The sequence below is a fragment of the Protopterus annectens genome, chromosome 3.part0 (genome assembly GCF_019279795.1).
Source record: "Protopterus annectens isolate FY-2018-M chromosome 3.part0, PAN1.0, whole genome shotgun sequence".
Classification (NCBI taxonomy): Eukaryota; Metazoa; Chordata; order Ceratodontiformes; family Protopteridae; genus Protopterus; species Protopterus annectens.
In genome coordinates, this window is record NC_056731.1 from 1,483,580,502 (window position 1) to 1,483,724,680 (window position 144,179).

The following is a 144,179-nucleotide window of genomic DNA, read 5'->3' on the forward strand; positions in this document are numbered from 1 at the left end:
TCTGTTGTCTTTTCCTTCCCCACAAAAAAAAAAAAAACACACTACAGTAAACTCCCAGTTAACTGGCACCCATGGGAATTGGTAGATTCTGGATAATGGCAGTTTCTGGTTGCTTTGGTTGGACATGTTCTTAGGTTGGGGAGAGAGGGAGGGAATTTCTTCCTATCTCCTATCTTCCTTATTAAAACTCCAAACCTCTAAAAACATAAGGTATGTTTCTGTGGGGGGAAACAGAAAGTGCAACACATGAAAATTGCACTGCATTTCTTTGATTTTTTTCTGGCTGCTTGAGAGTTCTGGTTGCCTGAGTTCCGGTTAACTGAGAGAATACTGTATTTCAACTTGCTTTTTATATAACGTATTCCTGTTTACCGGTAACTTATTTATTAGCAGGTACCATAATAAATCATGAGACTCTATTATCTTGGTACACTACTTTTTCCTTACTTTAATGGTTTAATTTCTTCTTCTGGTAAATTTTCCCATAAATTTGCATAATAACATTGTTTCTTCACATTAGTATACCTCATCCTTCTATCTTTCTTTATATCATCAGTTTTATTTATTCATATTCTCTTTTTCATATTCTCAATATCTTCTGAATTTTTTGAACTTGCATAACACATTATCATTCTTTACTTTTACCCACTTTAATACTCTAAGTTTACAGAATGAGACTAAACCACTGCATTTAGTAACCCCAAACTCCTCTTCATCTTCACTCATATACAACACACCTGTTTTCACTGGCTTTAATTTTGAGTCTCATGTGAAAGAAAACACCAATAGCACAATTTCCTTTTCATATTTTACTGAGCTCATATAAATATTTGACATATATTATATTTTCCCATAAATACTCACTTCACCAGATAAACCTTTTTCCTGACTGCAACTCTGTATATCCTCCACAAAAGGCATATTTCCTTCATGTATTTTATGGAAACCTCCAACTATGTCATAACTGCATCATTTTCCCAAGTTTTGTTCATAGCAAACCCATGTTATTCTTTGAAAAAAAAAAACATCCCCAGTTTTCACATCACCCCAAACCGTCTTTATGCAAAGTCATTCCCATTTCCTTTAAATGCTTATTCAAACAAAACAAAACTTCCTTCATCCATGTTTTGTTCTTAGCAACTACAAATATACTGTCTGTGTATATCAAAACTACAAGTGTCACCACCTCCTTTTGCATCACATATCTAGCATCTTTCATTTTATAAGCTACTTCACTCACTATCACATTCATTACCAATGCAAGCAATATTGCACTCATGGGACATCTTTGTCTTACACCACACATCATGCATATTTCTTTATTCAGCCAGTGAGTCAATAACAATCTCACTCTATTATTCTGATATAATGACAATGACAAACACAGTCTCCTAATTCTATTGACTATTCCATACTTCACCATAACATCCCACAAAGTATCATGTCCCACTATATCAAATGTCTTGTTAATATCACCTACCATAAGTTTTACATCCCACCTTTTACTTATAACATCATCCACAATTTCTCTCACAACCAGTAACAGTTCCTGACACCCCTTCCCTTTTATACTAACTATACTTATTTCCATAATATCCCTCTCACTTGCTTCCACTGTTCTCTGCATTATTCCCATAAAAATTATAATATATAATATTTAGTGTGATGGGTCTCCAGTTTTTCTTTCATTCTACTCATTTTCTTCCACATGAATTTTAACTGAATAACTCTTCATAAACAAGCTCTTCCTTCAACCATTCATACAGTTCATTTACAAAATTCTTTCTTAGTTAATCCATTAATTTCTTTACATTGCATACCCTATACCATCTGGGACTGATACTGAATCAATATTTACTTTCCTAAGTCTTCTTCTTCTGGTTTCAGCTTTTCCCAGTTAGGGGTCGTCACAGTGGATCACCAGTCCACTCATGATTGGCAGTGGAGTTTTACGGTGTTGAGTTGCCAGCCCAGCACCCAACCTTTTACAGAAGGCACACAGACACACACCTAGGGCCAATTTACAGTGTCCAATCCACCTACAGCATGTCTTTGGGATGTGGGAGGAAACCCACATGACCACAGGGAGGACATGCAGACTCTGCACAGAAGGCACCCCAGCTGAGGATTGAACCAGAGAACCTCTTGCTGTGAGGTGGCAACACTAACCACTGCACCACCATGGCCACCCATTTACTTTCCTAAGTATTTCATCCAATTCACATTCATACATACATATTTATTCTCAGCTGTATTCATGTTCTTCAAGATTTTGGAAAAAAAACATCTAAGCCTTAAATTTACAGCAGATAATTTTGGTGGATGATTTCCATACTGATTTTTCTTAATGGAATTATAATTATAAAATAAAAATGTTCAATCCTTTTGCTAGAAGCTACATTATCTTTGATGTTTGGAAACATAAGTACTCTATCAAGAAAGGATATACTTATTTGCATGTTAGATTTTAATAGCTAACAACAATAGATGCCTTTTGGGTATTGACTAATCTTAAAAAGTTCTATTCATGACCTTAAGCTTTTATTTGTGTGTTATTGGATCATGCATCTTTATTAGTGAAATTATCGTCCCTGAAAATGTTTTTCATCTTTTGACATTAATAAAGTGGTATTTACCATTTATGAACAAGAAATTAAGGATGCCATGTTACTCTTTTGGGGAAAAATGATAAAGAACATTTAAAAGAACAACTTTTAAAGGCAAAACTTTGAAGGTTATATTGTGGGTATTCAGTTTCAGGTTTTCTAAAGGGAAACAGAATATTAAAAGAAGATTTATCAAAATATGTCTCACCAGTTAGAATTATTGGATGCATTATTTGATGTTAATTATTCAAAATATGCAGCTAAAGGAAATTAAGTTCATCTGCAATGGTTAATATTGTTGAAAGAGTTATGGAGAAGTGAAATGTCTAATTATCTTTAAATAAAATAGTATAATGCTGAGACACATTGTTTTCTATTTAGGGATATTTTAAAATGAATAAGAACTCTAATTGCATTTTAAATATTAAATCCACAGATGGAGAATTTAATCCAGCTGAAGACATTGTTCACCATTTTTTTCTGTTTATTATAAATAAATATGTTCTCCTTTTATGGTCCAGAAAGTAGAAATGTACAACTTCATAAAATATGCTGCTTTCATTGCAGAAGACTTTGTATTTTCAGTTTTGCTGGAGCAAATTAAACATACAATTATGTTTTTCCTGATAAAAAATCTACTGGACCTGACTTACTAACCATGGAATTTTACAAGCACTTTGCTGAAGATCATATTTATATAACTTAATACGTTATTCCTCTTCCCCCAAAAATTCACCAGATCAGTTTATTTCTACTTTTGCTAAGCTTATTGGTTTTAACTTAACTAACTATTGTCTCATAACCTTAATTCAGACTATGAAAATATTGTTATTTTGTGTAATAGAAATCTATTACCAAGCATCATACCTCGGTTGTATCTGAATCAATTTGGACTTATTCCGGAAAGGAAAATTACAATTCTCAAACTTTATAACCTATTAAATTGTTTTGCATAAATAAAATAAATAATTTTATTAGTGATGCTGAATTGTGTTCATTGGATGTGTTAAAAGCATTTGCTCTATATTAAGTCAGAATAAAACTAACATATAAAGTAAGTCAAAGTAAATTATACACCATGAAGAAGAAGCATATGTTTAATTCTTAAACAAACAAACAAACAAATAAAACATGCATTTTCTTTTGGAAAAATTAGAGTTCACTTTAATTTATAGAATTTATAAATGCTGCCATTGTTGTCTATCAAAAACCATCATAATTATTAAGATGAAAACAAACAAAATAACCACAGAATACAACTACTGGATAAAACTGAACCCAGTAGTAGAGAAATATTAATATAGCTTCCATGATCACTTTACACTGTTAAGCTGATTAATGCACGTTCATAATGTATATAGTAAGAATTTATGTAGACACTTGTGTAAATAGTTATTTGTTTTATTATGTTACTACATTTGCTCCTGTATATAAAATTTCAAAAATAAAAACTATTATAAAAAAGAAGAAGAAAAGAAGAATCCTGTATAAGTAAAAAAAAAATCCATTGATAAGAGAAACAGACCGCACCAATTCATTAACAAAAGTTCCCTTGCTCTCTGTTTTTTAATCTTGTCAATTCTCTTTTAAAATGTGTGAATTCCCAGTCATTTTTCTATGTTACAAATGTAACTATTGAAAAGACTTTCTCTTTTAAAATGTGGGAATTCCCAGTCATTTTTCTATGTTACAAATGCAACTATTGGAAAGACTTTTATCATGCTAGAATTCTGTCAGAAAGCAGTTGTAGTACACTGTAGGCTTTAAAACAGAAATTAGTTTCTCTACTGTTCTTTTGCTTTTGAAAATAGGCATCAACGTTGGTTGCAATTGTAAACAAATATAAAGAGTGTTGCTTAAAAAAAAGACTATGTTGTAATACTTTTTTACCAAATAGAATATATGGGGATGTGGGGTATAAAAATGAAATGATTTTTAGTACTCAGGGTTTGGGTAAAGACTTTCATCCCAGAATACTAGATATTCACATGTTACTGCCCGGATTCTATGTATTCAGTTTATGTTTCTTTCTATCTAATTACTCAGGTGCAATACTATTTTCCTTGTTTTCAATAGACTACAGAATGATATTGAAAACAGGAAGTTTAGTTAGGGAAGATAAGTGTTTGTTTTTTTTTAATTCTAATACTTAAAGTTTTAAAGATATTGAAAGGTTCAGCATTAGGGCAAGTGTGTGTGTGTGTGTGTGTGTGTGTGTGTGTGTGTGTGTGTGTGTGTGTGTGTGTGTGTGTGTGTGTGTGTGCGTGTGTGTGTGTGTGTGTGTGTGTGTGTGTGTGTGTGTGTGTGTGTGTGTGTGTTTGTGGGTTAGGGCATGGTCTACGGTGGGAATAGACTGAGTGTAGTGCATGTATGCTGTTACTTGTGATATGTGTTTTAGCTGAAGGTGTGTTTGTAAAGGCTGCAGGTGGGATATGGTAAGGGCTAGTTAAGGGGATAGATGGAGTGTTGTGATTGCTTTTGTATTTAGGATGTGTTTGAGTGTCCTGTGTACTGGCACTGTTATGCAAAGGGTTCTGCAAAGTAAAGTGAAAGGTTTGGTTAGGGATAGGGAAAGGGATATGGGTATTGCTCATTACTAAGGTAGGGTAGGGGACCTTGGATTTTAGTGCATACTGTGAGATGTTAACAAGAAAACAGGAAATCAGGGTAACCAACACAACAAACAGCAGACAACTGTTAAAACAAATAATTTAATATTATTAATATAATAGCCTTCCTTCCTGGAGGAAGGCTATATGCCGAAAGCGCTTATCGAACTGTTGTTTTGTTGTTTTTATTTAAGCACTCAAGGCTCTCGTTGATATTAAATTATTTGTTTTAACAGTTGCCTGCTGTTTGCTGTGTTGGTTACCCAGAATTCCTGTTTTCTTGTTGACTCTAGTTTTTGTTTCAGGACCTTAAGAAGTGTAGAAGGGCACTGTCCTTACTATACTCTGAGATGTTGCATTCTCATACTTACTGTGGTATTCCATGCAGTTGCTCAATACCTGATTCAAAAACATAAGATGTTAATTGGCATCAATCTGCAGAGGTTAATGAGGACCACTGAAACTATATACCACTTTATGCCACTGCACCTTGAAACTCTGACACTGAAAGCCAATGTAAAATACTTACCAGTAAGACATACCCTTGATGTCAGTGAGCTGTGGCAGCAACAACTCTACTTGAATTATGGAATTGGTAATGCAGGCAATACAGGATGGAAACCACACTGTCTGCAGTACCAGCTCCTACATAGAGAAGTGAATTTTATTGCAGGATAAAATAAAGCTTATGGAGGTCCTGAAAAATTTGCTTGTATGTGTGATAATGTGTTATGTGAGCTAATCCCATTTTATTCATTCATTTGATGTTTTTTTACTTAGTTAGTTATATTTGTTTTCCAAGATAGTACAGTGATAATAATGACCAATTTCAAACTCAGCCTGGGTTACAGCTGGATGATTCAAATCTTTTTATTATTTTAAACTCTCAACATGTGCTTTCTTAATACATACCAATAGCAAATCCTTCCTGGTGTTTGAATTTGGACAGTGCATGCATAACATGTGCATTACCTGTCAGGCATACATTTTCATGTCAGTCATACAGTGAAACATTGTTAACATCCAGCATGAGGTGGATTTGACTTTTATGTGGCTGGCTAGTCAGATATCAAATTATGAAAAAAATATTGATGGTCATTAAAATAGATTGTTAGTTATGTTTTGGGTCTATATTAAATCAACGAAAATCCATTACATCGAATACCAAAAGAGCGACAAGTATTACTCGAACCGTGAAAATAATGAACGCACTAAACCACAAAATTTAAAATATCGAATGTTCATAGTCGGCCAACCCCACCATCCACTACATACTACCTACCCAAACAAAATAAATAAACCATATACATACACTAACCAAACCCTACTCCTAACCCTAAAGTAAAGCACCAAAACTCAACTTCTAACCCTACACTAAACCCCACATACACAACTATCTATGCACTATCCTTAACCTCTCCCTAACCCTAAGATCCATAACTACCACACACTTCCCATATGGAGATATACCTAAACAAAATAAATAATACACATAAATACATTTAACAAAACCCTACTTCTAACACTAAACTAAATCTTGCACACATTACCTATCTATGCATTTACCTTAACCCGTACCCTAACCCTAAGGTCCGTAACTATCGCACACTTATCTTATGGAGCTATATCGCAGACGGGCCAACCAAAACACTTCGACATTTCAAATTTCATGGTTTTGCACGTTTGACGATTACATATTTTGCGCAATACGTGTCGATGATTTTGCATTTGCGTAAACGGAGTTTCAGCAATCTAATAGGAGCCCTATGTTTTTACTTGCTTTTTGTGTAGAGGGTGTAGTGTATTGCTGCACTTGTTCAGCACTGAAATAGTGCTGGATAGAGCTTGGCTTACTCTGCTCCAGAATGATGTCATACTGGGGGGGAGGGGGAATTAAAATTTAGAGTTGGGATAGCTTTGCTGGATGTTGGTTGTTATCTGCTATAATACCCCAATTTTTTTCAGAATCAGGTCTTTAAAATGCATTCCTGGCATTGCACTTTTGGTACTGGTATTTTGAGGATCATAAACATGCTTCGTGAAAAATCAACAGTAACCCTTCATTTTTTTTATTTTTTTTCCTGTATGCTTGTTTTCATCTTTCTGATTGTTGATATTTTATTAAGTATTTTGCTTTCTTCACTTCTTTGCAAGATTGCATAAATAAATGTTCTATTTTGCTTGTTAGTTCTTTCCTTCAATTTTTTTTTTTCATTTTGTTCTATTAAGTAATATGAAGGGATTTTAGCACATTTGTATATAGTGCTAATTAGTAGCCACATGTAAATGTTTTTGTACTGGGGTATTGTGTCTGATTGTTTACTTGAGTTGGTATGTTGCTATGTAGGTGTTGCTATTGGCTGCTTCTGTAATCTTGATTGTTATGCGTAGTTATCTGTGGAACATTTTATATTTTATTATTCTTTTAGATTTCTTAATGTTACAATGAGACATTTGAAGTCTGATTAGGTAGATTTGTTATTTGATGGCATTGTGCATTTTACGTTTTGTAGGTCACAGGATTATAATTGAAATGAAGGGGATGTGTTTATATTGTATAAATGGTATTAGTGTTTTGAACTTCTGTTTAGTCATTTGCCAGGTTGCATGTCTGCATTGTGCTATTTTTGAATGTATATATATATATATATATATATATATATATATATATATATATATATATATATATATATATATAGATATATATATATATATATATATGGATCACCTTCAGATGCCCGAAATCGCGTTTCGCCGACACACAAATCACCAACACCAAAAGACCGACAACAAAAAATACCGACAACGCAAAACACCGAAAACCATTACACCAACATACTACACGTAAACAACACAGTACACTACATAACATATCCACTATCCCTAACCCAAACCCTAACCCTAAGGTCCAACACTACCGCACACTTACCCTACCTGCACCCTAACCCTAACTCACTTACCCACCCCTAACACCAAGGTCCGACACTACCGCACACTCACCCTACCGGCACCCTAACCCTAACTCACTTACCCACCCCTAACCCCAAGGTCCGACACTACCGCACACTCACCCTACCTGCACCCTAACCCTAACTCACTTAACCCACCCCTAAACCCACAGTCCCTCACTATCGCACACACACCCTACCTGCACCCTAACCCTAACTCACTTAACCCACCCCTAAACCCACAGTCCCTCACTATCGCACACTTACCTGTCCGCTCCCTAACACTAAATCCCTCACTCTATCGCACACTTACCGAGTCCGTCGGGTTCTCACCTTGTCGGTCATCTGCGTTGTCGGTGTTTTCGTCCCGTCGGATTCCGTGTCGGCGAAACGCGTTGTCGGGCATCTGAAGGTGACCCATATATATATATATATATATATATATATATATATATATATATATATATATATATATATATACATGGATTCACTTTAGAAGATCGAAATACAGAAATATCGAAATTCAGTATTTTGAGCCCATAAAGTAGAATCCTGAAAACAATGAAACCTCAGAAGCATGAAATTCAAAATCTCGCACATCAGAGATTTTGAATTAGTGCTTCCGGTGTTTCGCTGTGGTTTTGGATTCAGGTAAGTGTTTATTTGTTAAGGGTTTTGGGTAGGGGCTGTGGTATGTGTTTTGTTGTTGTGATGTGTGTGTGTGTGTGTGTGAGGATGATGTAGCTTGTGTGGTGGTGCTTTGTGTGTGTTTGTATGTAGTGCGACCTCGGAGTTAGAATATTTAAATAGGGGGGGTATGGGAGGCACAGCCCCCCACATGGGGGGGTGCAGGGGGGTTTGCCCCACTGCTTTTATGTAGTAGAGAGCTTGTGTTTGTGTGTGGGGAGGAAGGTGTGTGTGTGTGTGTGTGTGTGTGTGTGTGTGTGTGTGTGTGTGTGTGTGTGTGTGTGTGTGTGTGTGTGTGTGGAGTAGAAGCACTAATTCGAAATCTCCGGTGTGTGAGATTTTGAATTTCGCACTTCTGAGTTTTCATTGTTTTCAGGTTTCAACTTTATAGCCTCGAAATACTGAATTTCGATATTTCAGTATTTCGAGGATATAAACTGAATCCATATATATATATATATATATATATATATATATATATATATATATATATATATATATTATTTTTTTTTAACTATGTATATTGTGTTTTGCCATTGTAGTGAATAAGGTTTATGGAAATAGCTCTCTCATTATAGACTAATGGAATGTGGGATGTAGAGCTACCTTAGTTTGCTTACATTTGTAAGGATGACAAATGTCAGTGGCTCAACAGGCAACACATTCACTTTTGATGGCTTTGATAACTGAAGACCAGAAAACTGTGAATACTGGTTTCAAGAATCAATAAAATAACTAGTGTGTCAGTAAGTCCAGCGACTTACAAAAATCACAAAACCAAGAATAAAGTCCATTTGAGCCACGGTTAAGCATAAACTGTCTTTAATACTTAAAATCAGCAGTAAAACAGCAAATAGACATGCAAGTATCCAACTTTCGCATATTACTTCATCAGGCATGTTTAAACCACAAACTCAGACAGCTGCATACATATATATTTGCATACATACAGATGCAAGATCACATAACCAAAAAAAAAAAAACAATTAGCAAACAATTAGTCTAATTAATACAACTGTTAATTAGTGATAAAATATCAGAACTTCACTAAAACTTCACTACAAATAGCAGTAGGCAAGCCTTTCAAACCTTATTTTGTAGTTTGCATAAAGACAATTTAATACTAGTGTTACCATTCAGTCCCGAGGGAAGATGTGCTTTACACAAAAATTCAACTTGTTCAGTTAAAGCAATAAGATCTCCCCATCTAGGACTGATTTTAATTACTTGCAAAATACAAAACAAAAACTGATGTTCAATGCCCTTAGCACTTATATGCCTGTATAATGCATTGGCAGAAACTTTCCTAGAAATCTTAGACATATGACTCCCAATTATTTCTTTAAACCTCCTGTTCATTTTATCTACTGGCAGGCTATACAAAATACACATTAAGTGAAACAAATCCCATTTCTAGTGTCACATGTACCAGTGTGTCTTAAAATAAAATCATTTTCAAAACTGGATGTGTGATTGTACTTCACACATAGATATATTTACAATACATACATCTCAAACATTTCCTCATATCAGGAAAACTTAATACAGCAACCAAAAACAACAAAAATAGTCTTCTCCACTAATGCTAGGAAAACACGGACACGACAACTAGCGCTTTCCTTCACTTTATTACTTGTGAACTTCCTCAGAAAACATTGAACTCCATCCTCTCATACAATTTATAATAAATAAACTTGTCACATGTCAAATGATGTCATTAAACCACATAACTCACATTCTAGTATAAAAGAATATACGTAAAAAGCCTATATGGGAGACTGTAAAACACTTTATGGCAACTTCATTTTGGGGCAGACAACAAGCCTGGTTTGAATGAAACTATTAATATAAAGTGTTTTCTGATGATGAAATAATAGTTATTCACATGTATATGCACATATGTACATGTACATGTGATTATATACATATAAACAAATATATATATATATATATATATATATATATATATATATATATAAATATTATGTAATATTTAATTCTTCAAATATTTTTATGCATATATATATATATATATATATATATATATATATATATATATATATATATATATATTGTTTTACATATATTCTTTTATACTAGAATGTGAGTTATGTGGCTTAATTATATCATTTGACATGTGACAAGTATATTTATTATAAATTGTATGAGAGGGTGGAGTTCAATGTTTTCTGAGGAAGTTCACTAGTAATAAAGTGAATGAAAGTGCTGGTTGTCGTGTCTGTGTTTTCCTAGCATTAGTGGAGAAGACTATTTCCTCATATCACTCTTATTAAGAGTAGAACCATTACATCTATTATGTACTTTGTAACCTAATTTTTCAAATTCTTATTTATTTTATATCCAAAAGGTAATGTATTATCTGAATCTATATACAGTTCAGAAACTCATTCTACCATTGCCCAGTACTTCTTAATTATATTCTCTATGTCTTTCACATTATAACCAAAAGTTAACATACATCTGTATTGATTTCTAGGTTTTATATTACTTTTATATTTCTTATTAATACTAGAAGTATCCTTAGTAAAGAAAATAGGTGTACAAATGTCAGAACATTCATGTAAAACATGGTTACGTATATTACGAACTCTAGATGCATTATAACCCCCGTGTATAAAATCCGTAGACATGTTTAAAATTTGTGTAGACATACTGTCATCCTTACTATTGTACCTTGCCACTCTAGTCATCTATCCTTTTATAATATTATCAAACATGAACAGAGGGTGGATTCTTGATCTCTGTAGATAATTATTATGTTTCACATGCTTCTTATATAAAGATGTGTCTAAAGTGCCATCTACATTCTTTATACATCTAAGAAATCAATCTGATCATATCCAATATTCTTCTTAAAACATAGGAAATTGGCGGTGTTAGAAATGCATGAAAAATCTTCTCAAAGGAAGACATATCTCCCTTCCATACAAGAAAAAAGATTGTCCACTAATCATTTATGAAAAGAAATGTCGGAAAAAATAGGGATTGGTAGATGCATTTAACACATGTCGCAGCTCCCAGTTCAATATCACTAAGTTAGCATAGGTATTTGCTGTTTGCCATGGGTGTTCCCATAGCTAACCCCTACACTGAACATATAAACTTTCTTGAAAAATGAACACATTGTTGGTTGACACAATTTCCAGCAATTTACAATCAGATCCATAAGTGCCAAATTGTACGATGGTAGAGACAGAAGATGTTCCCTAGTCATTTCATTATCTTCAGTATTTGGAATTGATGTGAATAATGAATCCACATTTAACATAATGAAAATAAGTTCATTTAAATCTCTACCAACAAAATATTCACATAACTGTTCAAGAAATTCAGGAGTATTCTTAACTATAAATTCTGTCCCAGTAATACTATCCTTTAATTTAACATCTACAAATTTTGAGAGCGGTTCGGTAATCCAACTACATGCTGAGACAATAGGTCTCAGCGGTGGGATTATGAGACACTTATAAATCTATGGTAGACCATAAAAAGTAGATATCTTAGGAGCTTTAACACTGAAATAATCATATGATTATTGCGTAATACTCCCCTGCAGTAACAAATCATATGCCATACTATTCACATGTTTTGTGATTCCAGAACATTGCAACCTGTTAATTTGTCTATAATCTGCAGTATTCAGCATCTTATTAACACTATTTATATAAAAATCACTATCAAGGATTACTAAGCCACCTCCTTTGTTAGCTCTTTTATAATGATGTCTTTGTTTGACGTTAATCAATGCAGTGCTTGAGACTGTTATGGAAATACATTATAAGAAGAACTTTTTTGTTTGTTGCTATACAAAGTATATATCTCCTGTTGTACAGCTTTTTCAAAAGCATAAATATACAGATTATTCAGGGGGATAAACATGCTTCTCTGTCTAAACCTGTCATTAGATAATTCACCATTTCCAAACATAGCTCTAAGATTCAGTGTTCTAACAAAATATTTAAATTCAATTAATGTTTGTGAAATTTCAGTAAACATAGCAAGAATAAACAAGAGGCCTGTATTCAGTATGCACAATTCTGTCTCAAGCAATGGGTATTTAGAACAATTAAATACCAGATTATGTCTTTCTAAGACATCGTTGTTTGGATCTGTGTGTGTGGTCCCTGGCCAGTTCTCCTGCTCCTGGTACTGTTCTTCTGAAACTTCACTCTGTGTGGTCCTGGCTTGTGAATTAGAAGTGGACCCTGTTGCATGGTTAAAAATCAACAGGATCCAAGGCAGAAACAGCACTAGGATCAGCAGTCAGATGTTGCTGTTCAAGAATGGAAGTAGTTACATCAGGCTGGTGTGAAACCACCATAGGTGGTCATTCAACAGCTGATGATTGCTCTCTCTTCCTATTGGACAATGTAAACACTCTACCTGTTTTGAAATCAGTAAGATCTCTCTGCAATTTCCTCTTCTTGGTCTCAATGAGACTTTTCTCATAGGAGGAAATATGATCCATAGTCTCATAAAAACAAATAGAATAAGCATTCTGTTCCATGTAAGCCAATATTTGAGCATGCATTTGTTCTGTTTCAACTTTCAAACTCAGTTCAATGGGCACAAACATTTTTTGCATCAGCCTCATATATTTGAGTGAACAGTTAATGTTACTTTATTGCCATTGTGTAAGTAGATCAGGTTATGTTGTACAATAGGAGGGTATTTTAAGGATGAATAAACCCCTGGGAACAATTCTAGATTGCAAATAGATATCAAAACTTAGCCTTTGCCACTGCATTCATAAAAAAAGCATACATTGTCTACTCAAATGTTTTCCTATTACCCTTAAAACTTTATTACAGAATAAGGTTAGAAAGGCTTAAATACTGATATTTTGTAGTCAATTTTTAGTGAAGTTCTGATATTTAACAGTTGCATTAATTAGACTGATTAATTGTTTGTTAATTGTTTTTTATTTACTTATGTGACCTTGCATCTGTATTTAAGCTGTGTGAGTTTGGGGCTTAAACATGCCTGATGAAGTGATATGCGAACGTTGGATACTTGCATGTTTATTTGCTGTTTTACTGCTGCATTTAAGTATTAAAGACACTTTACATTTACCTGGGGCTCAAGTGGACTTTATTCATGGTTTTGAATACTATTTTCACATGAGGTACAGGTATCACACTTTTAAGTATCGTGCCCTTTAGATGATACATTGTCGTGAAGCCTCATCTGTCTGAGTTGATGGCAGCTCAAATGCATGTAAAAGATCCTACAACACTTTTAAAAAAAGAGGGGTTGGATGTAATTTATTACATGAAAGGATTATAATGAAATATAATAAACTTCAAGACGATATAAAAATCAAAGAATCATGAAGTATGTTGTGCAAAACTGTCTAAATGCAAATATTGCATTTTCCAGTTCTTATTATATAATATAATATAAATTAGCTGTCTAAGTTATCCAGAAAACATACTTCAAGAACAATATTAGATCTTTTGACAGAAGAATATTATTAATAACCCCACAACAAATAAAATTCATATCAAAATTACAAACAGAAATACAACTAAATTTAGAACATTTCTGACAGATAACGTATTTCCAAAAATGTGTACTTTTTCACAGTCTTTGAAATCAGGTCCAACAGTTTCTTCACTTCCTCATGTAGAACTGGATTACTTAATACTCTTCTTTATGACTCTTTTAGCTGTCTTTGATGTCCCAGTCAGTAGATAAAATAATTTAAGAATGTATGCTTTTGTAGCAATTGCATCTATAAATGCATACCCCATGATTAATTTTACCTAACATCTTCCATCCTAGCGCAATGTGAAATTTAATCAGCCAATGGCTGTCTCTCTAACATTATCATATCTGATGTCATTTGAATAAGAATGTCTCTCAGTCTCTAATGGCTGTATTTTATAAGAGATTTCAGATTTCTTCTATCTTTCTAGTAATGCCTCATAAATCTCCAATAAACAGCCCACAAAGGCATCTTGTGCATAAGGAATCCACTATTGTAGAAAATAATGAAATAAAAAATACTGGGTGGACTATGCTAAGCCCACCATTTTAGGGATGCTGATATAAAACTCCTGTATTAATAAACTTTACACGACATCCCCAATAGAAAATCCTAGCCTAGAAATTAACAAAATCTAAAAGATTCTAATATAAAGAAAGTTTCCTATGTTACCATAACTGCATTCAACCATTCTCTTAACTGTGTATTCCTACTGTTTTTCTACTATCATGTTGTTTTGTTAAAAAAAAGAACTATTGAAACACATTATAATATACTAATATCATATAACAATATAATACTACCCTTCAAACATTTATAGATAACTATATGCATATTTAAATGTAACCAAGACATTATCAGTTTTGTTGAGATATATACTACTGTGAGGAAATACATGAATCAATATTACATTAGCACCTGTTATGATTTTTGGGACCTATTCACATTCCAGTAATAATCTGTGACTAAGACCCAGCTTCCAGTCTTCTTTTCCATATCATTTCCCCATCTGTACATACTGTGGAGTTTTGTATTCTCTCTCAATCATTATTTTAGACACATTGGGGATTATTAATGTAGTCAGATACTTCCTTCTTCAGCCAATATCTTTCTCCTTCTTCTTTAGTCCTAATGACTCCCAGGTACAGATAGATACTGTACTGAAATTTTTATCCCAACTCCTTCTAGCCTGTGTCCATCTATCCTGAGCTCTTTTGCTCTCCCAAAACATATGAATCATACACATCATGGCTTTTTGCTGATAATATAACAGATGCAGAGTCTTCATATGCTGATCCCAGATATATGGTAATTTCTTGATTCCATAAAACTATCCCAGAAACTCTGTCACTTGACTCCATGTATACCTGCTATAGACTCTCAAAGTGTCCCCAACTGTTTTTTATTCTTTTCTTTATTTCTTCAAAGCCTCAGATCCTTATATATCAACTGCCTTGACCCTTTTTAACACTACATCATTTGTTCCAAGGGGCCTCCCTATGTCTGTGCCTATTAATTTCTAGAATGCTGCTACTAATATATACATCTAAGAACAAATTAAAAGATATACCCCAGGATTTAATAAACTCTGTGTAGGCTTGGTGTACAGCCTACATGGAATGCACCCATGTACATGGCCACGGTTCCCCCTTGGCAGTGCACTATGCTTATTAATGATGGCACACTGCCAAGGGAGAGCATAGTAACAGGGATATTGAATCCATATAGGCAGAAGTGTAGAGGCTGGTCAGATATTATGTCCATGGTGAGGCTCCCTGTATTGCTCCATGCTACTGGTGAAATGTGCTGTGAGCATCAATGCCAAGCCATGCTTATACATAGACATCTGACACCTGCCAGACATCTAAAAATAAAAAAAACAGATGTAATTAATTATGATAACTGTTTTTTTAATGTCTGTTTGTGCAGCGTGGCATGAAGTGCATCAATGCCAAGCTGCACTTACACATACACAGCAGTCACCTGCCAGACATCAAAAAATAGAAACTGGATGTAATTAATTATTTATTTTTGCTTTTGTTTATGCCCATTTAAGCCAGTTTGCATGGTGCTTAATAATGTATGTGAAGGTATACTACTTTGTATACTATCCAAGTAGCTAAATGGGTAGAGTGATTGTTTAAAGTTTTGTAGGTCCTGGATTGGAGACCCTAGCACACATATCATTTGCTGAACGCAACATAAAATGTCTTTTAAATTAAAATCAATATTTTTATGTTTGGGAGAGCTGCACAATGCTAAGCACTGCTTAAACATTGTTAATAGCTAATATTGTTTGCGCATTGCTAAACTTCACTAAAACCATGGTTCTGCAAGTTTCACTCTGCTCAGCTTCACTTAGCTGGATTGCGCAATGCTAAGCACTGTGGTGCTTTTTTGAATGTTGCTAAATGATGTGTAAGGGCAGGAAAACAGCCTATATTAAGGTCAATGGGCAGGAATTCTGCATCATTTGTTGGAGTTTGCTTATCTGCTGATGTGCCAGGCAGTGTTGGAGAGGGTGAGGGCTTTCGGGTGCAGAGATAGGGTGTGCAGAAGTCCAGTGTTTGTGTTGAGGTCCTCATATGGAATTATGAACCTAGGCTGCTGCGAGACAGTTACCAGGGCCCAGAATCTAAGGCTGAGGCCTGGGATCAGTTGGCCCAGGATCTTACCAGTGTTACTGGTATCTCACTCAGTGGTGAGCAGTGTCATCACCATTATGATGACCGGAAGCAGAGAAAGAGGGGAACATTGGATGCCTGGGTCCAAGAGACAAGGGCTGGGCATGCCCCACAAATATGTAAGTATTTTTTCCACTGTTTTACCAAAATGCAAGCTGAATGCATGCAAAACTGATATGCATAATAGTGTGCTTCTCTCCCAACAGCTGCAGCTGAGAGGACTTGCAATATTCAGTCCCATGTCTGGCTCCTGGCCAGGTTGCACTGTGAGTGGTAAATACAGATATATTATGCTACCTGTAGTGCAATACGCAATAAAGAATAAAAAATGTACAAAACAATAAAAACTGCAGTGCAATAAATTGGCAATTAGAAATGTAGTGCAATAAATGGGCAATTATAACTGTAATGCAATAAATGAACAATAACTGTATTGCAATAAGCAAGAGAATTATCAGCAGTACCAATAAAGTGTTAAGATCTGCGGTGGTGGTGCTGCGGAAGCGTTGTCGCCTCACAGTAAGACGTTGTCCTGTTCAATTCTCAGCTAGAGCGTCTTCTGTGTGGAGACATGCGTGAATGGGCGTACCTTCTTTGAAGGTTGTGCGTCAGAGCCGGCAACTCGGTACATAAAAAATCTACTGCCAATCATTAGCGGACCAGAGTTCCGCTGTGGCGACCCCTAACCAGGAAAAGCCGAAAGACACAACAACAACAACCAATAAAGTGTTAAGCAGCATTGTGGTTTCCTAAATAAATCTGTCATAATATTTGCAGCATGGCTATATTCATTGCATGTGTGTTCTACTGTCACTACAATCAAGTGTAAAACTGTAATAGCTCTGCAATGCAAAAGGAATGTCCTGTAAAATGTTTTTCTCAAAAAAAGCATGGGTCAAGGTTGTCTCAAGGTCAATTTCAGTCACATAATGCTCACATTTTCTTCCACTCCAGGAAAAAAAGGTATATGGCTGTGGTAGCCAACTTTATGGGCAGATAGTATGTGGATTTCACAGAGAATTGTCAGCAATACCAATACAGTGTTAAGCAGCACTGTGGGTTCCTAAATAAATCTGTCTTAATATTTGCAATAGGGTTGTAGTCATTGCAAGTCTGTTATATATTGCTGCATTCAGTTGTTACATTATTTTCAGATGTCCCCTGCAGTCACAGCTATTGTGTTCTACTCCCATGCCTGCCAACTAAGGTATGACACCTGTCTAGTTTACTTAATGTACACAAACATGCCTCTCAACTGTCTGTCACGATTTTTGTAATGCAATTACAACTGCCTAATCTGTCTGTTCCATGATTACCACATAAATGATTACCTGGAATGCTGTATATTTTCAAATCAATTTACATAACACCTTGGTAGTTATATAAGTTCACATTATATGAAACTATTCTGTGCAGTTTTGTACCTGCATTTGTCACTGCTTGGACCATACTGTCCCATGCTAACAGCTTAAGAGATATGTATGTGCTACATCAGCTATGGAAAAATTGTAGTCACTGTACTCACAACTGACACTGCACACCTGTAGAAGTTTGTAGTTGTACTCTGTGTAGTAATATTACCTGTGAGGTAACTAATGGTATGTTTTTTTTCTCTCTCTCCCCACCTTATGTTCTTTAATTTATTATTGTTATTTTTTATTATCATGTAATATTAACACATTTTGTTATACTAACTGTTTTACTGGTCTTATGGTTTAATTCATACTGGTTTGCTGTTAACATACTTACTGTTATGTTAATTAATGTTGTGTTACACATAATATACCTTAATATGTATTTGGATTAATAAATATGTTCCAGTCTGTTAGTACTAACAGTGGTTTGGTTAATACTAATTTTAACTTATTGTTGTAACTACTTCACTACAGTGCATCAATGTCGGCTGGTTTCTTGTGATCTGCCTACCTTGTCTTTTCTGGCGGTGGCATCGGGTCCCACCACAGCTGGAACCCAGCCTGATGGTCCCCCTCTCTGCTGCCCTTGTACTACCTGCAGCATCGGGTAGTAGCACCCCACAGGACAGAGCTGGTCCCCCCTCTGCAAGCAGTGGTGGAGGGGGAGTTGTCTCCCATGATGCACTGCTGGGTTTGGTGTGCAGGATCATCTACAGTGGGCTTGGATGATGCCTGCACTGGATGGAGAGCATGCTGGCCATCCTGGTGGGGCAGGCTCACCCCAGATCCCAGCCTGAACCACTGCCACCCTCGGGCCAGTGTTGGAGCAGTGTCGAAAGCCCCATGGGTGGTGATGTGAGTCACACTGCTACCTTCTGGAGGCACATTGTACTGAAATTCCAAAACACCCTCCCCATCCAAGGTGTTTACCCCCCTCTTCTGTCACACACCACCCCTGTCTGCTGTCTTGTTTGTCTTGTCTATCTGTAAAAGCTTCCTCACCTACCCAACTTACCTCCTCCACACGTAACTATGCCCCTTCCCCAACATTCCACTCTCACCTTAAAAAAAAAAAAAGGGCACCTGTCCCAAAAAAAAAAAAATTGTCTCATACATAGCTCTACATTTCACATACGTGTCCACTGGACACACATAATTTGGTCTAATTGGCTTAACAATGCAATTATGTTGCCCTCACCCTTGCCTCTGTGGGGGTTAGAGTCCAAAGTCATCTACAAATTCTATCAAAGTGCACAGTTGTTGCTGTACAAGAAATGGATATATATGGTTCTTTCCTACACCCTTCCTGCACATACCTACCTGCCTTTCACTATGTTTTCCCCCTGCTTGGACCACATTTCACTGCTTTCCTTGCTTCTCATTTTTCTTTTCTTAATATATTTTTAGTGCAACTCTGTGTGATGCACCATGTTGTGTACCTTCGCTAAGTTCAGCTAAATGGAGATATAATGATAGATGTGTTTTAAATAATAAACATGCACAATATAAACACATGTCCCCTACTTTGAACCCAGGACCATCACACCTGTAGAGTGATACATTAGTCTGCCATTCCACACAGCTGATAATTAAAACAGGTGGTTTAAGCAAAACATACTAATTGCAGGTTACAGTCATTATGCATGTTTCTGTGGAGCTGAGCATCGTGCCACGTCACACAAACTTGCTTAAAGATAGATGGAAAAATTAGGATTGCACCTTGTAGTCTAGTGCAAGAGTACACTACTAGAAAGCCAAGCACACAATAATGGATGTAAGTGAGGTCTCTAATAGCAGGTAATTGTCAACTTTTCTTAGTGACATTTATAATGCAGCACTCTCATATTGTGTGACTTCAATTACCCCTCCATTAACTGGGAAAACTACTAATGTACCAATGCACTCACCCAGCATTTTCTGGAATTCATTAATTCCAATACCCTGGACTAGCTCATTCTTACCCCCACTAGAGGTAGCAACATCCTTGACCTGGTCATTACTAACATGGGTGACCATTGATCTACACCAATAGTCAACTCCTCCCTGGATAGATCTAACCACAAACTAATCACCTTGGAAATCCACATCCCTTCCAACCCCCACCCCCACCCCCGCGAAGGTAACCACCATGAAAAACTTCTCCAAAGCTAACTTTGGGCTCCTAAAAACAGAGGTGGCTAACTTCATGGCACCCATGCAAATGGAGATCAGTTGCTTGACCACAGAATCATACACCAATGTACTGTACGAACACGTACATAAACGCATGGATCTCATTATACCCAATAGAACCAAGACACTCTCCTCCAAAAAAAGGAAGCCAATCTGGTGGTCCCCTGCCATAAACAAAATCTACAACAGAAGGAGGAAACTGATGCAGAATAATGTGAAGTCCCAAGATTGGAAAAACTTCCTTATCAGCCTCAACAAAACATTGACATCTCTCATCAAATCCTCTAAAGCTAACTATGAAAACAGAATTGCAGCATATAGCGAAGACAACCACAAGGCATTCTATAGCTATGTAAAGAATCTCCATGGCAATACCCAGATTTGCTCTGAGCTACTGCACAATGGTACCTCCTATACCGAGCTAACAGATATTGCCAATATACTGGTTGTCAGATTCAATGCTGACTTTACCCCCCCCCAAGAGACCAGTCACAATACCAGTAGATTGCCAGGCACCCAGTATTACTGCTGCACAGATTAAAACAGCACTCTCCAAGACCAAGAATACAGCTTCTATGGGACCTGACAATATCCCTAGCTGTATTCTACATGAACTACAGAGTGATCTGGCACCTCACCAGTGTGCCCTGTTCAATCACAGTCTCACCTTTGTCCCTACTGAATTGCGCACTGCTATAGTCATCCCTCTCCACAAAGGAGGAGTGACAACAGACCCTGGGAACTATCGCCCCATTAGCCTGACAAGTCTGATATGCAAAGCTATGGAACGCATCATCATGGACCTAATAAACAAGGATATAGGGAATCTCTAAACTCTGAATCCCACACAACTTGGTTTTGTGAAGGGTAGATCATGCCTGCTCAACTTGGTCAACTTCTTTGAGTCAGTCACCAGAGCTGTGGATGAAGGCAAGGTGGTTCATACAGCGTACCTTGATCTAGACAAGGCCTTTGACACCATTCCCCACTGAGGAATCATAGAAAAACTCACTACGCTAGGCATCAACCCCTATATCACTAAGTGGGTTGCAAACTGGCTCACAGGTAGAACTCACAGTGTGAAAGTAGCTGACTCCAAGTCAGATGCTTGCAGGTTGGGAGCTATTATTAACTCCCCAAGTGATGTTGACATCCTAAAGAAAGGCCTCACTGAGATCAACAACTGGTGTCAAAACCATGGCCTTAAGCTCAATGCCAAAAAATGTGTCATCATTCCCTTTCGAAAAAACCTGGTTCCCATGAATTACCACATCAATGGTAGTCCACTGAACACAGAAGGCATTATAAGAGATCTGGAAACACAGGTTGACAGCAACCTCTCTTTGGATCACCACATTGCCACTGTGGTCAGAAAGTCCTTCTATGTGGCACATCTCATTACTAAGGGTTTTGCATCCAGGAAGAAAGAGGTCATTGTTTCTCTCTACTCTTCCCTCATTAGGCCAATCATTGAGTACAATTCCCCATTTGGCATGTACCTCACTAAACACCTGCAACAACTGGAGAGGCTACAAAAGTACCTCATAAAGAGGATCCTAGGCCTTAAACATTTGTCCTATATGGACAGACTAAACAAACTCCAACTATTCTCTGTCTCATATCGCCTACTTAGAGTTGATCTCTGCTTGACTTACAAAGCCATGTCTGTTAGAAATGCTACATCTAAAGAAATCCCAATCCCTCCGCACCACATGCTCCAGAGACTTCAACCTCATTACCACAATCAACAGAACATGCTGGAGTGACAGGTTCATAACCCAGAGACTGCCCCTGCTATGGAATAGACTTTCCATGCATGTCAAGCAGAGCACCTCACTGGCCCTCTTCAAGAGAAATGGGAAATAGAAAATTCACCCCAGGGATCACTCCAGTGGCTTTACTCAACAGAGACACTGGGAACTAAGGTCAGGTGGCATGTTGCCAGGGTAATCCTATGGACTAGGCTTGTAAAGGCTCCAGGGCCATTAGCCTAGTACACACCTATGAACCTATAAGTATATCTGCTAAGGCATTACTGGCAAAATACATGTATAACAGGGACCTTGGTGCAGAAATACATCCATGTAAAACCATGCACATAATGATGACTGTAAAAATAGTATGTCACGGCCTGTATGTGTGTACTTATATCTTGCAAATACACCTGCTGTAACAGTGATACAGTAACTCAGCCTGTTAAATTCCTTGCAAGCCGTACATTTTGCCACACACAGTTCTGGGTTCAAATCCAGTGGTGTGTAGCATTTAAATAACATTATTGTGAAGCCAGCAATTAATCATTGAGTCATGCACTCTTTATCCACACAATGCATTACAAATGAAATGCCTGCTTGCCACTGATGGAAGTCACAGGCCTGCAGATGGCAACACACTTCACATATCCCTATAGCAAAACTATAACATAAACTGCCACGTTATGCATTAAGATTAATTCACAGAGGATTTTAACTCAGGTAATGCAAATGAGGCCCACTACTATCAGAGTGCAGTACACAATCCTTTCAATCTCACAGTGTAGATTAGAACAGCTGCACAACTAACATACACATATGCACCTCTTGCTTGTAACAAGGACTGCCAGCATACACATTCCAAATGAGTAACAAACTGTAATACATGGCCTGACAGTTGCCCAAATGGTGGACATAATGTTATATTTATAGCCTATGTTGCTCAAGGACACAACACATATGTAGCCTAGTACTCTGTTAATGATACAGTTGCCTAACATAATTATCTTAAACATATGCCTTAATTGGAGTGGAATGGCTACCCTCACTGTGGCTCTACCTCTACTACAAGGTTTGCACAGCTGCCACAGTTACATCTAGAGCTTGTTGTCCTTCAAAATGTTAATACTCTCTGCCTAGGCCTATTACCTGCAGCAGCAGATGCAGCCTGTACTGCACACATCTCTATGTAACAGTAGCGTCTACAGACCTACCTTCTGTGATGACATAGTCTCCCCACCTCAGTAATGTCCAGCACAACATATCAGAAAGGATTTGTAACCTACATGGAGGCCTTATATCTTGTACTGTGGTTGCATGTCATTGTCTGATGATAGTGCAAATCAACTGTGTTGCCTGCAAATAGAATTTCAGAACCACATATTGGTTAAGAGGCAATCACCTGCTAATCAGAAGCATGTTAAAAGGCATACATTCTGGCTATGGGAAACCACTCTGTATGAGACTTTCTGCACACAGAACACACATTTGCAAAAACTTGAATATCACCATATGTCAACAGAGGAGTTTTGCACTTCAACAGGTATGTAACCTTTTTGTTTACAACAGGATACATATGTGTGAATATACTTACAGGGAATAGGGATTACAGCATTAAGCCTTTCTTAGAACTGTGATAATGACATGTCATTGATATCCAGATTTGTTACACCTACAAAGGATGTACAATATATCAAGGGTGGAATGCTTTTTGTCTGGCACACTGGTCTCTTGGGAATGTCCCATTCTAGTGGTTGTAATAGCACACTCCTTTTTTTTTGGCACTGTTGTTGTAACATATTATCAGGGGGATTGCCCCTAGGAAACACACAGCAATAGACTCCAGTGATGGATGTATGATCATACAGCATACGGGAATAGCTGACTATCACTAGTATCTTAGTTGTATCCACACACTTAGTATGTTTGCACACTGTGAAATATGACATGTGTTGGTTCTTTTTTGGGGATATACTCTTGGCTAGGCTTGCAAGGGCCCCAAGGCCATTAGCCTAGTAACCTCCTATGATCCTATGATCGTATGATACTACCAGCCATTCTGTTCTTGCTGTATCTCTACATAGTGTATTTCCACATATGTGATCCTGACATGTGTTCCCATTCTGTTGTCTTTCAGGACACATGTACCCAAGACACCATGCACCTTTCATGGATGTGGAGAATGAGATTATACTTGAAGGCCTTCGGCAATCACCATGAACTCCTACTGTCCAGGGGAAGGCAAAACAGGGAACAGCGGGCAGCATTGTGGGCTGACCTTGTTGGTGACATGAATGCTGCAGGTCATCAGAGCAGGGCATATGAGAAGGTTTGACACTGCACAACGGTCAGTGCTGCACACAGAAGAGCAGTAGATGTAGCCAGGGATTGTGGCATCACCAGTGGAGGGCATACAGCAGAACAACCACACTCAGCCATTGAGGAATTCCTGGCAAACCTAGGCACACACGACAGCTCCCAGGCATCCATCACATTGTACATCGTGGATGTGGGTGCCATAGTTTCCATGGCAGAGAAGCATGCAGGTAAGCTTAGTTTGATCACCTTTGCAATACTGTATCATTCAGTGTGTCAGGTTATACATACCCTTACATGGGTTTCAGGTCTGTGTTCTTTGTGGGGAGAAGGGTTTAACTGCAGTATGCCTGTCCTGCTCAGATGTTGACAGATACAGTAATTAGCATAACAGCTACTGTAAATGTGAGATATATGGATGTATTACCTTGTTGTGGTGCAACATACGTTGGGACTAACATTACCTCTAGCTCTACTTTTTACAGGTCCGTCAGGTATCGGACAAGGTCGGGGTCCTGCTTCTGTTTTGTTATAGATGCAGGTTTACAGCAATGCAATCCCTAAAGTGTCATCTCAGACCTGTTGCCTGGAGTGCTGTACTGTCTGCATGATTGCCAACTGCACAGATGTTTTATGACTGTACACGTTGCAGTCATACATATGCCTTGTAGGTGCCACCACCCTGATAGATGTAATAGTATTGTCAGGACATTGCAGATTGCAATATATGTCAACTGTGCAGAGTCTTCACAAATGTCAAAAGTATACCTCATTTTTGTGGATGAGATTGCTGTGTAAAGGGTATTTATTTTCAAATAACTACAGCTGTTAGTAGGAATAGTAATGTTCTCTTGTCCTACTATATGAGGTTGGGGTTTCAACAGGTCTGTAATAGTGCCAACAATGTATAGAGTTGTACATTTATTGCAACATAGTCCTGCAGAGCATAATAGTGTAGGTATTAATGTACTTCTTTTTCCTCTCTTATCACAGATGACCGGTGGGGTTGGTCTCTGTCCCCTACTCAACCTGATGTGAGTGTCTTTTCAGACTCTGATGATGATGGTGGCCACAGTGAGGCACAGGTGAGAGTTTCACAGGATGAATATGTCCCAGAGGTTGACTTCACTCTTCTGCCTTAATTGTTACCACACACAAACAGTATGCCTACACATACCCAGTCCCCAGAGGCCATAGATATTGGACAGTCATGGGGTGGAGACATCGAATAGGGAAGTGTGGCAACTGTGGCTCCAGTGAGTGTAGACACTGGCCATAACCAGAGAGCTGGTGAGGTTCCACACAGGTGGATTGATAGGGGTGCTCATAGGAGGCTTGCTGTCCTTCCACCACCTGTTGCAGGTGTCACATCACGGTTCACTCGGCATATGTTCTGGGCCATCATAGAGGCACAGTCATGTTCCGAAAGGAACTCCTGATGTATGCTCAGGGTTATGGATGCAGCACAGTATGACATCCATCACAGCCTCCACTGCATTGGTGACACCCTGGATCAGTTCACTGATGCAGTGGACAGAAGATAGGCCAATACAGTGTCTATCTTGGAACACACAATGTCTGTGCTGGAAAATGTGGTTGGAGTTGAGCATGTAGATATAGGTCAGCAACCCCATCTGCTGAGAGTCCACATGGCTGTGCACAATCACGCTCCCTAGTGGCAATACATGCAGCACTACAGAGGGGATTATGCTGTCCAAATCAAGACATGGTAGGCCATGGGCTCATGGTCCTGGGCATTTCCGTGGAGGACACAGTACCAGCAGACACCATTCACCATCAGGTACTAGCACCACTTCTGACCTTGGGCATGGAGGTGCCAGTGCAACTCCTGGCTGACTCAGTTCCCTTGTTCATGGCCAAAGATGGTGAACTGTCAGCTCTACTATGCATGGTTCAAAGCTGTCCAACATATACATATGAAGGTCTAGCCTGAGCTTGACTGTATACATGCACACTCTCACACACTACTGTCAAACGTAGGTCACCTACAGACACACATGGCACAAATCCATGGTCCAGCTTGCCTGCTTCCCTTCCTGACTCACACACATGCTGACAACCTTTTGGGTCAGCCTAAGCCTCCTGCACCTCCACACAACTCCCTGTGAAAGTGCTGATAACTGTGCCACATCCATGTCATTCTCATCATCAATGCAGTGAAATGAAGGCATGTGTCTGATGCACAGGTTGACTATATAAATTAACATGTACTTGTGTAATGCATTGTTCAGCCATGCCACATATAGTGGTTACTGACAGATACTGTATGCTGACATTTGTAATGAGTAAGCCACATAATTTCTTGTACCTTATGTTGTATGATGTTGCAATGGCTGTATACTTACACAATTAAACTTGTGTCATGGACCTGTTTCTGTTTCAGGATTCTTTTGTGGACAACAATGGACACGCAGCACCAAGACAGCCATAAATTTCACAGCACAGGATAGACTGTCAGCACAGAATAAATATATCCTCAGCAAGGTACAGCACTATAGGTGCATGGCTAAATAAGCCCAATTGTGTGTAACATGCTAACAAGGACAATGGCCTCATTCAGCTTACTCATGCATCCCTAATCTGTGAAAAGGTCTGACATCCTTGATAAGTGTCACCAGGGTGTTGGGAGCTAACACCTTTACAAGTTGTGGTGCTGGAGATGACCCATCTTCAGATTTCCTGTGTCAGGTACAGACATTTGTCCAACAACAGCTATGATTGTCATGATGTGCATCCCATGGTGTAACCTGCACATAATGTGTGTCACAGTAGATGTGTGCTTCACATGCATGGGTGGCCTTCTACATATAAAGTGTACAGTCTTTGTGACATACCTGTCTCTCCAACATGTACTATTTATACCACAATGACGCTGTAGGTGTGTAGGTCAGGTAAGATATGTGTTAGTCCTGTCATGGATGTGCTGGAGGTACACAGTGGGATCTGACACCTCCCTGTATGGTAGCAATACACATCCTCTGCAAAGCATTTATGAGACAGACTACACATGTACGGTCTTGACATGGACTCCATAGGACATGTTATCTGCAATGTGTATTGCAGTGCCATGGAACCTGTGTGGCTACTACAGTTGTAAGATATGCCTGTGTAGTGACAAAGCAAGGGTGCCATTGCACACAATGATAGGTATGATGAGTGCCAAATTCAGTATGGCAATGACTGTCTGGGAGGTACATCACAGATCTGTCTGTTTATGCATCCCCACATCTCACCAATCACTGAATGTCAAAGTTTTCATTTTTCCCTCTGTCCATACATTCATGAGTAATGGGTCAACTGTGTGTGGTGTGCAGACACTACTATATTTCCCAGGGGTAGATAAATTTCCTAATTTCCAAAGGATAGTATTATGCAGTTACTGACATTTAGTATTTTCAGTGGTTCAGCCCCGAACTGAATGTGTGTCACAGGCCATTCTGGTTAACTGCTGGTTCTGTGTGGGATTCAGTGAGAGCTCCTGATATGCAATCACCTGTTAATAAAGCCAGTCAGAGGCCAGTAACAGTGGCTGTGACTACAGAGAGGGAATGGCTAGAAGATGTATGCTATCAGTGATGTCTGGGGAAATCCACTGGTGACTTGCGTCATTGCAGCTTAGGTCTCCAAGTGCCATCTTCCCAGATTATGACTGTCAGACACTTGCCTACCCACCAGCTGTCATAATACTCGGTAAATAACCTACTCTGTTTCCAGCAAGGCCTGCTAGCTTAATATTGTCAAACACCTTGTCAGGCCATGGCAGGTAGAGTGAGTAATATTCCCATCATCCATTGCATAATGTAACACTCAATGGGGTCCAGCAGTTAGAGTCTGTAGGCATAATTTGGCCTTGAGCATAACAAACAGTGTGTAGTCCAGTGTCAATAGGTGTACGACAGTGTTACTACTCATATGCATGCTAACTCCTTTCATGTCATTTCATGTCATATGACTCAGAGATCTGGGGACACTGCTTGGCATTACATGCTAGTTGTCCTTTGTGCAACTAAGTATTGCAGTTACTTCCAGCATGTTCCACGAAGAGAATCATCCAAGCTGTGTGTACAGAGTACAGACAAGCAGTTTAGGGATGTGTAATATCTATACCCTTTAAAGGTAAGGTGGAAGCTTACACAGGTATTCTGCAGTTGGACACTACCCAAGCAGTGTGTACTGGAAGGACACAATTACCTTGTGAAGACTGTGGAAAGCAGAGGAGTCCACAGAACTACCGGTGCCTGGCAACTACTAATGCTGGTCTCCCTGACACCACTCTCACAAAGGATACCATGTTCCAATACGTTATCTGTCATCACACACAAAATAGTACTACGAAGCCCATGGTGACAAGCAGGATCCAGCCAGTTTGTTCATCCACATAGCTGTCCCACAGCATGAAAGCCTCTGTAGGCTTCATATACCCTTTTCCAAGTAGATGCCTTGATTAGCAAACTGGGCAATCAGTTGGCTTTTACATATGTTGTGTCATCTCTTCCAGGGTTGGCGGTATGTCATTAGGGAAGTGACAAGAGGATTATTAGCACTGCTGTAGTGCCACAACATAATATACAATGTCAACTTCAAAATGCAATGAAAACTCCAAAAACAAACATACTAGAGAGTTTGTTTACAGTTTGTTTTTATTTTTACTTCAATAAATTACCTGCTAAACCGGAGGCTACTGTGAGCCATATTTTTATAATATATAATGGCTATTGACAAGATGTCCAGCCTTGCTGTAACAATCAGCACACTACCAGTGAGCTATTGTAGGTGACATTTTCACAGCACTTCATGCATCCTGCTCTTCAACACATTACTGGTGCATATCTGCATGACATGGCTGTGAGGCCTACTGAAGCAGACTGGCCACCTTTGGCCAATGTGTGCCCACGTGCCACATGTCCTAGGCATTTCATACTGTACAGTTATATACCTGGTATACATGTCTTTGTTCCCACATCATATTACACAGCAATCAGTGTGCTGTTTAGTTGCTTGACAGGCATTGTATTCTTACAAGGCCAAAGTAATGTCAGCAAAGTTGAACAAGTCTCTCTGCATGCATGGGCATCCACATCTTCACTGGAAGGTGTGCCTACAAACACTGTATATGAGGCTGTCAACCCAAAGAGTGTGGCAGCATGACCCTACCTGCTGCTGAGGTGATGGGAGTGCCCCCACCCCTCTACTCCTATGACACACAAACACAACATGCGACGGATGGGACTGCATTTCGAACATTGCTGCCATGCTGTCTCCAACAGCAATTATTATATATGGCAATGAGCATTATGCCAACATGCACACCTCATATCCTGCACCACCTACCCCCACATCACACCAAATGCATATTTGCAGCTCATTACCAGACACATTACCAAAGAGACACCTCAGAAAATCCTGCCTCTGGAGTGCACAGTACACATAATACTGCATGCACCACCTTTCACTACTCAAACCCCTGAAGCAAAACACATAATCACACCTCTTAGTCAGAGGTGATTACATTGTGAAACACATTGATGTCTGTGTCAACTGTGTCTACATATGGGACAGGTGACAGATAGCTGTCTATAGGTTGAAACAGTAGGCCTTACTACACATTGCCGCAAATCAAGGGATATCAATTAACTTAAAGTTGACATCCTTGTTCCTGTAGGTGTGTACGACTAGGGACATACATCACCAGCCTGTATGCAGACACATAACTATGCTTAGCCTGTCTGTGTCTCTCGCAGGTATACACATACCTTGCGGCTCCAATTGAGACTCACTTGGGATGACTGCTCCATGCACACAGAAATTGATTGAAGTCAATAATTGCCTTAGCATGTGGTGTCATTGACAGCTGATCTACTACATGTCTGCCTGGGATGCCTTGCTCAACAGACATCAATGCTTTACCAGTAATGCTGTTCATCTCTCACTCCTAAGATTTGGAGTAATGGCCATAGCTACTGTCATCCCCACAATGCAACTTAGATACACTCTTCAGGGAAAGATTGGCAATGAGAACACCATCTTTAATCAACATCATGGTTATGCTGCTACACAGTGGGTATGGCAACACTGAACCCCACTCTGTGGAATGTGTCTTCACCCTGTATTAATCAGACATGTGTGCAGTCAAGGACATGTGATCCAAGGCTGTGGACAGCACCTCAGCCATACCAGACTACATGTTCATCCACATCTTCACAGCTCAAAATGACAGTGTTCAAGGTAATCCAGACAGTGTATACATACTCATTAAGGATAGATACATATACAGATTTTGTGAAACACTGTGATTTCTCAGAGACACTGCAGGTGCCTCTCAGTACTGAAAGGGCACATAATCAAGCAATAGCTGATTACAGGAGCAGCTCCATATATCCAGACACCCATTGTGTGTATTTCTATGTACATGTATCTACCATGATATATCGGTACACCATGTTGTGGAGTGGCATTAAGTGACAACCAGCTGTGTTGCTTAGTTGTACTGCAGCTCACTTGCCCAAAAGTTAGTCTATGTCCTTAACTAAAATGTCCTAGAGCAGTGTTGTGACATCTCGCCAAGGAGAACCAATGTATTGCAACATGTGTTTACCAATACGGGTAACCACTGCAGACCCTCAATATGAAGTCCTCCCTGGTGGGATCTGACCACAGATCAGTGCCATTAAAAGTACCAGCAGTAACCCCCACTTGCAAACAATACAGACATATATATAAACAAAGCCATTTACTACCTCCTGTGGGATGGCTTACTTAGCTTGATTGCACCTCCCCCTCTGATAGGATGGCATGTCTGCATAGCTGCACACCTATGCATTATGCCAGCACCATTACAAGTGCATGAACTCAGCTTTACCTGGCAGGAGGAACACAGACTCCTCATGGTACAGCTGACCTGCCTGGTGGACAACTGCCATTATCAGGCATACAATAGGTGGTGGATATTGCTGTGTGATAGTTGGGATGAGGGTGCTTCCCTAAATTGATGATACAACCTCCTCAACTACAACAACCACATACTGTTGTGATGTTGTGTAGACACAGTAAGTGACAAAATTAGCCACCCACACAAAGCAGAACCACAACACACAGTGTAGTTACATGTGCAACCTCAAAGCACAGGCCCAGATTTTCGGTGAACTCATCCTTAATGATGCCACATAGAATGGGTTTCTACCCATAGCAAACCTGTAGTCCCACATGTTCTGCATCAACTTTACTCCTCTGTCCCCACCACATGTGATGCATGACATTCCTACAACCTGTCCCATAGCTTCCATATCTACAGAGCAGGTCATAAATGGCCTCTCCATGGAGGATACACAGCATCTATTGGACATACTAACATCCCAGGATGCATCCTACATGGGATCTGTCATGGATTACTAACACCATTGGGAATACCTTACAATCATACTGAAACCACTGGCTGAATCCCAGCTGACTGGACAATGCCAACTATTATACCCTTGCACAGAGGTGGTGCATGCACTGGCCACCACAACTGTAGACCTCTTTGCCTAAGTATCCATATCTGTATGAATATAGGGGCAATCATCATGAAGCTGGTCAGCACACATATATGTGATCTACACACAGTTGACTGTACACAGTTTGGATATCTGACAGGGGAATCATGACTGTTAAATGTGGTGGACATGTCCGAGGCAGTCACCAAGGACTTGGGTGAGGGGAAATCAGGGAACTGAGCCAAGCCATCTGATATATCCTCCACTCAGGCATCATGTACAATGCACCCACATAGGCATTTACACTACTATCATTGTAGGGGTCACTTAGTGGCCTTTTAATGGCACACATACTCAGCATAACATCCAATAGCTGATCTGTAAGCAGCAGTGTTCAACAGGCTCAGTCCTTGGTCCTCTACTACTTGGAATCCATTTAATCATGATACAAGCAACTACTGACTGTCTGTGGCTAACAATGTTGGCTGATGCCTGCAAAATGTGGGCACTCATGGAGTCTGTGAGTTATGTCAAGAGGGTATTGATGAACAAATGCTGTTTGACATAATAATGGGCATAAACTCAATTCAAATATATATGTAGTATCATACCTCTCAACTGTACAAATTATCACAGAATGTCCAGACTTTTGCCTCATATTTTTGGTCCATTTTTCATAAATGTGTGGTTTTCTGGAAAACTAGCAGCAAATCATTAAAGACAAAAGTAGAAAATAACAACAGACATTTGAAGTTTCAGACTTCATACCCTTCAGAATATGTATGCTAATGCAAAACCTGTTATTCTATCAAAGTTTGTAAGAGCAGTATATTTAAACATTGTCCCTATTTTTGGGCCTTTGTCCCACTTTTCCTTATGTTTTTGTCCAGATTTCTTGCTCTGGAAGGTTGAGAGGTATGTGTAGTATCATTTTCATCACTAACACCTATGTACCTGGTAAGTAGGACATCAGTCACAACACGTGATGTGCATACTCAGGGGTGAAAGAAATGGGTACACATAGCTGGCCACACAGGTTTACACCTAATGTGCCTGAGATCACCATGTTTCCCCTGTGGTATGATGGTAATGATGTGTCATAGCTGAGAGCACAAGCACCTGTAATTGACATATTCATAACCTCCATGTACTCTTCCCTCAGCATGCCAATATCTGAGTGCAATGGCTATTTGGTAATGGAACGTTCCAAGCAGTACTTGCACTTGCACACAACAGTATGGTCCTTCACAAGGGAACTTCACGTCTTCAGTATGTGTTCAATGGGGATCATCTGAAATGAGTGTCATTGTAGCCTGTGGCATATAGACTACTCAGAGATGATCTCTGCCTTGCATATGGAGGCAATGTGTGACTGTGCTTGATTGTAAATGCTGCATATCTGTAGGTGGCATAGTACATGGATTAATCACTGTAAGGACATTCAACTAGTTTGTGACATTACTAATACATGCTGGTGAGAGAGATTTGTCTAGCAGACTTTAACCCACCTTTGCAACAGAGACCTGGCTAATGGCAAGCAGAGCACCTCAGTGCATCTCAGCACATGCTATTTGTATGATTGGCTGGGTGACTGTCATTTCAACACAGGTCTTCTGCCTGTGTCCATCTTGGATAAAGGCAATATGTGCTGATAATGTAAATAAGGGTATACAGTTGTCTACGATTGTGACAGATATATGGCCAGTATGCTAGTGAGGTTCAAATGTCCTATGGTACCATAAGCTGATATAAATTGTTCTAACAGCCACACAGACAAACATGGCTACATTGAGGATAGCACCACTTCCAATTACTGCCTACAGGACATGGCACAGCACACACATAGTATAAGTTGGCTGTATGTGGATTAAAACACTTGCCTATATAATGGTACACACTACAGATCACAGTACGTGATGCATGCAACACACCTTGTGTCTGATTGTACTGTCAGTTTAAGACATAATATGATTGATGACTTTAGCACGCCAAGTTGTGGTCAGGCATTTGGAAGGCCACATCACCTGCTACAACTAAACGTCTGCAAAACTCAACCTTTTTGTAAGATACTGCGGTGATCACCTTTATGCCATATGGGAATACACACATGTACCAAGTGGCATGCAGTGAGATTAGAACACATAGAACCCCTACCTGCCTAGTCTTACAGACTACAGATCACAATATTAATTGCACGCTCCATGGCTTACATCAGATGCTACAATGGCAGCTGGCAGCTGGTAGGAGAGGGCTGTTTGGAAGCCAACAGCAACTCACAGGGCCAAAAGTGCATAACCATTGCAGTTTGTTAGCCAATGAGAATTTCTCAGTTATTTGATAGGGGGATACACACACACACACACACACACACACACACACACACACACACACACACACACACACACACACACACACACACCAAGTGGCCTGCAGTAAGATTAGAACCCCCTACCTATCTAGTCTTACACACTATAGATCACAATACTTATCACACATGCCACAGCTGATGTCTGTTTTGTATGTGATTGCAGGCAAACTACTTGTGGATTACACAAACCAGGCTGGCATTGAACAGCATCTGTGGCCTGTCGAGTGATATTGCTTTGCAATTTTATCTGCATCTAGTATCCTAACAGTGTTATTATCCTAGCTATGTGTCTACAGTAACCAGTATGGCCATATGTGGCTGTTTTCACTTGGATGAGCAAACCTGTGAGCAGGAACAATGTGCCCTGTCCATGTATGCATAGACAACATTATAAATTACACCACTTGTTCACCTGTTGCTGTCTATGTGGTGACACCCAGCCAGCATAGGGGTCTGTAGGTAAGTGCATTATGTACTATTGTGCCCTTATTTTGGATCCTTTGAGCAACATTATAGATGTGTCATAGAGCAGCTTTACTCACCAGTATAAGGGTATATAGGACAATACAGACATCCACACACATATTTCTGTATATAATAGGCATGTATATATAAATGTAGCTGTGTGCACATGTATGATATGTGTATGTGTTATGTAGGTATATGGGGAGAGACCGAGATGTATGCTTTTACACACACACACACACACACACACACACACACACACACACACACACACACACACACACATATATATATATATATATATATATATATATATATATGTGTGTGTGTGTGTGTGTGTGTATATAAATATATATATACATATATATATATATATATATATATATATATATATATATATATATATATATATATATATATATATATATATATATATATATATATATATTTGAAACCAAATAGAGATATATACATTATACTATGTATATGAGAGAGTGAGAGAGAGTGACAATTGGATATGTATACACACATGTATGTATGTATAGACATATCTATACATAACAGGTCATTTTGATCAAAGGACAACAGGATTGCACTCAGTTTAACTAAGTGTATGGGCATGCTCAGTGGGACTGTCAGTCATACTTCTCAACCTGGAAACATCAAAGATCTGGACAAAGGCCTATGAAAAATAGGTACAAATCTGTACGCTGATTAATATAACATTTGTATACATAATTATGTAACCCCACCCACTCCAATGGAATTATGGAATACCAACTTTCAAATGCAAACTGAAGAACAGACAACCAAAATATGGCCTCAGACCCTGTGTAAATGGTAACCATTTTTTTAAATATGTCGCAATTATATTCAGTGTGATGGGAGAAGATGTTGATCCTTAGGATTTTGTTTTTGGTGTAGGTTTTCTACTAAATGTAGGGCATTTAATGGTAGGCAATATTCTAATCTTAGCAAAAGAATGTTACAGTTTGCTAGGACCTTCAAAGTAATTTCCCATGGTCTACTGATCAATGGCATAGCTAGAGTATGTGGGCCCAGGGCTGCCTTTGAGTTTGCTGCCCTTCCTCTTCACAAAATCATGGTCAAATGGGCCCCTGCCAGACACAGCTCCCCCCACTGCAGCCATTCCAATGTCCCATTACTTGGCTATTTTGCCCCATTTACTATAAACACTATAATCTGCATACTGCTTTACTTCTACAATAAAATAGCTAAATTTGCCACAAACCTCTCTTATAAATCCCATCACTGCCTTGCTCTTAAATCCTTGCAATGGCCTGAATTCCCAATACAATTTCTTCTCCCACAACTGCATATAACTCACTCAATTCTTTAAAACCCCACATCCTGCCCCTCAATCTCTAATATTGTATCACAGTATAACCCCAGCTGTCAACTCCATTCATCAGACAAACAGCTGCTGCAAACCATCAAAAAACATTGGCAAGTCATTATATAAATATTCAGTTGCTCACCCATGGAACCCCCTTCCTCATAATATTAGAAGTATCCCCCATAAGTCCCAATTTAAGCAAGCACTCAGGCACTACCTACAAAACACATGGTCCTATCCCTGTCTAGCTCCAACCTGATCCCACTTACCCTCTTTCCTAATTTCACTTCCCTATACTCACCATCTTTTCTCTTTCCTCTCTTATTGCTCCTCTTCTTAGCAAAATAAACCAACTCCCACTACAAATGAATAATCTTCTTCTCCCTTGTACCCCCACCGTAATGATGGTACTATACATATGTATAAACATCTATACATAAACTTGTACTAAAACCTAATTTGTGTTAACATCCATGCTGTATAAACACTCATGGTGATGTAATTTCAATTTTGAATGTTGTAATTACAAGGGGAGCAATCTGGTCTCCTCTTGTATAATTATTCTTATTGTGATGTAATTTCTTTTTTGAATATTTGTAATTTCAACTGGAGCTTTTCTCCTCGGGTCTCCACTGAAAACGGGCCATCTGGCTCAGCTGGACCAACCCAGTTAACAAATGACAATAAATAAATAATAAACATTATTTGGATTTCTTTTAAAACTTTTATTTTACATTTTATAAACACTAATATACATCTGCTAAACAAATCAATACAGTCTCACAATGAAAATAAACTTAGCATTAAAACTTCACTGCCCTTGAAAGTAAACTCACATTCACTGAAACAGCATTGGAACTCACATTCAAAGAAAATACATCTGGCCAATGGCAGAAAAAGATTACCTTTGTACTGTTTTCAAATCATAGGCCCCTTGTACATGAAACATACATGTTTTCTTTGATACACCGTCCTGATTGTATTAAATTATATTCCTTTTATAATACAGCACACTTGTTAGAGCACATTTTAAATTTATTATTTTGAACATTTTCCAGTAAACAATGAAACAAAATGCATGAACCAATAATGACAAAACTGCCCAGTTCGGAACATTTCCATCATAAAAGTCTACTCAAACTTCTACAGTCCACCAGTATCAATAAATATGTACAATCTCTGCAGAAGTAAAAGTCATCTAAATAATTCCTCATTAAAGAGATCGGTAACTAATAAAGTGGTTGCTGCTAGCAAACAACTTTATATTTCATTGTTTCATCTACAAATAAAGTGCCTGTTGCCCTTGAGGAATAAATTGCCTATGGAACATTAAAAAAATTATAAGTTACTAATACTGCAATAGAAAATGCATGGCAAACTGATAACAGGCTCATAGTTACTAGGTTTGTCCACCTAAGAGGACATTCTCAGGACTGCTGCATCCTCCTCCTTTAAAAGTACAACACAGTACGGTATCAGCAATCCATCTACATACTTTGGGAGTAGAACCCACAGCCTTCAGCATCAAAAGTAAGCATTTACTTGCTGTGCTACTAACACAAACAGCCTTGGTATAAGCAGCACTAAATGTATTTCCACCTGAAGAACTATGTAGTATAAGAAATCTGGAAAAGGCCAACATTTGCTGCTTTTCAGCTGTGAGAAACATTTCTGCTGTTTGTTTCTAAGTAGTGGGGATATTTGTAGCATTTCCATATTCAGGCTTGTATTTGGGCCTAGTGCTGTGGAGGCTGTGTGTCTGAGCACATATTTAGTCACATCTTGGTTTAGCCAAAGCCATCAGGCATTTCAGTGAGAGAGAATTGTTTGAGGTCATTGGCTGACTGAGGTCACCTGGACTACAGCTTAGACTAAGCACCTCATTGGTTCTTTTGAGATTTCTTTCTTAAAAGCTGTCTCAGGTTTCAACTTTCTGTTACCTAAGAAGCTCAGTTGTGAGTGTTCTGCCATTTTACACTGAGCTAATCGAAGGAAGGACACTCAGCAAACTCGAAGCTATAATATATAACATTAAGTATCCTGTTTTTTGTTTATTTTGTTATTTATTTCTTTGTTATTTATAGCACTTTGTGTACTGTGTGTTTTTCTAGCTAGTTTCTCTATGTGTGAGGTATTAACTGGAAATTGTCCACTTTTATTAAGCATCTGTTGGGTTGTTTGTTTCTGATAACTTGTTGCAGTTAAACTCTTTTTTCTAAAGGCTCCTTTAGCTGTTTAAAACTTTCATTTAAAGGCTCACTGCTGCTTTTCAGCTGTGAGAAACATTTCTGCAGTTTGTTTCCCACCCTCCCTCTCTGTTGGTATAGTGTTTTTATAGTTGGTGGCTTTGCAGTTGCCCGCCCCTAGTGTAAATTTGATCTGGGACCCTCCTCCCAGTCTAGTGTCATTACCTCATTCTACCCAGTACAGGGAAAACATTTGAGAAGGCCAGTCAGCTTAGTTTCTGGTACTACTTTCTCTCTTTCTACTAAAAAAAAAACTTTTCTAAGCTTGTTTCCTGCCTTTCCTGTGGGTAGTCTAGCATGGATATAGATTTGCTGTATCCAGGACTATTTCTAGGCTTCTAGGGCCCAAGCCTTTCTGTGTTGAAAGGAAGCCTTCTAGCTTAATTTTGTTTCTTAGAACTAGACAGTTTTTTGTTTCAGCACTTGTTCAGAACTTATTGTAAGCACTAAATAAGCTACAAATTACTACAGCACTCAACTTTCCTCATTGTCTAGAGGAAAACAGTTTCTAGTACTTAACAAATAAGCACCTATCCAGGCATGTCTAAGGGTCAGCCCCCGGTGTTTTCTCCTGTCTACCTGATGAATCTGGGCATCTTGGGGCAATGCAGTAATTGCCTCATGTACACAGACAACCCTCTCCTCCTACCACCCAACACTACAACCTGTGAAAGATGCACTTATATAGCCAAACTGGAAGCAAAGCTCTCTCCAAGACTGGACTAGACAGTCAAGAGGAGAAGGTAAACACTTGCACCACACCACACTCAGCACATAGTCCCTCAAAACCTACACCACCAAAACACACACATAGAAACACAAAACACACACCTACATTCACGGAGGCTCTCAGTAAAAACCTGCCCAAGCAACAGGGACCTCCAAAGCAGAAACACAAGTAACCTCCACCCCCCCAACACAACCCAAAGACACATAGTCTACAAACTCAGTGAGCCACTCAACCACAGCCCATAAGGCATAACAACGTACCCAACACTCTAGTCATAGGTGACTCTATAGTCAGGCACACTGATGTTCCACTCACCAGGCTAAACAAGGAGAAAGTTACTGTCAGCTGCCTGTTGGGTGCCAGGATCTGCCACATAACACATGCACTCAGATCACTCCACAACAAGTACAAATATGACTCTGTCATTGTCCATGTTGGTGTGAATGACCTGAGATGTACCTCCTTGGACTACATGAAAAGGGACATGGTGGAGCTGTCCAATCTTGTAGCCCAGGCACGTATGACCCTAGCCCTGAGTAGCATCCTGCCATCACCCAGAATGATACCACAGTACAAGGACAAAATGATTGACTTCAACAATTGGCTAAGCTTCTGGTGTCATTCTAAGGGGATCCAGTATCTGTCTGCCTGGGATGACATGATCGACAAGCCACGATGCTTTGCCAGAGATGGCCTGCACCTGTCACCCCTGGGATTCTGGATACTGGCTAAGGCTCTAGCCACCCCTATAGTGCCTTTTTTAGGCAAGGTTCAAATGACAAATTCACCACCCTAACAGGTAGAGGCAAGAAGAATCTGAGGGTATTACTACTCAATGCTAGAAGTCTAAACCTCAAAATACACTTTCTGGAGGCACTTCTTAAAATGGAGAACATTGACATCTGTGCAGTGACAGAGAACTGGTTCAAGGCTCCAGGAGTACCCCTGCATTACCAGGCTATAATTCATACCACACCTTTCGGCCACCTAACCTGGACCGAAACACTAAGGGCGGAGGCATGTCCATATTCATTAAGGATATCCACACCTCCAGGCTAGTTGCACAGCATAATGCATCCGAGATTATCCAAGTGCAACTAACTCTGGGCAAGACCGCAATCCAAATTGTAGCTTGCTACAGATCCCCCACCATGCCCCAGGATTCCCACTCCTCATTTCTTAGTACACTGGAAAATATTAAGGTACAACCTAACACCCTAATAATGGGCGATTTCAACTACCCTACCATTAACTGGGAAAATTACTCATGTACCAACTCTTGTGCTCAACGTTTACTAGAATTCATAAATTCCAATACCATGGATCAACTTATCCACACCCCCACCAGGGGCAGCAATATCCTAGACCTGGTTATTACCAACATGGGCAACCGGTGCTCCACACCAGAGGTCAGTTCCTCGTTGGTCAGATCCGACCATAAGCTAATCACCCTAGACATCCACATCCCTCCCCCACCCCCCATTAGGGAAACCACAGTAAAAAATTTCTCCAAAGCCAACTTCACTCTTCTTAAGACAGAAGTGGCAAACTTCACGACACCCATGCTGACGGACAATAGAGGTATGACTGCTGAATCCTACACAAATGCACTTTATAAGCACTTACATGAGTGCATGGATCGTGCAATCCCTAACAGAACCAAGATGCTATCCTCCAAAAAAAGGAAGCCAATCTGGTGGTCCCCTGCCATAAACAAACTCTACAACAGAAGAAAGAAACTGTTGCAAAAAAGAGGAAAATCCCATGATTGGAGAAACTCCCTGGTCAGCTTCAGTAAGAAGCTGAGTTCCCTCATAAAATCCTCCAAAGCTAGTTATGAAAACAAAATCGCACTGACTCTAAAGACAACCACAAAGCATTCTATAGCAATGTCAAGAATCTCAATGGCAACACTCAGATCTGCTCTGAGTTACAGCACAATGGCACTAAATATACAGAACCAACGGATATTGCCAACATCCTGGCAGATAGGTTCAGTGCTAACTTTACCCCTCTGTCATCCCCTAAAGGGCCCATCTCTATACCAGAAGAATGCAAGGTTCCTGTAATCATGGCTGCACAGGTAAAAAAACACACTATCCAAAGCCAAGAACACAGCATCCATGGGACCTGACGACATCCCAGGCTGTGTTCTACATGAACTACAGAACGAACTGGACCCCACCTAAGTACCATGTTCAATCATAGCCTCACCTCAGGCTATGTGCCCACTGAATGGCGCACAGTGACAGTTATCCCACTCCACAAAGGGGGAGCCACCACAGACCACGGAAACTACCACCCAATTAGCCTAACGAGCCTGGTCTGCAAGGCTATGGAGCGTATCATCATGGAACTTATAAACAATGGCATTGGTAATCTCCAAACTCAGGACCCCACCCAGTTCGGGTTTGTAAAAAGCAGATCATGTCTCCTAAACCTGATAGACTTTTTTGAAGCAGTCAGCAAAGCCGTAGATGAGGGTAAGGTGGTTCACACAGCCTATCTAGATCTCGCCAAGGCTTTTGACACCATCCCCCACTCTTGAATTATAGATAAACTCACTAAACTAGGTATAAATCCCTATGTCACAAGATGGGTTGCCAACTGGCTCACTGACAGAACCCACACTGTGAAAGTAGCAGACTCCAAATCCAGCTTCAGACTAGTGACAAGTGGAGTACCACAGGGTTCAGTCCTGGGTCCTCTCCTGTTTGGTATCTACTTCTCTGAAGTACAGGCCAACACAGAAGGTCTTTGGCTAATGAAGTTCGCAGATGACTGCAAACTAGGAGCCATAATCAAAACTCCAAAAGATCTGGACATCCTACAAAAGGGCCTTGCTGAGACAGATGCCTGGTGTCAAAGCCATGGCCTCAAGCTCAATGCCAAAAAGTGCATTGTCATTCCTTTTGATAAAAACTCAGTACCCATGAACTACCACACAGGTGGTAGTCTACTTAACACCGAAAGTGTGATAAGAGACCTTGGGACACAGGTGGACAGTAGTCTCTCCTTTGATAATCACATCGCCACAGTAGTCAGGAAATCCTTCTGTGTGGCACACCTCATCACAAAAGGTTTCTCATCTAGGAAAAAAGAGGTCATTGTTCCCCTCTACTTGTCACTCATTACACCCATTATAGAGTACAATGCCCCTTTTGGTATGTACTTCACAAGACATCTACAACAACTGGAATGGCCACAGAAATACCTCACAGAGAGGATTACCAGCCTCAAAGAGATGCCCTATGCAGACCGTCTCAAAAAACTGCAGCTTTACTCCGTTGCATATCGCCTACTCAGAGGCGATCTCTGCCTAACACACAAAGCTATGTCAAACCCAGAGCTTTTAGACATGCTCCACTTAAAGAAATCCCAATCCCTATGAGCTACACGCTCTAGGGACCTAAACCTCATCACCACAATAAACAGAACATGCTGGAGGGATAGATTCCTGTCCCAGAGACTTCCCATACTCTGGAACAAACTACCTATCTATATCAAACAAAGCTCCTCATTAGCACTGTTCAAGAAAAATCTTGATGATTGGATGGGAGATAGGAAATTCACCCTGGGGATCACTTCTGTGGCTCTGCTTGACAGTGGCACAGGAAGATAATTTTCTTTGGTGGCGAAAGCCAGGGTACCTTTGGCTAGGCTTATATAGGCCCTAGGCCAATAGCCTAGTACCTACCTATGAACCTATGAACCTATTTATTTGAGGTGGGACAAAGGCCCAAAACCAGGGACACATTTTAAACATTGCTTGTATAATCTTAGAAAAGAATAAAATGTTTTGTGTTACCATGTGTTTCCTGAAAGATAGGAAGACTGACACTTAAATGGCTATTATTATTTAGTGAAATAAGTCCTCACTAATTTGCTAGAAAACCACAACTTTTAAGAGGAACAGACTAAAGAGCCACACACTGAACACAAGTGGTGGTGTGGGTAGGGAATTCAGGTTCTTGTTCCTTGTACCTAAGTTACAGAGTTTGAGTCTGAGTAACACTAACCACCAGGTATACTTAACTGTGGCAGTTTACACACACATACATACACTCACACACACACACACGCACACACACACACACACACACACACACACACACACACACACACACACACCTTTGTTGAACAGGGACAGTTCTGTAAAGTATAGAGCACAGCTTACTAGCAAAATGACTTGCAGGTAGGACATTCCCTTTTGTTGAATGGACTTTGCAGCAGATAAAGTTTGAATGGACACACACACACACACACACACACACACACACACACACCTTTGCAGATAGAATACAGCACACAGAGTTAAACAGTAGTTGACTGGACTTCAGCAAAACAACTTGACAATGGACTTACTTACAGCAGATAACGCACCCTGGACATGCAGCACAGCAGATAAGATGCATGCAGATAGACTACAGCTTGCTGGAGGATAAGACCATTGTTGTTATATTCCCTCCAAATATTTTAAAATATATCTGACTGAGTCCAATGGGCAGTAGCTGATGTTATCACACATCCCTGTAGGCTGGTGATGCGTGATGACGTCAGCCATAAATGTAAATTGTCAATACAAAAATAAATAATTAAATAAATAAAATAGCCTAAAAAAATCTGGAATTAAAGGGGCCACTTGGGAATTCATGGCACCCCATTATTTTCCCTCAAAACTGGTAAATGCCAAGGAATTTGGTATGGTTGAGAGGTATGCTGTCAGTACTTATAAAGTGACTCCAGACCACAACTACCTCTACTCCACTCCAAGATTTTATGTGTTACAGACACAGACATCTGTCTGATGTAATTAATATGTGACAGAGGTTCGTAATGTTACACCACACACACACACTGACAGTCTGTGACAACACCAACATATTAATACCTCAAATGCAAAAGATGTGGATACCTCCAGATTTGGAACCGTCAATGGCATCACCCATGCTAACTTCTCTAATCCACTGAGTCATATAAGCTGCCAGCCAGAGAGTAGTCATTCATCACACAGTCAAAAGCACACATATTTTCGTTGTTATTCCTGTGTTAAGTGAGACATACAATGTATGCTCAATTTCTTTGTTAGTGCCCTGAGTTTGCCTGGGATGCTGATATACCATTGATGACCTACTGTTAAAGTGGTTATAGGGGGAAACTGCTGTGTTGGATTTGGGGGAACAACACCACATGTTCTGCGGAATACACAGTAGTCCAACTATTATGTGACCCTACTGTTTAACACCTCCCTTGACTGATGTAGTGCATATTCAAACCATGAGGCCTAGTGAATATTAAGGAACATATACTAGTGGACTGGGTAACTGTAGTCCAATGCAGATGTTACTTCTGTCCAAATAGCCCACTATTTCCTTGCATAAATGCAGCAAATCCATACATACAATAGCATATTATAATAATACTTATAAGTAGTGTGTAGATTGGGCACTTACTTTGCGAATGCAGTGGTTGACAGAACTGTAGTTCAGGGCTGACTCTGTTTGATGCAAGCAGTACACAGCCAATACATGTATAGGTACAGGTTATGTGAGTTACCTGGCATCAATTTTACCATATGTGTGGGAGAAGGAGTAAAGTGTCAGTCCCTAGGACCCTAGGTTGTCAGTGAATGTGTTGTGCACTGTCTCTTAGCCAAAGCCAGGGTGTACTGGGCAGCCTACATCTGCCTACAGGCACATCATCAGGGGGTTCCTCCTCCGAGTCCTCCTGTGAATGTCACTGTGATGACCTAGGCAGTGGTGGGGGACTGTATATCCCTTCCCTTTGCTGAGCCTGCTGCAGCTGTTTCTGCATGATCATATTGTGTAGCATAGCACATACTGTGAACATATGTGCACATGTGGCTGGCTGGAGAGTACTGCAGGGCTCCACCAGATATAGTGAGACACCAGAACTGTGACTTCAAAAGCCCAAACACATGCTCTAATGATGTTCCTAGTTTATGCATGTGCCTCATTATGGAGTTCTTTGGTGGGTGTGCATTTCTGATGGGTGTCATCATCCACGGTTCCAGCGCATAGCCAGCATCTTCCAGTAAATGGTTGTGTGGGACGCCCCCCTAGCAAACATCTGGTACAGCTGTGATGCATGCCAGATATGGGAGTCATGATAACTGGCAGGGCTGCCAGCACACACATCCATGATAATCCCCTGGGTATTGCACATGACCTGGCAGTTGATGGAGTGGTTCCCCTTGCGGTTGACATAGATTCTTCCTTCCTCACTAGGTGGTGACTTGATGTGCACATATGGCACCTCAGGGTAGTGTGCTGCACCATATAAGTGTTGCATATTGCTGGCCCTCACCTCAGCGGTGAAGGGAAAAGAAATGTACTCCCCGGCATGTGGTAGCATGGCATCCAGGAGCTGGTGGAATATCATGGATGCTGATTCCTCTAAGACCCCCCTCATGTCCCCAGTTGGTCTTTGGAAAGTACCTGTAGCTAGTATCCTAAAGCTACACATATCTTTGTTTCACTGGGATGGGTTCCCCTCTGTTGGCTCTGGGTCAGAGTTGAGGATGGCAGAGCTCAGTGAGTTCTTGCTGTATGTCACAGTCCACCTTGTAGTGCTCTACAATCTCCAGCTCATGTAGCTCCTGAAAGGTTACCCTTCTCCTTCTCTGTCTAGGCCTATTGTCAGCAGCATCAGCAGCAGCAGCAGCACTGACTTCAGCATCTAGCACATAGAGGTGCAGCAGACCTGCAGCAGCCCCTAGCATTCTCTCAGTTAAAATTCCCAAGTCTGTACTCCAATGGTGCAGAGCACTGGGAAAAATCAAAATGTAGGGTGTATGCATACTTCATTGAGATCTGCTGTAGGTGCAGAGTGTGTGATTGGGTAACTATGATGCATTGCACCTGCCTACAGTATAATTAACATAATTTCATGGCCCTATTTTAGGTTAAACAAGGGACAAAACCAATTAAATACATTTAATTTTTTTAAAACACGCTGAGCATGGTGGGGCGCCATGCAAACACATGCAGGGAAAATAAACAAAGCTTAGAAGTTACTGGACACACCCCCTGTAGGAGACACACTCAGCCAGACAGCCGCCCATGCAAACACACACACCTAAGCTGAAATGAGTTTAGAAGTCAGTAGACACCACCCCCTAGTGTTAGCTACCTTTTGTGTAAGCAGCAACATGGGTCTAAGCCTACACGAAGGGGATATGCGAATACAATTACTCCTTTCTACTATTCAGTACCTCCATCTCATTTTCATAGGTATCCATGCTCACAGCATGGAAGCTACACACTTCAGAGCCCAACCACATTAGCAACAGCACCAAAGCACCATTGCAGATACTCCATGTGCAGTCCGGTAATACATTTATGTCACATACTAATGAATTTCTTTTTTTTCAATTTTTTTTATTTTTCTATAAAGCATGTTTGCACATGAGGTGCACCACCCAAACATGCCCAGATTATTAAAAATATATATATTAATTTAAGTTATTTCCTTGAATTTTTCTGACATAGAGGATGATAGTTTTGGTCATATGTGTATGTGGTATGACATTTCTGTCCAGATATCTACATTTTTGCAACCACTTTTGTCTGTCTACTCTCCTGTACGTGGAATTTTTCAGTGTACATTACAGACACTTCCTATCTGCTTGCTGGATCACTCTACCTTCCTCATTTGCATGAGATTCACCTGCTTGTAAGGTGATTTGCATGCCATGGAAGTTTCCATGTTGGCTCATGCATGTGTGCCCCTCAGCACTGCTTACTGAATGTAAAAATGTTCTCGGCCAGGGAAGCAGCACGACACAATGCCTACATGGAAAAAAATGTGCAGGCCTTATTAAATTCCCCCCATACACTTTTGATCAGAGAGCTCATATTATCCTTGTACTTGATGAAATAGCATAATTCACCCTTCTATAGCAGATCTTATTCATATCTGTTGCTAACAGAAATCCCCTACTCCCATCCATTTTACCTGTTCATGATGAGATACTTTATCCTGTATATTTAGACAATCCCAAATACACTGATGTCTAGGAGCATCCCATGTAAAATACTCAAATTGTTTAATTCTTTCTTCCCCATGAGTCCTCAGCTCTGTCCAAAAATTCTCATAATGAAAGGTGACTTGCCCTTCCTCCCACCACTGAGACTCACCCTCCTCCTGCATTCTTATTCTTTGAGCAATATTGAAAGCAATAATCTGGGTTGACATATATATTAGGTCCATCTTCCTTGAGATGACAGCATCAGCATTCTCTTCTTAGGAATTCTGTATCTGGTCTTCTAATAAGACCTGTAATTTATCTGTTAAAGGATGTTCATATCTCATAGGTGTGTGCTGAAAAACATGCAAAATATGGCGAAGGAGCATCATTTTAATCACATTTATCTTGCCTGTAATTGTATAGTTTTCCATTCCTACCTGTAACAACTGTTCAATTTTCTTATTTGAATCATCTAGATTCTGCATAACTGTTTTTTCATAGGTTTTGTAGTTATATCCAACATGCAGACCTTTTTTTAGACAAACTTTATTAAACAGTAACAAATAACATTTGAAACTACTTTAAAATAAACTTGGCTATAACTATGTACAGAGAGGAGGAAAATGCAAAACTGGTATGAGATACATTTTGGAATAAACATGGAGTGTTGTGCCCATGAAAAAAACTTTAAAGGAAATTGGTTGCATGACAGTTAATCAGAATACTCATTAAATTACTGATACTAATTAGGTTGGAAATAAATGTTGTCCCATGGTATAGTAGCTTTGACATCAGGCAAATGGCTAGATGTCTTCTCCCTGCCTTAACTAGTCATTACAGACCTAAATAGATTGGGTATTGTACCTCTTGAATACTACTGATTACCCCTCTACTATTTCCTGTTCCAACCCTAAACATCACTGATTTACTTCTATTTAACAGTGAAGTTTGAAAACTACTCAAACCTCTGGGTCACTACTGTGACTGTTTTCAGCCATGAGTATACAGTCTTCTGCAGAGAATCATACCCTATCTCTTAAGTTCTAATAATGCTGCAAAGATCCATCAATCTGTAATGACAGTTCCTCAGAGACTAACAAAAAACTGGTGAAAGGAAACATTATTGTCTGGTAGCTTAATGAATTTTTCCCTACCTGATACACCTTCATACTAATATGTCAAAAAATGGGTTGACATATAACACTTAAATCTTGTGTAAAAATGTTGTACTGATTTCATGTCTCTGTAACATTTCAAATATGTGCTTCCAATCCACAATATCAAAAGCCTTCTTGATATCATACAACACTATACTCATATGTTTATACCCACTCTGGTACCTATGAAGAAAATACACAAATTCTAAACGATAATATATACTTTGCCTTCCATTAAGGAACCTGCTCTGTCTCATCACAATAATGTTAGGCAACATCTCATCAAATCTTCTAGTCAAAACATTTGCTAAAGTTTTTGTACCTAGATTTAGAAGAAAGATTGGCCTGTAGTCAGACAGCTTTATTTTATTCCCTTTTTGCTTAGGTATAAGCACAATATTGGCATTAATCCCTGCTCTGTGATTAATTGACAACTGATAATGTTCCATAGTATTTACAGTGTCTCCAGTTTACCAATTTGTAAAATTCAGCAGGGAGCCCGTGTGGACCTAAGGCTTTACCATTCTTTAAATTCTGAATATCTCTTTTAATTTCCTGAATTGTCATATGTGTATTCAGTTTATATCTATTTTTTTCAACTGTCAGTGGAACCACAGGTCCAGCTGCAGTTCTACCTTCAAATCTTGAAATACTGAAATACAGAATTTCAGTATCTTAAGACAAGAATAACAAAAATCCACTGCAATGAAAAATTAAAAAAACGAACGTTCTATACTGAAAGTTAATAATACCGAATTTTCAGTATGCGATGTTCTGTTTTTTAATGTATCCTCCACCACACAAATAAAAATACAAACACGACATTCCTCCCTACACCATCACAAACCAAAACAACACATGCACACCAACAAAACTCTAATCTACATTTAAGCAGGGGGACAACCCCCCCCCCCTGAACCCAGCCCCACACTCTCACTGCAACTCCAAGGTCGTACTACCAAGAAAAAAACAGCAAACTTAGTGTTACACACCTTACACTTCCACTGCACACTGTCAGAGCTATACCTGTGAGAATGACACACACTACACATACAAAAATCATCACTTTCAACACTTACACACACACACTCACACCTACCTACACCAACCTACTCCTAAAACTTCCCAAAAAATGAAAACATAACACATTTCTATCCAAAAGCCTTATACACTACAAACCTACCTGAATCTCCGCACATAACCACACATTGGCCGCCATGTCTACATCTTAGAAACCAGTACACCTTAAACAGACAGCATACTATACAGAACAGACCGCACCACAACTACATTGAATTTGGCAACCTCAGTTTTGTTATTATGCAGTTTCGAACAACTGCACTTTCGTTATTCTCGTGTTGAGATACTGAAATTCAGTGTATATTTCCTTTCTTAATAGCTCTTATTATTTTGGTACACTTCACTTATACCATGCCCATTTCCACATTCCCATTTTCATTTACCTGGTGATTTAATGACAGACGTAATCATTTGATCAGAAATATAATGTTCAAGAATCTTAAGCTTCACCACCCAATCTCAACTTTTTCTTTGCAGCAAAATTTAGATTAGCATATTCCCTTGATAGCCTTCTTCTCTGAAAATTTATGCTGAACTTGGACTCTTTGCCTGTCTCTCCATGTACTTCGAAGATCCCTGGATTCCATCTCAGATCTTAATTGGGCTTACACTTTTAAGGTGGAGTTCCCTTCTTCTAACAGTGTCCACATTAGATTGTATTGCTCCATTAAAATCTCCACTGTTACATGAATATCTGTGTCATCCATCACCTCTTCCCAATATTTAAAGAAATCAGTAGGAAAAACTCTGGATCATCAGTATTTTTCCTACAGTCATCTTTGTATCCATAACCGACCTTTTCCAAATTATCAATTTTTCAGTTGTACTTGTTAAACTTTTCTCCATACCTGTTCTCAACTTCTGGTGAAACGTAATTGCTACTCCTCTCCCTACCAACCTTATGACTGACAACTAGTCTGCAAAATCTTTACTTCATAGTTTGAGAGTCTTATATCATAAGTTTCATTTCTTGTAAGAAACAATATCAGCTTGAGGCCTTTTAACCTTTTGAAATATACATTTTCTCTTTACTGGATGGGAATAACCCCCTATATTCCAGAAAAGAAAAGTAACATATAGTCCTGATTCATTAGCTTCCTTTACTGCTGCCACTCCCGCTATCTTATAGTCCTGGTCACCCACCCAGCAAAAGAAACATTTATTAATTATCACTTAATTAATCATTAATTATCACTCCCAGGGCTGAGGTATCCCTTTTGGGCCATTGTATGCCTATACTCAGCAAGAGGCAATTAACTAACTTGTGTTTGTTAAAGGGAATTAAAAAGAGAAAACTGGAGCCCTCTTTCCCCACCCCCATACTGATGACTGTTAATTCAAAGATAGCTGGTCTTTCCCCCAATGTAGTAAGGTTCTTTTGCACAAATGTTTGAAAAATATATATTAGATTATTTTAACCCTCTATTACCTGTCTCTTAAATCTAATATGGACAGTTTTTAAATTCAACTTCCATTTTGGGTGCATGCACAATAATTCACAAATAGTACATTTAAATAATATAGGTGTTACACAGCTGAATAACTATAAGATTGTTCTTGCTCACTCTACAGAATAAACAATTGTACTTAATATTAATATTAGACTAGAGCACTATTTTCATACTTATCCTTTTGTAGGATGAAAACACTAACCGTTGTACAACAAAGAACATTTTATCTTCACGAAATGTGACTTTTTTTTTTCAAATAATTTTTTAATGAATATTTTCTCACATAAAATACAAGTAGAGAGATAAACAAGATGTAACTGTGGTACAGTTGAATGTTACAGAATGTTTAACATGAGGAAGTTATTCAATAGATAATACACACTTTACTAAATAACATTCGAAATAGCTAGGAATGCAGTATTGGATAAACACAAGGAAATTATTATGTTATGTATTAGTCATGGTAATATTTTAACATTTCACTTGTATATTATAGTGACAAATGAGAGCATATTTAGAAGTACAACACCAACCTGCACAAATAAATCAGTTTATTCTACTAAAATCTTATTATATACATATTTACAAAAACATGTTGCCTTAGTTAATGCTGTTACTACGCCCAGCTAAGAGATGTCTTTACTATTTTTGTTTTATTAACATTTGTCTTGAAATTTATGATAATATATCAATTAATGTTTTGTAGTAATTCTGATAATATGTTTGGTTCTTCTGACTTTTTGTATAACAATTGAATAAAAACACTGTTACCACTGCTGAAGCTGCCGAGGGAAATAAAGAAACTGTGAGCAAAACCTTCGATAGACCACCACGGCTTGGCTGCTTAAACCAGTAGCTTTAATTATGTATTAAAACACTGAGTGACAGAAATTATTAAAAACAAAGAAAGAGCAGGCGTAAACTCAATTCTAATAAGTGCTTTCAGCTGAAATAGCCTTCATCTGATAGTGATTCATTTCCTGCTGCAAAAACTATTTGAAAAACCAAGTAGTCAATCTTGGGTATAGGATAGGGCCACCTCCTCTTTCACAACCAATGGTGTGACCTCCAACCATATTAATCCTCAAAGGCAAGATAGCCAATCATGATCTTGGAGCAGGCTTATGTCCTCGTCATCAGCCAATAATGTAATCTCCACTCATGGCTGCCCTGTGAGTCAAGCCTCCTAGTATGAACCAATCATCAGGATGGATTTCAATGGAGTTATGTTGTTCTCATGATAGTGATCCTGTTTTCTTCTTTAAAGTCCATCCAGTTTCTTATATCCCCTTCTTTTGGTGTTATTTAGATGCACTCCAAAGCTTTAGAACTAAAACTATATATAAGGTTATGAACAATGTGCATAGCGAGTGCATTGTTAAGGTCGACATTCCTTATATCTCTCAAAGGACATAAATCCGATCTTTTAAGTACTAGTCAATTCTGCCTATATAAAAAACTCTGAGTAAATTGCAGGATGCCAGATAGACTCGAACTTGAATGTTACAGTTCACAGATGAGCTGGAAATATGAGTTCTAATAGAAATAGAATGGACTTAAATTCATTTCCTGCTTCAAAGAACCAAATAGCCAATCCCGAGTTTAGAAGAGGGACACATCCTCTTTGGCAACCATTTGTGTAACCTCCAACCATATGAGCAGAATAACCAATCATGAACTTAGGGTAGGGTCATCTCCTCTTCATCAACTAGTGGTGTAACCTCCAGTCATGACTGCCCTATGAGTCAAACCTCCTGGTATGAACCAATCATCAGCCTTCTCATTTTCAGAATGGGTTTTAACGGAATTACGTTGTTTAGGCCTGGAGGGCAGTGTGCTCTCATATTGACAATCCAGTCTAGTTCTCTGATTTCCGTCCAGTTTCTTATATCCCCTTCTCTTGGTGTTGGTTGAATACACTCCAAAGCTTTAAATTTAAAACTATGTGTTAGATTGTGGACAATGTGCATAGCGCATGCATTATTAGGGTCAGCATTCCTTATGTCTCTCAGGTGACATAGAATCTGATCTTTAAAGTGCTGGTCAGTTTTTCCTGTGTAGAAAGCTCTGCATAGGCAGCAGGATGCTAGGTAAACTAGATGTTGAGTGTTACAGTTCACAAATACATTGAAAGTGTAGGTTCTGTTGGAAATAGGATGGACAAATATGTTGCTACTGTCAATGGAGGTACACGCTTTGCATCAGTGATATCTAAAGATGCCTTTTCTATCCAGAGTGCCTGATGACCAAAACCATCCTTATTGCATAAAAGACTTTTGATGTTTCACTTGTTTTTGTATGAGAATCTAGGGTGGCCCCCTACAATGTTCTTAATCTTCTCATCAGCAGTTAGGTTCATAGGTTCATAGGTTCATAGGTTTATACTAGGCTATCTGCCCTAAGGCATTTATAAACCTAGCCCAAAGTTTTGTGGCTTACGCCACCCCTTATGTTAAAAAATACTGTGCCCATTAGTTTGTTGTGCCTCTGTACAGCAGTGACACAGATAGGCCAATATTTTCTGATAGTGTCACAGACTTCTTTGTTGTCAGTACTATATGCTAAAGAACACTTAAACTGCATATTGTTAGCTCTGTTCTTCTTGGGAGGTAAGGGGGTCACTTGCTCATTGTAATATGGATTCCCTTTATTACTTCTCATTGTGTTAAAATTAGTTTTCAGCCTGAGATCCGAATCTTTATAGCCTCTTTGCTGTAAATTGTGATACATGTTGTATTCTGTTTGGAAATCAGCATCATTAGTACAGAGTTGAGAGATCCTTAAAGTCTGATTTTCCAAAATATTGCTGAAGATATGACTAGGATGCATACTTTGGCGATGCAAGTAATGATTCCTCCAGGAGCTTTTCTTATGGAGGCAAGTCTGTAGACCAGTTTCAGGATGTAACATAATGTTCACATTAAGAAAATCAATTATTTCCTTAGAATGGCTAACTTTGAATAACAAAAAGTTGGTACTATTGTTCAGATATTCAATGAATGGAGCCAGTTGACTGGCATCCCCTTTCCACAAAGCAAAAATGTCATCAACAAAGCGTCCATAATAGAGAAGATGCTGATGTCAGGGGTTGAGGTCACATAATACATTTTCTTTCTCCCATTGGGCTAATACTAAGTTTGAATAGCTGTTGGCACAGGGGGTGCCCAAGACAATCCCTCAAATCTGCAGGTAAAAATCCTGTCCACAAATGAAAATGTTGTTTTCTAGCACCAACACCAATAGGAAGCAAAGGAGGTCTGTGGATGTGCCTACATGTTGTAAAAAGCAGCGAATAGCTTCAATGCCAAATTGATTCAGAATGACCATAAACAAACTGTTAATGTCCGTTGTAACCAAGAGTAAATCCTTCATGTCCTTCATATTCTTAGTTCTCTTCTTAAGATCAACTAGAAAGCTACCAGTATCCTTGAGCACCATATTAATTAGCTTGTGGTAGAACTTTTTTCAATTCATTCTCAATGTACATTGAGAGGGGTTCTGTTAACCACCCCTCCCTGCCACTATAGGAGCTAGAGGTGGATATACAGAGTCCTTGTGGATCTTAAGGAGTCCAATGATGGCTGGTATAGTGGGGTGGGGTACTGCAAAAAAGTCATATAAGTCCTTGTTCAAACATCTATCCATTAACAATTCATAGAGATCGCTATTAAGGTTATTAATCATCCTTTCAACATCTCTTCTATTCAGTTTCTTGTATATGCATTCATCACTACACATAAGTTGCATCTTACTTGTGTATCACTCAGAATCCATTACTACAATACCTTCTCCTTTGTCAGCCAGTTTTATAACCAGGTCTTCCCTTTCCTTAAGTACTCTGAGAGCATCCCGTTCTTTCTTTCCATGTCAAGTTATAAAAACCTCCTTTCTGATATCCATGCTCTCTTAACTTAGCCATCTCAGTTTCACATAGATGGACAAACAGCTCTACTGTAGGGTGATTCATATGTGTAAAATGACTTGGTTTCTTGTACCGTGAAGAACAATAATCAGTTTCTGGGCCAAAGATTGATTTAACGGTAACATTCCTTCTGTATGGCCTTAAGTCTGTTATAAATTCATTCAGGCCAGATGATAGTGCTGGCATAAAATTCAGTCCTTTTGTGAGTAAAGATAAGTGTTCAGGACATAGAGCTAGCTGGGAAAGTTTAAATACTATGTTTACATCAGTTTCTTCCATTTCCTTTCTTGGCTCTGCGCTCTTGGATTCCAGTGGAATTGTTGTTTGATAAAAACTGGTAGAGGCTAATTGAAGGATGCATGAGCTGCTTCTTCCTTTGGTTTAGTCCCTAACATGGAGAGAGTATTCATAGTGTGTTCCTGGTAAGTCAAAGTTTGAGAGACATGGCTGGAACTGGCTTCTTATAGGTCTATATCAGTTGCCTCAGTGACGGGGCTTTCTTTCCTCATCCCTGTGGTTTCAGAAGGTATAGTATTACCCAATACACCTACTGTGAAATCAGTGCTGTCTAATGCTGAGCTGGGTTTCCTTTTCATCAGGGGCTTAGCTTGCTCATTGGACCATGTGTCTTCTCTCAGCCATTCAAAAATATGGCCACTCTTGAAATCTTGGAAGTCACGGGTTAATTTTTTAGCTTTCTGTTCCTTAAGTTTGTTCTCATATACACTGAGATTGAATAATAAAGTCTCTAACTTCTGTAGACAAGAGTCTTCAAGATGCATGTTTTCCAACTCCGTCTGTTACTGCTTAATACTCGTAACTATTTTATCTTCTCCTGGTTTGAAAAATCTATCAATAAATTCATGTATCTATAACTGGTCTCCAGATTAATTGCTTGCCATTGGGCAAGTAATTCTGGATAGGTATTTCCATAGGAGGGTAAACATTTCACCCTCATTCCTCATGGTATCACTTTGTGATATATACAGGCCTTGAGGTGGAATCATTGCCACTGTAGCCTTTTTAAGCGATAGGCAGAATTTTCCACATCACGAAAGATAGCATAAAAGTCAGTTCCAATAGTGTTATTAGTTTGTACATCAGACTCAGCATTATTTAAATTCAGTTGCAAGAGAGGGTGAGAGAACTCACCTAGGAAGTCAGATAGGGTAGAGCCCTTCATTTTATCTTTCAAAAGCTGATTCTCAGCCATTATTTATTTATTTATTTATTTAACTTTGTTGACCGGGAGTGTCCGACTGGACGTAGGTCCATTTTAAGCGGAGGCCCGGGGAGAAAAGCTCCACAGTAAAATAAACAGACAGCAGCAATTACTTACAACATATTTACAGATGAAGAACAAAGTACATCAGTAGACAACTAGAATCTTTATCTGTGAAGTACATAACAGACATTAACAAATGTTACAATGAGAAGTTCCTGATGTATAATAAGTACTAGGCTTATGAGCATCTGAGCTTGCTATAATCAAGGTAGTTAGTGGAGTGGAAAGAAAGGTAGTGGTTGGATGGGGTGGATGATATTAGAGTGGGAGTTGCAAGGGCATAGCCAGCATGTTTTTAGGTGAGCTTTTAGTAAAGTTTTGAAGTGGGTGCATGATGGTACTGAGGTAATTGTGGGTGGGAGTGAGTTCCATAATTTGGCTATGGCACAAGAGAATAGCCATGTGCAGTGTAACAGAGAAAACAGCACAACAATTGAGTAAAAACACTGTTAAAACTGCTGAAGCTGCCAAGGAAAATAAAGAAACTGCGAACAAAATCTTCGACAGACCACCACGGCTCAGCTGCTAAAACCAATAGCTTTAATAATGTACTAAAACACTGAGTGACAGAAATGATTAAAAACAAAGAAAGAGCAGGAGTGAACTCAATTCTGATAAGCGCTTTTGGCTTAAATAGCCTTCATCAGATCCTGATTCATTTCCTGCTGCAAAAACTATTTGAAAAAAACAAGTAGCTAATCTCGGGTTTAGGATAGGGCCACATCCTCTTTAACTTTAACAACCAATGGTGTGACCTCCAACCATATTAATCCTCAAAGGCAAGATAGCCAATCACGATCTTGGGGCAGGCTTATGTCCTCATCATCAGCCAGTGATGTCACCTCCACTCATGGCTGCCTTGTGAGTCGAGCCTCCTTGTATAAACCAATCATCAGGATGGATTTCAATGGAGTTACATTGTTCTAAATAACACCAAAAGAAGGGGATATAAGACATCAGACTGACTTTAGAGAAGTTGACAGGATCGCTATCATGAGACAACATAACTCCATTGAAATACATCAAAAGTCTGGAGCTGCAGCACATACTCAGAAATAACATAATCCTTACCACTGTACACTTTATTGTTGTTGAATATTCCACTGGCTGATATAGCTGCTCAATTTTCATTTCTTTAAGTCCTTACCCCCTTTCTCTGATTTTTGTGTGTGCTACCATGATTAGAATTCAGTGATAAACCATCATGAATGAGTCTCTTACAGCATTGACAATATTCATCATGTGCCTCAGAATCATACGTCCTTTCCTCTTTCCACTGTGGTTTCAAAAATCTAATATTTGTCTGGTCATCTCCTGTGCTGGAATAGTACATAGTTGCTACAAATCTCTATCTACTCTACCTAATACATTTTTCTAGTTTCTGATATTAGCATGCGTTGAAGGAGTGCACATTATTTTCTGCATTAGATTCATTCTGCCTGCAAAAGAGACACCCTTTCACTGAGGTGATATTATCTGCTTCTTTCCCTTTTCTTATAGCTGCAGGTTTTCTAGCTGTTTCTGTGGGCTCTTGTCAGCTCTGTTGAGTTTTCTTGTCTTATCTTTTTTTTTTTCTGGCTGACTGAAAAGGGGCTGTTTCCTCAGCTCTTTGCACTTTGTTTCCCAGTCCATCTCTTTGTAAGAAATAATATAATCAAGTCCTTTCCAGAGTCTATTTTCCTTTTTCCATGTTTTCCTTGTAGAACTGCCATGCATCAGCAATATCAATGAACCAATTTTCTAACAAAAGTAAAATGGATCCTTGTTCTCAAAATTCCTTTAAAAGATTAATCCTGCAGATCCCACTTACTTAATCTTTAGGACTCAATTGGTTTCTTGTAAAACTGGGTATCAAAACCTGCCACTTGTCTGCCTTTGCTTTTCTTCATTTCTGAAAGGCTAGAAATAAAATTAATTATCTACCCAAAATAATACAAAAGTAGAATCCAGAGCCCTATCTTTATCTTCATATTTCATTAAGAAAGGTTTTGTAATAGGCATTTGTATTTAATAATCTTCATTTATTCCTTAACCCATAACCCATTGCCCCAATCCAAGAGGGACACAGGTGAAACCCCGGGGTGAGTGTACAGTTACCCATCCAATCCTCCAGATTGAGTTTGAAGAGGACCAATGAAGTTCTCTGTTTGACATGAAGTGGGGGTCTGTTCCAAAGGTGTTTTAACCTCTGGGAGACAAATCCATCCCTTCAGCAAGTTCTGTTAATGTCACATACCAGGTTAAGGTCTTTAGGGCAAGTAATACATGTACCATTTGACTTGCAGATATGCAGCATTTCCAATAAAGCAGGGTCAGAGGTTGTCTTATATGCAAGGCAGAGATCGCCTTTGAGTAGTCTGTATGAAACAGAATAAAATGAAAGTGATTTCAGACAATCCACATAGGACAGATCCTGGAGACCGTGAATTGTCCTTGTGAGGAACCTTTGTGGTCTTTCCAGTTGCTGAAGGTGCTTGGAAAGGTACATACCAAAATGGGTGTTGTACTCAGTTATTGGCCTGATGAAGGAAGAGTACAGGGAGGTTATAACTTCTTTTTTTTTGGAGGCAATGCCTTTACTTATGAGATGAGCAATACAGAATGTCCTTCTTACCACTGTGAAGACATTGTAATCAAAGATAAGGTTGGAGTCAACCTGTCTGCCCAGGTCACTCACCACTGAATGTGTACTTAGGGTGTTGCTACTGATGTGGTGGCTATTAGGAACATTGCTCTTACCAAAAGGGATGATAATAAATTTTTGCATTGAGTTTAAGGGCATGACTTTGGCAGCAATCATGTGTTTGTGTAAGACCCTCTTTTAGGAAGTTGACATCATTTGGAGATTCTACGACTGCTCTCAGTTTGCAGTCATTAGCAAATTTTGTCAGACACAGACCTTTAGTTTTTGCTTGTACTTCATAGAAATAGATTCCAAACAGTACAGGTCCCAGGACTGAGCCATGTGGAACACCACTGGCTACAAGTCTGTTGTTGGAGGTAGCTTCCCCTATTTTGACTATATGGGCTCTATCAGTGAGTCATTTAGTGACCCTTCTAACAATATAATGGTTGATACCTAGCTGGGTGAGTTTGTCAAAGATGTTTGAGTGGGGGGATATTGGCAATCGTCTTTGCAAGTCTAGGTAAGCTGTATGCACAGATTTCCCCTCATCCAGGGCCTTGGTGACTATCTCAAAGAAGTCCACCAGGTTTAACAGGCATGATCTCCCTTTGACAAATCCAAACTGAGTAGGGTCAAGTGTTTGGAAATTACCTATTTAAAGTTAGTCCCTAAGATTCATTATGGTACCACCACATACCATTTTAATATTTTCAGTGTGTTATATATAACAGCCATCATGGAACTTGTATCTTGGCTAATAGAATAGATACCACAGTGTCCTAAATATACATTTAGTCCATCTTGTTGTCATTCTAACATTTTTATCACATCCTGCAGTATGTAAATACCATAGTATTGCTTCTTTATCTACTTTGCTATAGTCCATCTATGAGAAGGGGACATCAGACTACTTACATTCAGTGTCAACAGCTTCATATTTTAAATTTTGATTCCACATTATTTCCTACTTTATTTTAGTTTAAATCACCTTTTGTACATTTTCTTCTACATTACATTCTTCCTACTGTCAGTTTCAGAAATAGATAAAATTATATTATAATATTATAAAATTATAAATATTTCTTCCATTCTAGTGCCATTTCAAAAATCTCCTCAACAACTCATTGAGAAGCAAGCCCCTGAAGAGGTTCCTCTGTCAGAAAACTAAGAAAGCACATTTTCATCAGCATGTTGTATTGCATTTTGATCAGCTTTGTTTTCTGTTGCTGAGTAATTGTTTCCTGGCCAAGCCAACAAGAAAATGTCCATGTTTCCATAATGAGTGCACTGTTTATTACAAATTTCACCATTAAGCCCTATCACTCCACATTTAGGGAACACATGTTACAGGCAGTCATGCTTGAAATGTCCAATGCCCTACAAAAAAACAAAATTATTTTAGGTTGCCTGCATACCTAACTACAAATTAGCCGTACCCAACAAAAATGTTATTATTCAAATGCATTATTTATTTATTTATTTATTTATTTATTTTATGTATTTATTGCATTTGTTTACTGGGATAAGTCCACTGGGCCTAAAAGAGCCCATTTTCAGTGGAGGCCCAGGGAGAAAAGCTCCAACGAGATACAGAAAAAATATAAACATTAATTAGTACAGAAGCAGAAACAGTGTTACAGATAGTAAATATAGTAACATATACAGAATATATACATAAAAGCAGGAATCTAGTTTGTTTGATTACAGTAATATATACCAAAAATATACATTAAAGCAGAATTCAATGAATTCAATCAGAGTGGTATAAACAGAGATCAGTATTATTGTACCAGTATCAACAAGTGAAGATAAAAATAAATATGGAGAAAATATCATCAGTCACTAGTAGCAAAAGACATAGGAGTTTAGAAATCATATAAGGAGAGCAAAGTGGTTAGGTTATAGAGCAGGAACATAGCCAAGAAGAGTTGAAATGATTTTTCAGTATTTGTTTGAAGGTGGTGGTGCTGCCTGTGTTTCTTATAGAAGGCGGAAGTGAGTTCCATAGTTTGGCGACGGTGAAGGCATAGAGGAGTTGACCAGCAAGTAAGGCGGGCTTATCTACTTTTAGAAGTAGATGATTTTCAGATCTTAGATGACTGCTGGAATGGTATTTGGCAAGTAGAGTTGAGAGAGCAGGACAGTCTGTGGGTCTGTAGATTATTTTGTGCACAGTAGTTAGTTGGGTGAATGAGAGATGGTGGGGGAGTTCCAGCCACCCTAATTGTTTCAGTGACTTACAGTGGTGGGATTAGAATTTGGCCTTGGTGGCAAATTTTGCTATTCTGTTGTAACACATAGCAAGTTTGGATTTTGTAGAATTTCAGATATTAGTGAGGAGAGGGGCACCATAAAGGAGAGAGGGTAATAAAAAGGTAGTTGCAAGGGTTTGTCTAGTAGAGAGGCTAAGAAAGTGTTGGTGCCTGTAGAGCATACCAAGCTTTTGGTGTGTTTTTTTGATGTTATTGTTTATGTGTAGGTCAAAGTTAAGGTTTTCATCTATAATAATGCCTAGTAATTTAATGTGTGGGACAACTTCTATAGTGGTATTGTCTTGGGGTTGTATATAGTGAAGCGTTTTTTATCAAATGGAGTGTTTTTCCTAGGAGTAAAAATTACTAGTTTAGTTTTGTTTGGATTTAGGGCAAGATGATTGTTAAGCATCCAAGATTCAGTAGATGAGGGCGCATTTTGGGTAATTTGCTGGAGTTCAGAGCTGGAATTTGCAGTGCATATTATTGTAGAGTCATCAGCATACTGGATTGCTGAGCATTGTGGGAGAGTGGTGTGAAAGTTGTTAATAAAGATGCTAAATAAGAGAGGACCAAGTATGGAGCCTTAGGGTACCCCTGTGGAAGTATTGAGGAAGGGAGAGTAAGACTGTTGCCATTTGGTGAATTGCTCCCTATTGGAGAGATAGCTGTTGAACCATTGTAGGGTAGGGGGAAAAATGTGGAGGGTGGATAGTTTAGAGAGTAGGATAGTGTGGGAAATGGTATCAAAAGCTTTGGAGAGGTCAAGGAAAAGTGAAGCAATTATTTTACCAAAATCCCGTGCCCAGTTAACTGTATCAAGGAAGGATAGGAGGGTGGTAGTGGTGCTGTGTCCTGGTCTGAAACCATGCTGAGTGGATGATAAAATTTGACTTTCATGCAGGTGATTGAGGAGTTGGGCATGGATGCATTTTTCCAGTATTTTAGTGAGGGGTGAGAGAATTGCTATGGGTCGAACATTTGTGGTGTCTGTGTTGGTGCCACCTTTGTGTAAGGGAAGAATTAATGCTTTTTTCCAGATGTCTGGGACAAGGGATTCTTTAATTGATCTGTTAATGAGTATGCTGATGGGATAAGCTATAGAGTTTGCTGCTAGCTGCAGGAAGTGTGGGGGTAGATTGTCAGGGGCCAGAGTACAGGGTTTTAGCTTAAGTAAAAGTTTTTTTATTGTGTTGGTGGGTATCGGGGAGAATTTTAGGTTAAGGTTAAGGATAGACTTGTTTTCTGGGATGATTTGGTCATCAGCTGTCTTGGTGGTGGTGCTGTTAACTGTAGGAAAGGTGGCGGTTAGGTTAGCTATGGTGTCAATGAAGTGGGAACTGAAGAGGGTAGCAAGTTCAGTGGGAGATTTTTGTGGGTCAGGGGATGAATTGCTTTGAGAGCCTGGGTGTAATAGTTAGCTGATGGAGGACCAGAATTTTTGGGGATTATTTTTATGTTGGCTTTTTAGGTGGAAGTAGTGGTCTTTTTTATCAGTGGTTATTAGACGTTTTGCCTGGTTACGGAGTTGCTTGTAATGTCGTAGAGTTGAGGGGTCTTTGTTTTTCTGCCATGATTTCCAGATTTTATCCCTTGTGGACATTATTTCTTTAGTGGATTTTGAGAGCCAGCATGCATGGTTATGTTTTATTTGTTTTTTGGCGGGTGGGTATTTGCCTATTTAGGATGTCTAGAAATGTTAAGTTAAAGAATTCAACAGCCTCATTAAGTGGTAGGGATTTGAGGGGTTTCCAGTTTACTTTAGCTAAGGTTTCATTAAATATGGATGATTGGAACTTAATAAAATTTCTGGTTGATTTGTATTGGTGTTGGGCTGTGGTTGGAGTAGTTTTGCGTATGATATATGGTGGGTGGTGGTCACTAATGGTATTAGGTAGTATGCCTGCACTGATGTCACTGAAAGGGTGGGACACTAATATCCAGTCTATTGTGGAGCCCCAGTTGTAATTTTTGTGAGGTATAGTGATGTCTTCAATTAGTTGGGAGAAGTTGTAAAGATTTATGTTTTTTGAGGGGTTGTTGTGGCCTATATGTAGCCAATCGATATTTACATCACCTAGAATGATGGTTTCATTATCTATATTTTGGGAAGTCCAGGCAAGTATGTTTTCTAATATTGGTATGTTGTTTCCTGGGGGAATATAAAGAGCAATTATACAAATATTTTTATGGTTGTTAAGTTTTAATATAGAGATTAGTACTTTGGCTGGGGAGAAGTTGGGTGCTGGTTTTGAGTAGGTGATTAATGTGTAATTGCTAGGGAAAAGTATTGCTACTCCTCCTCCTCTCTTATTGGGTCGATCGACTCTCAGGCATGAGTAGCTTGGGGAGAGAAATTCAGTGTCTTTTATATATGATTTCAACCAGGTTTCAGCAGCTACTATAATATCTGGGTTGTACTTAGAAATCCAGGCATGGAGTTCAGGTATCTTGTTCCTAAGGTTGAGATTTATGGTTGATAGCATAAGATATTTGCTAGGTTTGCTGCAGCTGAGGGGGGCTGGGCCTGGGTTGGGTTGTACATCACCACACTGGGAAGTAAGTGCCCATTATGCACATTCAGATGTGCCAAACCTTCCCATCCAATGGTCCATATCTCCAGTCTATCCAGAATCATGTTCACACACTTAGTACAGTGCATTTTTAGATGTAATTATTCTTGGAACACTCTCTTCAGGGAAAGTATATCTTGCCTGAACTTGAATTTCCTGTATTCATGTGGAAATTATGAGGCAAAATTTTTCCAAACCGACTTGTGTTTTTTGCTTTCAAAAATTTCCAAAACGATTGCAAAGCATCTTCTGAATCTACAATTACACCATAGACAACTTATGATCCAAGGTGAACTATGGTCTGAAGACTGCAGTCCAAGTGGTATGTGGTACAATCGGCTAAACACATATCTGTCCAGTGTGCTCCCACTTTTAACCAAAGAAACTGTAACAAAATGCACCTCTGGTGGGTTTACCTGATAACACCACACGCCAAAATACCGACAACAAAATAACCGACACGAAAACATTGAAAAAAAAAAAAGTTCAAAGACACGAAACTTCACATGCCCGACAAACCAAAATCCTGACAAACAACAAAACAAATACCTTTCCCAAAAAAACACACACAACACAAGCATACCAAAAACCTTACAAACCTACACTAAACCTTACATACACAACTATCTATGCACTAACCTTAACCCAAACCTTAACCCTAAGGTCCGTCACTGTCGCACACTTACCTTACCCGCACCCTAACCCTAACTCACTTAATCTGCCCCTAACCCTCAAGTCCATCACTATCGCACATTTACCTTACCCGCACCCTAACCCTAACTCACTTAACCCACCCCTAAACCTAAACTCCGTCACTATCGCACACTTGCCTCACCCACTCCCTGACTGTAACGTCCGTCCATATCTCACACTTACCTTAACATGTCGGTGTTCTCAGCATCGGGATTCTCAGCTGTCGGTCTTCTCCATTGTTGATCTTCTGGTGTCAGTGTTCTCATTGTCGGTGTTCTGCAATGTCGGCGTTTTCAGGTAGACCCCCTCTGGTATATTCAATATGCCCCTGATGTTATTCTGTTAAATGCTTTGCAAGCCTGTATTTCTTTAAATGCATCTAGAAAAGACACAAAGACCCTTTGGACATTCTTTTAGTTGTTCTGGCTTATGAGCAGCACCAGAAACAGCCAAACATTTCTTTGTGACTTGCATATGATCTACAAAACCTACAACCTGCAGCACAGTAAAGCGATTATATACTGCTGAAAGGTGCAAGCTAAAACCACATCTCTTGAGAATTCTGCAGCCTGTGCAGTATGATCATCTAGATGGATTTCTCTCTCTCTCTCTCTCTGCCATAGTGCTTCACAGATGCTCATTGTCATCAGTCACCAAAGGTGATGTTTTATATAAAATTAACAATTCCTGCACATTCAGTTTCTCATTTTGAATCAGTCACCAAGACCTGCTCTACCTCAGCATGTCCTGCATCCATCTCCTCTACACTGCCAAATGACATGAGTAACACTTCACGTCATCATCATCATCATCAACCCCTTTTTCACATTTTTCTGCATCAGTGCCACTCTTCTACTTTCTTCGATGGTCATGCCTGACTCTGAGTCTTCAATCAAATGATCCATCCCTCTCCTTGCCGGATGCCTTATTTCCTCTTGCCTTCTCCCTTTTTATCCCAAATCTTCTTCACCAAATTGTCTTTTGCTTTCCTGCAAAACCTGGAACCATAGTGATCTTTTCTCCTTTACCTTTTATGCAACTGGTGCTACTCAGGCTTCTGCTTTGATGTCCCCCATTTCTACATCTGTCCAACAGAATGCTCAGGCATTTCACCTCCTTCACTGCCCAGGTTTCCCTACTGTACAGTAGTACTGGTTGCAGCACTGTTTTGTATACCTTATGTTTCATCTTCTTTGGTGTTTTTCTGTTATGCACTATCCCTGACACCATTTGGCTGCAGCCTCTCTGATTCTAGCTTTAATTTCTACATTTACACTTTCATTCTCCTCAACCACACCTCATACATATTATTCCCCCATTCACTGTCATTGCAACTGTTGTATCTATACTCAGTTTCATCCCATGTGCCTCCAGTTTTGCATTCCATTCCCCTATCATTTGCTGAAGTTCTTGTTCAGAGTCTGCCTGTAATGCCATATCATCTGCATAGAGCAGCTTTGTTGATCTTTCCTCTCCAACATTTTTGTTGGCGTAGTCTATCACTAGTATGAATGACAGTGGCTTTAGAGATGAACCTCAATGTGCACCAACTCCCATGCCCACTATGAGTCTAAGCACTGTTTGTTCTTGTGTTATTGTGTCCTTGTACTTGGCCTGCATTAATTCTAACAATGTTTCAGAGACTTTGAACCATTGAAAGACTGCCCAAATTAGCTTTCTTGGGACCTTCACATATGCATTCTCCAAGTCTGGGAATGCACAGCTGGACTCTTTTCTCATCCCTAGATGCTTCTCAACCATCTGTCCCACAGCAAACATTGGATCAGTTGTATTGCATCCTGATCTGAATCTGAACTGCTCATCTCCCATCTTACTTTCTACTGTAATGAGTATTGTTTCTCAATCACCATCTCCAGAACATTCATCCAGTGTTACAGGAGTTTGATACCTCTGTACTGCCCACAGTTGTGAATGTCCCCTGTGCTCCTGTACACTGGTACTAGAGTGTTTATTCCATAGTCATCTGGAATACACTTCACTCTCCATGTTGCTATGAGTACCCTCTGGACCCATTTGACCTCTAACTCACCCAACATCTTGATTATATCTGTCATGACCTCATCTGAGTCTGCTGCTTTCCCTGACTTCACATTCATTAGTGCTGTTCTCAATTGTTCCAGGGTGCTTCATCTTCTTCTTTCATTGTAGGTTGTGCCTGTGGCAGTACAGCTTCAGAGGAGCCTTCTTCATTCAGAAGCTGCTGAAAGTGCTTCTTCCATCTGCCCTTGATGTCCTGTAGGGTAGTGAGAAGGTTGTTGCTGGCATCCCCTTTGAAGGGTGTCTGATGAATATCTTCTTTCTCTTTTTGTCTTTGCCTTGCAACCTGGTAGAGTTTTTTGTGTCAGCTGCTGGGTCACTTTCCAGAAGCTAGTAGAGTGGCTCTGATGTCATTATTTTGCTATGGCAACTCTCTCGCAGACTCTTTATTAATTAACCAGTATTCCTTCTTAGCCCGGTCTGTCTTTTCTCCAACTTTTTTCTGCATGTGTCCTTTTTTTTTTGATGACTTCCTTGACTTCTGCATTCCACCATCTTTCCTTATATATTGTATTTCCATACTCAGCTTGAGCATATATCTGTTCTACAGTCCTCACACATGCTGTTTTAAGGCACTGCCCTTCATCTTCTATTCCATCTTCTTCCTGAGGTACCTGAGCCCTGAGTATTTCCTTGAACTCTTGTGCTTTCTCTCCAGACAGCTTACAGGTCTTCAGCCTAATAGCTGTTGACCTTAGAGCCATTTCTGACCACTGCTTGTAACTAATTGTAGCAACCAATTGTTTATGATGTGGGCTGATTGTTTCACTGGGGATGACTTTTCAGTCACTGATTTTACTCTCATGCCCTTTCCATACTAGTGGGAAGTCTACCTGAGTTGCATGTTGGCCTCTCTTGAATTTGATCTTCTGACATTGTACCATCATGATAACCACCATTTCCTTGAGCCACCCTACACTTTTTGTCTACATGCTACTGCCAATAACTCTCCATTCCTTTAGGTTTAGCTATAAGGTAAGATGCCTGACCACTGAAGTTGATAACATTTATCTTAAGAGATAAATATATACAGGAGAATGATCTGATTTCCTTGATGAGCCAATATAAATATGTTTTTTTTGCACACAGAGTGACAGTGATCTAAAAAGAAATCTATTCCAGTTTATCATTATTAATACATATGAGGCTGTCTTTGTGAATCCACCAGTACATTTAATTTCCAGCAAAGCAAATCAGGCATTATTGTGAGGCTCTCAGTTCATTGTGCCTATCCAGCTAATGGTCCAATATAATAAAGTAATTCTCATTGTCAGCATATCATGTGATATTCTGGTACCATTACAACCTGCTTAATGCTATTACACCACAATGCTTTGCCAGAGATGGTCTGCACCTGTCACCCCTGGGATTCAGGTTACTGGCTAAAGCTCTTGCCACCCATATAGTGCCTTTTTTAGGCAAGGTTCAAAGGATAAAACCACCACCATAACAGATACAAGCATGCAAAATCTGAAGGTAAAGCTACTCAATGCTAGAAGTCTAAACCTCAAAATGCACACTCTCGAGGCACTCCTAAAAATGGAGAACATCAATATCTGTGCAGTGACTGAGACCTGGTTCAAGGCTCCAGAGAGCACCCCTGCAATACCAGGCTACAATTCATACCACAATTTTTGGCCACAAAACCAAGACCGATACACTAAAGGTGGAGGAGTGTCCATATTCACCAAGGATATTCACACCTCCAGGCTAGTTGCCCAACACAATGCATCTGAAATTCTCCAGGTGCAACTAACACTAGGTAAGACTGCTATCCAAATTGTAGCTTGCTACAGATCCCCCACCATACCCCAAGATTCTCAATACACCTTCCTAAACATACTGGAAAATATTAAGATACAACTAAACACCCTAATACTGGGTGATTTCAACTACCCTGCCATTAATTGGGAAAACTACTCAGGTACCAACTCCTTTTTCCAACGGTTCTTGGAATTTATAAATTCCAATGCCCTGGATCAACTAATCCATTGTCCAACCAGGGGCTCCAATATCCTAGACCTGGTCATTACCAACATGGGAGACAGATGCTCCACACCAGTGGTCACCCCGTCATTGGTCAGGTATGACCATAAGCAAATCACCCTTGACATCCACATACCATCCACACCCCCCAGTAAGGAAACCTCCTTAAAAAACTTCTCCAAGGCCAACTTCATGTTACTGAAGTCAGAAGTGACAAACTTCACAACACCCACGCAGACGGGATCTGGAAGTTCGACTGCAGAATCCTACACTAAGGCACTGTACGAGCACATCCACTTGTGCATGAATCGTGCCATCCCAAATAGAACCAAGATGGAAGCCAATCTGGTGGTCCCATGCTATAAACAAACTATACAACAGAAGGAAGAAACTGTTGCAGAAAAGAGGAAAATCCCAGGATGCAAAAAACTCCCTCACCAGCTTCAGTAAGAAACTGAGATCTCTCATAAAATCCTCAAAAGCTAGTTACGAAAATAAAATTGCCAAAGATTACAAAGACAACCACAAGGCATTCTATAGTTATGTCAAGAATCTAAATGGCAATGCTCAGATCTGCTCTGAGCTACAACAGAATGGCATTAAATATACTGATCCAAAGAATATTGCCAATATCCTGGCAGATCGATTTAGTGCCAACTTCACCCCCCTCTCACCCCCTAAAGGGCCCATCTCAATACCAAAAGATGACAAATTCCGATAATCACAGCCACACAGGTAGAAACAGCACTCTACAAAGCTAAGAATACAGCATCCATGGGACCAGATGACATCCCAGGCTGTGTACTACATGAACTACAAAATGAACTGGCATCCCACCTAAGTGTCCTGTTTAATCATAGCCTCACCTCAGGCTTCGTGCCCACTGAGTGGCGCACATCTACAGTTATCCCGCTCCACAAGGGAGGATCCACCTTGGATCCCGGGAACTACCATCTCATCAGTCTGACAAGCCTGATCTGCAAGGGCATGGAATGCATTATCATGGAACTTATAAACAAAGACATTGTCAACCTTCAAACGCTGGACCCCACCCAGTTTGGGTTTGTGAAGGGCCGATCTTGTCTTCTGAATCTGACTGACTTCTTCGAATCAGTCTCCCGAGCTGTGAACAAGGGTAAGGCAGTCCACACAGCCTATCTGGACCTCGCCAAGGCCTTCAACACCATCCCCCACTCTAGAATCATAGATAAAATTACTAAGCTGGGCATAAATCCCTACGTCACTCGATGGATTGCCAACTGGCTTACCGACAGAACCCAGACTGTAAAAGTAGCAGACTCCGAATCCAGCTCCAGACAAGTGACAAGTGGAGTACCTCAGGGTTCAGTCCTGGGACCACTCTTGTTTGGCATCTACTTCTCTAAAGTACAAGCCAACACTAAGGGACTCTGGCTAACAAAGTTTGCAGATGACTGCAAACTGGGAGCCATTATAGAATCCCCAAATGATGTGGATATTCTACAAAAGGGCCTTACAGAAACAGATGTCTGGTGCCAGAGCCATGGGCTCAAGCTTAATGCCAAGAAATGTATAGTTATCCCCTTTGGAAAAAAACATGTACCCATGAACTACCACATAGGTGGCAGGACACTAAACACTGAAAGTGTGATGACAGACTTAGGGACACAAGTGGACAGTGGTCTCACTTTCGATAACCACATTGCCACAACAGTCAGGAAATAGTTCTATGTGGCACACCTCATCACTAAGGGCTTTTCATCCAGAAAAAAGGAGGTCATTGTCCCACTGTACTCATCCCTCATTAGACCCATTATAGAGTATAATGCCCCATTTGGTATGTACCTCACAAGACATCTGCAAAAGCTGGAAAGGCCACAGAAATACCTCACTAAAAGAATCACAGGCCTAAAGCAGATGCCATATGCTGACTGTCTGAAAAAACTCCAGCTATACTCTGTGGCATATCGTCTACGCAGAGGCGATCTCTGCTTAACATACAAGGCCATGCCAAACCCTGAGCTGTTGGACATGCTCCACTTAAAGAAATCCCAATCCATCAGAGCCACACGCTCCAGGGATCTAAACCTTATCATCACAATGAACAAAACATGCTGGAGGGATAGGTTCCTGACCCAGAGACTCCCCATACTCTGGAATAGACTGCCCATACATGTCAAGCAGAGCGCCTCATTGGCCCTCTTCAAAAGGAACCTTGATGATTGGATGGGAGATAGGAAATTCACCCCAGGGATCATGTCAGTCACCCTGCTAGACAGGGTCCCAGAGAAGTAAATATTGTGGGAAGAAATTTCCAGGGAATTGTTATGGCTAGGCTTGCATAGGCGTTAGGGCCGATAGCCTAGTACCAACCTATGAACCTATTAAAGGGGCATAGTGATTCCACAACTGGGCATAGATGTTCAGAAAAGTAATAGCATCCTGGATTGTTTATATAGCACTAAGTTTCACCTGCATTATTTATGTTTTATAACTAAGGAGTATAACCTTTTGACCTGTAACATGGTCGGGTTATTTATTTATTTTTTTCATTTTTTTAAAGTGCAGACATTATTTAATGCCACTGCATTTTTAATGCTCAGAGTCATAAAATTTGGGTTTCATAGTTTCTGCTTTTAAAAAATTAATTCCCTGCTACTTTTATCAGCATGTGGTTGCTATAAATGTTTAATTTCATTTGTTATCATTTTAAATATTTAGTAGATGGAAGACTGAAACAATACTTGAACAGAGCTTCACTGTACATTTTTGACATAATTTCAGATCCCGAGATTTAGTCAAACAGCATCAGTTTTACCATTTTATTCATAACATTATTTAGTTTATTTATTTTAATTACATTGCTGAGCTGCTGTTAACATTGCAGGTCTCCATAACATGTCAGAAATTAATTCATAAGCTTTCACCTTGCAATTCTAATTTTCCCAGCTACTGAGCATTCAAAATGTCAGTATAAGAGCAATGCTAACACCTATCACATGACACCAAGACTAAAACATTAAAGATGTCTCTACACAGTATTACTTTTACCACTGCTAACATTAAACAAATAATGTTTTCATGTCTTCTCTATAGTTTAGTTTCTTGCAGATAGACTGTATTGACTACATGTCTTTCAGATAACTGAGTATATCTGCACTTTTAAGCAATGTTCCACTTAAAAGAGAACATATTCTTTTACATGCCTAATAACAGCTTACTATATTCATATGAACATTTTATTTTATAGGATTGTGAAGATTATTGTAATAACTCTGCAGTATGAACAGCTACCAAAACCCATAAATCCCTTTGTGTTCTATACTTATTTGGATGCAATCTTGGGTGGTGGTAGTTTGTGGGTAACACAATTGCTTTTGAAGAGGTGGATGGTTTGTGCTGTAAAGAGACAGAGAGAGACTGCTGATATAAGAGATGTCAGGGAGGTGTATTTCTGAGTAGTGGTCAGTTTTGTAATTAGTTAGCAGTTAATGTATCTAGGAGGTAAGGAGAGCTAGGGTAGCCGAAAGTGTGACATTCCAAGAGGAGCAGAAGAGAAATTAAGGTTTAATTGGTATAGTGAAGCAGATTTGGAGGTAGATTGGTATGTATTATTTCATGATAGAATGGGAGTAAAGTGTAGTGCCATAAAGGAGTGAAAGCCAGTTGAATATGAGCAGTGAAAAGTCTTAGCTTGTTCACATTGGATGCATAGTTATAGATATGGTAAGGCATTATATGACTGGCAATGTTAAAGTAGAGGGTGATATTAGTAGTTTAAATAAATAATAGGAGAAGGAGGAGTATAATAGATGTGTGTGAGGTTTGTATAATATACCTTTGTTGAGATCACTCCGTGACTATTGTTTGGCATGCATCAAAAAAGGTTTTCCTTTAACAGTTATACCTACAGAGTCATTACTATAAAACTGCAGTGGCATATTTCAATTTTGTATATGCATTATATGTATCACTGATCATTAATGGACATTTAGCAGTATAAATGCATATAATCAAGAATGGTAATTATACATTGTTGTTTAAATATGTGACAAAACTGCCTGCTATGTGCACAAATGTAACAAGCAGAAAAGTAAAAGTGCTGCCCATAAGAGTTTATTCACCTGGAATTCATAGTGTTGAAGTAAGGTTATTCATATCCTTATGAGCTTGTGCATTGTTTGACTAGGATTGTCCACTGGGTGCAGTTCCATTAGTCCACTTGCATTTTAGTTTTATGTTGGTGCCTTATTACCGCTGCATTGTTCATCCAGCATGACCTGCTCACTGTTATGGCCTTAGGCCAGACGCTGGTTATATGTTCAAGGCTAAAATAGGTTCTGCCTTCAGCATATACATTTAAGCCTTAAGAAGCACAATATCCAAGAGAAAACCCACAGAGCTATATGGCAATTTCCCCTCTCTAGATGGTATATTGTTTCAAAACTGAAAACTAAATGCCACAAGAAGTGATTGCTAATCATCCATTGCTGCAGGAGGCAGTCACAGTTTGAGCAGGGTAAAAATAATCAGTAAATAAACCCTTGAAGCTCAACTTTCACCAATAGCAAAACACACTGAGGGTGGATTTGTCATAATCAAATGCAGAGTCACACTGGTACACAAGTCTTTCCTGACTGAATCCTTATATACTCCAAGAGGAACCCCCATCAGTAAGGACTCCTGCTTTCCTTAATTAATTACATGGAGCACAAGTCCATATTTTATTCAGTATTTTTACCTGCCTTAACCTTTGATCAGTGTGCATCTCCCTCCCTCTTTATTATTCCTAACTTGATTACAGTGACCACTTTCCTTCCTGTTCCATGATACAACACACACACACACACACACACACACACACACACACACACACACACATATATATATATATATATATATATATATATATATATATATATATAAGCCATGTGGGAGGTAGTCATACCAACCGAATATTCCAATTTTCTATTCAATAACTCCTTGAAATTCTTATATCTACTATAGGAAAAAGTAAAACAAATGTCCAATGGTAAGGTCATCACAAACTACATGCCACAATTGTTTCAAAATATTTTTAACAATCCTAGAAAATTCTGAGTATCTGGAAACAAAAAAATATTTGTTCTTCTTCTGAAGTCACCAATAAATTATCTCGATGACCACCTCCCACATGGCTTTTCCCTTTAGATAACCTAGAGTTCTCAATTACTTCAATTATCTCAATTACTCAATAATAAACCCAGCTATTTAGTTTGTGCCGATTCGGACAATCATGAGACTGTTTTAGACAATGTTACTGACATTTCTATATGAACAGAGAATAGTTTTTGTGACAGTTTAAATATTTCGAACAATGTTTTGCATATTGCTGTTGACACTCTCATTGATGTGGTGAATATTAGTCGGGATAGTTTAAATGTGGTAAATCTTTCAGGTATATCTTTAACTAATGAGATGCATAAAGTTTTACAAAAAGGCATCAAGTTTATACCCTCTCGATTACCTACCTTGGCTGATGTTTTAGGGGATGTTCAGAAATGTATCCGAAAATTAAATTTGAGAGTATTTTTTTCTGAACGTGAATCTGTTTATAACATTCAAAATGTAGATAATATTGAAGAAGAAGATGATGATTTACTTAATATGAGCATTTATGATTATGATGATGTATTATTGAATGAAAATACTCTTGATAATGACATAGCATGTGTTGATGGGAGTTTTGGTGGGGGTTATGGACATATTAATTTACCAAATTTCACTAGTGATAGCACCTTTATTCCTCCGAAGAGGTATTCTGCTATTAATGCGTTTGAACATGTGGTAGTTGCAAGTATTGAAAATGCATTTAATAAATTTTGCAGAGAAAATAGATCTTTTAATCTTAGTAAAAAAGAATGGATGGCTTTAAAAGAATTTAGAACAAAGTTAGAAAGAGTGACTGTAAAACAAGCCGATAAAGGAGGAAACTGGGTGATAATGGATATTAATAAATACAAACAAACTATTGAGACTTTGTTAAGAGAAGATATGTATGTTAAATTGAATAATAACCCTTTGAAACTTTATTCGGATGAACTCAATGAAGTGTTGAAAAGAGGTGAAAGGTTAGGGTTCCTTACTAGTAGTGATGTTAAAAAATTGACAGTCAAAGAACCCTGTCACCCTTATATTTATACCATTCCCAAAATTCATAAAAGTATGGTTAATCCACCTGGAAGACCCATCATCTCTGGCATAGGTTCTTTTTTGAAAGAATAAATAAATTTCTTGATTTTCATTTTAAGAAATATCTCATTAAGGTTTGTTCACATGTAAGTAACACAGATGATGTTTGTAGAGCACTGCGTGGGATGGAATGGAAAGAAAATGATTACTGGGCTACTGTTGATGTCTCCACCCTATATACGAATATAGATAAGAGATGGAGTTTAAAGGCTATGAAGAAAATGATGGATGAAGGAACACGCACCATGTTTTTGCTGTCTCTGTTGGAATTTAGTTTAGCGCATAATTATTTTATGTGGAAGAAGGAATTTTTCCTTCAAGTTAAAGGGGACAGCTATGGGAGCAGTGTTTGCTCCTACTTACGCAGTGATTTACATGGGTGAATTTGAGAAGGAGTTTTTGTTCCAAAATGCTTTTTTGTTAGCAATGTAGTTTTTTACAAACGTTACATTGATGATCTTATTTTTGTTTGCAGAGGTGATGTTTCTTTGTTTGATAAATTTATGGGTTATATGAACAATAACTCACATGGGTTGAAATTTACCCATGAATGTTCATATAGAAATATACCATTTTTGGATGTAGAATTCTACATAGGAAAGAATAATCTAGTACAACATAAACCTTTTAGAAAATCTACTGCCGTCAATAATTTTTTTGCATGCAAGCAGTATGCATCCCCCACATTTGATTAAGGCTTTACCTAAGGGGGAATTTAAGAGAATACTTAGGAATACTTCAGATCAGAATCTATGGGAAAAAATGTTTGATGAAGTTTTTAATAGACTTTTGTCTAGAGGCTATGATGAAATTACACTTCAAAACGTCAAATCTAGGTTATCTAAAGGGAAAAGCCATATGGGATGTGATCATCGAGATAATTTATTGGTGGCTTCAGAAGAAGAACAAATATTTTTTGTTTCCAGATACTCAGAATTTTCTAGGATAGCTGAAAATATTTTGAAACAATTGTGGCATGTAGTTTGTGATGACCTTGCCATTGGACATTTGTTTCCTAGGTGCATTACTTTTTCCTATAGTAGATATAAGAATTTGAAGGAGTTATTGAATAGAAAATTGGAATATTCGGTTGGTATGAATGTTGGTATGCAACGGTGTGGTCACTGTTCGGTGTGTGATAAGGTTTGCAACTTGCATGAAAAGAAAATAAATGGTAGAAGGTATGTAGCCTTTGAGAAATTTGATTGTCTATCATCAGGGGTGGTATATATTTTAGGGTGTAATTGTACTACACCTTTATGGTATATAGGACAAACTACAAGGAGGGTCAAGGTGCGTATTTTGGAACATTTAGGGGACATCAGAACAAACAACATGGAAAGTCCCGTTGCTTCTCATTTTGTTACAATGCATAATGGTAATACTGATGGATTTATCTTTAGTGTCCTAGCTAGACCCTATTTTCAGGTAGGAAATTTCAAAAATGAATTAAGTAGACTAGAACATAGAATAATTTTCAACTATCACACTTTATATCCCAAGGGGATGAATTTGGAAGGTGGCATTATGGTTTAACTGTCTAATTGTCTGTTAATTGTATTCAATGTAATGTATGTAATTTTATGTATTTAAACATTCATTAGTTTGAATATGCATTAATGTAGTTGGTTTTGTACTGTACAACATTATAAGTTTGTTTGTATTTATTTAAAAGAAATTTGGGTACATTTGTACTGTTCAAGAGAATGTGCACTTGCACTTTAATAGTTTGAATATAGCCAATTTATGGCTAATGATTTAATTAATGTGTACATATAAATAGGATGTTTATGCTTGATTAATTGTTCCACTGAAGGTGAACTGCCGAGGTACCAGAATGTGCTATTAAATGAAAATTCAAAGTCATCCTATTGTTTGATTGCCTTCCTACTGGAATCGGTGTTTGGTGTTTTTCTAACACTAAAAACAGAGAAAGGAGAGGTAGGGATACTGGAAAATGAGGAGTGAAAGCTAATTTTAAAACCCTTCACTGTGAGTGGACTTGTTTGCTGTAAAGAATGGGACCAGAATTACATGAAGAGTAGAAAAAGGTCAGATGAGCTAATTCGCAAGACAGGATAAGTGTATTTTTTTTCCTTTTTAGTTAACAGTAGTAGTTTAAAGACAATGGGGTCAGTGGTTCATTAGTTGCACAAGCTGGAGTATGTTAATTTGATAGTTACCTTTAACAATTAAAGAGAAAATGCAGGCAATTCAGCTTTGTTTTAAGAGTGGAATACAGGAAGTTAAAAGCTGAAGGGGGGCCTGACCCTTATTATGTGATCTTCCTCTGTCTAGCCAACTGTATAATTGTGTCACTCCTAAAGGCTGGAGGAGGAAGAGAAACAGATATATCTCTTTGTTTGTCTAGATAAGATACAGAAGCAGAATGGATGATTTGTTTCAGAATAATGAACACGCTAATTGTTACAGGTAAGGGAATGTAAGGGGTGTTGGCTTGGAAAATTAGGGGTACTTCCTATATGATTAAAAGAACAGAAGTATTTCAGTAAATGGAGAGTGAAGGAGTAGCAATATGGTGAATTCAAAAGAATAAGTTAAGAGTTCAAGATGGAGGCAAATTAAGTAAAAGGGACTATCTCACAGTTTACTGGAATCATGCAAAGGTGGTGGTGGGGGTAGACAAAGGATAGTCCAGGTCTTTAGAAGGGGTTTTATGGTAATGGGAAAAGTGGTATTAAGTGCAATGTGTGAAGATGGATCATACAGCAGGGGGAAAACATACAGGTTGCTGGGGGACATTTATTCTCCAAATCGAAGAGCAAGTAGTTTCTACGAAGGGTCTACTTCAGAAGACTGAAAAAACAAAAGACTGAATTCATAAATACTTAAATTTCAAAATACTGAACGAAATGATTGAATTTGCCCCTTCTCCACTGTTGTGCAATAATTAACAGGGTGTGGGCATGCCCCCCCCACATGAGGGATGCAGGGGAGCTTGCCCCTGCATTAAAATGTGTTCCGTATTTTGAATTTTCAGTCTTTTGGTTTGTCAGTCTTCTGAAGTAAATCCTTTCTATGAATGGCTTTTAAGGTTTTGGAAGACTTGGCTGGGCTATCAGATATAGAACCCATAGGAGGGGATTATGATGCTGTGCTGAATGGTGAAATGGATAGGGTACATGATGAAAGGAATACTGCTAACATAAACAGTAGTGAGAACTTATTAAGGGCATGAGTCTACTTAAGTGTAGCTACAGAGTTCACTTTCATGAGTGATGAAGAGAGGTAGGTCCAGTCACCTGGTATGGTACTTGATTAGAAAGGCTAGAGTTAGGTAATTAGAGTAGCTGAGCATCCCTGAAAGGGTAATACAGGATCATATTGTGGTTCTGTATAACTGCATTATACAGTGGAAATCTAAAGAAGCATTATTAGGATGGAAGAGCTGTTAAGAAATAGCAAAAACTACCAGGTCAAGTACTACTAGAAATAATATGATCAAGGTGAAAATAGGGGCAGTTTGGTGGAAGGGGGTGAAGGAATTTGATGACAAAACTAAGGAGGTTTAGAAACACTCACATCAATGAACTTAAAAAGTTTGAGCAAGGATCTAAAGATAGCTCAGAGAACTCTGCTACATAAGTAGAGGATGGAGGAGTCTAGCATATATTCCAGTTCTAGTACTGAAATTTCATATAAAATCAGAGTATATGATAGGTTTGGATGAAGTCATTTTAAATAGCAGAATCTTCAAATTATCCGGTAAGCGAAACAGGAAAATAATTGACATGGAAGTTAAGGAAGAAAGTAAAAGTACAGCATATTTCTTAAGATGAAGTTAATGGTATACAAAGTTAATGCATATTTCAGCAGCATTAGGGAGGAACTGATTTGCTTTTCTAAGAAAATCTACAGCCCCATGGGTTAAGAGTACATTCTTCAGGGGAAGGGTGAATTTGTAAAAGTTCTCAACAGGGAGATTATAGTGGCAGAGATTAGGAAAGAGACTAAAGCACTCAGAACTGTGGTTGAGGAAGTGGTAGAAAAGGTTCTAGTAAGTGTCCTCAATCAGAAGGCCTTGATGTGACCATTATCACTTTTGATGAAGGAGGCCAAAGTGAGTCTCATTTCTAAGGGGGACAAAGTTAAAGAGGATAAAAATGTTTGGGGCCTGAACATTGTTAATCTTATATCTTTAATTAATGTGGATGCCAAAGTCTTGGTGAAAGTGTTAGTCTCATGAAGAGAGAATGGCTTTCTGGTCCTTATCAGTAACGATTACATGGAATTGAGCAGCTCCACATGGAGGAGTTGTTTCCCTTAGCTCTGAGCGTCTCTGACAGAAATATTATACAAGCAAAGTTCAAGACAAGAAAATACACTGAAGATGGAGAAAGAGATTGCTAACATCATCCAGAAGAGACTGGATATGACAGATGAGCCTACAGAGAAGGAAATAAGGACAAAAATGCTAGATATGGTGCAAGCAGTTTCCACAGAGGCTTGGGGCCTGCAAAATGGATTCACAGGAAGCAATAGTCCATGTCTGCAAAAAAACAGCAAGAAAAAACTAAACAGCAAGAATTATGAGGTGTGCAATGTGACCTAAAAGAGCAGAATGGTAAAATATCAGATTGACAGTTGCAGATGCATCAGCTGCAGTGAGACATTTAGTGCCAGTGACTAAAATAGATTATATAAAAAATCAACAGCATTGAGGAATCACAGAACTGCAAGGGGTACTTAAAACAGTGATGGACTTATATCTGTTGTCATACTCTCACAGTAAATTTCTCTGTACATTGAATGTTCCTACTGACCTGGACTGGGAGGCAGACAGAATTCACAGAATGGGGAGCAGAACAGAAGGACACAGGAAACCCAGACAAATTATCTGCAAGTTACATTCATATGAGGCCATAGACTAGCTTCTTAATAATGTGTACCTGTTTCATGGTGTTTGATTGGAAGGACACTTTTTGAGAGCTCTTCAAGATTACTCCAAATCTCTTAAGCAACAATGAGTAGCTTTCAATGAAATAAAGTGGGAACTGAAGTGACTGGCCTATGTTTCCTGGATTGCCTAACCTGCTGAGCTTGTTGTAGTAGTGGAGGAACAGCATAACTCTGGAGCTGGCTGAGCAATTTGTCCTACAAATACAGGCCCCTACAGAGCCTGACCATCAGCTAGGATCCAGAGGGGAAGAATTAGCTACTTCAGAAAAGGCTCCAGAAAAAGGTAACTTACAGAAAATGGACTGGTCTTCCGAAAAAAGGGAGGGGAAGATGTAGCTACTTCAAAAAAGACTCCATAAAAAGTAACCTACAGAAAATGGACTGGTCTTCCAAAAAAAAAAGGGAGGGGAATTAATGCTACAGCTCTCTAGACAGATGTGGCAGCTGTAAAGGTCCAACAGGAAGAGGCAAAGGAGAGGCTTCCTCCCAGGACTATGCAGCTGGCTATTCCATCTCCCAAGGGACAGGAAGAACTCAGACTTCAAGAAGACATAGAGAAACTTCAAGAGAAATAACAAAGTTGCCAGACTTCCTGAAACACTAAGCAACAGGAAAAGTTTATCTATGGTGTGGAGCTGTCTGAATAACCAGGTAAAGGCTTGAGAACTCAACTTTTTTATGACATCAAAGGCTTCACAATGTGTTGAAAAATTACTGCTTTGAGGGGTTTATACTGTTATGGACATAGATAAGAAAATTTGGTTGTAGGGTCAAAGGAAAGACTTTATTTATTAAAATCACAACCAACAGCAAAAACAGCAAAATAATCCAAAAACGACAGTAGATTCAGTTCCACAGTAAAATGTATTACTTGTCTTAGCGCCTCGGCCACAACAGCCTTCAAAGAGTACAAAATTACAAAAAATACATTCCCCTGTTTATACATCACCAACAGTCATTTAATTAATTAATCAATCAATTAAACAAACACTTTAAAATTTTAAAGCAAACTTTTCCAATTAACTTCTCTGTTCCAGCCTCTTGGTGTTAGTGTATCAAACTTCAATATAAATACAGTTTATTTATACAATAAAACATTTTTTAATTAATCTTTTATCCCCTTTCCTAATAAACACTTCTTCCAGAATTGTAGCTTGTAATAAATTAGCATCACTGTTATGTTTTTCCCCAAAATGAGATGCTATAGGGCTTTCCAGTCTCCCCTTCTTAATATCGCTAATGTGTTCCTGCAACCTAATTCTAAATTTCCTCTTAGTTTCCCCAATGTAGAAAAGGTTGCAGGGACATCTCAGGCAATAAATTACGCCTGCTGTATCACATGTAAAGTGATTGTGTGGTCTAAATATTTTCCCATTGATCCTAGGGAAACTCAATTTAATATAAGAGCATATATTACAATTATTGCAGGGAATAGTACCCAAAGATACTAGGGAAATAGAAGGACTAACTACTGGTGCAATAAAATAAGCTTTAACCAGTTTATCCCCCAAATTCTATCCTCTCTTATAAGCCACATAGGGTAAATCAGAAATAATCCTATGTAGCAATTCATCTTTATGTAAAAATTTCCAATAATGCTTTATTAGTTCCCAAATCCCAGTGCTTAAAATGTTGTAGGTAGTCACAAAAAACATTTTATCTTTCTCTACCGAAGAGTTAATATTACTGACACTAATGTGTCTTTTTCTACTATTAATATTATATTTATTAAGATTATACTGTATTAATTTATCAATAGACCCATGAATTAAGTTCTCACTATATCCTCTCTGTAAGAACATAAATAAAGTTTGCTTTTGTAAATCTAACTTTTTGTTACAAAGCCTAGACAATCTAATCATCTCCCCATCAGGCAAAGATTGAATAATATGAATCGGATGGCAACTAGTACCAAATAAGTACTGGTTGCCATCCTCAAATTTTCGATGATTTGTAGTTTCAATAGAGCCATCCTTCATTCCAAATAGATGAATGTCCAAGAAATTAACCTCTGTGCCACATTGTAAGCCATCAAATTTAATATTATAAGCATTATCGTTTAATTCCAAAAAAAATCTTGGTACTGCATCTAATCCTCCATCACAAACAAAAATCAAATCATCAATGTATCTAAAATAAAATAAAACATGTTGTTGTACAAATTCATTTATATATATATATATATATGTATATATATATATATATATATATATATATATATATATATATATATATATATATATAGTCCAGCTCAAACCTAGCCATAAAGAGGTTCGCATAAATGGGGGCAAATGGTGCCCCCATGGCTGTAACTCTTAACTGATGGTAGACAACTTCATCAAAACTAAAATAGTTATAAAGCAAACAGAAGTGAGTTAATTCAATAATATAATGAAAACACGGACTATCATCTCAAAAATATTGCAAGGCTCATATTCCATTAATATGTCTAATATTGGTATAAGACTTTAGTTATTACCTCTCTAATACGTTTGCTCAATTCAGAAAATAAGTAAGACTCTGTTATTCTATATTTGTAGAAAAAGGTTGCAGCAGTTTGCGCAATAATTTCATGTCAGTACTCAGTACAATGTGCATGCTGAACTTCATAGTCTGTTTTAACTATTTCAGAATATGTATGGAATGCTGAATGAAGTTAATGGGCAGGATTCAAGATGGCTTGCACGGAGTCTAAGAGCCGTGTAAGACTCCATGCAGCCATCGTGATCCAGGAACAGCCCAAAATCCCGTGTAAGAGACAGCTAAAACGACTCTTACACGGGCAGGGCGTGGATATGCTAATCACCCCACTTGCAGCTGAAAGGCATGCAAATTAGGTAGATTAGTGATCCACAATACTGAAACCAGCCCGTGTAAGAGTTGTGTTAGTTGCAGAAATGTACTCAGTTGACAACTGAGTACGTTACTGCAAATAACACAATGGAGCCATGACAGCTCCAAATAAAGTGTGCAAATGTTGCAGTCAGCATGCCAATGGCCAAATATGTGGCCATTGGCATGGTAACCCGATGCAAACATGAAATAAAATACTTTTTTTTTCGGGGATCGGCGATGTTTAAACGCAGCGCAACCCCGCGCAAATGGGCTACGCTATATAAAACAGAAAAATAAAGGTTTGAAACCCAAAAATGTGGGTTTTATGTAATGCATGGATTTGCAATGCAGGGACTAGCAGACCAAAAACAACATGGCCACCGTCTAGTGCTTGCTAAGGGGGGAAGCTGAGTGTAAGACATGTAACTAAGCATTAGTAGGCAATCCTATGTAAATGAGTGGTAGGATAGTGAATCACACTGTCACATAGCAAATGAGCACAGTCCGTGTAGTGTAAGAGTTAGATAAGGGGGAGTAACAGAGTAGGAGATAGGTGACATCACAGGGGAGAATGTCAGGAAGAAATCAAGCTCATTGGAGCAAAGTGGTATGTGAAACATATCAATCACACAGCAGAAAAAGAGGAGTGTCAACAGATAAGCATGGGAAAGTCAAGAAATGGAAGGTGTACAGTGTGGCCAACACCAAAGTTTCTTGCTGTACGTGCATGCGCACGTGTGTGCGCTGGGAGGCGCGAGTAATACAGAGTGCGCACGTGTAAGGCAGAGTAAGCATGTAGGAGCCTGTTTAAAGATCTGTAAACCTGTTTGCACTGGTGTGCGCGTGTTTTAACCCGAATAAGCAGATTCTAGTCCGTGTAAGCATGTGTGCGTGCGTGGTAGCCACTGTGAGCGTGTTTTCGCTGGTATGTGCGCTGCTCCCCCCTGAGGAAACAGAGAGGAAAAGGAAGCAGGAGAAATAGTAGGAAACTAGCAGGGAATACCTGTAGAGGTAGCCGGTGAAAACAATTAGAAGCAGGCAATTACACAGGCAGAATACAAGCCCAGCCCAGCACTTGAAACACTGCAAACAGCATTGCAGTATGTTTCTCTCAAGAGACACTGCAAGGCAGGAGTAAGCTAGTAGAAGTGAAAACTGAAAAAGCTGCACTCAGACCAAACATGCTAGGGGCTGCCATAGCTGTCATAAGGAGACATAGGAGACTTGCTGAGGGTGGTGACAATGGAAATTCTGCCAGACAACCCACAGTGAGGAGACGGAGAAAAGTGTACAGGCCCAGGGTCACCTACCAGGGGTTACATGAGCTGGAGATAGTGGAGCGCTATAGAGTGGACTGAGACCTCCTGCAGCAAATTGTTGAGCTGCGCAGGCCACGCCTTACACACAGAACCAACAGAGGGGAACCCATCCCAGTGGAAACCAAGGTATGTGTTGGCCTAAGAATACTAGCAACAGGTACCTTCCAGAGACCAACTGGTGATATGATGGGGATATCACAGGCATCAGCCTCCAGGGTACTGCACCAGTTCCAGGATGCCATTTCAGCACATGTCGGTGATCATGTATATTTCCCCAATGCCCGTGAGGTATTGGCCAGCAATATGCATCTCTTCCAGCAAATAGCAGAATACCCAGAGGTAGTGGGTGCAATAGACTGCATGCACATATCCATCAAAGCACCAGCCGGTGAGCGGGGTAGGGCCTACATTAACCGCAGGGGCTTCCCCTCCATCAACTGCCAGGTTGTGTGTGATGCCCAGGGCATAATAATGAATGTGTGTGCTGGCTGCCCTGGGAGCTACCATGATTCCCATATCTGGCATTTGACGCAGCTGTACCAGACATTTGCCAATGGGGACATCCCACATGGTCACCTAGTGGGGGATGCAGGTTATGGACTGGAGCCGTGGCTGATGACACCCATCAGAAACGCACACACACCTGAACAGGAACGCCATAATGAGGCACACGCACAAACACGTAATGTAATAGAGAATGTGTTTGGGCTGCTCAAGTCACGGTTCTAGTGCCTGGACACATCTGGTGGAGCCTTGCAGTACTCACCAACTACATGTACCCAAATTGCCATGGTATGTGCTATGCTACATAATATGATCCTGCGAAAACAGCTGCAGCAGGACCAGCATAGGGCCAGGACAAACAGCCCCCCACCATTGCCAAGGCCATCACAGGCAGAGTGTGACTCGGAGGAGGAACAACCTGAGCCTGCCCCAGTAGGCAGAAGGAGGTGTGCCCAGTATGCCCTGGCCTTGGCAAAGAGGCAACGCATAGCACATACACTGGCTCAGTAGGAACCCTGGGAATGATACCCCTCTCTGACTCACTCATATAGTAACAGGGACGCCTAACATGACACAACCTGCTCTCAAACATGTACAGGGAGTGTAGTATGTGCATCTGACAGAGGCAGCCCTGCAGCATCACCTGAGGCATGATTGCCATGTGTTAAGCAATGTAACACCATCTAGTATATGCAAACATGAAGACCCAACCTAACATCTCACCCTCACCAAGCATGATGCCACACTATGAAGACAACAAGATCAAGCACAATAATTGGCTGAGGTATTGCTGCTAGCAAGGGGGAATACATGGCTGACAGTCTGGGCTGACATGCCGAGCAAGACATGATGCCCCACCTGCTAGGGATGGCACGCACCCAGCACACCTGGCTGTGTAGATACTGACAAAGGCTGTTGTCACCCCCACTGAGCCTGGAATAGGTAAGTCTGGAAACACAAACCCACCACCATAGGTAGCACAAGGGATAATAACCTGGACGTAATGCTACCCAACACCAGAAGTCTAACCTGCAAGATGCATGCAGACCAAACCCACCACAGCATGGAGAATGGTAATATGTGTTCTGTAACAGAAACCTGGCCAAGGCCCAGAAGAGCACCCTAATACTACCAGGTTATGCCTCATACCATGCTCTACAGCTCCAAAACATGGAACACATGACAATAGGAGTGTCACTACCAGTAATTATCAAGAACAACCACACCCCCAGGTTGGTACCACAGCAAGAATCAGCATGGACTATCCATGGGCAAGTAACACTGTCTCAAACTGTGTACCTGTTTGAAGCCTGCCACAGACCACACACACAAACCCAGGTACCCCAGCCAGCCTTCCTGAAGACACTTCAGAGTATGAATGTCTCAACAAATACCAAACAAGGCACAGACAAAATATGACATAGGTGGCAATCCATTATGTATGGAAGAAGTAATCATGGACCTAGGGACACAAGTGGACGGTAACTTTTCATGTGACACTCACATTGCCAAGGTGGCCAGGAAGACCTGCTATATTGCCCACCTTAATATGAAAGGATGCACATGTAGAGCTACAGAGGTCACTGTGCCCCCATACTCTTCCCTTATCAGGCCCATACATGACAACAATGCCCCAGTTCGGTTGTACCTTACCTTACACATGCAGCAGTCAGAAAGACCCCAAATGTACCCCACCAACAGGATAAAGGGTCCAAACATTGGACATCTGCAGCCTGGCTGAAGAAACCACAGCCCAATTCAGAAGCATACTGCACAGTCAGAGGTGATGTATGCCTGATGTACAAGGCCATGTCCAATCAAGAATGAATGGACATGCTCCACTGCAGAAACCCCAAATCCAGCAGACACACCACAGTGAGATATCTGAACCTCTACACATAGATTAATAGGATGTGCTGGAGGGACAGATCCATAACCCAGTGTCTCCTGACACTCTGGAACAGAATCCCAGTCCATGATAGGCTGAGCTCCACACACAAACTCAACAAGAGAAATCCGATGAAGTGTATGGGAGATAGTAGGTGTACACTGGGGGCCATCCCTGTGTCACATCTAGGAAAGTAAACCCTACGTGGGCATAATATGCACATTGCAAGGGGTGTTGAGACCCACACACAGTCTGTCCATGCTCAAACAAGGCCAGGGCAGATAGCCTAGTATGAACCTATGAACCTATGATGATACAAATTGTGCAGGACACAAAGGATTATCACACAGCTGTCCTACCTGATGGTAGGAACCATGGTGATAATCCACAGATATGCTCTGCAGCACTGTAATATCACAAACAATACACCAAACCCACACACATTGCCAACAGCCTACCGAACAGATTCCTTCCAACCTTCCCATCAGCACCTAACTGCCAAATATCTATCCCAGGAGAGTGCTGGCCCCCCGACATTGCAGATGCTGAGGTAACAGCCAGCATCCACAAAGCACAGCACACAGCAGCAATGGTATCAGATGGTGTCCTGGGTTGTGTCCAACAAGTACTGTAAGAAGAATGGAACAGCAAATAGCATTACTGTGCACTATCAGTCCTACCACAGGATATGTACCCAAAGAGCAGTGTACAGCAACAGTGGTCCCACACCACAAAGTGGGTGCCTGAATGGATACTGCAAACTATCACCCCTCAACCCCGACTATCTAGGTTGGCAAAGTAATGGAGAGGATGATTATGGATCCCATGAATAACGAGATTGGGTACCTACAGACATTGGACCCTACCCAGTGTGGCTGTCATAGGGCAGATCCTGCCCCTTACACATGTCTGATTCATGTGAAACATGCACCAAGCCCATTGATGTGGGGAATGTTGATCACACTGCCTATATGGACCTTGCTAAACTCTTCCATACAATACCCTAGTTGGTGGTACAGATAAGCTCACCAGCCTAACTATAAACCCCTATGCAAGTAGATGGGTTGCAAACCAGCTCAAGGACAGAACTGACCTGGCAGACATGCTGTAGCCATGGCAGACTGCAAACCAGGTACAACTGGCATCCCACAAGGCATGGTCCTGGGACCTCTCTTGTATGCTATATATGTCAAATAGGTACAGGCTAACATGGACGGACTCTGTCTGAACAGGTTTGCAGAGGACTAGAAACTGGCCACCATATCGAACCCTCCAGCTGACACAAGCAACCTACAAAAGGCACACATAGAAACACACAAGTGGTGCCATGTCAACAAGCTAAATGCAGAAGAGTGTATAGCCAACCCCTGTAGAAACACAGTACATGGCCAGAAATTACCACATAGGTGTTAACCCAGTAAGTACATCAGGAGAAATAAGAGACCTGGGGACACAAGGTGATAGATATCCTGCATGTAACAACCATGTGTCTGTAGTGGTTACAGTAACATACCATATACCCTCCTAATCTGCAGGCAGAGCATAATGCCTGTTAGGTTCAGACACAAAGCAGTTGGGCAGTAAGAACACAACCTGATGTCCAACACTCAACTGTACATGTGATATATAGATGGCATCCACACACAAACACAAATGTGGTGGTCCACAAATCCCAACATAAGGAAAGGTCACACTGGGCATGCTCGCACACTTAGATAAATGAGATGTGGCAGTCAAGAAGCCATACAAACTGCGAACTGGGCATGCTCACACACTTAGGCCATGTCACAGTTCAGCAGTTACACACACATATCTGGCATTTCTATGTGTTAACACAGGAACCTCCCACAATACAGACATCTGCCCAGTGCACACAGTGAAGTTACAAGAGAGACATACGTAAAGTACTGGATCCCACTCATATGCAAACATCTCCCACAGTACACATGTTGTTTATAGAGATAGGAAAGGCTATGGGAATAAAGACCCACAAAAAGTATATGAGCAACAGATACTTGCATCTGACAGGAAAACATATGGCCATAGAGTGCAATACCTGACTGTTGTCCCTAGGGAATACAGAAGGCTATCCACAGTGTATTTGGCATCTGCCTCCACAGTACAGTAGGCTACTCTGCCTGTGCAAAGTTAATGCATAGATATGCTCTCCCCTGTAGTGATGGATAGTCATAGATGTACATACCTCTTCATCCATAATGATGTCAGCACACTATACATATGTCAGGAGCAGAAATTTTGCTCAGTAATGTGAATAGCGTGCTCCGCTACTGTGTATGTAAAAAGTGTCTTAACATAGTTAGGTAGGGGTTTGAATCCTGCAAGTGCTCAGTGTATGTGTGTGCAATTCCATGTGCATGAGAAATGTCCCTTTTGGCAACTATTACTACAAAACACATGCTGCATATTCCACTGTCTAAACATTGATGATGTCATCACCTTATAAGTACAGCAGGAGAAAGCAACCCCCCCCCCGTAATGCAAATAGCGCGCTTTGCTAATGCGTCTCTCACAAGTATCATAACATAGTTAGGTAGGTGTTTGAATCTTGCAAGTGCCCAGTGTGTGTGTGCATGTGTGTCAGGGAGTAGTGTGTGCAATTCCATGTGTATGAAAAATGTCCCTTTTGGCAACTAGTACTACACAACACATGCTGCATATTCTACTGTCTAAACTCTGATGATGTCAGCATCCTATAAGTACAGCAGGAGAAAGCAATCCCCCCACTAATGCAAGTAGCGTGCCCTGCTAATGCGTGTCTCACAGGTGTCATAACATAGTTAGGTAGGGGTTTGAATCCTACAAATGACATGTGTATTTTTGTCACACAGTTTGTCCATGTGTGTGGGGTGTTGTTCCCAATATTGCACGACATACATTATATTAGTAATGTCAATGCACACATGATGTATGTGTGTGCCACCTACACATATGTACCTGTGAACTGCAAGAGTTCCCATGTCCGAAGCCTGCCTCATGTGAATACATGGAATATGCATCAGACAACTGTATGACTGTGGTGTTCTGTGCAGGGGCTGCATGTGGTATGTGACTATACAATGTGGGTTGTAGATGGTGTCATCCCACCAGCGAGGGATACATGATTGGTCTGGAGCATATAGTCCACATGTTGGTGATGAACAGGTGCAGCATGGTGTCACCACTTGTGGGAGTGGTAACAAGTTGTTCCATAGCAATGCAGGGAATGAATGATAGGAACCCTTCATATAGGGTCTTCCAGCTAGAATAATGCTCACACTGCATGTTAGGGTAGTCGCAGTACAACCATATAATGGTGTGTGTAGAGACCGTCATATTCCCAGTGTTGTCAGGAAGGGCAAGTGGGTTTCCTGGGTATGGGAGTGCAGTGTGCGCCAGGCTATGAACCTGAAGGCAGTCTAACCCACTGTGTGTTGCACATGGAGAGGCTCTGATACTTTGTGCAGTGCCACCAACCTGGGGGTGTGTGCATCTGAGGTGCCTTTGGATACATCCTCCCTGTTCTGGTTTGGTGCATGTGTAGGGGATGACAAGCATGGTATCAGGAATGACCTGGCACTGATGGTGTGCACCAGGGAGCCTTGTACCAGGAGTCTGTTACTGCACGGATATTGCTGTACCCCATGCTAAGGACAGTTTCCACTGCATGCATCTTGAGGTTTACATTGCTGCTGTTGAGTAGCATTGCTATTAGTGTCCCATTCCATGTGATACCTGTGTAGGTGGCTATGTAATGTCAGCCTTGCATACAAAGGCACTATGTGTGTAGCAACAGCCTCTGCCAATATACAATGGCCCATGGGTGACAGGTGCAAGCTGTCCCAAGCAAAGCAATGTGGCATGTCCAGCATGTAATCCCACACTGACAGGCATTGGATCCCCTTTGAATGTCACTGAAAGATACGTTAATTGCAGAAACTGATGATCCTGTCTACATATTGTGGCAGCATTCATGGTGAGGGTGAGATGATACTCAAGGCCAGGGTCATACCAACCTGTGCCACAAGCTCAGAGAGCCCCTCTATGTCCCCTAACATGTAGTCCAGGGAGGTGCGTCAGAGGTCATACACACTGGCACAGACAATGACTGAGTCATACTTCTACATGCCTTGGAGTGACCGGTATGCTTGTGTTATGTGTTGGATCATAGTGCCCGATGGGCAGCTCAGCATGACTGTCACATTGTTCAGCCTGGGAGCAGGACCTCAGTATACGTGATGATAGAGGTACCTCATACAACTGTAGCAGGTGTGTTGTCTAGCCGTATGTCCTGTGACTGTTTGGCACACAGGCTTTGTGAGCTATGTGTTGCATGTGCTCGGCTCTGGCTTAACGTTTGCTTGTCTGTCAGCTTTGCAGGTGTCAGCTGCTCAGGCAGGATGCTATTCTGAGAGCCCAATAATGTACCTGTGTGTTTCTGTGTTTGGATTGTGGTCGTGGCAGGTCTATGGGAGACTGGTACTGTATTCACTGTAGTATCCCACTCCACCTGACAGGGAATGCCAGTGCTGTGTAAACAGAGCTTAGCCCCCAGTTTGGCTATGTGGTTGCATCTCTCACATGTGTTGTATGTGTATGGGAAGGGGAGAGGGTTGTCTGTGTACATGAGGCAGCTGTAACAGTGCCACATGACTCACAGATTCACCAACTGGACCTGAGAGTAGATCGACAGGTGACCTATGCACATGCTACCATAGCAATGTGACTCTCATACTAAGTAACGACACATAGGGCCAATGGGGAACAAGGTACTCAAGGTGACTATGTGAGGATGTAGTGCTCCTTATTTGTTAGTGCTGGCATATATGAATGCTGTCTTGAGCAAATGTGAGGTAAGTCATATGCAATGTGTTACAGGCAAGCTACATGCAAACAGGACAAACAGTGACATTCTGTCTAGTGACACATGGACATCAGTACAGTAAGCAACACAGATGTCACTAGGGATCCACAGAGGCACTGTATATCTGCACTGCAGGTGGAATCAGTGTTTCAGGAACATAACAGGCAAACATGCATACAAACAAAGCTACAGTCAGCAGGCCTGTATGTAGACTATGCTACAACAAACAAGGTGTATGACTTCCAGTAGGTAACAGTGCATATATGCAAGCACTATAAGCCAGTACCCAGACATTCACAGGTCAGACGGGCTGGGTCCAGCTGCACCACACACAAGTGTATAGACCACATACCTTCGTAATGTTGAATAACTGGCCTGATACCCAAGTGCTCATACCTGTAATAATACACATGTCAAATAACAGACACTGAGCCCTCACTCAGCAGTTCCAGACTTAGTATGATGTATGCTACCTGTCCTGGCACCACAGTATCCTTGACATGTATGGACACTCTCCCTCCTGTCATAGTTAGTTCTGTGTTTTGGTGCTGTCATGCATGGTATGAGGTGTGACCTTGTAGTGCCAGTGTGCTCTTGTGACCCTTGCACCTGTTGTGTAGTACTGCACAGATATCAACATCCTGAAACATCTGAATTGCAGAGTCATGTGTGGACAGCATGCAACTCGCAGTTGACATGGCCATCATTGAGTATCAATATGTACATTGTTGTATCCCCTATGCTACCTATGTATTTGGCCATCCCTTCACAGCCTCACCACCAGTATGCAAAGATGTGCAGACAGAACACTGTGGTAATTACTATGGGTGTACAAAACAATGCAATGACATTCATACTGTAACTGCATCAGGCATGCAGGTATATACCCACAATGCTATCATTACACTGTACTGTTGTCAACATCATACTATTACAATACATCTATGTACTCACCCTGTGCATCAGCACCTTGTTAACCTGTTCCTGCACCGATTTTACAGATTGCAGGAGGTGGCACAGTTTCATCATATGCACAGGGTGTGTACCTGGTATGCCTGAGTCTGCCACTGATACAACCAATTGACATGTCTGTTTGTGTGTGTGTTGGTGAGGGACAGAAGTACAAAATGGGACAATGTTGATGCAGTGTGTGCATGTATGCGGTATCCCTAGGTGTTATCACTTTGCATGTGTGTATGAATGCACACAGTCCCACCTCATGGCTGCCATATACAGGTGTTTCTGGACAGCCACAGACTGTACCTGCCAGGTCATATAGATCACTGTCTGTGGCCACGGACATGGTACCTGTGCCTGGCAGGAGTGCTACGGACCATATCAGGTACTAAGCCAGACTGGGTACTGTCATCAGAAGCAGGTGTTTGTTGACTGGAGACAGGTCCCTGTTTGGACTGTCCAGCACCACGTGCACATGGTCTCCTGGGGCGGTCCAATGACAGCACAGACCCAGTATTGCTGGGGCTGCTGCTGGCACTATGTGAGTGGCCGCGGCCCTGTTGTCGTCCACGATGGCTGCCAGCTGCTGCTGTTGCTGGCATACGGCCACGTCGACGCCTCAACTGTCCACCATTGCCCTGGCTCATGGACATATAGTTGTGGAACAGATCTAATGTGTCCCCCCAATGTCTGTCAATGACCTCGGTGAAGTTACGGATGGCAGCCGCAACATCACGCATACTGTCACTTATGGCTGTGCAACATGCTCTCAGCTCCCTCAGACCCTGTCTGGTGTACCGTTCCATACGTGACTGTGCCTGCATTACAGCCCAAAACATAGCTGGGGTTGAAAGACCTCTGTGGGCACGTCTGACAGGGGTGGTACACCCACGGATGCTCCCACGAGAACCCATGGACGTCTGCCTGTGTGGTACTGTGTCAGGACCCTGGCCATGGCTGCAGTGTGGGGATGCATGTGCCACCGGTACCACATTACCCTGGTCAATGCCCACTGTATCCTGCCATCACCTAAGGACATTGGTGACAAAGGATGTATTGGTAGCATGACTGTGCTCATTGATGGGGTCGACAGCTGTGTAGTGTCAATTGACTGACCAATGACAGAACCTGGCACACCTACCTGTGCCATTACACAGGTATCATCACAATCACACCAGTACACAACATGCACCCAGTCACTAGCACACTCATTCCACCTCACATATTCCATTTGCAATGTGTTCATGGGTGTGCATTGTGTCCTAGGTAGGTAGTGTGCTTTTGGCCCTGGGCCTACAGCAGCATACTGTTATGCTACCCTGCCCCTTGTGACACATGTGTTAAGATCGTACCTGCTCCTTACAAACAGTTAAACAGGGTGACTCATATGGCATATTACCTATCTGCATAACATTCAGCAGGGGTATGTCTGACATCTACTCATGGGGAGCCTTGCTTCTTAATTCTGTGTGGTCTACTACAGGGTATGTCATATCTGTGGGTAGGGTCCTGTACCTCCACCATGTGCTGTATACTGCAGTGACAAGGGCGACAGACATAGGTAATTTGTGTTGTGGATGTTGGAGGTGTTACTATGGTTGTTAGACAACTGTCATGGGTGTGACCAAACTATGTATATCCAGCAGTGGTAACCTCTATGTAGGTAGTCTGTGTGTGCTCTGTAGTGTTTGAGTGCATTGACACAGTTACTTGCATATGTCTGTGTCCTTCTCCATATCTGTAGCTGTCATGGGAGGTACATACCGTGTAGGACATTGTGGGGTGTGGAGGGGTACAGTGACCTACATGTCCATAGCTGACACACCATGTCCGCTGACACATTCCATGTACAGGTATTACAGGACTAGTGTGCCACTGTTTATATCGATGTGGAGCCTATTGTACACTTTTTGCCCATGTTCCCCCCTGACACATGCAGTGGTGGGCAGGCATGTACATATGTGGTGGTTACTGGTGTCAGTGTTTTTGAATGGGGTATGGTACTCCAGTATCCACACTGGTGTTCACTCCATGCCTGTGACACCGGGCACCTGTTGCAAGACATCTGCACACATGTGCCTCAAACAGTCTATATATGTATATATATATATATATATATATATATATATATGTATATATATATTGATATATTTATATCTGTATATGGATATATGTCTGTTTGTATATATGTATATAAAATATGTATATATAGATGTAGATATATGCATATAGATGTGGGGAGAGAGGGGGAGAGAGTGAGAGAGAGACACAGGGTGAATGAGAGTGTGTGGGGGTGGGATAGAGAGAGAGAGATAGTCATATACAGACATATCTGTTGTCAGTCAGATCTATCTGTATATGTATAAGTCTCTACAGATATCTATATATGTATGTGTGTATTACATATATCTGTACGTGCATATTCTACCAATCTCGATGTCTGTGCAGTAAGTGAGAACCTGGTTCAAGGCTCCTGAGAGCACACCAGCAGTACCAGGTTATACCCCGTATCATGCGTTTTGGCCCCAGGACTCAGGACAAAACAAAAATGGGAGGGGGTGTGTCCATATTCATGGAGGACGCACACACCTCCAGGTTAGTGGCAACACATGAAGCATCACAGACCATCCAGGTGCAGATATCCATAGGCAAACCTGCTATACAACTGGTAGCATGTTACAGACCACCCTCCCAATCTCAGGGACCACAGTCAGCCTTCCTGTAGACATTGGAGGATATGACTGTCCCACCACACACCATCATATTGGGATACTGCGACTACCCTAACATACACTGGGTGCATTATTCTACCCCAAACACCCTAGCCCAAAGGTTCCCAGAATTCACTATGTCAAATGCAATGGAACAGCTAGTCACCTCTCCCACAACAGGAGATAATATACTAGACCTGATCATAACAAACATGGGGACAATGTACTACACACTGGAAGTATACCCCTCACTAGTCACATCAGGCCACAGACTAATCCCCCTGGATATACATATCTCACCTCCCCCACAACACAAAAGACTACAGTGGGAAACCTCTCTTTACTTTACACTTCTTATACCTGAGTTGGTATCCTTAATGCCCACTGGGACAGTGTAAACCACTTCCCACAATGCAGACACCTTCACATATGCTTTCTACAGACATCTCCAAGAATGCATGGATCATGCAATCACAAATGAAACCATGACCCTCTCCACCAAGGGCAGGCGTCCTGTCTGGTGGACCCCAGCATTGAACAAATTGTATAACAACAGAAGGTAGCTACTGCACGGCAGAGCATACTTCCAAAGAGCTACGGCATCTCTGATCAGCGGTAGTAGAAAGATACGTTTTGTCGTACAAACATGCAAGGCCAACAATGAGAGGGACATCACTATGGTCACTACAGATAACCACAAGGCCTTCCTCTGCTATGTTACACACCTGGGTGGGAACCCTCAGTTGTGTTCACAGTTAGTTCACAGTGACAAACGCTACACTGAACACACAGATAATGCCAACATTCTGGCAGACAGGTTCAGTGCAGGTTTCTCCCCTCCCTCACCCACACATGTGGAATTACTTATCCCAGCTGACTGTAACCACCATGTCATCTCAGATGTCCCGCTGGGAACCACCCTCAGCAGAGCTGTAAACACACCATCAATGGGACCCAACGGTATTGCAGGTTGCATGCTATGTGAACTGCAAGAGGAGCTACACATGCACATCACATGCTATTCAGCCATAGCCTTACTACAGCATATGTACTTGGACACTGGCATACAGAAACAGTAGTCCCACTCCACACAGGAGGCAACTCTACAGACCATGGTAACTACCGCCCCATAAGCTTAACCAGCCTGGTCTGCAACACTATGGAAAGGATCACTATGGTACCCATACACAGAGACATTGGGGACTTAGACACTTGATCCCACCCGGTTTGGCTTTGTAGAGGGCAGATCCTGCATTATGAACCTGGTTGACCTTTTCAAATTAGTCACTAGAGCCATTGATGAGGGCACAGCGGTCCATACAGCCTACCTGGACTTGCCTACGGCTTTTGACACAATACCGCACTCTGGCATCATAGACATGATCAACAGCTGAAATGTAAATCCATATGTCACATGATGGGTTGCAAACCGGCTAACGGATAGAAACCCTACAGTCAAACTCACTGGTGCCATTTCAGACTCAGAGCCAGTCACATGTGGTGTCCCACAGGGCTCTGTCCTGGGACTGCTCATGTTCGGCATATCATTCTCAAATGTGGAAGCAGACATGGGAGGGTAGTGGCTGACAATGTTCAAAGATGACTGCATACTAGGCGCCATAGGCGATACACCTGCTGACACATACATCCTACTGACAGGCCTCACGGACACCAACAACTGGTGCCGGAGTCATGGCCTTACACTGCATGCCACTTAATGTATACTCATACCCTTTTGGACGGACAAGGTACCTACATATCATCACATAGACAATAACCCACTGAGTACAGACAAAGTAATCGGAGACCTGGTGACACTTTTCAATGCTGACCTCTCATTTGATACCCACGTTGCCAAAGTGGTTGGATGGACTTCCTACCTTGCCCACCTTATCATGAAGGGATTCACATCCACATCAAAGGGGTCATTGTACCCCTATACTCCTCCCTTATCAGGCCCATGACTGTGTACTATGCCCCATTTGGTATGTACCTCACCTGGCACTTGCAACAGCTAGGAGGACCCCATAAGTACATGACCAGGAGGATCAAGGGTCTGCATCAACTGTCATATGCTGCCAGACTAACGTAACTCATGCTCTATTCCATAGCATACTGCCTACATAGGGGTGATCTGTGCCTGATGTAGTAGGCCATGTCCAATCTGGTATTGATGGACATGTTCCACTTCATACAATCCAAATCCATCAGAAGCACGACAGCTATGGATTTAAACCTCAGCACACATATGAATAGGACATACTGTAGGGACAGATCCATCACTAAGAGGCTTCCCATACTGTGGAACAGGATCCCAGTTCATGTTAGGCAAAGACCCTCACTGACACTCTTCATGTGCATTCTTGACAAGTGGATGGGAGATCATAGGTTTACAGCAGGGGTCTTCTCTGTGTTACTACTAGACAGAGGCACAGTAAACTAATGCTATTATGTAGGGAGGGGTCTTCACTTGTCACTACTATACAGAGGCGCAAGTTTCTAAATCTATTCTATACACTGTCTGCAGATAGCCTAGTACTAAACTATGACACTGTGAAACTATATATGTCTATGTATTTCTACATTCCCCTCTATCTATGTATACACATATGCATATTATATATATATATATATATATATATATATATATATATATATACATACATATCTCGATATACATATGTATACACATGTTATATATATATATCTATACTCCTTTTTAGTTCCACATATGTATACACACAGTAACGTACTGCTGAACATCCATTACTGTACAACCTACTTGTACATTGCACTACAACCTACATTGCTATGTGCACATAGCTACCGTCACATACATATGCATGTGGAGCCTTCAGTGACAGTTTCAGTATGTCCCCGGCCCTATGCACATCTTCATATACATAGATACAGACCAATAACACATCTGGAGGGTTCACAGTATGTAGAGTATTATAGTAGTACTTTACATTACCTGTGTTTGTTGCAGCTGTTTGTATAGGCTTGCAGTTGCTTGGCCTGCTGTCAGCCTCTTTGCTTTGTTGTTTCAGGGTTTTTTTTATTTTCTTTCTCTTTCTTTCTTTATTTTCTCTCTCTCTCTCTCTCTCTCTCTCTCTCTCTCTCACACACTCTCTCTCTCTCTCTCTCAGTATTGCATGTGTGGACTGGGAATACAGGATGCTTTTGTAGGTATTTGCACATGTCCATGTGATGGCCTCTGCACCAATTGTTAGTCAGCATTTACTAATTGCATGCAGCCTGTTGTGTAGTGATTTCAGTTCTCACTGTGATTACAGGACTGTGCTATAAAAAGGTCTGTTAGGTAGGCGTAGCCCTTTCAGATTATCAGGGTGGGGACTATGCTGGTTTGCTGTGGACACTGTTCTGTGAGTGTAAGGGTTGGTATGTCTCTCATATTTCAGGCTGTATTGTAGACACTGCAATGCATGTTGTTCTGTAAGCTGAGTATTCCTTCCTCCAGAGTCCTGTTCTCCATGTGTATGTAAACTGACACGACTAGTAATACTGTGTATATGGGTGTGTGTGCTTTCCTGTGGGGATTGTGGTGTAACTGGTATATAGCAGTGGCTCTTGCAATCTGTTGCTATGGCTTCAATATTTGGCCTTTACATTCACTCCTTGTATGTCTGCTAGATGTCTTTCCTGTAATGTGTTGCTGTGGCTTTCCTATTTTCCATTTACATTCACAGCTTGTAATGCTTGCTAAATCTGTTTGGGCAGCAATTCCCTATGTGTTTATTGTGGTAGGGTGTTACTGCATGTAGTGTGGTCTGGCCATGGTGTGGCCCTCAACACTTACAGGGGTATTTGATCATGCTGCTGAGCAGGCCTCAGATACTCTCCGGTGCATCTTTTATCAGCCTCATGGAATGGTACATAGCAGTGGGTTACTCCAATGACATATTCTGATACTCTGCAGTTGTGACTGTGGGTTATTTCAAGCATATGTATTAGTACACCATTTGTGCCGTGCAGGTGGTGCATACCTTCAGTCAGTCATAGTTACCATTGCATGTGTAGTTACACCTTTCCGCCTATTGTTAGTACATTTGACAGGGTGTCAGTGGGGCACAGTTGACATTTGTTTTCACATAAGGGACAACCCTGTAACTCAGTCACAGTTGCTATGTCTGATCTCTTAACTATTCAACTATGGCAGTGTTTATCCTGCTCTGAGTATGTGTGAGGCTTGCCAGATGCTACTGTGACATTATTACCTAGTAGATACCAACTAGCATGACTGTTTCTCAGCACACAGTACTATTTTACAAATCCAGTAGATTTGACAGTAAATATACATGACGTGCTTTGTGTACTAGATTTGCTATATTCCCTTTACATTAATTCCTACTATTTTATGATATATTTCTTTCAGCACAATGTTCTTGTATAGCAGTCATGGCTTAGTGGTAAGTCATGCAGACTAGTGTTTCCAAGGTCCTGGGTTTGAGACTGAGGGAGGTATTTTATTTTGCTGCTGAGAAAACTACAGGTCTTGTCATTCAGAGTGACTAAGGCACTTTTAAGCAGTTGTAAGTGGGTTAGCGCTGGTTTGCGCAGAGCTCATGCATGCGCACTGCCGCTTAGCTTCGTGCACACCCGCTTACTACTGCTTAAAAGTGCTTACTCTCACGCACACCTGCGCTATTTTCTTTTAAAGAAAAGAAAATGGGGAGATAGGAAACTGGTGAAAAAGGGGGCACAAAGAGGGTAGGACAGTAGGAAAACAAGCTCGGGTTTTGCAGGAGGGATGTAGGAAAGGCCCATAGCTGCCCATTTCTTTGTCAGCAACAGCTGTGCATATGTTTGTAATTTGGTGCAAAATTTGAAACCTTCCACCCCTGAGAGAGGTGCGAGGACAACAATAATATTTGTTGTACAGCCAATTGTAATTGCCAGTTTACATGTCCAGCAGACATGTGTGCAAAATGAGCAGCTATGTATGGGACGTAATTTTTTTGTGGGTACAGAGTGCCCTTTTTTTTTCAGGTTAGAGTGCTATGTCAGGTACAGGAAGCCGGTATAGCTGGGGAGGTAGGTAAGGGAGGTTAACAGACAAGACAAACAAGACGCATACAGGGGTGGTGTATGACACATGTGGGGGGTTACACAATTGATGGGGATGGATGTTTGGATATCTCGAGCCCATGAGCCCACAGATGGCAACAGTGGAACTGAGATCCCCACCCATGGGCAGTTGCCACTGTGCCTTCACTGCCCAGGACAGGGCTGTGCTGGGGGCTGTGTAGGCCGGGCAGCAGGCACGCCCGTGAGTTGTGCCACCCCTGCCTCAAGCTGGCATAGGCACCCAAGCACAGCGTGCCAGATCTCCCTACGCACCACAGTCCGGACACTACGGAGGGTGAATGGATGTTCTCCTCCGGCCACACTTGCAGAGGGGGGACGAGCCCCATCCCCTGCAGCGCTTCCACCTGCAGGTAGCACAGGGCCACCAGAGGAGGGTCCGGCCTGGGCACTACTGCCAGGTGCACTCGCCAGCTGAGGTGGGAGAGGTGGGTCTGCTGGAACCCGCCTTCCCTGTTGTCCTATGTTTTGCATTTTATTATGACAGTTTGGGTTAGTAACATACAATACCATTCAAAATTAGTTGTAAAAGCATGCATTAGTATTCCCATTAACCAAACACCCATAAATTCAAGCCATTGAACAGCAAGTATAACGCATGCATAATTTGAACAGCAATACACAATCCAACAACATGCAGGGTTGATTGATGGCAACAGGCCATCAGGTTTGGATGTATGAACAGGGCACATGCATCAACGTACATGCAAATATGTATGAACCAACAGGACAAATGTCCAGGGGTGTTAATTGTGAATGCACATACCCATTTCACGTGGAATGGATTATTTGTGGTTATAGGGTAGGGTGAAGAAATATTTCATTAACAACTTCAAATACCTATACATATGCTGTACATTTCTACTAGCTGCAGATATATACACACTACAGGTCTGACTACAGTTTCCTATGTGATAACTAATTCAGGTTGGTGATAGGAATGTTACTGCTACATCAATATACATTTCATATTTATTCATACACATTCATATCTGGCTCTGTTCAGCTACATCATCCTGCTAGATTTGCTTTATATGGCTATAGACAACTGTGGATGTTTGGTATTTCAGACAACCATACTATCTGCATATTGCAAACTGAGAGCAACATATCCAGATTCTGGGACACACATTCCAGCTTCAGTACTTTTTTCAACACATGTTGCTGTTTGGTTCTGCCTGTCACATTCATTTAATTCTGTACTGGCTGCAGTATACTTTATTCAGGAGTTATTACTTCTTTATTGGTGCATTCATACCTCTTTCTCACTCTCTCACTTGTTTATTTTTACAATTCAGGATGTTACTGGATTCTAGGCTTTTTTGACATGTTTTACTTTTAATTATAACAATCCTTTCCAACAGCCTCACTTATGTCATGTTTCTGAATTTCAACAGGGATATATTTCACACGTGTTTTACTCAGCTTCTGCAGCTGTACTTTTCAGCCTGCTGCAGGTTATGTACTATTATATTACATGTGGGACATCTTTATTTCAGACTTGTTTCATTTTTATGTTTGGATTACAGGCTGCATCACACTTTTGTAATCAAGCAATACTTGCAAACTCTCTTACACTGTTACTTGCACATGTTATTAATAAGTGACTACACTGCACTCTTTTGCTAACTGTCATACTTATATATTTTTTTACAGTTACAGGGAGAGAATTACTGACCTGCCTGGTGGCGCAACCGCACCAGCCTATCGGCATAGGCTCGACGGTTCATGGAATGGACACCTGCAGCTGTAATATGAATGAAGTAATATTGGAATGCACATCTCCATAATATCAGCTAATTTAATTTCTTACATAAATAATTACATGTAACTTATTCAGTAGTGGGGCGTTGGGCATTTGCCGGGCCTCCTGGATCCAACGGTTCAGTTGGTCCTGCTTCCGTCTCTTCAGGTCCGCATGGTGGTGACAGACCTGTTCACCAGTCCTTGGTATTCCTGTGGCACTGGTGAGATAATGTGCCAACTAGGTCCCACGCCTCAGCCCTATATGCTCCCCACAGGACCTGGCCCTGCATGAGTTGGGTTTCATGATCATGGACGAGGAGCCAAACCATATATTTGGAATCCTCAATGCCCCACCTCTGTGCTCGGAAGCAACTACCCTCACCTATACCTGACATCCTGGCTGCAAGTCGGTTCCACAATCGGTTATGCTGTGTATCCCACCTATGGGGCTTATATATGCCGTTTTTCCCGCACTTATCTGTGATTGGCCATTTTGGAATTGTATCAGCTTCACAAAACCTGCTTTGTCATGCTCCTCTTTCTATTCATTCCTATATATATGCTATTACTGCATTTCTAAGTGCAACTGTCATGGCTTAGTGGTTCAGTACTTTGACTATGGTGCATGGTATCCTGGCTTCGAACCTGGCCATTGCTTTTTATATTTTATGACTGTCTACACAGGCTAGGAGGTGTGTCTGTGTAAAGGCAGTTTTGATACAGCTTGCTCAACGTTGCCCATCGGTTAGCTTGTTGGCACGGTGCGCAGCTCCGTGCAAATGGGTTACGCCGGTTTAAGCGTCGGTTGGCTGTCAGCATGCATATTACGCTCAGCTCAGCTATGAGCACACAGTTTCAGTGTGTTAAAATGCTGCTCAACCCCGGGCACTCATTTTACACCTATTAAACCACTGCTCACCTACGGGCACACATTTTACACCTGTTAAAACACTGCTCACCTACGGGCACTCATTTTACACCTGTTAAAACACTGCTCACCTACGGGCACTCATTTTACACCTGTTAAAACACTGCTCACCTACAAGCAGATATCCTCAACTTGTTAGACTGTAGCTCTGCTATAGGCACATCTGACATTTTTTTTTTTTTTTTATCTCACATTTCTTCAAAATACATGCCCATTTCATTACATTTTACATAAAATATAATTTTATATGTGTACATATATGTCAGGGACTTGTTTCGCGCTTATTTCACTAAAAATAAAAATTGATGTTGTGGGGGCTCGAACCATGACTGCCTCCTCTTCAGCCGACATTTCTACCGCTACGCTATTGCTTCTTGGCTTACTTTGCATATTTAGTTCTTATATGCTTTTTCACTGACTGCTAACTGTGGCTACGTGCCGGGCACGCCCGCGCAAACGAGCGCACTCACGGTCAAACATCTTTACAACTTATAAAAAAATATATAAGATGTTCATTTATACATTTTATGTTCATAGTCTGTGGGGGCATGTGTTGTGTTGTGTTGTGTTTATTCACATTTACACGGACTCTGTCGTGGGGGTTTAATTTCGGGCTTTTACTCTTCTGGGGGCGTGTCTGTTTGCAGGGCTCACCCTACGGACACATCCCCTACTGTTTTACACGGACCGTGTTAGCCTTAGGTGTGATTCAGCATGCCCTCATGCATATGCATGGAATGCTGATGTCCGTTTAACTGAAGCCTCCATGTAAGCCTTGTAACTCTTACACGGAGGCTTCTTGAATCCTGCCCAATCAGCTGAATATACTAACTATTGAGTATATTTGTCCTACTAAGAGGCCAGTAAGGTTCCTTGAAAATGCTTGTAGTGTAAGTCTGAAGTAGCTAATACATGGTCTGCATACTTACCAGGAGTTTTGCCTAATATTTCTTGTTTAAAGAAGCTGATACCAATGGCTTATAGGGATGCCGCATGGGGAAATTTACCACTAAGCCATCTGAGCTGAAGGTAATGTATAATTTGTGTATAATTTGCACACTGTTCTTTTTATTTGTGAATTAGATGGTGTGTGTGTGTGTGTGTGTGTGTGTGTGTGTGTGTGTGTGTGTGTGTGTGTGTGTGTGTGTGTGTGTGTGTATGTGTGTGCGTGTGTGTATGTGTGTGTGTGTGTTATGAAATACAGCATTAGAGTGAGTAACTATAAGATTAGGTTGTATGTATTTTTTATGTCAGGATGTTTCTATTTGAAGTTAACATTTCAGGGAGTCAGTGTTACTCTAATGTTGACTAATGGGGGTGGGTTTATGTTATGGGTGCAGGTGTTTACTTAGGTCCTAGGAATTCTACTGGAATTTGCTGTGGGGGATGATGAATGAAGGGACTGAATTTAGGAGGCACTGGAGCACTCCACGTGAGCAGTCAGCTATTAATGTCCCAAGCACTAACTCAACTTTGGAAGTTGGACATAGATCCAAGTGGTATCCAAAGGTCTTGTTAGACCTCGGCTTGGAAAGAGTGGAAGTAGCTAAGCTGAGAGGGGATGGAAAGGGATGAGGGGGACTATAAGTACAATATCATCAGTTGTTGGAGTGTGCCATCTAATTAATAGTCAGAAGATTAGCAGGCAGTTAAAACAAGCTAATGGAAACAGGAACAGTTGAAAAGGAAGGACGCCTTGAAACTATGAGGTAAAGAATGGAAAACAGTAGGGGGCTGTATAGTTAGAGAGGAGAAGAGAGAGGGGTTATAATTATGGTGAGAAAATCTCTACAATTACTGGCAAAAACAAGAGATGATGAAGGAAGGAGGTGGGTTATACTAAGTCTGGATACAGAGAATGAAGAGTGGAAAGTTGGAGCAATCTCTGGCCCATTCTCAGATATTTCCATCTTCTTTGAGACTTCTTATGGAACGGTAAGAGCTATGGTCATACTGTGAATGTAAACTTATTGTGGGAGATTTTAATGCTGTAGTCAACTGAAAAATGGATAGTAAGTTTAGTTGAAAGAAACATAACATTAGGGCATGAAAGGACTTAAGGCAGTGAGTGGGTGGTGGTGGGTTGAAGTATGGGTCGACATTTAGAGACTATAACATTCTGGAGTGCAAGAATATAACTTCTAGAGGAACAGATACACAAGCTGGCCATCTTGATAGATATTTGATGAGGGGAACATGTATCATACAAGTACCAGAAGTGCAAATAGGTGGTAGGTGGCTTTCTGGCCATGTTTATATGACAGCAAAAACTGACATTCTAAAACAGAATAATAAAAGCTAAAGTGAAGATGGAAGCCTTGGTTGTGGGGTATATATCAATGATATCCAGAAGGCCACAAAAGAATAAAGTTGGCCCAGGTTTGCAATACAGAGTACATAGTGCATACACATATTGGTCAGATTTGCCAGGGTGTAATGAGCTGTACTATGAAATGGCATTTAGTTGACTTAGAAGGGCATTAGGTGAGAATGGAGACAAATGTCAAAAATGGGAGGCACATCTAAGTGACAGCTGCAAAAAGAGGTAGATGAAAATAATGAGGAGAGTTACACCAAGGGGGAGGGTAAAGAATATATGGTTCAATGACTTACAGCCTGTGTTAAGGAAGTTGAAACCACAACATTAGAGAGGGGCCTTATAAATAGACAGGAATTTTGGTAGTATATTGGAAAAATTCAGGCAAGTAGCCAGCACAAAAGGTCAAAGATAAATGAGAAAAAGGGGTCATTACAGAAATGAGAGGAAAGAAGGACATTTGATGACAAATAGAGAAGATATTAAGATTATAATGTGGGAATTTTTTAGTACACTGTATATCTTAAGTAACATGACTGACACCAGGGCAAGGCAATTATAGTGGTACTTGAAAACATAGTGGAGGAAGACTATATTACAGGTTATACATGATGAATCAGAAGAACAGATAGGGATATATAAGATTTCAAAAGACTATATTTAAACAAAAGAGGGACAAAGCCCAACTAGTGACAGAACACCAGCAGAATTTTGTGAAGCATTTGGCTCTTCAGTTGCGGAATATGTAAGCAGAGTATATAATACAGGTGGGGAGGGGAGAGGAGTATATACCCAGAATGTTTTACTAGTGCTGTTGTAGTTCTCCTTCCCAGATAAGGTCAGTATAGAAGTTATATGGGGAATTGCAGATCACTTTATTTGATAAATTTAGATGCAAAAATTTTGACAGCCATTTTAGCCAAGAGACTGGAAAGATTCATGCCAGTCTGGTGGAGAAAGGTCAAGGGGGGGTTTGTCAAAGGCTGAACAGCAGAAAAAAAGTTGATGGCAGTAAAGAGAATTTGTGGGGCAAGTACATAAAGACATGTGGACTTGGGCAGGAAAAATGCTTTTTTGATAGAAATAAAGCTTTTTATTCAGTGGACTCACCCCTTTGGTTTAGAGTGTTAAGAGATGTAGGCTTTGGCCCCAAGTTTCAAAAGTGGATAACTGACCTTTATAATAGCCCAAGGACATGGATGGTGGTAAAGAGGAAATTAAATAATGGCATTCAGATTAATTGGGTTACAAGGCAAGGTTCTCCACTCTCCTGTCTTTGTTCATCTTAGTAATGTGCTCAGTGGGTTAGAAACTTTCTATCAGGCATGCAATATGAATGGAAGTTGTTTTGACTTTTTTTCTAGAGGATTTAATGCTCACCATAGACAGGTTAGACTTAGTGATGCCAGGAGTGTGGGGAGACTTTTGAAAAAACATAGTGCAGAATCGGGATTAGAATGCAAATAGTCTAAAACATTTCAAGTTAGAAAGAAATATTTGCTAGAGAGAAGAGGCGAGTATGAAATAAAATTGGAGCAAATTAATAAAAATCAATTATAAGAATCTTTTAGGGCAGATCAAAATGCTCATAAGGAGATGGCCTAATAATGTTTTTGCACTAAATTTGAACATGAATCTTACTCAAATGATGATCCTCCCCAGGATGTTATATGTACTTGGGTATCTTCCTCCTTTTGAAAAGGGTAATAAATGGATAGAGAGCATGCAGGTGTATTGCAGTAAATTCATATGGCGAGAAAGGGGTAGTAGGATAGCAAAAAAAGGCTAAAATTAAACAGTAGATGGAGAGGATGGGAAATGTCCAGTTTTCAAAATTCTATTCTGGCAGCAAGTACAGCATTTGTTTCATAAAGGAATATTCAGGGGAAACATGAAGGGGAGGAACAATGATGGAAATGATGAATTCATACAGAGAAGTCAATACAGGAAGCAGAAAAAAACAATGCAATTAACAGATTTGAGGGGCAACCCAGTCTTTGTAATCCGGGATAAAACAATACCTCGAAAGGTTTGACAACAACGGAGAAGTAAATATGCAGGAGACTTATTGCATAGATCAGGAGGGTTCTCTGGGAGGCTTCTGGACTGGCAGTAACTTAAGGTCCAATATGACATAAAGGAAGGCAGATGGCTTCATTATGAACAGTTCGGAATGGTGGTTATACAATATCTAAGGAAGAATAGGATCAAAGGTTAGAGGAAGTACAAGAATACATCAGATGGGGAAGGAATGCAACCTGAAACACATAAAAGTGGGTCAGTTTATGCAGAGTTAGACATAAATATAAGAAGAACATGGAGAAACTGTGACTAAGAAAAGTGGGGAAGAGAAGGTAGCACCTTATAAATCTGCATGGAATGAGTGCTTAAAAAGAATAGCAGGGCTTAAAACATTGCCAGTGACTTGAGACCAGTATATTTGGTGACTGCATAGATGATTTAAGACACCAATGCTGATTTTGCAGGAATGGCAGGTAGGAGAAGGAAAATGCTGGAGAGGTTGAAGTGCAAAAATGGGGGGAATGCAGATGAGTTAAACAAATATGGGGGACCTGTATGGAAGAGTGGAGAAAGATATTTGATAAACAAGTACCGAGTATGTGGCAATTTTGCCTCTAAGGGATGAAAGAAGAATGTTGATGGATGAAATTTCAGAAAATTCAGATGCTACTTTTAGGAAAATGGGTCAGGAGCTTATCAGCAAAAGGATGGAAGGGTGATATTGAATGGAAAAGGAAAAATTAAGAACAAATAGGAAAGTGTACACTTCGTTGTTATGAGCATGAGAAGACAGGGCAAGGCAAAAAAAGAGAGGGGTAAGAAGGAGTGGGTAAACGTGAGGCTATATTTTAATTCAGGACTATAAAAATGGAGTTTGCAAAATTGTAGGGTTAACTGGAATATATATATATATATATATATATATATGTGTGTATATATATATATATATATATATATATATATATATATATATAGGTTCACTTTAAAATCATGAAAGCTCAAAATCCTGAATCTCATATTCCTGAACTCAAAATACAGAAAACTCATTATACTGAATCTCATAATACTGAAAAACATACAGGACACCAACACTGACTGCATTGCAGCAGAAATATATACAGAAACATATTACTCATCTACAATTATAAGCAGCGCCCCCCACACTCCCTGCTACTTAAATATAACAACTCTGAGATTGCACTTCACAGAAGAAAATGGCAAACATACCATTACATGCTTCATGACTGCCTGTTGTAAGCTCAGTCATGTTCCCTTTTAATGTACTATACTATAACATAACTTATCTTAGTGTAGTGAAGTGCAATCTCAGAGTTGATCTATTTAAGCAGCAGGGGGTATGGGGGGCACAGCCCCCACATGGGGGGGGTGCCTTATAGTTGGTTTAGACTGGTATAGTTTATCTTTTTTTGTTTCTGTATGCATTTCTGCTGCAATACAGTCAGTGTTGGTGTCCTGTATGTTTTTCAATATTATGAGATTCAGTATTATGAGTTTTCAGTATTTTGAGCTTTCAGGATTTTGAGATTCAGGACTTTGAGCTTTAAGGATTGTGAACCCATATATATATATATATATATATATATATATATATGTATATATATATATATATATATATATATATATATATATATATATATATATATATATGTGTGTGTGTGTGTGTGTGTGTGCGTATGCAGATGGAAACTCTTGGAAAGAAGAGGAGACGGAGAATGTTTACTAGGACTGTTTAAAGTCTGAATGATAACAAAGAACACGTCATACTGTTTTATATACTGGATCTAGAATATACTGACTATTGAATATTGTCTGTATTACACTGTATCATAAATGATGATGTGTGTTACATGATATTGTACTGCAATGCTTATGATATAAAACTTCAATAAAAAAGGCAATTGCATGGAATTCCTTGGATAATCAGTCAGTGGTAACTAATGCATGATTCTAACTTTCATAAACATGGTGAAAAAGTGGAGATAAGTAGAACATGGGAAGATCTTTTACGATACAAAAAACATATGACTCACTGGAATTCCCTTTTCATGATAGTTGCTGTGAAATATATGTTTAGAAAAAAGATCTACAAGCTAAGGCATCATCATATGGCAACCAGAAATGGTGATGCAGGTTAACAGATCTGATCCAGGGATCCTTAAGATAGAAAAATGCATGAAGCAGAAGTGTCCTTTTTCCTTTGTCATCTTCCTACTTGTCATAAGGTTGGGAGAGAGGGAGAGGGTGTGGGGAGGGAAAACTTTCCTTTCTTCTATTCACAGATGATTTTATCTTAATAGCAGAAAATGCATAGAGCATAGGTGAAATGTACCTGTTTTTTGCTTGTCACTTTTGGTCTGAAATGCTGAGCTGGATTATGGACAAATGGGGCTCTAGGCAGAGAAATGGAGCACCCCCACCCACATCCATGCTAGAACTTGGCTAACTCTCCCCAGTTACCATAAACAGTGTTAAAACCTGTTAGTGTGCATACTGTTTTCCTTATTACATCTACAATGATTTACAGATATTTAGATTTAATTTAAAAATTTTATTTCAAATTTTATATCGTAAATACTGATAGCCATTGGCTGAACAAAACAATACAGTCTCACAATGAAAACAGACAGCATGAGCAACAGTGAAATTCTCTGTGCTTGAAACTCAGATTCATTCAAACAGCACTGAAACCCACATTCATAGAAAATCCATTTGGCCAGTGGTGGATTAAGTGTACCTTTGGCCTGTTTTCAAACCATGGGCCCCCTGCACGTATTTTTAGGACCATGCATAAATGCACATGTTGTTTGATTCAGCTTCCTAACTGCATTATGTTATACTCCTTGTTTAATACAGCACTACTTGTTAAAGCGTGTTTTAAATTAATAGTTCTGAACATTTTTCCAGTAAGCAATACAAGAAAATATGTGAATTAATAATGACAAAGCTACCCATTTCAGAACATTTCAACCAAAAAAAGACCACTCGAGCTTCTTCTTCTTCTTCTTCTGGCTTTTCCTGGTTAGGGGTCACCACAGCAGATCACCTGTCTGCTCATGATTGGCAGTGGAGTTTTACTGTGTCAAGGTCCCAGTCTGGAGACCAACCTTCCAGTACTTTTAATGTGGAATTTCTCAGATTACATTTACTTCTGCAGAGATTGCACATGATATTGTTGGATTATAATGACAGCAGCTTGAAAAAAAGACCATTCAAATATCATGTGCAATCTCTGCAGAAGTATAAGTAATCTGAGAAATTCAACATTAAAGAGTACTGTAACTAAAGAAAAGGTCATTGCTGGTAAACAACTTTGCATTTTTGTGCTTCATCTATAAAGTCAGTGTCTGCTGCCCTTGAAGAATAAATTGTCTGTGTTATATTAAAAAAATTATGTGCTGCTGATATGTAATAGGAAATGCCTGGCAAACCAGTAACAGGTTCATTGTTGCTAGGCATCTCATCCAAAGAAGGACATACTCTAGAGTGAAGTACACCCACCACCCTTTATGCTGCATGGTAGTGTCAGCAATCAATATACCTGATGTGGGAAGAGAACCCACAGCCTTCTGCACAAAAACAAGTGTACTACCTTGTGCAACACTGATATTGAATAACACAGCTATGAAACTCCATGATAAACACTGACAGACTGTAATCTTCAGTAATTTATATAAACAAAAAAAAAATAAAATTAAACTAACGAAGACTTGGCAGTTGGTGTGGAGGTTTAAGGCACTTGTTTGCTAGTAATTAAGGCTCAGTATTTGACTCTGAGGAAAGGCACTTAACTAAACAGTCTCCTTTAATGGAGCATTTCACACAGATCTAAAATATGCAGTCACTGGAATGGAACAGCTCTGTATATTTTCCTGTGCACTCAGAATGGCTCTGTTTGCTCTCTGCATATCTTTACCTGTTACTGCAGATATGCTTAAATCTAAAGATCTATGCAATTGGCTGCTCATTTAAATCTGCTGTGGATTTCTTTCTAAAGATGACATCAGGACAATGTCCAAATGTTGAGGTTTCTGGATTTGCTGTGTTAGAGGAAGTCTCCTACTAGATCTAAAAGCATTGCTATGTTTAAAGAAGTCTAACAATGGGCTTGTTTTATTTATAGAAGATTTGTATTTTTCATAGCAATGTCAACCACCCAGCCAACAGGAACCCTAAACAGCTGTCTAGGTTACCTAGTAGTGAATCCTTCTCTGCTCAAACGTATTGCTAAAAGAACATGTTAATTTGATTGGTTGGATACGAATGCTAGGGAGAGAGGGCTAGGTGAGGTAAGTGAATCTAAGGAGCACATAATTTAGAACTGAATGTCTGCAGTAAGATAAAGGGAACTGTACAAACATTTGAGCAGGCTAGTAAAGATGACAGTGTCCTAATTCAGTAGTGGAAAGAGACGAGGAGAAGATCTGGAGTATGGAAAGCAGGGTTAATGAAAATGATGCCTAGGTTAAAGATATGTTCTTTATTTGCCATCTAAAGCCAGGTGGGGTTGGTGGGAGACAGGGTTACTGCAAACACCATGTGACCTTTAAATTAAGAAGGAGGGAATTGCACATACTAACAAGCAAAGAATGAGGCTGATTAGAAAAAATGGTGGTGTGGTATGCCCAGCTCTATAGAGGTGCACTGTAGCCTGTAACATGTATAAATGGTTATGAGGCAGCTAACATTTAAGAGCTGAAGCAATGAAGATTTAGTATTAAAAGAGGCACTGAGTGTCACCAGCTGATGCAGGTAAAATATTTCAGAAAATATAGACAAAAATGTTGGTGGTCATTGCAGCTAGGGGGGCACAACAGTATTGAGACATCTCTTAATAAGGAAGATTAGTTATTAATGCCCTGCATGGGAGAAGAGGTAAATGGTGAGTCAGATGAGGCATACATGTAAGGAAAATGAGGAGGGTCAATGTTTTTAAATTCGCCCAATTATTTTCATAAGTAGTTTTGACAGAAAGACCTCAGTTGCTTGAATCTCAAGCAAGTAGAAGAAAGATTGTATTCTCATATTCAGGACAGGTGATTGTCCCTTGCTTGAATAGAAACATTTTGGGTTATGTTCCCATCCAAGGTATCTGGATACATTTTTCAACACTGCCATGCAGCATGGGGGGGGGGTTGTACTTCTGAGTGTGCTATTCAATTTCCTATGTACCTGAGTTGATAATAGTGGAGGTGGCAGATATAAAAGATCCCCTGACAGTTATAATAAAAACAGGAAAATTTCCCGGGTGCTCTGGAGAGAATTCCTCTAGTCAATATGGATACCACTTTGCATCTTCCTTGAAAAGAGACCACTGACCTAGTGGGCCTAACCCAGTAAATAAAATAAATAAATAAAATAAAGATTAGACTTGTCCAACTTGCAACAACAAACCCAATTTACAAATTTTAATACTTGAGAAAAAAGTGGAGTGGGCCTTGTCCAGGAATTGTAAGACTGCTGTATGCCCAGATTAGTGAGGAAGGATATCTCTTGAGAATGGGAAGTTATTTTCAGTGGGAAGCTGCTCCATGCTTAGAAGTTATGCATTTTTGGAATTTATGCAGGATGATAGGACTGAACAAGGATTAGAGGAAGTGGTTTTGTTGATATCCACTTAAGTTAATTGTTATTTAGCTCAAAAACTGAAACATTAAAACATTTAAACAATCACTTGTGCCACAAAGAAATATTCAAATGCTGGGAAATGTTATAAGAGAATGTAGGATGAAAGAAGGAAGGAAGGAAGGAAGAAAGAAATGAAAACCTGTGTGTGACAGGAAACAACCATGGAATGAAAATATTGTATAGATGTGTCTCTGACATCTGAGTGCCATTTCCAATGAAAATATGGATTCATTCAGGATTTATTAAATACATTTTTACTTAATTGTATCAGGCATTCTAAGGCAGGAAAGGTTAGCAAAGACCATTGTTTTCTGGAGCTAAAATGTGCTTAGAGTTTAGATATGGGGAAATAGACAGGTTTGCAATTAAGGGAAAGTAAATTTATTATAATTCAGTTGCTACAGTTGTTAATGCTTTTGTGATAGTCATTGAACATATGATTGATTTATGAGTATGTACATACACTATTGTCTTGCATAAAATCCAGCAAAAATTATTAATTAGCAATAACAATGCTGTCACTTTTCTAATGAAAGAGACAACATTTAGGATTAGTGTCACAATAAATGGCTACTGTACAATAACTTATTTGTGCTGTCAACAGATAAGGTATTTTTGCAGAAGGCAGATAATATTCAAGTATAAGTAAGTAATTTATTCTCTTTCTTGAGAATACCTGACTACGTGATGCAATGAATCAGGCTATGCATGACTGAAAGAAGCTGGGAATGAACATTGTGTGCTATGGGAAGTAACTGCCTACCAGAATACAACAAGCTGAATTGAATATGAGCAAGAGATGCAGAAAATATATAATGAGTTAGTGTCAGAAGTTGATAAATGTGAGGAAAACAAGCAAACAGACAAACAAACAAATAAGTAAATAAATAAGTCCACTGAGGAAAGGACTAAGTAAATAAATAGTTTCATCCGTAGAAATGACTAATAATTGCAGGAGGAGCAGAACATGATAAATCTTACTGCAAAGTAGCAGAAAAAAGGACAAAATAAATAGCCAAATTATATGCATCATTAGCAGTTGCTTATTTAATGTAGCAGGGTAATTATTTCTGCTGGGTGATAACAGCTACCTTTTAAGTGTTGTAAAAATACTCAGAGGGATTAGGTGACTACATTGCACTGTATAGAGCTATGTATGAGTAAGGAAAGCAGAAAATACGTAGAAAGTAATTAAATTAATAGTCTGGAAAAGGCTTGCATTAAGAACAAAACAGTTTCCTATCTCACTGATTAACTTATAGGCTATGATATTAACAAAAGTGATTGCTGTCAGAATGGAAAAAATGTGTATGGGACCATCTTGTATTAGGAAGAAACAGGGCTGGCCAAACTTCATATCTCCCCAACTATGTGAGAACTGCTTGGTATTTTCTTAAAGATGCAGTTTTGATATTATGTCATTGGCTGATGGCAAACATTGGTGCTGAAAATTTGTTTAACCATTTCAAGTGGTGCCTCTTACATGCTAATTCAGGGAGTCTTGATGTTCCCTTTTAGTGTGGCCAGTAGATAATGAAACTTCTTTGTCTCCTTCCCTCTTCATTCGAACTTTGGAGCCGTTGATTCAATTGATGTTTTCTGGTGATATGTGATTCCTATTCCAGGGAGAAAGGTTCATATAAAGATGTTTATCAATATTGATGGGATCCTTTTAATTTTAGGAACAACATGGCCATCCATAGTCTGAATTCTACAAATAAAAGAATAAGATGCCTGGCTTTGCAACTATACATTGAACAGGAGTAAACCAATTATCTTCCCACACCATGCTACTTCTGTACATAAAATGCATGGGGGTTTACATGCATTTAAATCCAAAAGGGTCTGAATACCTCACAATGGGTGCTGCGATGGACAAAGTTTTTAGGGACTTTGAATTTCCCGATGCCCTTCTTTTGCCTGTGGTTGGTTGGACTGTGATGCCAAGAACACATGCCCACTATGTATTGCAGCCTTAGGCTTGAGCAGATGTCTATCTGTGCCCAAATGAAGAGGCATGGCTAAGTTTCTGTAGTGAGCATTGAGGCTGTACTTGGTTTATCAATATGTGGGATACTGTAAGAAAAATAATTTGATGAGGTTATCAGACTCTGAGTTTGATTAGTTTATTTATGTTACAATCTCCTTACTGAAGACAAGGGCAAATGGAGAGGCAGAGTAATGGGGAAAACATCTATACAGATGGTAGGTATGAGCTGTAAACCTGTGGGGTGCTGTCAATGATCCTTCTGTGCACTGGAACAAACCTCCTTCTGCTAAGGAGGAGAATCTCATTCAACCTTGCCTGGAAGTGTTTAAATATATATCTGTAGACTAGTTAAAGTAGATCCTGGTGTGTAACATCATGTTAGTTTCTGTGTTGTAATCCTTATTTTATGATTCCAGTAAGAGGAAAACAAGAAGCAGGGCTTTGTTCTGTGGAAATGTATTCATTCAAGACAAAATGGAAAATGGCATGATACTGGGGAAGGTACATGTCAGTCAATCGACAACATTATCAGCAAGTGCCAAATGATTTGGGAAATTTGAGTGAAACCAGTTTTGCTGACAGTGGAGTCTCTTTTTGTTCCACTGCTATGTGACCTCAGAGTAGAAATATTTATATTTCAGGGTGCCTCCACAAATAGGGCACACAGGACTGCTTGCCCCTCCCCAAAATATACATCCAAGGTTCACTAAAAGTTGTTTTGGCTTTTTTCTATTTTTTTATAACTCATCTCTTGATGATAGAGTTGCTGATTTATCAACACAATTCTGCTGTTGGGAGGGGTGCCACTGAAGGGTAAATTAGGGCTTTGCAGGGGCCGCTTTAAATGGAATTACTAACTGCCACATGTCATGTACTATGAATGGTATGGGCCACTGTTCCATGAAATGATAAGCTGAGCACTTAGCCATGAAAGTGCAGCATAGGTTCTAATAACTACTACGTGACGCAAACAGTATATAAACAGATGTCTGCTTCTGTATTTACAAAGAAATGAAAAAAGGTTTAGATACTGAGAACAATGGGAGCTGTGGTCTCAGGGCTGGTGAGACTGAAAGAAAAATGGAACACGTTGATTGGACTAACTTCAGCACAAGACTACAATCAATTTGTCTGAAAACTGTGAAATCTATATGTTAGCATAAATATGTCATTTTCTTATGTATACTGCCTAATGTACTTCATTCTTATTTTTCGAGATTGTTAAAGTATTATGCTATTAGAACACAGAGTGTTTTTGTGTGTAATGTATTAGTTTAGAGCTTTTCTGCTGTGTTTTTGTGTGTAATGTATTATCATGGAGCTTTTCTCCCCGGGCCTCCACTGAAAACGGGCTTTTGGGCCCAGTGGACTTCCCCAGTTATCAAACTGGAAATAAATAAATAAATAAATAAATGTTTCACCTCCTCCTCATCAACAAAGTTATACTGGCAGTCAGTACATCAGTACCGCCATAGTAAACCTAGAATACAGGCAGTATATATCTCAGGCAGTGAGGCTGCTCACTGATTGGTTAGTTCTGGGAGTTGATTCAAAATCTATTAAGCCTATACTAGGTTTGTCCAGATCTCTCTCTACAGGGTTGCTGGTATCCTTGCTCTATTTCCCATTCGGTAGATGTAGAGATGGCAGAGAGGCTGTGCTTATTACCTTGCCTTTCCTCTGTATCTGTGCTGCTTATGGTCCAGTAGGAAAGGCATGACATCCCTAGTCCACAGGAAAGGAAGCAAAATATCAAGCTTAACAGTTTAGATGCAAACAGGTATAAGTGGACTGATGCAGCAGACACATTCTCCAGAAGTCAAAGGCCTTTGACACCATTTCCCCTCAAAAACTTCTCAGGGAACCTTACTCCCTTTGTCTAAATAAATTATCTCTCACCTAATTTCATAACTACTTCACAAATAGACAACAATCAGTGAAATGGAAACAAGAATTTTTGTCTTTCCTTCCAGTCACATTTGGAGTCCAACAAGGATCAATACTAGGCCCACTTCAATTTGATATATTTGTAAAGAAAGACCATACAGCCACAAAAAAAAATTATATATATATATATATATATATATATATATATATATATATATATATATATATATTTCAGTATTTAGATAATGCAAACCTCATCTTCTCTGCCCCAGCATGACAAATCCTCCAGGATATCACGCAAGAGTCTTTCTCATCTGTCAAATCTTAGCCAGGCACCGCAGACCTATTCCTATATGAAAAAAGACTTAATTAATGCTCTTTATACCAAAGCAATGTAATACTCAAAAACACAATTTCCATATTGTCTCATCTGACAATACAAAAATTGAAAAAAAAACAGAAGTCAAATTACTTGTAGTACTCATAGATGGCAAACTTACATATAGCCAATGAATTCTCCAAACTATCAAAAAATCCACACAAAAATAGGCTCCCTATACAGAGCAAATGAATATCTTACAGTATCCACAAAAAATCCATAGCAGCAACCTTCCTACTCCCATGTCTATTGTATTCTTCATCTATCTTCACTAATCTCAATATGCCAAAGTCCAAACTTGATGCATGCCATAATAAAATAGCACTATTCTCCACATATTCATCTTATAAAACCCACCACTATACAGCCCGAATGTACCTAAATAGCCTAGAACTCACAAATCAGCTAACCTATTCTCAACTCACTACTGCCACAATGCTATCCACAAGTCATATAGTCATCCGTTTCTAAAAAGCAAATTACTACCAAACACCAACAGCAGAACACTACTCTCCAACAACAAATCTCTCTTAGCTGTAACTCAAAAAAACTACCTGTGTCTCAAAACTGTGAAAGTCTATCCCTCTAGAGTTAAAGCTTACAGAATACAACAAATGTTTTAAAAGTTTGCTAAATCAGCATCTGCAAGGCACTTGGCTCTGCATTTGTCTACACCTGGATAATTTCTAATCCAGAAGAAAATACAAGATGAAATACCTCAGACAAAAAAATTGCTGTTCTATACTAAATTCCCATATGGTGATTATTACACTTTCCCTTCTGTTTGCTACTGTAAACATTTAGCTGATTATATTTCTCAACTACCTACTCAAATTTAATTCTTGTTCTCCCTCATAGTACCACTACTTACTAATTTCAACCCAAATGTCAATCTTCGTCTTCTCTTATTTTTCTTTATATTTCTGTCTGCTACAACATTATGCAAATACAATGGCTATATTGTATATTATCTTCTTCCTATAGTCACAAATTGTATGATGCAAGGTTAGAATTAATCATCTGTTACATCTACAGTCAAATCCACTACTAGGCGACCCATGCAGTTGCCTAGGACCTGCTGGCTGGGAGGGATCCGCTGACCAGGAAAGCTGCCACAGCATTTACTTTGTAATTAAAATAAAAAATATGTCATATTTAAGAGCATTCATCTTTAAGAGCACCCTCTGCATGCATTACAGACTTACATCCTCTCTTGCATCTGCACACACCTGCTTTTGTTTGCTTCCATTGACTGTCTCTTCTATTTTGCATCAGCATGTGAAATTTAAACACACAACTTTTCCTGCTGCCTGCTTTTTCTGTCTGCAGAATTAAATAAATCACAAATGGTAAAGTGCTTTGCTTCTGGAATGGTGTGTATGTGTGTGTGTATGTGTGTAATGCCCTATTTAGGAATGGCAGGTTAGTTAATTTACTTAGACTCAAACCCTGTACCTTGGTTATAGAAGATAAGAGAGTGAATCTTCTACATGAACTACCAGACTATGAGTGTTGATGCATGAGTGCATTTGCAAGGAATTGATAGTTTCAATAAATTTTCAAGGAATTGTGAGCTTCAAGGGAAGACAAGTTTACTATAGCTCATGCCGTATGTTTACAATGTACAACTGTTTTGTTTAACAAATTGCCATCAGGGTTTGTGCTAGAAAGCTTGTTAGTAGCACAAGAGGTAGCATGCTTGTTTTGGAGGGTCTATATTAAATCAGCGAACGCTGATTGATTGACCCTAGTTCACCGAACGCTGAAAATCCCAAACGCTCAGAAAAATCGCTGTTCCACCAAAAAAAAAAAAAACTTAAAACAGTATTTAATGTGGAGGGCTTTGCCTCCACACCCCCCCATACTTAAATATACCAACTCCGAGTGGAGGAAATGGCAAACTCCCGAAACCGGCCCAGCAATTTTTTTCCCTGAAAAAAAATCTCTGTTCTGGGTGTTCAGGATTTTCAGCATTCACTAAAATAGGGTAGATGAATCAGCGTTCATTTTTTTAAGCATTTGCTGATTCAATATAGACCCATTTTGGATGCAGAATGCTGTGGGTTCTACTACCACACCATGTAGATGGTTTGCTGATACTACATTGTTCTTTAAGAAGAGGTGGGGGTAGGGGTGCTGCAGTCCTGAGTGTATCCTTCTTTGGATGAGATGCTTTGTAGCTATGAACCTGTTGTCAGTTTACCATCCATGACCTTTTGCAATACTACAGCTTGCCATTTGTTTCTTCTTTTTAATGTAACATAGACAAATTATTCTTCAAGGGCAGCAGGCACTGAATGTGTAAAAAATGAAACGCTGAAATATAAAGTTGTTTGCTAGTAGCAACCTCTTCATTAGTTACAGATCTCTTTAATGTGGAATTATTCAGATGACTTTTACTTCTACATAGATTGTGCATATTTACTGATATTTGTAGATTGTAATTACAGAAGTCTGAGTGGCCTTCTATGGTTAAAATGTTCTGAAATAGGAAGTTTGTTATCATTGGTTCATGTTTTATTCCATTGCTTACTGGAAAAATGTTCAAAACTACAGATTTAAAACACACTGTATCAAATGATGCTGTATTATACAAGGAATATAATTTAATGTAATCAGGAGGTGAATCAAAGAAGACATACATGCATGCATTGTCCTAAAAATGTGTGCAAGGGACCTGCAGTTTGAAAACATCCAAAAGGCAAACTTAATCTGCCACTGGCCAGGTGCATTTTTTTGAATGTAGGTTTTAGCGCTGGTTCAATGAATGTTTCAAGGGCAGAAAAGTGTACTGTTAATGCTAAGTTTGTTTTTATTGTGAGACTACAATGTTTTGTTTTGCAAATGTCTATCCGAGTTTGTGCTATAAAATTTAAAATAAAAATTTTAAATTGAACCCAGACATCTGTAACCATTGTAGAAGTAAAGAAGAAAATGTAATGCACACTGACAGGTTTGAACAGTGTTTATGGTAAATGGGGAGAAAAATGCAAATAATGGGACACTAAAATGGCTATGGGCAGAGGGCCTGCTGTGTGTTGGGGGGAGCTGCTGTGTATGTGTGTGTGTGTGTGTGTGTGTGTGTGTGTGTGTGTGTGTGTGTGTGTGTGTGTGTGTGTGTGTGTGTGTGTGTGCACATGTGTGTGTGTGTGTGTATGTATGGTCCCCAATCCATTACCCTGCCATGGTCCTCATTAGATCATGATCTAGCTCTGGTTGCATCTAATTATGTATGCAAAAACATACATGTAACCAAAATGAAAATATACTGAACATCGTCTATTGGATATTGGAGATTTTCTCCCTAGGCCTCCACAGAAGAAGGGTATCTATCCCAGTGAGACTTTCCTGGTCAACAAAGATAGATAAATAAAATAAAACAAATAAACAATAAGTTCATGAAATACTAACCTTCAAGAAGCTTGACACTTACTGCCATAACCTAATGTTAGTATTTTATAATAAGATTATTTCTGAAAAACTATACTCTCTCTATAATAGCATTAAAGCATTTTTGTAGGAGGTAGGGAAGGGCTTCACCCCCCTCTATCATTTAATTGGATAGGCTTCACCCCTCATCCCCTGCAACTTATGTATACTAAATCAAAGATCATTGTACCTTGACTAGAGGGAATACTTCAAGGCACAACAATGGACTTAGGCTATGTTTCTACTTTTCACATATATGAAAGAAATTCCTGTTTTTGTTTTCAGGATTAGTCATAAATCAAATAATCATACAAATAGCTCATATCAGATTTTCAGACAAAATCAGGATTTTATTCCAAAGCATTGTATGAGTTACAAATTACAAGCATTTCCTATTTTTCAGGTCTTTTGTTTGGCACTGGAGATTGCATGGTTTTACAGGGTTTCAAACTTGTTTTTCATGTCATGCATCTTTACACTCTAATCAGAAGAATGTTACTCCAAAAAACAGCTAACAACACGGTAAGATACACCAAGGAATTAAAGAAATTATTTAATAAAAACAAACATATTGCACGTTCATACACAAAACATAGCACTGACTTCCTCAGAGAAAAAGTGTGAATATGTGAAAACTAGGTTTAAGTAACATTTCACAAAAACTGTCACGTTACTAATTATTAAACACTTACAGAGGCAGTATTGTGTTAATTGAATTTAATGAGATTAAAGCATTACATTATAAATAATAATATAAATTTATAAACTGCAAAATAGTATATACAAATTGGAAAAAGTGCTTGCTAACCATAAACCATTCCAAGAACTTTAACTTTAAGATGCTATGAATACTGACTGATTGGGTTCCTATTGAATTGTTCACAGCTTAGGTTGTCGAATGATTAATCATTGACACATAAGTGTCGAACGCTTACAATAGTGAATGGCCACATCACCGAATTCTTTCCTCGGGTAAGAATTTGAGTAGCCATTATCGGGCCTTTGCCCTTTCCCCAATGTAGAGCGATCTCTGAGTTGGTATAGTTAGTTAGGGGCAGTGTGGTGGCGAAGTCCCCCACTATGCTTGGGTGTGTTGTATTTTGTTTACAGACGGCCACCCAATGTTTTTCCCGAGGAAAGAATTCAATGATATGGCCATTCGCTATTGTTAGCTTTCGACACTTAGGTATCGATGTTTTAGGATTCAACAACCTAATCTGTTGATGTTATGATATAGACGCGACTGATTTATTTAGTTCTGAAAATTTTTGTTGGATTCCACCCCTGTAAAACACACACACACACACACACACACACACACACACACACACACATACACACACACGCATACACTCACTCACACAAAATAGTCCAAAGTAGTAAGTAAAATATTTTAGTAAAAGGTTTCAGATCAAACTATGTACTGCAACATTAGTATTGCTGTTTTTATAGAATAAAATGCTTGCAAATTCTCATACTAAGTTTCGTGATAGCTTTTCCAGTATAATAACATTTGTATTGTTTTATTTATTTATTTATTTATTTGCATTTTTTACCTGGAAGATCCACTGGAGCAAGATGAACCCATTTTAAGTTTAGGCCTGGGGAGATAAGCTCCACAAAAAGTTAAACAACAGCATAATATGAACAACCACATGATATTACAAAACAATACAGGGGTTTACAGTGCAATGTAAACACTAGTCTAAGCCAAGCACACTACAGTCTATTTACATTTATGATATTAACAAAACAATGCAAGGTTTACAGTTTAATGTAAACAGTGGTGTAAGATAAGCACACTACAGTCTATTTGCATTTATGGTATTACACAATTCACAAGAAGAGTGTGAGTTGCAGTTAAACTAGTACAGATATAGCAAATACAGTCATTATGCAGTATTTCATGTGGTCAATATAGTCATAATGTAGTGTTACATGCTGTAGTGAGGGAGTATGTTTGTATAAATAGAATATGCATATCTTATTGACATGTAAATTTGTTTATTGATGAGTAAGGTTTATTTTGATTATGAGTAAATTGAAAGATTTAGAAGGAAGTACAAGTGGTAAGTTATAGACAGTGAGAGTAAAATTACAGATGAAATAAGCTATGGTGTTAAAAAGGAGGGAGTGTTGATTTTGCAGATGTGCAGTGCCAGAGAGATGAAAGATGTTGTTTAATTTTAAAGAGAACAGGATTAGTGGTGGTTCTGATTGGAGATGGAAGGGAATTCCATAGTTTAAAAACAGTGTAAGAGTAGAGCATCTCTCCAGGTGGAAGGTTCTGTTTTTTGACTTTGAACAGTAGTTTCTTTTCAGATCTGAGAGTTCTTTTGGGATGGTACAAAGTCAGTAGTGAAGAAATAGGAATGCAAGCTGAAGGTTTGTGAATAAGTCTTTGTGCAGTAGTAAATTGTAAACATGTAAGATAGTATGGAATTTTGACCCAGCTTAGTTGTTGTAGTGATGAACAGTGACGGTTTGAGAATTTTGCTTCCATTACGAATTTTGCAATTTTATTATAGCATGTGTTGAGTTTAGATTTAAGAGAGGATTGGATATTGTTAAGGATAGGGATACCATATAACAGAGATGGTAGCAGGAAGGATGTGGCAAGGGATATTTTTGCTGTATGGCTAAAGAAATATTTGTGTCTATAGAGCATACCACCTTTTGTATGTGTTTTTTTGATGTTGCTATGAATATGGATGTCAAATGTAAGGTTTTCATCTCTGATGACACGTAACAATTTAATATTTGGAACAACTTCAATAATAATGTTTTTTGCCTGAATAGTAAAATCATTCTTATTGAGGAGGGTAGTTGTTTTAGTGGTAAATATCCAGAGTTTAGATTTATTGGGGATTAGAGTGAGGTGATTGTTCGACATCCAAGTTTTAGTAGATGTAAAGGTATTTTGAGTAAGTACCAGAAGTTCGGATATTGACTTGGCAGTGCAGAATAGATGATAGTAGAATCATCTGCATATTGGATGACAGTGCCTTTAGTAAGAGTAGATGAAAGTTGTTGATGAATATGTTAAATAAGAAGGGACCCAGTATGGAACCTAGGGGAATGCCTGTAGTTGTGTTAAAAAAAGGTGAGAAAGAATGTTGCCATTTGGTGGATTGCTGCCTATTGCAGAGGTAGCTTGAAAACCAGGTTAGGGTTGGGGGTGAAATGTCTAAGTTGGAGAGTTTGGTGAGAAGGAGTGGATAAGATATCATATCAAAGGCTTTAGAGAGATAGAAAAAGATTATGGAGACAACATTGCCAGTGTCACAGGCCTGATTTATTGTTTCCAGGTAAAAAATGAGAGCTGTGGTAATACTGTGTCCTGGCCTGAAACTGTGCTGAGTAGAAGAGACTGTTTGGTTTTGAACTAGATAGTTTAGAAGCTGAGTATGGCTACATTTCTCTGAGGTTTTGGAGATGGAAGAAAGAATAGCAATTGGTCAGAAATTGGAGATGTCAGAGTTTTTGCCACCTTTGTGTAGAGGGAGAATATATTCCTTTTTCCAAATTTATGGTACCTGGGACTCCTGAATTGTTTTATTAAGAAGTATGCTAATGGGGTAGGCAATGGAGCTTGCTTATAGTTTCAGGAATTCAGCAGATAGGTTGTCAGGTGCGTTAGTACAAGGTTTAATTTTATGAAGGATTTTTTTTATTGTGGAGGTTGGTATAAGTGATATGGAAAAGTTAGGTTGAGAGGTATTTGAAGAGTGTAGTGATGTTTCTGTTGGGCTGGGGTTACTTTGTGGGAATGTGGTGGTGAGCTTATCTATTATGTCAATAAAATATGAGTTAAAGTGTGGTGCAATCTCACTGAGAGAATTGTCTGGACTGGGGCAGGGATTGTCATTTTAGCCTGGATAAAGTAAGGAGTTGATTGCACTCCAAAAATTTTGAGGTTTTGTTTACTTTGGTTTTGAAGAGTTTGGTAATATTGATTTTTGTTTCTAATGACTAGGCATTTTGCTTGGTTGCTTACCTGTTTGTATAGAATGAGGTCAGATGTTTTTTGTATTTTTTGCCATGTTTTCCAAGGTTTGTCCCTAGTGGTCATAATTTGTTTTGTGGGTTTGGTAAGCTATATGGCATGGTTAGTTTTTACTGTCTTTTGACAGAGTGGGGCTACACAATTTAAGATCCTAAAGAAAATTGAATTAAAGAATTCTACAGCTTCATCAATAGAGAGAGTTTTTAAAGCTTCCCAGATAATACTTTGTAGGATTGCATTAAATGTGGTAGGGCAGAAATGGGATAAGTCCCTGGTTTATTTATACTAATGGTTACTTAGAGATGAGGTTGTTTTGTGTATTATATAGGCAGGTAAGTGGTCACTAACTTTGTTTAGTAATGTGCCAGAGGAGGAGATTTTATTAGGTTCAGAAACCAAGATCCAGTCCAAGACTGACTCTTTGTTGTTATTAATGCTGGATCTGGTTATGTTTGTGATACGTTATGTATACAAGTTAATGTTTGCAGAAGGATGCTGATGGGAGATATCAAGTGAGTTGATATTAATGTTGCCTAAAATAATTGTTTTTTATTTGTTAATGTTACTAGATGTCCAGGCTAGTCTAAGCCAAGCACACTACAGTCTATTTACATTTATGATATTAACAAAACAATGCAAGGTTTACAGTTTAATGTAAACACTAGTGTAAGATAACCACACTACAGTCTATTTGCATTTATGGTATTACACAATTCACAAGAAGAGTGTGAGTTGCAGTTAAACTAGCACAGATATAGCAAATACAGTCATTATACAGTATTTCATGTGATCAATATAGTCATAATGTAGTGTTACATGCAGTAGTGAGGGAGTATGTTTGTATAAACAGAATATACATATTTTATTGACATGTAAATTTGTTTATTGATGAGTAAGGTTAATTTTGATTATGAGTAAATTGAAAGATTTAGATAGAAGTACAAGTGATCAGTTATAGACAGTGAGAGTAAAATTAGAGATGAAATAAGCTATGGTGTTAAAAAGGAGGGAGTGTTGATTTTGCAGATGTGCAGTGCCAGAGAGATGAAAGATGTTGTTTAAGGGACATTTTAAAAAGAATAGGATTACTAGTGGTTCTGATTGGGGATGGAAGGGAATTAAACAGTTTAAAAACAGTGTAAGAGTAGAGCATCTGTCCAGGTGAAAGGTTTTGTTTTTTGACTTTGAACAGTGGTTTGTTTTCAGATCTGAGAGTTATTTTGGGATGGTACAAAGTCAGTAGTGAGGAAAGAGGAATGCAAGCTGAAGGTTTGTTAATATGTCTTTGTGCAGTAGTTAATTGTAAACATGTAAGATAGTATGGAAGTTTGAGCCAGCTTAGTTGTAGTGATGAACAGTGACGGTTTGAGAATTTTTCATTCATTACGAATTTTGCGATTTTATTGTAGCATGTGTTGAATTTAGATTTAAGAGAGGACTGGATATTGGGAAGGATAGGGACACCATATAACAGAGATGGTAGCAGGAAGGATGTGGCAAGGGATATTATTGCTGTATGGCTAAAGAAATATTTGTGTCTATAGAGCATACCTAATTTTGTATGTGTTTTTTTGATGTTGCTATGAATATGGATGTCAAAGGTTTTCATCTCTGATGACACCTAACAATTTAGTATTTGGAACAACTTCAATAATAATGTTTTTTGCCTGAATAGTAAAATCATTCTTATTGAGGAGGGTAGTTGTTTTAGGGGTAAATATCCAGACTTGTTTTATTGGGGTTTAGAGCGAGGTGATTGTTCGACATCCAAGATTCGGTAGATGTAAAGGTATTTTGAGTAAGTACCAGAAGTTCGGATATGACTTGGCAGTGCAGAATAGATGATAGTAGAATAATCTACAAATCGGATGACAGTGCCTTGAGTAAGAGTAGATGAAAGTTGTTGATGAATATGTTAAATAAGAAGGGACCCAGTATGGAACCTAGGGGAATGCCTGTAGTTGTGTTAAGAAAAGGTGAGAAAGAATGTTGCCATTTGGTGGATTGCTGCCTATTGCAGCGGTAGCTTGAAAACCAGGTTAGTGTTGGGGGTGAAATGTCTAAGTTGGAGAGTTTGGTGAGAAGGAGTGGATAAGATATCATATCAAAGGCTGTAGAGAGATAAAAAAAGAGTATGGAGACAACATTGCCAGTGTCACAGGCCTGATTTATTGTTTCTAGGTAAGAAATGAGAGCTGTGGTAATACTGTGCCTGGCTTGAAACTGTGCAGAGTAGAAGAGACTGTTTGGTTTTGAACTAGATAGTTTAGAAGCTGAGTACGGCTACATTTCTCTAAGGTTTTGGAGCTGGAGGAGAGAATAGCAATTGGTCAGAAATTGGAGTTGTCAGAGTTTTTGCCACCTTTGTGTAGAGGGAGAATACATTACTTTTTCCAAATTTGTGGTACCTGGGACTCCTGAATTGTTCTATTAAGGAGTATGCTAATGGGGTAGGCAATGGAGCTTGCTTATAGTTGCAGGAATTCAGCAGATAGGTTGTCAGGAGCGTTAGTACAAGATTTAAGTTTATGAAGGAGTTTTTTTATTGTGGAGGTTGGTATAAGTGATATGGAAAAGTTAGGTTGAGAGGTAGTTGAAGAGTGTAGTGATGTTCTTTCTGTTGGGCTGGGGTTACTTTGTTCATAGGTTCATAGGTTCATAGGTTCATACTAGGCTATCTGCCCTACGGCATTTATAAGCATAGCCAGAGTTGTGTGGCTTTCACCACCCCTTAGGTTGAAGAATACTATACCCATTAGTTTGCCGTGCCTCTGTCCAGCAGTGATACAGAGATGATCCCCGGGGTAAACCTACGATCTCCCATCCACCGGTCAAGATTCCTCTTGAACAGAGCCAGCGAGGTGCTCTGTCTCACATGGACCGGGATTCTGTTCCACAGCATAGGGAGTCTCTGGGTGATGAATCTGTCCCTCCAGCACATCCTATTTATATCCGTGTTGAGGTTTAAGTCTCTTGCTCATGTGGCTCTGGTGGATTTGGATTTTTTGAGGTGGAGCATGTCCATTAATTCCAGGTTGGACATGGCCTTGTATGTCAGGCACAGGTCACCTCTGAGCAGACGGTATGCGACTGTATAGAGCTGGAGTTTCTTCAGTAGGGCAGCATATGGCATATTTTTGAGCCCCTTTATCCTTTTGGTGAGGAACTTTTGGGGTCTTTCCAATTGCTGCAGGTGTCGGGTAAGATACATTATGAATGGGGCATTGTACTCAATCATTGGTCTGATAAGTGAAGAGTACAGGGGAACAATGACCTCCCTTGATCTGGATGTGAATCCCTTCATAATCAGGTGGGCAATGTAGAAGGTCCTCCTAACCACTTTGGCAATGTGAGTGTCAAAAGAAAGGTTACTGTCAACTTGGGTCCCCAGGTCCATGATAACCTCTTCTGTGCTTAATGGATTGCCACCTATGTGGTAACTTGGGGTTACCTTGTTTTTACCAAAGGGTATGACTATACATTTTTGGCGTTTAGCTTAAGGCCATGGCTCTGGCACCAGTTATCTGTTTCTATGAGACCTCTCTGAAGGATATCTGTGTCTGATGGATTTTCAACTATGGCGCCCAGTTTGCAGTCATCTGCAAACTTTGTCAGCCACAATCCTCCTATGTTTGCCTGCACTTCTGAAAAGTAGATGCCGAACAAGAGGGGGCCCAGGACTGAGCCCTGTGGGACACAGCTTGTGACCGGCTTGGAGTCTGACATGGCACCAGCAACTCTAACCCTGTGGGTTCTGTCCTTGAGACAGTTTGCAACCCATCTTGTGACATATGGGTTTACATTTAAGCTGGTGAGCTTTTCTGTGATACCCGATTGGGGTATTGTGTCGAAAGCTTTTGCAAGGTCAAGGTAGGCTGTGTGAACTGCCTTACCCTCATCAATGGCCTTGGTGACTGTTTCAAAAAAGTCAACCAAGTTCAAGAGGCATGATTTTCCCTTGACAAAGCCGAATTGGGTAGGATCCAATGTCTGTAGGTCCCCTATGTCTTTATTTATGAGTTCCATTATGATCCTCTCCATAGCTTTGCAGACCAGGCTTTTGGGAATGTGGTGGTGACCTTATCTATTATGTCAATAAAATATTAGTTAAAGTGTGGTGCAATCTCACTGGGAGTATTGTCTGGACTGGGGCAGGGATTGTCATTGGAGCCTGGATAAAGTAAGGAGTTGATTGCACTCCAAAAAATTTGAGGTTTGTTTATGTTGGTTTTGAAGAGTTTGGTAATATTGATTGTTGTTTCTAATGACTAGGCATTTTGCTTGGTTGCTTACCTGTTTGTATAGAATGAGGTCAGATGTTTTTTGTATTTTTTGCCATGTTTTCCAAGTTTGTCCCTCGTGGTCATAATTTGTTTTGTGGGTTTGGTAAGCTATATGGCATGGTTAGTTTTGACTGTCTATTGACAGAGTGGGGCTACACTATTTAAGATCCTAAAGAAAATTGAATTAAAAAATTCTACAGCTTCATCAATAGAGAGAGTTTTTAAAGCTTCCCAGATAATACTTTCTAGCATTGCATTAAATGTGGTAGGGCAGAAATGGGATAAGTCCCTGGTTTGTTTATTCTGATGATTACTTAGAGATGAGGTGGTTTTGTGTATTATATAGGCAGGTAAGTGATCACTAATACTGTTTAGTAATGTGCCTGAGGAGGAGATTTTATTAGGTTCAGAAACCAAGATCCAGTCCAAGACTGAGTCTTTGTTGTTATTAATGCTGGATCTGGTTATGTTGGTGATAAGTTATGTATATACAAGTTATTGTTTGTAGAAGGATGCTGATGGGAGATATCAAGTGAGTTGATATTAATGTTGTCTAAGATAATTGTTTTTTTCCAAATTTGTGGTACCTGGGACTCCTGAATTGTTCTATTAAGGAGTATGCTAATGGGGTAGGCAATGGAGCTTGCTTATAGTTGCAGGAATTCAGCAGATAGGTTATCAGGTGTATTAGTACAAGGTTTAAGTTTATGAAGGAGTTTTTTTTTATTGTGGAGGTTGGTATAAGTGATATGGAAAAGTTAGGTTGAGAGGTATTTGAAGAGTGTACTGATGTTGTTTCTGTTGGGCTGGGGTTACTTTGTGGGAATGTGGTGGTGAGCTTATCTGTTATGTCAATAAAATTTGAGATAAAGTGTGGTACAACCTCACTGGGAGTATTTTCTGGACTGGGGCAGGGATTGTTATTTGAGCCTGGATAAAGTAAGGAGTTGATTGCACTCCAAAAATGTTGAGGGTTTGTTTACGTTGGTTTTGAAGAGTTTGGTAATATTGATTTTTGTTTCTAATGACTAGGCATTTTGCTTGGTTGCTTACCTGTTTGTATAGAATAAGGTCAGAGGTTTTTTCTATTTTTTGCCATGTTTTCCAAACTTTGTCCCTAGTGGTCATAATTTGTTTTGTGGGTTTGGTAAGCTATATGGCATGGTTAGTTTTTACTGTCTTTTGACAGAGTGGGGCTACACTATTTAAGATCCTAAAGAAAATTGAATTAAAGAATTCTACAGCTTCATCAATAGAGAGAGTTTTTAAAGCTTCCCAGATAATACTTTGTAGGATTGCATTAAATGTGGTAGGGCAGAAATGGGATAAGTCCCTGGTTTGTTTATACTGATGGTTACTTATAGATGAGGTGGTTTTGTGTATTATATAGGCAGGTAAGTGGTCACTAATATTGTTTAGTAATGTGCCTGAGGAGGAGATTTTATCAGGTTCAGAAACCAAGATCCAGTCCAAGACTGAGTCTTTGTTGTTATTAATGCTGGGTCTGGTTATGTTGGTGATAAGTTATGTATATTTTTTTATTTATTTTGCATTTGTTGACCGGGCTAGTCCAACTGGATACATATCCATTTTCAGCAGAGGCCCAGGGAGATAAGCTCCGTGCAGAGAAAATATAGCAAAATAAAACATTTTTACAAACAATGTTGTTACAGGTTAATACATAAATTATCATAGAGGTCTAAGTACCTCCCATTTTAAAAATTTGAGTACAATACTAAAAATAGGACTAATATTATACTATAGACTGGGAAGAAATAGGTCTGGGATAACAGGAAAATAAAACCTTTATATTTACAGAGAGTATTAGAAGTTAGGCTGGAAAAATCAAAGAGGACAGAAATACATCACAGTGCCGAAGGCAGGTAGTGGACAAAATTACAGAGAGGACAGAAATACTTTGCAGTGCAGTAGGCAGGTACAGTTCAGATTGCAGATAGAATACAGAAAGTCAAATTAAAAGAGGCATAAGTGTGTCTTTTATATATATTAAAGAGTGTCCACACTAAGAGTAAGCTTAGGGCATGAACAGAAGTGTAAGGGATAGCAAAAAGGTAAAGTGGCAAGATGAAAGGTAGAGCTAGTTATAGGGAAATAGTGGGTAGGCAGTACCTGTTATGAGTAGAAAAAGTGGAAAAACTAATCATTCAGGTTTAGTACAGGGGCATAGCCAGTGTGTTCTTAGGAAAAGTTTCAGTTTGTTTTTGAAAAGAGATGTGGAGGAAACTGAAGAAAGTTCATTGGGGAGAAGGTTCCAGGATTTTCCAACAGTGTTGCTGAAAAGAGAGTCCCCAGCCTTGTTATTAGATTTAGAGGTGTTTACAAGAAGTTTGTGTGATGAGTGCAAGGAATCCAGATTTTTATAGGGATAGATGAGGTTAGTTAATATAGGAGTACTGGAAGGCTGGTAAAGAGTCTTATGGGCAATGGTTAGTTGGTGGAATTTAAGCAGATTCTGAATTTCTAGCCATCCAAGCTGCTTAAGATTATAGCAGTGGTGGGTTCTGAATGGGTTGCCAGTAGCAAACCTGACAATGTTATTGTAGGAGATATCCAGTTTGGCGAGGTTATTTTTAGATAAATTAGTAAATATGGGTGAGGCATAGAGGAGTGTAGAGATTAGATGGGTGTGAGCAATAGTTTTTCTGACTGTTGGTGAAAGGAATGGTTTGATTCTGTAGAGAGAGCCTAGCTTTTTATTGACGTTTTTTATCGTATTGTTGATATGTGTGTCAAAGTTAAGATTGTTGTCTATGGTAATACCAAGTAGTTTAGTAGTTGGGTCAAGTGATATGGGAGTACCATTTGTGGATATTACTGAGAAATCTATTGGGACAGTCTTACGAGTAGGATTGAAAAGGAGGAGTTTTGTTTTTTTGGGGTTCAACAGAAGGCAATGTTGTGTAAACCATTGTTCTACTGCATTAAATACTTCTTGGGTAAGGGAGTGAAGTTTAGAAGTTGATGTGGCTGTACATATAAGTGTAGAATCATCAGCATACTGAACACATGTAGCTTGGGGGATTGCTAGATGAAGGTCATTGATAAATATGGAGTAAAGAAGAGGACCTAATATGGACCCTTGAGGGACACCAATGTTAATGGGCAGGTGGGTAGAATGTTGTGCCAAAGTACTGCCTGTTGTCTGTTATCTAAATAGGATTGGAACCATTTAATAGTGAGTGTATCTAGTGATAGGGATTTGAGGATATTTATAAGTATTTGGTGATTAACCATATCAAATGCCTTGGACAGATCGATAAATAGTGCTGAGGAGAGCATATTGGCATTTCGTTTTTTGTTAATACAGTCAGTAAAGGAAAGGAGGGCAGTAGTAGTGCTGTGGGATAGTCTGAAACCATGTTGACAGCTGGAAAGTAAGTTATTATTAGGTGGTCTAGCAGTTGCTTATGGATGCATTTTTCCATTAGTTTTGCCAAAGGTGAAAGTAGGGCTATGGGACGGTAGTTGGAGAAATCAGTAGATTTTCCACCTTTATGAAGGGGGATAATGTGGGAGACTTTCCAGATGCTAGGGATGTGTCCTTCACTAATGGTTCTGTTAATCAGAATGGAAATGGGATAGGCTATGGATTTGGCTGATTTCTGTAGATATTCAGCTGGTAATTGATCTGCTGAAGGAGAGCAAGGTTTAAGTTTTTGGATAAGAGAAAGAATATATGTTGTAGGGACGGGTTGGAAGAGAAAAGGAGGGGGTGGAGTTGTGTTAGAGATAGGTAAAGTGAAATTATTAGGTGATAGGTGACTGGCAAGTGATTGAATGGCCTCAGTGAAAAAAGTATTGAAGGCATTGGCAGTGTGCTTTGGGTTCTCCTGGTCTGTGCCTTGTGGGTTAGGTGTAATGGAGTGACCTGGGTGTAATAGTTGGTTAATACTTGCCCAGAATTTTTGTGGGTTATTATGTTTAGTTTGCTGGAACTGTAAGTAGTAGTTTATTTTATCAGACAGTATAGCTTTCTTAGTTTCATTTCTCAGTTGTCTAAAGTTTTGATGGTCAGCTGAGATTTTAGTCATACGCCATTTGGCCCAGTATTTATTTCTAAGGTGGATTTTTTGTTTGGTGTCTTTTGACAGCCATGGGGCAGATTTAGTCTTGATTCTAATAGAGTGGTTTGGTGCATGGTTATCTAGGATGGTGAGGAATTTGGAATTAAAGTATTTGACAGCTTCCTCCAATGGGAGGTGTCTTAAGGGAGACCAATTGCATGTTCTTAGTTCACTTTGGAAGAGGTCAGGGTTAAAGTTTTCTTGGATCTAATGGACTTGATAGTGGGTGGAATGGTGGCATTGGTTTTATGCCTGATTATGTAGGTAAGTGAGTGGTCACTAATATCATCCGGGAGGGTTCCAGATTCATATATGTGGGGATGTTTTTTATGAGTATCCAATCCAAGGTACTCTCTTTCTTGTTGGGCTTGTTTATCCTGGTAGGGGAGGTAATGATTTGAGAGAAACCAAATAGGTTAATGAGTGTGGTAGGTTGGCTGCTGCAACAGCTGTTCCAATCTATGTTAAAATCACCTAGGATAATGGTTTATTGGGGCAGGTTTAGTGATAGCCAGCAGAGGATATCTTCTATGGTGGTATTGTTATTGCCAGGAGGTAGATAAATACAGATAATATAGATGGATTTGAAAGTGTTAAGTTGAAGTTTGGAAATAAGAATTTCAGCAGTAGAATCTACAGGTGGTTTAAGGTCATAAGTGGTGATCTGTAGACCTGATTTAAATAGGATAGCAATTCCCCCATCTTTCTTTGCTATACGGTCAGATCTATATATATTATATCCGGGTGGGGTGATTTCATTGTCTTTAGTTACAGGCTTTAACCAGGTTTCTGTTAAGCAGAGAATGTCGAAAGAGTAGACTTCTAAGAGAGCATGGAGTTGTGAGACTTTATTATTGATGCTACGTATGTTGAGGTGGGCTATGAAGAGAGAGTGTGTTGGCTGAGTAAGGGAAATGTGTGTTGAATTGATTGGGATCGTGGAGTTGTGTGGTAGGAAGTGTCATTGGGACAGGATTTGGGTGTATGTCTCCGTCTTTTAATGAGAGGAGTTGTATAAGAGAGCCTAGAGTTGGGACTCTTCTGTATAGATGTGGAGATTTTCTGGGATTCTGATTGTAGTGCCTAATGTGGACTGTTCTATGAAATCTAGACAGTAGATAGCTGGGTGTAGATGTTATGTTTACATGTTTTGTGAGTGCTGGTAGGTAAGAAGAAGTAATTAGCTTATTGGGGTTATGAATGTTTGGATGTAATGAGTGTTTATAGGATGTAAGTATGTAGGTTAAACATAATGGTGGTAGAATAAGTAGCAGAAGTAACAGGTGAAAGTGTAAATGTGTTTGGACTGATGGTTTATACATTTGGATGGATTATTAGTTAGGTGTGTTGTTGTAGGTATGGGTGTATGGTAGTTGCTGACAGGGAAGAGCAAAAGAAAAGGTGGGTGTAGTTAGGAGAGAATAGGGAGTGGTTAGAGAAGGATGATAGGGGTGTGTGGCCAATGGTAAGGTAGCCTGAGAATATTGGGAGGAGGAAAGGGTGTGAGTAAATAGTATAAGAGTAGGACCCCTGGGGGTGGGTGGGAATTGGGGGTAGGGAAGAGAGAGGAGTGAGCCCGCAGGGCGAACGGAGCGGCTTGAAACAGGTAGTAAAATGGCTTGACAAGAAACAATCAGTAGAGCTGGATACTAAAGGTAAGTTAGGTAAGTCAGGAGTAGGTAAGAGCAGAGATAAGTAAGGAATCTGTGATGGAATAGGTGGTTGTAGACAGTAGTAGTAAAGGGTGAGGAGAGAGTATAAAGGGGTGGTCTGGGAGATCCAAAATGTTAGTTAAGGAAACAAGAGAGCAGAATGTAATCAAGAGGTGAAAGCTGGGTTAAGGGTGCCACCTGGTGGCTGGGTCTTCTATTGCAGGTGAGTTTGAGAGGGAGTTAGCTGGTTGTAGAACTGGAAGGGGGTGACTGCAAGTAATAGGGGTTGCTGTGTAGGTTTGGAGGTAAGTGGGTAATAGTATTGTTAAGAGAGGGAGGTAGAGACTGCTGGCTGTACTGGCCTAAAGCCTGCGTTAGATCCCCTAAAGGGTTTAGTACAATGGTTTACAATGTTACTGGCAGGATATAGAGACCAACAACATACCTTCTTATTATCTTGAGACAGGATGCAGGGAATTTAGGCTGTGAGATGCCACTGCAGGGATTTTGATAGGGTTCTTTCCACAAGGCAAGTTGGTTTCAGGAGACTAGTGCGGGAATAGCACAGGAAGAGTATGGTACTGAGAGGAGAGAGAAGAGACAAAATGGTGTGGGGAAAAAAAAAAGAGTTAGCACATGTTAAGGTAGGACTGGTACTATTTCACAATAGTTAACATAAAAACATAACATATATAGCGAGCATGTAAATATTCCCTTAAGAGTAGCAGCAATAGATATTACATTTAAACCAGCAGTTCAGCAAATTAATACTGTAGCAGGACACTGTTTTCAGGCTCAGTAGGACTATCATCCACATTTAAGATATAAGCTATAAACATACCCTATTCATTAATAGCAGCCATTAAAACCAGCAGTTCTAAATCAAACAATACTATAGCTGGGCCTTGTTTATAGGTTCAGCAGATCTTTCATCACATTTGAGACATAATCTATGTTAAGAAAGTTACCACAGTAAAACACAATACAGCAAAAAATATCTAGGAAAAAATACTGCCAGACTATGGAGGTATAGAATGCAGCAGTTAAGTAGGGATAACACCATGAGAGATGCAAGAGTTTATGCTAGGCTACTGGGTCCCTTAAGAGCTAAGGAAGCGCTTAAAGTTGTAAGAGAAGAAAATAAAGTTGCACAATGTGGTTATCAAGCAATTAATTATGCTACCAGAGCTACTCGCTAGAGTAGTGGTGTGCAACAGTCAACTAGGGCATTTACATGAAAATCTAGATCAGAGCATTAGGAGACCAGCTGTACATATAATTAATATAATTCACATCTACAAGTTAATGTTTGTAGAAGGATGCTGATGGGAGATATCAAGTGAGTTGATATTAATGTTGCCTAAGATAATTGTTTTTTTTTTTTGTTAATGTTACTAGATGTCCAGGCTAGTCTAAGCCAAGCACACTACAGTCTGTTTACATTTATGATATTAACAAAACAATGCAAGGTTTACAGTTTAATATAAACACTAGTGTAAGATAAGCACACTACAGTCTATTTGCATTTATGGTATTACACAATTCACAAGAAGAGTGTGAGTTGCAGTTAAACTAGTACAGATATAGCAAATACAGTCATTATACAGTATTTCATGTGGTCAATATAGTCATAATGTAGTGTTACATGCAGTAGTGAGGGAGAATGTTTGTATAAATAGAATATACATTTTTTATTGACATGTAAATTTGTTTATTGATGAGTAAGGTTTATTTTGATTATGAGTAAATTGAAAGATTTAGATAGAAGTACAAGTGGTCAGTTATAGACGCTGACCCCCGGATTCATGAAGCTCGGCGCAAGGCCGGCGTAAGGCTTGCGCCGGCCGTGCAGCATATAACTGGCGTAGCAGCGCCACATGCATAGTAATGAGTGTGCGCCGCAACCACAACCACGTGCATAGGGCACGTGCGCGAGTCCAGGGAGCCCAAGTAGGATGCGCCCGTAGGCGTGGCCAAGCCGGCAGGCGATGAGCAACCTAAAGTGCTGACTGTCACAGGCTGCCTGCAATAGTAACCGCACCAACTAGTGTCCGTGGATAATGAAACATATGCAACATAGTACCCCTCCACACAAAATGGAGAACCAAACATAAATCCACGAAGTACAAAATGTTCCCGTCCACGGAACAAAGGATACTCGGAATACCATGTCCATCACGCAATGCACTGTCAGCAGGCATACCCAGTGGAGGTGTACTGCATCATGTCAGCGCGCCGCAACTACACACGACTAGCCCCATGGGCATGGTCACCAGCAGTCCCACAGTGGTAGTGAGAGTACACAGCTGGGCAGTCGTGGCCATATAACAACCAGAAAGAAACCAGATATCCCAAACACAGACAAACATGTGTATAGCAAAATGTGCTAGACACAGCAACGTAACCGTCACATACACTTAGGATGGCGTATGCCGAATTGGAATATCCAGAAGCAGAACCCACGCATGCAAATGTAATACACAACAACCCCATCATAGCACGTAACCCGCGCCCATGTCTGACTGTCCACCCAATCCAGCTAGCAGCCTTGCGCAGCTGCACACCTACACACAGCGGGTACACCGCAGATGTAGTAGGAAGTATTGTCCTAGGTAGTGATACACATGCAAATATGTACCCTACATGTCAACATCCCATCCCAGGTACTGATATCCAAATGGCTGCATGTAATGTGTCAGCAGAATGTGTACATCCCGCGTGTGGTTACAGACCTGTCGAAACCCCATAGGTGTTCACACGCCACGGTGTCCATAACTGGACACATCTGGACAAAGCAGTATGTGCAGCCACTGTACAGATGATTAGCTATGCAGACATGTCAAACATAATACACAGGGCGGAACAGCCGTCCACCAAGCAGGTCACCCCAGCAGGGTTGCCACATGCACAGAATGTCAAGGTGGGACATCACTCATAGATATGTGTTGTTCCGTATGGCAAAACACCCAGGGCCAATGCAAAGGATAGAATAACACGTATATGCCCGGATGAATGGTTATGTCATAGCAGGGGAATAGCCTAAGCTATCCAACATAATAGTCATGCGTACCAGATACAAAATGCCTGTAACACGCAAGTAGTAATGCAGGAAGACATACACGACTGTGTCAATATCACAGGACATATGGCACGTGTCAAGTGTCGACGCAGGTCACAAATGTCCATAATGGGGCCCCCTGCAAAGAGGAACATGTGCCAACCCCACCCCCCACTGACGTATCGGCAGTATAAATACAACCCAAACACACACCAACACCACCATCCAACCCATGATAGCAACGAAGGCCGGACAAAGACCAACACGATGCGTGCACACATAGGGACACATGTGACCGGTGCTCCGACAACCTTCCACAGGCCACCGAATAATAGTATGTACATACGCATGTAATGCTGCGAAGGATGTGTGGCAGTCCCCAGTATCACAGAGGTAGGTACACAGATACACTGTAACCAACCGTCACATATGTGCACTGTACACAGCATACCTGCAGGTAATACATAGTTCAGTCATGTGCCACATAAATATCCACGTATGAATGAGGACAGGGGATAGACAAGTGTGAATGGGAAAAACGCAGAACATGGCATATGTATGATAACCGGCACCACCCACAGCATTGTATGCCAATAGCAGAAGCTATTGGTTGTCCAAACAGACGTGTCTGTACATACGGAATGAATATCATAGCAATAACCCATGCCTGGGTGTGGGTAATGCTGGATATACCCACGGTAGACGTGGTGTGGTCCCGAGGGCGATGCCAGAGGGACCAAATAAAGGCAAACGTGGGTAAATACAGCAGTACCCACACCAAGACGTGGGTTATTGCTATTGTGCCATATCATCTAGGAAAATAAACTATTAATCCCCAGACATAATGGCACAGCATAATGCCTGTCTGCTGCCCGTCCGCAGATGTCTGGCATCCGCGGCGGTGCTGATGTACTGCGCGAGATGTCCATTGCTAATGTCGAAACTGTCTCGCTACGTAAAACACAGTCAACATAGCAAATCAATACAAAACAGCAACGGAGAGCTCGGTGTCCCCGTTGCTGTGTTGTACAACCTGTCCCGCTATGTTAAATGTGTGTAGCAGAGCGAGACTGCCCCAAAGTAAGCAACGGACATCACCGTGGCTCAATTAAAGCTGTCACGCTATGTTAAACCCATGTAACATAGCGAGACAGGTTATAAATACCGAGGTATACTAATGGAAATAGGTCCGTGCGACCGGACCGTGTGCCATTACTATAACCCGATCTACAATGGGCACGCTGGACAATCAGCGTGCACGGTTAGGAATAATGGGGGTGGTTATGGTATAATAGACATGGACAAACCATGCTCATGTGCCTCGTCTGACATTCGTACACGGTCAGGGGCAGTTCCATACACTAGGCGGACAAGACCAAACCCAGAGCACCACAGGAACACCCTGACAATCAAAGACCTGTATGCATTGGGGCTATAAGTCCCTAGGATCTGAATATCCCTGCGGTCACGCCATATGCATCTTGGGTCAAGAGCAGTAGGGAATAGGGAATGTGTAACATGTAGTACCGCACTTTTCCCAGCAGGAGAATGGATGCCTGTGACGTAAGTGAGTGCGGGGGGGGATATGTTAATGTAGCTATGTACCATGGGTATGCATATAAATGAGACAGAACAGCAAACGTGTAGTGGTCACAGCAACCGGCCAATGTGAATGCAGTCCCATTTGAATTACGACTATAGAACATATAAATGTGAACGTGTACGTAATGCGTCTGTGCCGCAAAGACAGTTACATGTGTAAAGGTGAAAGTGTGTTCCGCACACGTCCGTTAACCGGATCAGAGATATGTTACTGGAACAGTCACAACTAATACAGGCCACGTAATCACACAGACTCAGTAAACATATGTAACCCAGAATACGGATATGCATGTGCGCCTGTGCGTAACCCAAAATTAGGAAATGCAAGTGCACCTGTGCATGTGTGATCCGCTCACAGCAGGGTAAGTTAATGCTATGTCCTCCACGTTAGTTATACATGTCTCAAAACTGTCAGCCTTTGAAAGTATGGAACCGGACAATGCCATGCAAAGTACTGGTACAAATAGTGAGAAACACATGATATGCGATAAGACAAACATAGAATGTGGATAGAATAATGGGTGTGTTAGTAGCAGGGATTGACGAAGGGTATGCATCTGTAACCCGACCTACTTGTGAGAAAGTGCCACCGTACGTTTATGTAAGTTTTATGTTGGTTTACATTTGTTGACCAGGCTAGGCTAGCTGGATATATGTCCAGTGTCAGTAGAGGCCCGGGGAGAAATGCTCCACACACATTAATAGCACAACATACCAAAGTAGTCATATATGCAAACAAAAACCAAAAATGAACAACAATAGAAAGTGTCCAAAAAGGACTGGTGTAGTAAGAATCTTTGTGTTCAACATCTTTGTATCCTGTATAGGAAGGGTTAAAATGTGAAACTGCATTGCGTGCAAAGAAATAAGCTAAAATGAGTTGTTTTTCTTGTAAGGAATTTGCTGACCAGAAAGGAATGCACAGATGCTACTTTGGTCCAGGCACAGGCCTATCTTGGGACTGACCTCTGACCAAGGAGGAGTGCATAGATGTTACCTTGATGTAGGCACCAACTTATCTTGTGTCTGACTTTTTTACCATCTAAGGCTCCACTGAGTGAATTTATAGCCTTGACTGAAATTCCTTGTCTAGTAACCAGCTGCTGAGTATGCATGAAAGAGGGTATAAAACCCATGTAAAGTGTGTAGAAATTAGACTGCTGACAACCAAGAACTTTTTGTGGCAGATCTCCATGCATGTTAAATAAACTCTTTTTGGCCTACCTTTTTGCTGCGTGATTCTTCCAGTATATGTTAAGAGTATTAAAATCTTTTGACATTTCTGGCGCCCAAGAACGTGGGGCCACCTCTTCACGGTACGAATCGCATAAGAGGGACTGAAAACCTGTACAGGAAGGGGAGAACGAATCTCGGCTCCCTTGAATGGAAAGACCTCCGACGAAGAAGTCGTAAGTAGAGGCCAGTCACTCTTAGATTCGATCTGTGGACGGTGATTTAACGAGGGCGGAAGATCCGCAGTAAGGTAAGCATTTTGTAAAAGTTTTTTATTTAAAAGGGACTAGTCATAAAGGAATTTCTTTTGTTTAAAATTTTACAAAAGACCGGTAGAGATCTCAGGAAAAGGAAACAGTTTTTCTTTTAAATAAGAAAAATGGGAACAGGAAGCAGTTGTTGTGTTAGGAAGGGCTGCTTAAATAAAAGGACTGAGGATGAGGAATATATGTTTAAATTACATCCAAAAACTTGAAATATATAAAAAATGGAAGAAAGACTATGGGTTTAGTGGTACCTTGAATAAATCAGAATGTCAAAATCTAGTGAGAGACCTGCAGGGACACAGGAGGTAAGGTTAAGAAACAAAAAGGTAGGATTTCCTCAAGCACAGAAATGGTTAGAAGAAGCTAATAAGAGACATAGGAACAATTTTCAAATAAGGAGATGGTGGCTCGAGTGCAAAAGATGCATTTTTGTCCGAAAAGAGGATGATGAGACATCTGTTGCCTGTCGAGACCAACAGCCCGCCTTGTATCCCGGTTAGAAAAGACATGGTTAGTCCACCCCAGTATCAGGAAGATGACACAGAGAATCAGGATAAAACTGTACCCTCTGTAGTACTGACAAAACAAGTAGGTGAAACCCTGGAACTCGAACCGTAATATAGATAAATCAGAATGGACGTAAGGAAGCTGAAATGCAAGAAAATGAATTAAATATAGTATCTACAGACTCATATCCCCTTATAGAAGTAGCAAATCCACAGGCAGGAACACCCGGTCAAGGTCCTACTATTTTAGTTTACCGACCTTGGACACGGGAAGACATCCGAAAAGCTGTGGAGGGCATACCACACCCAAAATTAGACATGACTAAATTTTGCGATGACATTGCAGGTATGATGGAAAGTTACAAATTAAATTCCGTTGAAGTGGAACAGGTAATACGCCAAATCTTAGGACCAGATTGGCACTTAATTTGTGGGAATTGGGATCCCCTGACTAGGACAAATAGTAAACCACGTGCCTTTGAGTCTGAAACATATAAGACACAAACACAGGACTTGTTAAAGCGTATTATAAAACAGTGGGAGCCTAAGGCAGATTGGACTTGTATTAATCAGTGTGTACAAACTGAAGATGAAAAAGTAGATCATTATTTACAAAGACTTAACCAGTGCTTTGATAACCACAGTGGAATAGACAAACCACCCAATCAAGAAAAGGATTCACCTTATGAACAACAGTTAAAAAATGCCTTTTTAAAAGGATGTAGGACTGCAATCAGTAACTTCATTCACAAACATATGATAGATCATAGGACCCTTACTGGAGTATGCAAGACATGCAGAAAAATATTTAGAAGAAAGGAAAAAGAAACAAGCTCAAACCTTTACCGTGAGTGAAGATGGGACACTTATGCTATTGCAAGGTCCAACTAACAGGGGTAGAGGAAGGGGCAGAGGCAGGGGCAGAGGAAGAGGGAATGTGGGACATTCCGAAGACTATGAAGGCAGACAGAAAAGAGGAGAATGTTTCAAATGTGGTAGAAAGGGACATTTTGCCAGGGATTGTCGGTCTTCTGAAAGAACTAAAACCACCCCGAATCATGAGTCAGCATGACTATATGATGGTGGTGGAGGTGAATCAGACCCGGACAAAAAGGCTGATGGGCCAGACTCAATAAGGCAGAGTGAAAAGGAAGCTTTTGAGGACATAAACGAAGAGGGTAAGGGAGAATGTGCAGGATGGGAGAATGAAATGACTGATTTTTCAGGCAAGGCGAATATCAGGTTGTTAATTTAACAGCTGGCTGTAACTATGCAGCTAGAGGCACAACCGATTATCACACTTCAAGTAGAAGGGAAGGATGTAGAATTTTGTGTGATTCAGGGCCTCCAGGACCCTGCTAAAACCTCTGCAGTGCCATCTGATGTAACTTCTGATGACTATGTATTAGTCAAGGCAGCCAATGGCCGCATTTATAAAGAACCACTATCTAAACCCTTATGGTTCACGGACCCTGAAACTAACCAAGCTATCAGATTTCGAGTCATTATTTCCAAAATTTGCCCTGTAAACTTATTAGGGAGAGATTTGATGCACGTATTTGGCATAGCTGCTGTGCCGACTGCATCAGGGATTCTAGCCAAACGAGTAGAAATTCAAGATGTTATGTTGCAGGTGGGGCAGGGTGATTTACACTACTGGTACAGTAATGATCTTGTCGAAACTGGACCACAAAATGTAGTAAACGAGCTAACTAATTTGGCCTTAAGCAAATATGGCACACAACCGCCAGTGGTAGCTAAACAACTACACTGTACAATGTACTACAGAAAGTATGTAGGACCAGACGACAAATATGAAGAGCAATTCTTTAAACACAAGGTCACAAAAATCTTGTTACAAAACCTATATTGGGATAAAACAGGAAATTCTGCAGTTACATGCAGTCTTACAAAAGATATGCAGTTACTTTTTCGCAATAATTCTATTGCACATGTCTCTGTAACAAGGGAAGAACAAATGGCATGGTATCTGGTGGGGAAGAAAGTTACTGAATGGGCTAAAATGACGCCAGAACAGTTGGCATGTAAAGGCGTGCAGGTACAAAGACTAAATTGGGTTACCCAGGCTAGACCAACAGTGCACCTCCGAAGACAGGCTAACACCACCCGGGGGAGGGCCATTCTGACTATATCTCCTAACGCCACAGGAAGAATTAAAGTTACAATCAGTGTCAGATTCCTTATGGTCCCGCGGGCAACATGACATTGGGCTAATAAGAACAGCAGGACAGGTTAAAATAACTCCAAAATCCGACTTTAGACCTCACAAGCGTCAGTATCCGCTAAGTAAAAAGGCAGAAGAAGGCATTCTACCAGTGATCACGGCTCTATTACAAGCTGGGGTTTTAATTCCATGCACAGATTCACCGTGTAACACACCCTTGTTCCCAGTAAGGAAACCGGATGGGACCTGGAGAATGGTACAGGATCTGCAGGCTGTGAATGCTGCTGTGGTACCAAGGGCTCCTATGGTCCCAGATCCATCTGTTTTGTTAAATGATATCCTTCCCACAGATAAGTATTTTTCTGTCATTGATATCAGTAACGCATTTTTCCATCCCTCTACAGGAAACTAGTAGGTTTTGGTTCGCTTACGTTCATGAGCAAGCGGTACACCTACACAAGGCTGCCGAGGGATATTGTGAAAGCCCTACAATCTTTTGCAAGAAATGTCAACAAACCTGGCACAGTTTCAACCGAGCATGGCTGTCATCTACTGTTATCGTGGGCGACATCTTACTGGCTGCACCCACGGAGGCTGTCTGTGAGTCCGAAACTATTCGGTTATTGCATTTCTTGGCGAAAGAGGGACATAAGGTAAACAAATCTAAATTACAATTTTGTAAAGCTGAAGTACGATATCTAGGCTATACCATTTCAAATACTGGTAGACAACTGGATAGCTGTAGAAAAGAAGCTATTTTACAGGCACCGATGCCCAGTACAAAAAGAAATGATGTCATTTTAGGAATAACTAACTTTTGTCGTAGTTGGATTCCCAATTATGCAGAGGAAGTGAGTCCACTTTCAGAACTTATTTTGCACTTCCCATGGCAGCACATGACGCTGAAATGGACAGATAAGGCAATACAGGCATTTACTAGGGTAAAGCAACTGATAGCAGGATCTGCAACACTTAGCTTCCCTGACTATACAAAACCTTTTGTTCAGACAGTAGATTGTAAGCAGGGTTTTATGACATCGGTTCTTTTACAAATTTATGGGGATAAGTTGAGGCCATTAGCTTTTTATTCCAGTAAACTGGACACAGTGGCACGATCGTTGCCACACTGTGTACAAGCAGTAGTCGCAGCTGCACTGGCCGTGCAGGCGTCTGCAACCCTAGTTTTGTTTCATGACCTTACTTTACGGGTACCGCACTC